General features: G+C 38.8%; 6 protein-coding genes and 1 long non-coding RNA gene across 17 annotated transcripts; 4 read left to right on the top strand and 3 right to left on the bottom strand.

Annotated features, from left to right (window-relative positions):
• Window positions 1-14,693: 14,693 nt before the first annotated feature.
• Window positions 14,694-16,605, top strand: LOC109115150 (uncharacterized). The gene is made up of 2 exons (XR_002023016.2): window positions 14,694-15,843; window positions 16,039-16,605. It is a non-coding gene; the product is annotated as an uncharacterized LOC109115150 (long non-coding RNA).
• Window positions 16,606-31,179: 14,574 nt separating this feature from the next.
• On the bottom strand, window positions 31,180-38,423 carry LOC104603696 (rop guanine nucleotide exchange factor 1-like). 2 transcript variants are annotated; one of them, XM_088887920.1, is made up of 6 exons: window positions 38,253-38,423; window positions 37,728-38,143; window positions 37,365-37,481; window positions 36,749-37,284; window positions 33,161-33,514; window positions 31,180-31,799 (listed from the first exon to the last, which is right to left on the bottom strand). In XM_088887920.1, the coding sequence occupies exons 2-6, from the start codon at window positions 38,014-38,016 to the stop codon at window positions 31,362-31,364; spliced, it is 1,734 nt and encodes a 577-aa protein (XP_088744046.1). In that variant the 5' UTR covers window positions 38,017-38,143; window positions 38,253-38,423; the 3' UTR covers window positions 31,180-31,361. The 2 variants fall into 2 exon arrangements, with proteins under 2 accessions (XP_088744046.1, XP_010266083.1); XM_010267781.3 differs by having other exon boundaries at window positions 37,728-38,423.
• A 12,597-nt stretch (window positions 38,424-51,020) lies between these two features.
• LOC104603697 (uncharacterized) lies at window positions 51,021-57,733 on the top strand. The gene is made up of 12 exons (XM_010267782.3): window positions 51,021-51,420; window positions 51,499-51,718; window positions 51,811-52,011; window positions 52,094-52,164; window positions 52,232-52,394; window positions 54,300-54,893; window positions 55,416-55,796; window positions 55,935-56,010; window positions 56,086-56,149; window positions 56,595-56,730; window positions 57,158-57,271; window positions 57,370-57,733. Exons 1-12 carry the CDS (start codon window positions 51,308-51,310, stop codon window positions 57,433-57,435), a joined length of 2,199 nt encoding a protein of 732 aa, XP_010266084.1. The 5' UTR covers window positions 51,021-51,307; the 3' UTR covers window positions 57,436-57,733.
• A 2,171-nt stretch (window positions 57,734-59,904) lies between these two features.
• Window positions 59,905-75,953, top strand: LOC104603698 (uncharacterized). 6 transcript variants are annotated; one of them, XR_016076795.1, is made up of 4 exons: window positions 63,898-64,622; window positions 72,075-72,185; window positions 72,291-72,410; window positions 75,634-75,652. XR_016076795.1 is itself a non-coding variant. In XM_088889090.1 (3 exons), the coding sequence occupies exons 2-3, from the start codon at window positions 64,065-64,067 to the stop codon at window positions 72,423-72,425; spliced, it is 693 nt and encodes a 230-aa protein (XP_088745216.1). In that variant the 5' UTR covers window positions 59,905-59,923; window positions 64,001-64,064; the 3' UTR covers window positions 72,426-72,440. The 6 variants fall into 6 exon arrangements, 3 of the variants coding, with proteins under 3 accessions (XP_088745216.1, XP_088745217.1, XP_010266085.1); XR_016076796.1 differs by lacking the exon at window positions 72,075-72,185 and adding an exon at window positions 65,589-66,819 and having other exon boundaries at window positions 63,899-64,622; window positions 75,634-75,953; XR_736247.2 differs by having other exon boundaries at window positions 63,899-64,622; window positions 72,071-72,185.
• A 2,979-nt stretch (window positions 75,954-78,932) lies between these two features.
• LOC104603699 (protein kinase STUNTED-like) lies at window positions 78,933-83,695 on the top strand. 2 transcript variants are annotated; one of them, XM_088888545.1, is made up of 7 exons: window positions 78,933-79,181; window positions 80,233-80,511; window positions 80,618-80,730; window positions 80,819-81,623; window positions 81,793-82,029; window positions 82,171-82,320; window positions 83,148-83,695. In XM_088888545.1, the coding sequence occupies exons 2-7, from the start codon at window positions 80,263-80,265 to the stop codon at window positions 83,298-83,300; spliced, it is 1,707 nt and encodes a 568-aa protein (XP_088744671.1). In that variant the 5' UTR covers window positions 78,933-79,181; window positions 80,233-80,262; the 3' UTR covers window positions 83,301-83,695. The 2 variants fall into 2 exon arrangements, with proteins under 2 accessions (XP_088744671.1, XP_010266087.1); XM_010267785.3 differs by lacking the exon at window positions 78,933-79,181 and having other exon boundaries at window positions 79,498-80,511.
• Window positions 83,696-84,538: 843 nt separating this feature from the next.
• Window positions 84,539-110,594, bottom strand: LOC104603700 (Pseudouridine synthase family protein). Of its 2 annotated transcripts, XM_010267787.3 has the most exons (15): window positions 110,102-110,594; window positions 109,449-109,813; window positions 109,211-109,331; window positions 108,899-109,016; window positions 100,528-100,667; window positions 95,449-95,520; window positions 91,005-91,073; window positions 90,837-90,917; window positions 90,646-90,765; window positions 90,490-90,564; window positions 90,268-90,348; window positions 85,806-85,879; window positions 85,644-85,704; window positions 85,345-85,400; window positions 84,539-84,841 (listed from the first exon to the last, which is right to left on the bottom strand). In XM_010267787.3, the coding sequence occupies exons 1-15, from the start codon at window positions 110,246-110,248 to the stop codon at window positions 84,739-84,741; spliced, it is 1,683 nt and encodes a 560-aa protein (XP_010266089.1). In that variant the 5' UTR covers window positions 110,249-110,594; the 3' UTR covers window positions 84,539-84,738. The 2 variants fall into 2 exon arrangements, 1 of the variants encoding a protein (XP_010266089.1); XR_016076497.1 differs by lacking the exons at window positions 84,539-84,841; window positions 85,345-85,400 and adding an exon at window positions 86,412-86,481 and having other exon boundaries at window positions 85,643-85,704.
• A 2,207-nt stretch (window positions 110,595-112,801) lies between these two features.
• Window positions 112,802-134,830, bottom strand: ECH2 (enoyl-CoA hydratase 2). Of its 3 annotated transcripts, none has more exons than XM_088888546.1 (13): window positions 134,671-134,830; window positions 134,486-134,550; window positions 134,223-134,245; window positions 133,996-134,101; window positions 131,908-131,978; window positions 131,182-131,254; window positions 129,887-129,926; window positions 128,203-128,292; window positions 127,732-127,804; window positions 127,500-127,653; window positions 126,494-126,564; window positions 113,140-113,313; window positions 112,802-113,062 (listed from the first exon to the last, which is right to left on the bottom strand). In XM_088888546.1, exons 2-13 carry the CDS (start codon window positions 134,540-134,542, stop codon window positions 112,975-112,977), a joined length of 1,020 nt encoding a protein of 339 aa, XP_088744672.1. In that variant the 5' UTR covers window positions 134,543-134,550; window positions 134,671-134,830; the 3' UTR covers window positions 112,802-112,974. The 3 variants fall into 3 exon arrangements, with proteins under 3 accessions (XP_088744672.1, XP_088744673.1, XP_010266090.1); XM_088888547.1 differs by having other exon boundaries at window positions 134,486-134,579; window positions 134,671-134,815; XM_010267788.2 differs by lacking the exon at window positions 128,203-128,292.
• Between the last annotated feature and the right edge of the window lie 9,349 nt (window positions 134,831-144,179).

Below are 144,179 nucleotides of genomic sequence, written 5' to 3'. Positions count from 1 at the left end.
CCGCTCTTGACTCCGGGCTCACGCTTGACAAAGAGATGGCGAAGGGCCTCCGGCAATGGGCGCGGCTTGGGCTGAAGTGTCAACAGTATCTGACGGAGGCCAAGCTCATTGCAACCGGCCTGAGCTCGGGTAGGTTCTTCACTTAGAGATTCTGTTTTTGCTGTCTTTCTTGCTTTTTACTGATGGCAAACTTTTTTTGGCAGGTGTGATGGATTCTCGAGGGACCCGGGGTGGGCACTTGTTCCAAGGCATGAAGAGGAGAATGCGGGTTGCCAAGCGAACTCGCGCCGAGATGCCCCGGGATGCGGAGCCCGAGGTGCCGGACTATCCGCCAGAAGATCTGCCCAGGGAGCCCGACATGGTTCCTCCAATGCAGGAGTCGGCAGGGGGCCCTTATGCTAAGACTACTTACACAGGGGCTCCTACATACTCCGGTGCTCCTGCTTACTCTGGGTCTGCTCATACGCGAGCTGGGCCCTCGGGCTCGGGGGCCCCGGGGGATTTCAGGAGTGTGCTGTCGCCGACCCATGCTCTTCAAAAGAGTAAGGAGGCTATTTTCCTTGAGGAGGTCGCGGCTTGGACTGATCTCCCTCTGCTTCAAGTGGCCTGTCGTGCCGTTACCCATGCCATGGTGGTAAGTGTTCTTCCTTTTTTAGAGCTCATTGGCTTTTGTTTTGTTGGTTCTTTTGATCACTCGGTTCCTTTTGGTAGGTGAATTCTTCTATTCACGCCTTGGCGGCTCAAGTGGAGAGGAGCTCGAGGCAGGTGCGAGCTGCCGAAGAGGCTCGTCGCGCTACCAAGGAGGCAGCTCGTTTTTCACGGATCAGGCAGGCGAGGTCTCAGAGAGATGCCGAGGCCATGGGAGTGGTGGTGAAGCACATGGCGGACTTGAGGCTGGATCTGCAGCATCAGGTCGAGTACCTTCAGGAGGACATCAGGGAGAGGATGCAGATCTTTCCTCAAGGTATCGAAGACGCCAAGAAGAAGGTTGTCGATGAGTACATTGCTTCGCCAGGCTTTGATGATCTGATGGTGGATTCATACAGGAGGGGTTTTAAACTAAGCCGGTGGATGATCCGGAATACGTACCCCGAGCTCGTTATTAGCGCCATATCCACTTCACGCATAACTCAGGAGATGGCCAATGCTGCTAACGGTGAGCCAGACTCCGAGGGCGAGGCGGGGCCTTCGGGTATTGTTGAAGTGCCTTCTGATAATGAAGAAATAGCTCCGGGCTTGTAAATTTTTTTTTTAAATGTACTACCTTACTTTTGAAATGGAACGACTTTTGGTTAAGTGTTGGTTGTTCTTTCTCCCGAACTGAGCATATTTGCCGAACTAATCATACTTCCGATCTGTTTCTTGTCCGGGCTACTGCACTCGCGCGGCCTGTTTTGGTGGTGATTTTATCCACTTTGTTTGGCGGTCTATAGGTAGTATCGCCTTAGGTTGATGATGTTCCATGCTCGGGGTACTTGCTTACCCTCTAAGGTTTCGAGCTCGTATGCCCCCCCGAGTGCTTTCTTTACTCTGTAGGGTCCTTCCCAATTTGGTCCGAGTTTGCCCACGCCGGGTTCGGGTACCATGATCTTACGGAGAACCAGGTCGCCGACACGGAAACTCCTATTCTTTACTCTGGTGTTATAGTACCGAGCTACCTTTTGCTGGTAGGCCGCAGTTCGGATGTGCGCGAGGTCTCTGACCTCATCCAGTAGGTCGAGGTTGGTGCATAACTCGTCTCCGTTTGTCTGCTCGTCGTATGCTTCTAGTCGTAGTGTAGGTACTTCGATTTCCGCCGGGATTACCGCTTCGGTGCTATAGGTGAGGTTAAAGGGGGTCTCTCCCGTAGCAGTTTTTTCCGTGATTCGGTGAGCCCACAGGACACTTGGTAGCTCGTCCGCCCACAACCCTTTAGCTCGGTCTAGTCGTGCTTTCAGTCCGCGGAGGATGGCTCTATTCATTACTTTTGTCTGACCGTTTGCCTGCGGGTGTGCGACCGACGTGAAGTTCTGACGAATTCCCATACTTTGGCACCATTCTTGGAACTTGATATCTTCGAACTGTTTTCCGTTGTCGGAGATCAGTACCCGAGGTAGCCCGAAGCGACATACTATGTTCTTTCAAAAGAAGTTCTGTATGTTTCGGGCTGTAACTGTTGCCAGAGGTTCAACTTCTATCCACTTTGTGAAGTAATCTACTGCCACCACTAGGAACTTTCTCCCACCTGTTGCTGGCGGGAGTGGCCCAGAAGGTCGATGCCTCATTGTGCAAAGGGCCATGGACTGGTGAGGTACTTGAGGTCGGCAACTGGGTGATGGTGGATATTGGCATGCTTCTGACACTTGTCGCATTTTCTGACGAGCTCGACGGCCTCTGCCTTCATCGTTGGCCAGTAGTATCCTTGTCGAAGTGCCTTTTGAGCGAGGGCTCTGCCCCCCAGGTGTCTGCCGCACAAGCCTTCATGAGTGTTGCGGAGTACGAGCTCGGCTTCGGTAGGTCGCAAGCAACGCAGGTAGGAGAGCGTGTAGGATCGTCGGTACAACCGTTCGTCTATTATGACGTATTTGGCTGCCTGGCGCTGCACCCTCTTGGCTGCATTGCGGTCCGCAGGGAGGGTTCCATCTAGCAGGAAGCTCGCGAGTGGGTCGATCCAGCTCGGCTCTGCTTCAAGGACGGGAGCGACCTCTTCTGCCCCATCGAGAATGCTGGGCCGAGATAAGTCCTCTATGTACACAGTTCTCATGGCGTTGTGACTCGTGCTGACTAGCCGGGACAGGGCGTCGGCCTCAGTGTTCTCTGACCTCGAGATTTGCCTGATGAAGTGTGACTGGAAGTTGAGCAGAGCCTCCTTCACTTTTGCCAAGTATGCAATCATAGTGAGCTCGCGTGCTTTGTACTCGGTTGTATCTTGATTGACAACGAGCTGGAAATCACTGCAGATAATTACGTGCTTTGCTCCGACCTTGTGTGCTAGGTTCAGCCCGGCTATCAGTGCCTCGTACTCTGCCTTGTTGTTGGATGCTGCGAACTCAAAGCGTAGTGCGTATTCCAATTTTGTTCCGCTCGGGCCGCGTAGCACTATTCCATCCCCGCTGCCCTACTGGTTCGAGGAGCCATCTACGTGAAGGATCCAGGGCTCCTCATCCCAGTTCGCGTTTGGCCTAACTAGGGGAGATGCTACACTGGCTGCTACTTCACGGGGTTCAGACTCAATTGGCTTGGGAGCTCCGAGCTCGCCCGAACTGGGGATCTCAGGCTCGACCGGCTCAGGGGCTTCGAGGCTAAACGTTCACTCGGCGATAAAATCTGCTAAGGCATGGGCCTTAATAGCAGTTCTTGGCTTGTACTGGAGGTCGTCTCGCTGAGTTCAATGGTCCATTTTCTCAGTCGACCGGAAACCTCAGGTTTGAGTAAAACTTGCCTCAGAGGTCGGTCAGTCAAGACGATGACGATGTGAGCCTGGAAGTACGGGCGGAGTTTCCGAGCTGCTATCACGAGTGCGTATGCTAGCTTTTCTATCTGCGGGTACCTTGTCTCTGCTCCCTGCAAAATTTTACTAACATAGTAGATGGGTCACTGGACCCGGTCTTTTTCTTTTATTAGTACCAAACTGACCACCTCGTCGCTTGCCGAGAGGTACAGTTCTAAGACCTTGCCCTCCTCGGGCCGGGCTAAGGTTGGCACACTAGTTAGGTAACTTTTAGCTCGTCAAACACGAGCTACCAGTCTTGGGTCCATTCGAACCCTTTGCCTTTGATTGCTTTGAAGAAAGGTAGGCAGCAGTCTGCTGATTTGGACATGAAGCGGCTTAGAGCGGCTATGCGTCCGTTTAGCCTCTGAACTTCTTTTACTTTCCGGGGCGGTCTCATATCTAGGATGGCTTTTATCTTGTCCGGGTTGGCCTCAATGCCGCGCCGGTTGACAATGTACCCTAGGAACTTGCCCGAGGTGACGCCGAAGACACATTTGTTAGGGTTCAACTTCATGCTAAATTGACGCAGGATTTGGAAGACAAAATCTAAGTCTTGTATTAATTCCTGTGAAAACTGTGTCTTGACAACCATGTCGTCTACATAACATTCTATCTTCGTGCCAACCTATTTACAAGTCTTTGGAAGGTTGCCCTGGCATTTTTTAATCCGAAGGGCATGACCTTGTAGTAGTACAGGCCGAACTCGGTTATGAAGCTGGTTTTTGCTCATCGGACTGGTCCATCCTGATTTGGTTGTAGCCCGAGTAGGCATCCAGGAAGCCTAGTAACTCATGTCCCGAGGTCGCGTCCACTAGGCGATCAATTCTTGGGAGGGGGAAGCAATCTTTCGGGCAAGCTCGGTTCAGGTTGGTGTAGTCGACGCACATGCACCACTTGCCGTTTGCCTTTTTCACCAGCACTGGGTTGGCCACCCAGCTCGGGTAATGGACTTCCCTTATGAAGTCTGCTGCGAGGAGCTTCTCGACCTCCTCGTCGACCGCCCTCCAGCGCTCTGGGGCTAAGTTGCGTTTCTTCTATCTAACGGGTCTCACTACAGGGTCAGTATTAAGTTTGTGAGTTATCAGGCCGGGGCTAATACCGGACATGTCGGCCGCAGACCAGGTAAAAATATCTAAATTTTGAAGTAAAAAACTCCCAGTTCGGTTCGTAGGGGTTCCTTGACGGAAGCACCGATCTATAGTGTGCGAGCTGGGTCTGTAGCCGAAGTCGGGACTGCGACCGTTTCCTTTGTGGGCGAAGCTCGTTCCTCGCCTTGCTCCGTAGGCCGCTCCAGTTTAAGGTCGTCGGCCACCTTGGTTTTTCCCTTCAGGGCGGCAACATAACACTTGCAGGACTCGAGCTGGTCGCCCCGCGCTACCCCCACACCGAAGTCTGTAGGGAACTTCATGGCCAAATAGTAGGTGGAGACCACCGCCCGCAGGATATGCGTGATTGGCCGCCCTATTATGGCATTGTATGGGGAGGGGGTCGCGACCACTAGGAAATCATGGTTGAGTCTGACCGCACAAGGCCATGTGCCGACTTCCACAGGTACTATTATTTTTCTGAGGGGCCTGACTTCCTCTCCGCTGAAACCCACTAGAGGAGTGTTCGCGGGCTTCAGCTCGCTCCTCTGTAGCAGTAGCTGGTCAAATGCTGATTCAAAGAGGATGTTCGCTGAGCTGCCCGAATCTACGAGTACGTGTCTGACTTTGAAGTCGCTGATCCTTAGTTTAATGACAAGCGCGTCATCGTGGGGGTAGTGGACCCCTCGCGCGTCGTCTTCTGTGAAGAAGATTGGTTCTTCGGTCTTCGGTCTTTTTGGGGGGTTCCGTTCCTCGAGGGCCGCTTCGTGAACTGAAGTCCGGGCTGCTGCCATGGTACACCCTGCTACCACCGAACCTCCCACAATTACATGGATGGTTCCCCGAACTGGCCTCTCTTCCGGAGGCTGTCGCTGCAACGGTTCGGCAGATCTGCTGCTAGATTCGGGGGCATCCTTTTCGTGCTCCCCTTGTCGACCTGCCTTATTGTTATTATTGTTATGCTGTACAAAATTTCTTAAGTATCCGCGACGGATGAGTCCCTCTATCTCGTCCCGGAGATTATTACGTTGTTCGGTACTATGACCATGGTCTCTATGGAAACTACAACACAAATTCTTATTTCTCTCGTTTGGATTTCCCTTTAGGCGAGGTGGCCACTTTACATACGGGGCGTCCTTGATTGTCATTAAGATCTCGGTCCACCTCGTGTTTAACGGCGTGTAATCCGTCCGAACTGCTAGGGGAGCTCGGAGCGAATGGTTCGGCTTCGGCTCCCGGGCCGGGTTTTTTCTGTCGACTGGGTTGGAGGGCTCGCCTTCCCTCTTTCTTTTCTTGTTCCAGCTTTCGGTTCGTTGGTTGATTTCTTCCTCTGTCCTCATGAACTTGTCCGCGAGCTTGAGGAATTCGGCCACGGTTGCGGGCTGGTTAGCTACCATGTGCCATTTGAACTTTCTGTGCGTCACTCCTCTCTTGGCCGCCGCGAGCTGCACCGTGGGGTCTAACCGCGGTATCTGTAAACATGCTTCATTGAATCGCTTGATGTAGCCCCGGGTGGATTCTCCTTCCCTCTGGACTACTCCGAAGATGCTTTCCTCTGTTCTGGGGCACCGTTTGTTGGTGACAAAGTGTGCGGTGAAGACCTTTATGAACTGGGCCCATCACTTTATCGTCCCGGGGGCCAGGTTCCTGTACCAAGTGCGGGCTACCCCCTTGAAGGTGGTGGTGAAGGCCACGCACATGCACGATTCACTGGCCCTGGCGAGGTGCATTTGGGACTGGAAAGCGTCAACGTGGTCGTTGGGGTCGAAGGACCTGTCATACTTGTCCAAAGGTGAGAGCTTGAAATCTCTGGGCAAGGGGACCGCCAGGAGTTTTGATGCGAGGGGGGAAGGAACTGAGAGAATCGGGGCAGCTCCTACCTCGTCCGAGCTTGTCTCTTCCTTGCCTCTGAGCTCTGACAGGACACGGGTGGCAGTTCGGCGACTTCGCCGGCACCTTCGTTGTTGAGTGGGCCTGATACTGGCGCTGCTGGCCTCCGTGTTGCCGAGCTCGATGGGCCCGGAATGTTGGTAGTTGCTGCCAGGGCGCCGAATCGGTTTTCCGTGAGCGGGAACTCGGGCTTGGAGCGCCGAGGTGCCGATCTTGCGGGCGAGGTTCCTGACCCGCCTGCGAGCTGCGAGGTGGGGATGATTTTTCTCTCTCTTCGGTCTGGGGACGAGGCCTGGCTGTTAGGGGGGTTCTGGGGCCGGGAGGCCTTTCCCTGGTGGGGGCGTCCATCTTGTGGGTAGGCCTTAACCAGCCTCGGAGCAGGGTGCCGAGGTGGAAGTAGTGGTTGGTTCAGTGGCAGTTGGGGGAACTGCTGTTGATAGTGATACTAGGAGATGTTGTGCAGTACTTGGTGCTGATGAAGCTGGTGTTGCTGGAACTGTTGCATTTGGGCTTGCATCGCCCGCATGCACTGCATTAGGTCGTCCAACTGGTTTTGGCTGGCTGCTAGGGGGACGATAGTTGGTTCAGTAAGGTTGTTTCAATAGGGGGAGGAAAGTGTATGCTCATTGCAGGAAGGTTTACGGGCGCCACTGCTTGTGGCGCATTCAAGCTGGGGATCCCATCCACCGAAAGGGGGATGGTGAACTGTCCAACGCACACCACGGGGACTTGAAGTTGTTCCCCGGTGGTGTTTGTCTCCGTGCCACGTCCGGCGTTGCTGGAAGAAGCCATGAGTGTTGGGTTTTTTGAAGAAAAGAGGTTATGAGAGTTTGAGGGAGGCTTTTTGAAGCGTTTCCCACAGACGGCGCCAATTGATGATGCGCAATCCGGCTGGTCTTAGCTTTCAATGACCTTGCCTTTGAACTGAGTAGCAGGGAACCTGTAACAGAGAAGATGAGGAAGCTCCGGGGGGAACCCGGTGTAAAGGCTCCAAAGCTCAAGTTAGAATCCTTCAAAGGCAAGATAAAACCAGATAGTGCAAAGTTTGCATACCATGTTCTTGGGGGGTAGAGAGCCTTTTATAACCACCTCGCGCACTCACTCCTAGGCTTCTGTCAGGTCGGGTATGATTATTTCCATGCTTCTGTCAGTTCCGGTGTCATTACCTCTACTGGGGCAGAACCACCACTACTCTTTTTGTCGGGGCCGTCTCTGTAACTGGAGATGGCGGTGGCAGGTGGCCGTTGAAGTGCAGCTGTCAAGCGTCAGATCCCAAGTCAGTCAGGTGCGCTGCCCCTGGATACGGACTCCTTCGGCGTCAGGTACGGTGTGGTTTGTCTAGTTCGGTGTTCTGAAGGTGAAGTGCTAGAGCGGTGTGCGATGTGAAGTCTTGAGTTCGGATAGGGGAATGTCCCGAACTGCCATGAGGCGGGCCAGTTCGGGTCACTGCTTTGCGTGGCTCGGGGCCAAAGGGAGAGTTCGGGCTCTTCGTAGGGAGTTCGAGCTCTTAGTAGAGCTCTTAGTAGGGTGTTCGAGCTCTTAGTAGGGAGGTCGGGCTCCTCGTAGGGAGTTCGGGCTCCTCGAAGGGAGGTCGGGCTCCTTGAGGGGAGTTCGGACTGCTGGTTTCTTCCCTTTGGTGTTTACACACTGGGTACGCTGCTTTAAGTGCTGAGCTACTTGTTTTTTGCCACGTGGCATGATTGCGAGGTCGGGCCAAATCTTCTTTCATCAGTAGCCATTTAAGGGGGCATTTGTAACATGAATGTTTTTGTTTTCATTTGTTTTTAGAATCGCCACATCAGCAAAAAAGTAAAAATATGTTCTTAAATTTTGTTTTTGTTTTCAAAGAGAAAAATAAGTTGGTTTTGTTTTTGAAAACAATAAATATTTTTGGAATCAACAAAATGTTGGTTTTTAAAATAAAAATAAATTTTCTAAAATATTATTGGAACAATCAAATGAAAAGATGTTTTTGAAACTAGATTCAAGATCACGTTTTTTGTTTCAGTTTTGGAAACAAAAAATACATACAAGAAACAGTTTGTTTCCAAACAAGTTGGTGGTTTTGATTTGTTTTTAGAATCAGCAACAAGAAAACAATTCACACCTTGTAGGACACCGTTTTTGTTTTGAAAGTTACATTATCAGCAGAAAAAATCAACAACAAGAAAACAATTCACCTTGTAGGACACCGTTTTTGTTTTGAAAGTTACATTATCAGCAGAAAAAATCAACAACAAGAAAACAATTCACCTTGTAGGACACCGCTTTTGTTTTGAAAGTTGCATTATCAGCAGAAAAAAAAAAACATGTTTTCTAACCTTGTTTTTGTTTTGAAAAGTGAAAACAAGATGATTTTGTTTCCAAAAACAAATCATGTTCTTAAAGCCATTAAAACATGTATTTTGAAACAAAAACAAATTTTCCGTCTTCAAATATTTGAAAACAAAAGGCATATACACAACCAAGAACATTCTATAGTTTTATTTTGAGAAACAATCTATTTCCAAACCAGATCGTTTTGATTTATTTTTATAACCAGCAAAAAAAAACTAGTTTATTTTTTAGTGGCTGTGTATGCAGAATTAAGCAACTTATAAGGAATTTAATATTAGCTATCACAATGCATCAGATGCATTAATTAAATTATTACCAATTATATGATATTTAAATAATTACATTAAGAGTATGGGGAAACCCTTGAAAACGACCTACTTTATTTTTAGTTGAGCTTTCAGCATTTGTTTTCTTTGAAGTTTGGGATTACAGAGGGAAAAACAACTTTTTCTCTCTATCTTTACTTTGGGATTTGGACAAACAAGTTATCAATATTAGTGTTTTCAATCCGTCGTCAATTAGGCCAATTAGACGAGTAATCCGGTGACGATTCAAAGTTACCGTCAACCTATAATACTATATTACAAAAGCTCATTCACTCGATGGCCCGATACAATTTAACTGCTGCTCCATCCATCTGACCCATTCACTCACCGTAGCTTACAATTTTTTTATAAAATGCTTTCTTTTTCCAATTTCCGCAATGATTATTATTTGTTGATATTGAATTTTATTGTATTTTCGGAATAATTAATAGTCATCAATCTTAAGCACGGCAATTTCATAGGAAGTAGAATAGGCCCATACCGTCAGACAAAAGAATAAATATGGTTTGATAGAAAAACAGAAAGTTGAGGGGGGAAAAAGGTGATTAGCTTTCTATTATATTTCTCTCAAATTTCAGCCTTAAGGTAGTGGGTGACAAGTTTTTTTCAGGGGCGAGCAGACTATATAGCCTTAGGATTCCGAGGATGTCTGGATTGGGCAGAGATGGGCGGTTAAGTTTTAACGCAGAATCAGGCTTCCCTTTTTCTTTTTATTATTATTTTTATGATTCTAAGAACAACCAACCAACCACCTAGAGGCCAGAACATTGTATCAAGATGTTTAATGTTTTAAAATTTAAAAAAGAAATAAATTAATGGAAAAGTAAAGAATAGGAACATAGATGGCAATATTAGTGTTGTACTGTAAAATCTGAGAAAAACGATATTGTCCATTGAAAGTCACACTGACGAGACTGATGGAATGTGGGTTAAGTTTACACTTTCTAGTACTACAGGCTGAGATTTGGAGTGAACTTTGTACTCTGAGTCTGAGATGTCGTCCTACTCCTCCTACCCATTCCACTCTTCAATTTTATTTTGGGTGCGTGTGAACCGTGGTCCGTGAATGCCCTTCCTCTCACCGACTCCCTCTCATTGAACCACAAGGTCCCCCCCCTCCCCCCCACCAGTTTCGGTTTCTACCTCAATTCCATATTCTGCTGTGAAAAACGGAGATTTGTATTTTAGATTGTTGGAAATTCAGATACGTACATACTATAAATTCATACATAATTGATACTATTTCATTTATTTAGCTCAGGTTGGATTGTTGGAAGGAATATAAATAAATTTTATACTTTGTTTTATTTTGTATATATTTTATATTATACGTGTTTGTAGTTATAATCTTTTCAAATTCAGCTTTCATTTGCTTTTGATTTTAGAGGAGAGAGGAAGAGGATGAATAGCATAGAATGCAACGCTAGCTAGTTAAAGCAAATCATTGTTTATAAATACAATACCTGTATTATGTATTATCCACTCCAGAGTGGAGACAAAGGAAAGGTCTATGACTCTATGTTAATGGATACAGATGGGATTTTGTAGAATGAATCACGTATGGGTGTATGTATGAAGTATGAAGGATGCATGGTGTCACATGGTAGTCGCACGCCTCGCACTGGAAAGAGAGAAACACCCACCCCTCCGTCACCATCATCACCATTGTCATCACTCTCATCATTCATTCATGTTTTCCAACAAAAAGACACGTCTTTTCCTTCTCCAGTTTTTTCTCTCTTTCTCGTTAATAAAAACAACAAATTCTCTCTCTCTCTGGGCCTTATATACGTATGCATTTTTTTTGTTTTTTTTTTCTTTTTCTTTTTTGTGCAGAGCATGTATATTATGATTATCATCGCTCACGTGACAGACACTGTTCTTCTCCATCATTCCTCAGTCCTCTCACATGCCTAGCTTCCCATTCCTTTCTCATTTCCCAAATCATCCTTCCCTGAGACCCAGAGTATGCTTCACTAACTCACAAGTCACAAGAAGGATGATAAAGCCAGCTGGCCAGATCGAGCTGGGTTTAGTTTGAATGGGAAGGGGGGGGGGGGGGGGATCGCTAGTCCTAATTTAAGTGTTGTTTCAACTTTCAATAAGCTAGCGAATAATCCCATTAATGAGTTTATCGGTCGATCACTCATGGTCAGTAATGGCTTCCTTTCAGTTTCAGGCATTGTAGACTTGTAGTCATGTAGAGTAGAGGAGTCTTAAATTAATATTAATTTGAAGATCTAAAAGGAAAATGATTACATTACAGCATACAGATGTGTGAATGAGGAGTAAAACTTTCCATTTCTCTCTTGTCAACGCTTGCCTGTGCCCACTCTACTAATCTACTACTACTACTACGCGTGCCGGTGCATCTGTGCATCTGGATCAACACATTCAACTATTACCTCTCTCTCTCTCTCATATATGCTAACCAGTAGCCATAAGCCATGCTCATGTAATCATATATGCTAACCAGTAGCCAACGAGTTACTTTTCACCATTTAACATTCATTTTATAAATAGACGGCAGGATTTATTATTAATTTAATTTGAATATCTAGTGAAGCTCACTAAACTATTCCACCTTATAAAGGACATGTAGCATTAAATTTAATATTCATTAATTATTAGAATGAAACTGATGAACAAACTTATAATAAATTACGACACTAACATGTAACAATTATAATAAATTCTATCCCGTTCCAGATTCAGAGGGTAAAATTATTGAGACGAATCAATAATTATACCACTGCAGGTGTTGGAAATATTTGGCATCCAACTTTTAAGCTTTACGAGAGATTGGATTCTGCTGTGCTTCAGCCCAATAGCTCACATTAATCATGAAAAATGAGGACTTCCATGCATCGAGCAGTGCAATAAGCAGAAGTTCCAACCTGTAAACCTCCCCCTCCCCCCCACTCGCTCACTCACTCATTGGTACACATAGAAAAAAGAGAAAAAGAAAAAGAAAAGATACTTCAACTTCTCCCATCATTTTCTTTTCTGAGAACCAAAAATTGGATAGATTTGACTGGAAAAAAAAAAAAGAAACGTCTCTATAATTTACGAAGGAGGTGGATTTGAATTGAATAAACCATTAAAATATTATAGAAAAAAAATGGGGTTGAGGTTGGACGAGGACTCAGGACGTGATCAGTGTATATATGCTCATCTCCTATGCCATACAAATATATGGAATGGAGCCATATGATATGATAGACCTTATAATTAAGGTGGCGTTTGGTAATGTGTAAATATCGTGGATATGATCGTTTTGATTATATCCACAGTAAGATATGATGTTTTACTATGGACTTAAGATCTCCTATTCATGAGAATTATGTCCACGTCTACTCACAACACACTATCCCCCGTGAATTGGGAACATCTCCCCCTACATAAAATACTATGCAGAGGTTGAGATGTTCTCCATGTGTGGTTGAGATAAATGTGGGCAAAGTTTGTGTGGGCAGGAGATCTGGACTCTTTGCTATGTGTAGATGGTCCCCATCCTTAAAATAGTATGGACATGGATGAGTCATATCCCAATTTATTGTCTACAATATTTTCTCATGGATGGTCAGTTTGTGGGAAAGTTTCAGTGTAATGCACCTGTGTTATATTGGTTCAATTACTCTAATTTTATTTAATTTTTTAATAATTTTTAAATTTTTAATATTTTATCAATAAAATAATAATTTTTAATGTTAAATCTAGTACAAGTCCAATGGTTTTCCTTCTCCACTCTTTTTTCATTATTTAAATTAATATTTAAAAAATATTTTTTTTTATTTTTTAAATATTTTAATTAATATTTTTTTAATGATTTAAAAATGCAATTGTTGCCTACATATTATTTTATTGATGCATCTTTTCAATTTATTTACGATATAAAATGCAAAAATTAGACATTTGTGATCAACTATATATGAGAAATATAGAACAAAAAAGTATGGTGTGGACCACTTCACACCATACCTATAAAACACCACTGTGAATGTGGAATATTTCTGTCCACACAATCTATTCATAATTATAAGTTTCTACCACAAGATATGGTGTGGACCAGTCCACACTCACCAATTTTTCATTCATATTATAAAACGCCCCTTAATGAGCCATTGATGTGAAGATGCATGTTGTTGGATGGAACATGGATTTGATGAATTCCTATGGGATACTTCCGAGATGAGATTAGATGAAACAAGGACACAAAAGGAATAATAAAAAAGTAGAAAGCTTTCACATGGTTCAATGATCCAATCATAAAAAATATTTAGGAGTCCACTGATACAGTCACGTGCATTATACCCTATTTATTGTTTAGTTGTGTTAGTGAGGATTTACTGGTTAGCGAATAGTGAGAGATGAAAATTTGTTATTTGTTGTTTCTTTCTCCTACGTGGGGGAGGGGGGGGGGGCTTGCTTTTATATATATATATATACTTTATTTTTTATTTGAAATGGGTAATCGATAGGGTTTAGCTGGTGGTAGATTTGAGCCAATAAATGTTGGAGAAGGGGGAGGGTTTGGGTTTAATGAATCCTGCTAAGAAACAGGTAAGGGGCTGGTGAGAATTTTTATTATTAGTAATTAAGTGAACAAGAGAAGACCACCCCCCCCACCCCCACCCCCACCCCCACCACACACACACACAAAAAAAGGATTTTAAATAAATAAATAAAAAGAACAGTGCAAGAAGAGCGTGGGGCTGTGGGCGTAATGAATGAGACGTATCAGACGACAAACGGGAGGATTTCAGATTTACCCACCACCATCAGTCCATCACCATTCACCATCCAATGACCCAAACCCTCCGTCTGGCTAGCTCATTCCTATCTCCTCTCTCCGTGCATTCTTTTCTCTGCTCTTTTTATCTCCTCCTTTTCACCTTTCTTTTTTTTTTAGGTTTCACTTTTTCAAAATTTCCTATTTATTTTTTATATTAATTAATCTGCTTTGTTTGGTGTACCAATGTACCTACTTTGAAGTTTGAAGTTTGAATGATTACACATGTCCCATTAAAATATTAATAGTAATACACTGTAATTAGTATCTTTAATCTAGCTTGAACAGTACTTTTTATTCCACGTGGATGGCTAGGATCACGTAACAAGGTTCTTTCTGATTTAAGTGCTTACAGATAGATGGTACCTTTGAATATTGATCTCTCTGTCTAGTCTCTGCTACTAAACCGGGTCCCGTCCCGGCCCCTAATTAAGGGAGAGCGCGTGTGAATAAATTCTCGCAATGTAATAATTAGTAATTAAAACCCAAGTCTGAGTTTATTTATTATTGACCCAAAATGTGCCAGATGTAAAGGTGAAGTGAGTTTTGAGTTTGACTGTTCAAACTTTTTTCAGCTTCTCCCTTCCTTTTATTCATATTTCATATCCAATGAAGTCATTGGTCAACTGTTCATTAAGATAAGTATTATATATCTCATCTTTTGATAACCTAACTAACGAAACCGATCAAAAACCTTATTAAACCAAGCCAATTGTATATTAATTAATTAATTAGCTAAGCCAAACCACTCAGTAGTCAGTAGTTTGAAAAGAACCAAGTGCCCATAAGTGATAAACAGAATCCCAAGCCAGGACAACGATACGTTTTGGTTTCTGTAACGCCCACTTAAGCTAATAAAATACATCATCATACTTGATACACAAACATGTGATGGCATACGGAGCAGACCATGATTATTCCAAGTTCTACAAGTACTGTTTAATGAATCTTGTTCTCATTTAATTTTTGTCTGATCTTGGGAATCAAGTTATAATTAAATGGAGCAGATAAACGCGTATGATAACACTGTGTGGTTGCAGTAATCTGTTTTATAATGCTGTTTGTTTTGTGTTTTTTTATGAGCAGGAGGAAGTTTCCATAATCAGCGTATTTTCCTTTTAAATTTAGTTTTCTCTTTGTTTTATTTGGGAATGTTGTATAGCTATTAGCTAGAGGGGGCCGGGGAGAGAGGTTTTGGCATCAGAAACGAGGGGGAGAGGGGATTTGTGGGTGAGGAAGGCAAGAAAGATTGATGGTGGGTTTTTGCAGCAGTAACGAGGGTTGTATGATTCTTCTCCATGTCCATTGTCCAGTGCCAGGGAGGGAACAATCCCATCTGATTATAGTTCTGAGCTCCCTTAATTACACCCCTCCCCCCCCCGTCTCTCTCTCTCTCTATCTGACTCTCTCACTTATTATGCTATTACCATAGACCGTTTCTCCCTTGCTTGTTCTTCTCCTCTTTCCCTTTCTTCTTCTGCTTCTCTGTGTGCTTTGCATGCGTGCACCTCACTCAAAACTCTCTCTCTCTCTCTCGTGTACACAAACATTTACCTCTTTCCCTCAAAAAGAGCCCCCACCTGTAGCCACTCTTGCCTCTTTCTCATCGGTTCTCTCACGCTGTATATATGTTCTAACATGGTGAAAATGAGTTGAGGTTTTTAATTTCATGTGGGCTTTGGCGAAGGAAAAGGAAGGAGGTTATTTTAGTTTCATGTGGGTTTGGCAAAGGGTTTCTTACAGAGTTTATTGGCATTCTGTCCACCTCCACCAAAGGAAATCCATCTCTCTCTCTCGTTTTCTCTTCTTTTTTAATGGAGGTGGGCATCCTGCCAACAAAGCTCTGTTGGCTTCTCTTTGTAAAACCCATGTGATGTTCTCTCTATGGGGACTCTCCATTTCATCTGTGCTGCTCTCTTCTATTATGCAGGTGATGAAGAGGTAACGATGTATAGCAAACATGTATACCCACCTGATTTAACTGCACCTGTTTCTTTTTGTTTGTGTTGTGTTACTCTAAACTCTCTTAAATGTGAAACGATCGACCTCTTTATTATGTTGTTTCTTCTCTTATTATTTCCCTTCATATCGCATTCCGTCTTTCACCATCCCTCTCACCCCCATCTTTTTTTACAGGTTTGATTGTCTGCTACTGCAATCTGCATGCGACTGAGAAAGCAATATCATCTCAGACGGCTTTTGTGTTTGTGTTTTGTTATTCTTGGTTGAGTTGATCCCACCAAACTGTCCTTCCAAAACCCTAATTTCTCGTTTCACTAGATCTTTTGAAAAAGATAATTTAAAACTAAAAGGGTTTCTTCTCTTCTTTGTTTCTCCACATATATGATAGTGTTTGTACATGAAGGATTCAGGAATAATTGTTAGATCACAGAGAGGAGGAACTGTGGAATGACTGTATATTTTCTCTATTTTAATTTGTTGAATGTTAACTAAATGAAAACCGTGACTGAAAAATGAAAATTGCAACGAGTCACTACTGCGAAGTGCGAAGACCCATCTCCATAATATCCCACTGAGTCCGAGGAGTTGTATTTTTTCCGTTTCACAGAGCAGCTTGTACTTCTGTTCTTCTGCAGACGTATCTGTATTCGACCTATTGGTAGTTCGGTAGCCAGCCATGCTGTGATGCTATCATGTACATGTACGTAGGTTTCATGATTGAAGATGCAGAGTTTTTTTTTTTTTTTTTCTCTTTTTCCTTTTGTTAATTTATTTTTTACTCTTTTATCTATGACCATACGAAGTCCCAAGTACATTTTAGTGTAGGTATTCATCATGACCGAGTGACTCCATTATATTCATGGATAATTTCATTTCATTACGATTTACGACTTTAGAGCTGCATTGGCTGGCCATCTGCACCTGGGCTGGGTTTCGATTCCATTGTCTTATTACTTGTCAGGCTTCTCTTCTACTGTCCTACTCGTTGCATTGAGCTGAGCCTGGCCTAGAGTCTGAGTCTGAGTCTGAGTCTGAAGTCTGAGGTAGTGGTAGCAAATTCATTATTTGGGTTCCAGATTTTCATTTCCTTTGTGGGTCGAAGTCGAACAATTGACCTCACTGCAGGCAAGAAAGGCTTGTTGTGGAGAGTGGAGTCTGGTTCACTCACAGTCACGAGATAGATAGATAGATAGATACCCAAGGCCAAGCTAAGCTCCCAAAGCTCTTCCATGGGGAAGGAAAGCAGCAGAGCAGGGTAGGGAGGTGAGACAATATTAATAAATATTGGGGGACCATTTGTGGGGGTGGGACCATTGTTATAATGTGTTTTGGTTGTGGGGGACCATTATCACTTATACTCTCATCCTCTTTTTAATTTCATCTGTTGCGAGTTACGAGTTGCGACTTGCCCCTTGGATTTAATTTTCTTTTTATCATGAAAGAAAAGAAGGGTCGTCCCAAGCTCTGACTTTGTTATCCATGAATAATGCTTCTGAGACGGTCTTTCTTTATTACCGTTTAAACTCCTTTTTATCTTTTTATTGAGAGCACACAGCTACACAGCTGCTGCACTAAGGCAAAGGCAAATGCATGGCCCAAACTTCAAGAGAAGCCTCCTCTCCCCCAAAAGGGCCGTTATTGTGTCTGTTGTGCTGATTTATGATTCATTATCCTGACTGGCAATTCTCCACTGTAAAAATTAAAATGCTATTTTACATAATGACTATTCCAGCTGATGATGGAGTTGAAGCCAACGGACCTCTGCGACGACTGCAAGCCACGTGAAAATGGGAAGATGGGCAATTTTCATTTTCTTCTTCATCTCTCTCTCTCTCTCTCTCTCCTTGTCTTTTTCTCAAATAGTTTTGCTATCCATTTGAATGATGGAAGGAGTTAGGGCCCACGATGTGGGATGATTTTACTTAGTAGGATGTCAACTGTCAACGAGTTGGGTTTGTGCCCAAGTTCGTATAGGTTGGACCCCATTCCCAATGGATCTTTAATCTAATGGACTCGAGTTGGATCTAAACTTCAAACTTCGTGGGCCCAAACCGTACTACTAATTGAGGCCGGATGATATGTAATGTCGTGAATCCAGGTAAATCAGAGATGCTAATTGAGGCCTATGTCACTCCCTCTTCCTCCATTTTGTGAAATATCCGATGGGAGTCTGTTCTGTTGTCTTGTCCTTGTTTGGACAACAGACAGCAAATTCAACGCTGTGGTTTTTATTATTGCGTTATATTTACTAATTTTGCTTTGAACTCGTACCGGTGGAAGTATAACATAACTTAGCCAGTACTGAAGCAACAACAGCTCAACGTTTTACCGTTTCTGATTTCATGCAAAGGGTAGGGTGGGGACGGACGGTTCATTGTGAAAGGGTACCAAGGATGGAGGTGCAACACGAACAGCGCAGCATGCCTGGTCCAAACCAGGTAATCTGTGCTAAGCTAAGATCAATTAATTGAGCAAATATATATACAGCACTCAACCATATGTGGTACTACGCTTGATCGATAATGGTCGGGCCGGATTTGGTTGAATTGTCCCCACTTCCCAACTAGTCCAAGTGATATATGATGATGGTTGGTGAGTGAATGGTATTGTCTATGCGTTTTATAGTTTGTAAGGAGTTGTTATTGATCACCTGGTACTGCTTCCTGTTTTTGAAAATTGAAACTAATGTCTGCGTTTTTGGACTTCGTTACATTTTTCTACTATTCTACTTCTACAATGTAGTATCTTCTGTTTATTTAAAGCTCTGATACAGGGTATTTCATTTTTTTTTCTTGTTTTTGGTAAGAAGCTCTGATTTAGGTTAAGATTTATGAACGAATGGTTTACGATTTATCAATAATGTTCACTTCTAAGGGGCATTGTTTTAAGGAATGATGTCTCTCTTCAATTATTCACGTATATAAGAATTATATATTTTTACATTGGTTTTAAAAGGTGAGAGGCGTACGCCTCAACGCGAGGTGACCAAATTTCGCCATGCCTCGGTAGTGTCAATATCAGAGCAAGGGGTGTAAGCCTCAGTTTTAGTGAGGCATGGGTAGGGATGGCAATTTTTCCTATTTCCCCAATCCCTATGCGGATCCACCTCGAATGGGGCGGGGATGGAGATGGGAAAATTTTCATCCCTGTTAGTGGGGACAAGGAGAGCACTCCCCGCCCTGTGGGGACCCTGATCTCCGCCCGTGGGATCCCCACTAATATATATATGTATATATGTATGCATTTGTTATATATGTATATATGTACACATATATCTATATATTAATATTTTTAAAAATATGGTAGAATATGTTTGAATCTTTTCTAATAGGATTGTAAATCTTAATTATTTTATTTTTATTTTTTAAAATAAAATAAAAAACAAAAACAAAATGATTAATGTTATAAAAAATCACGGGGAATGGGGATCCTTGTAGGGATAGGGATGGGGATAACTTTGTTGCTGCCCTGCCCCGTTGCCATTCCTAGGTGTAGACCTTTGGCCTTTCGCCTCAATTTACATGAAGTGGTAGCCTTAATTAAAAGGGGTTTTGGGTGGGGAAAATTGAATTTTAGTATGGACAACTTTGAAAAAAATTAAAATAAAAAGTAAAAACACCAAAATGTAGGGTTTCCATCGACCAAAATCTCATTTATCTGTTTTCATTTTTCAATCGAACTCAAGAAAACTGAACTCATTTCTCTTCTTTCTCTATTCTATATTCTAATTCTCAAACCGAACTCAAGATTCAATAAGACAAGAATATTGGAGAAAATCAAATTGTGCGACTACATACAGGTCTTCCTCCTCCTCTTCTTTTTTGTTCTTATTCTTCTTCTTCTTGAATCTTGCGTACAGGTTCTCCTCCTCCTCCTTTTCACTTTTTTCTTATTTTTTCGTCTCAAACTATCATCTAAGTGTGTGGCAGATTTGTGGGAGGTTAGAGACTCAGAGGTGTTGGCATGCTACTTTCTTTTAGTTTCACTTTCGGATAGTAAGTGTTGTGATAACTGATGAGATGCTTGGATGCATGTTGCCATGTTGTCATAATATATATTGAATTTGAATCCGTTTGAACAACTCTTGTCACAATCATTAATGAAGTTTTATCATTACAGCCATGGAAATGAGTCTAATTTATTTCAAGATTTGCTTAAAACTTTCAAAATTTCAAGATTGAAGAAAAAAAAAGTAAAATTCCTACACATAAACAATAGTTACTAGTTATTAGTTAGTTACTAGTTAACTTAGAGCCTTAGACTATAATTCTTACAAGTAATCTTGATGAAAAGATTTGAACAATCAATAATTATTGAACCATTGATATATTAAGTGACAAATAATTATATAAAACTTCAATTATTTATTTTCATAATTTTTAAGCTTTTAATTTGAAGATACCGCTTCGTCTCCCCCTTTAACCTTTTAAAATTTTGATTTTTATCTTAATGCATATATATATATATATATATATATTGTGACAAGGAATATATGTGGACTCGGCAGTTTATATATTAAAGTACATTAATAGACTAACTAATTAATTAGTAGAAGGACCAATTTTATGCTATTAGTAGTTTTGAGGGTGAAATATAAATTTGGCTCTGACTTGTTAGAGGCAACCAGGGGCCCCATTTGTAAGATTTCCGTGGGAGAAGACATTATTACGATTGTCTCAGATTCTAACTCACTATCATTGATTGCATTATGACATTGGTGGGTGATGCAGGGAAATTACGTAAAATGAAGCATGAGAACACGGAGTTCCGGAGCCCTTTTAAATGATCCAATATTGTCTTTATATGTAGGTTAATATATACTCAAGGAATTTATGTAAGATTCTGTTCATTTTCACTTTAACCGCACGGGTAAAACCAAGTGATCTTTCAACATTCTTGTGTAATATAGGTTATCTGAGTAAAGGGAGAGAATATTATCCGTGGATAAATTGTTTATCCACCTTACAGGATGATATTAACTATTTAGGTAATTGATATTTTTTTATATCTTCGATCAATTTACTAGTTGACCCACTTATTTTTATAAATAATATTTATCTTCGATCAATTGATATTTTTATATATATTTATATTGTATAATTTGTATTTATACGCTTTCCAAACTGAGCCTTAACAACATTCTAAAACAATAACTTATAAGAACACATATATTAATCAATCATGTGCAGAAAGGTAAAATTGGCGAAAGATGAAGAATAAGAGGATTCTGGAAAATGAAACTTCAAACCGCTATAAATATTACTATCACTATGTTCTCCTTCACCCAATGCCCATAACCATGTACTTGGTTATTTATGTTTCTTTGTTAAATCGGCATCGAAATTTTTTTACTTTTTGACTTTGGAAAAAAATGAGTAATTGCTTTTGGCGTGTTGGGATTTTAAATGAAACTTGTACATGAATTAGGGTAAGGGCTACGGAGGGCTAGGTTTGGTGGAAGTACATTCAAACGGAATCGGCTTCTTTACTGCCTTGCATTAAAAATATCTTGTATTTATGTGTTTTATTTCATGACAAGATATTTCGGATGCAAGGTATCAAAAGACTAATGGAAGCCGATCTCGTTCAAGACGGCTATTAGTAATTTAGTATTACCGTGTATAGGCTGGATTCGTTGGATAATCAATGACGGTGAGAAATTAGATTAGAAGCTGAACAAAAGTAAAAGCAAGAAGAAAATGGAGAGAATTCCAATATATTTTCTACACCCAAAAAGGTTATAAAAGCAGTGTTTATATACAAGAATAATCCCTAACTAACTAACTAACAAACTTGACAGAAAAGAAAACTAAAAGAATATTGCCAGTTCAATAACAGAATGCCAATTCAGCTAGTAAAGGATAAAAGAGAATAAAAGAAAATAATGAATAAAGATAATAACTCTACCCCCCCCCCCCTCTCAAGTTGGAGTTTGGTGGATATCAAGCAAATCCAACTTGGACATGAAGTTGCTGAATTAAGGACCAAAAAGTGGCTTTGTAAAAACATCAACTACTTGATTATGAGTAGAAATATGTTGAGGATTGATGCAGCCTTGTTTGAACTGCTCTCTAACTAAATGACAATCGATGTCCAGGTGTTTTGTTCTTTCACGAAACACTGGATTGACAGTGATGTGTAGAGCAGCTTGATTGTCACACCAAAGAAGAATTGAAAGTTTTAATTGAATGCCAAAATCCTTGAGAACATAGGAGATCCATTGAAGTTCACAAACCGTTGCTGCTAAACTCCTATATTCTACTTCTGCTGATGATCTTGAAACTGCTGTTTGTTTCTTTGTTTTCCAAGAAATGAGAGCTAACCCCAAAGAAATGCAAAAACTTGTTAAGGATTTTCTGGTTTCAGAACAGGAGGCCCAGTCTACATCACTAAAAGCTTCCAAATGAAGAGAATTGTCTGTTGGATAAAAAAGACCTTTAGAATGACAACTTTTTAGATATCTAAGCAAGTGCATTGCAGCTTCCCAGTGTGACTGACATGGAGAGTTCACGAACTGACTTAGCTGCTGTACAGAGTAGCTAATGTATGTCCTGCTAATATTTAAATACAACAAACGCTCAACAAACCTTCTATATCTTTCTGTTTCAGCTAGTGGAGGTCCTTTATTTGCACAAAGCTTTTGACCCTTGGGGAAAGGTGTTTTAGTTGGTTTAGCACCTACGAGTCCAGTATCTGTTAGAATGTCAAGAATGTATTTCCTTTGGTTAAGAACAATACCTGAAGAACTACTAGCAATCTCCAAACCCAGAAAATACTTGGCACAACCAAGATCTTTGATAGTGAATAGCTTATCCAAGTGCTGTTTGACTGAAATGATATCTGCTTCTAAAGTACCTGTTAGAAGCACATCATCTACATACACTAACAATGCAACGAAGGAGTTAGATGTGTGCCTAGCAAATAAACAATGACCATGAGTTGATTGATGGAAACCAAAAGCTTTAATTGTCACTAAATTCAGCATTCCATTGTCTTGAGGCTTGTTTAAGCCCATAAAGTGGTCTCTTCAATTTGCAGACCTGACCCTTAGCAGCCTTAAAATACCCTTCTGGAGGTTGCATGTAAATGTCCTCATCCAAATACCCATGCAAGAATGCATTATTGATATCCAATTGATGGATAGGCCATGATTTAGATGTTGCAATTGCAAGAAAAATTCTTACAGTTACTATTTTGGCCACAGGAGAGAAACTATCAAAATAGTCAATCCCTTCCACCTGGTGAAAGCCTTTGGCTATAAGCCTGGCTTTGTATCTATCCACACTATCATCCGGATTCAACTTCACTTTACACACCCACTTAGAACCAATAGCCATTTTTCCTTCTGGTAAATCAGTGAGTTACCAAGTTTCATTTTTCTCTAAAGCTTCTAATTCCTTATTCATTGCTTTAATCCATTCAATATTAGTACTGGCTTGATTATAAGAAGTTGGTTCTTGAATATTTGACACATTAACTAAAAAGGATAAATATGATGCAGAAAGTGAAGGTGGTTGAATAAATAGATATGTTGGAGGTGTATGAGGTGTTGATGCATGAACCTGTGACTGATTGAGGATTCTATCAATAGTTCTAACATTGTTGCAAGCCAAATTAGTAACATATTTTGTAAGCCATGCTGGTTTCTTTTTAATTCTAGTACTATGTCTGATAGGGGGTATGTTGTCTGTATTAACTGGGACTGTAGTTTCTGGTTTTGTAATTTCAGGAAGGGAGTATGTTGAATAAATGGAACGTTTGCATTTACATGTAATGTATCGTGTGACTGGTTTGGTTAATCAGATTTTCTGATCTAATTTGTTTTTTTTTTCCGTTTTCCACGATCACCTCTATCTAATAAAAAATCTAATGATCCTTAATAAGAATTTGCTGTACACGCAGTTGTGACTTATTTCCCTGATTGCAGCCCAATTAGTCAATTATCATATTTAAAAATTATGATTTTGGGAGATTGGGAAAGAAATTAACCTGCTCCCTCCTTTCCTGTTTAGCAAAAATCATGTTTACACCCTGAGAGAGTGCAGCATCCAGACAGACTAAGAATATATCCCCATGAATTTAATATAAGGTAAATTTCTTAAATTAATTTTTTTGTTTAGTTAATTGACAAACTGTATTCTTATTGTTTAATTATTGTCTTAAACTATCCTTATTGTTTTTGAGAATTGAATAATCATATTCCTATCCTTGCTGACATCAAAATTTGTACGCATGTGATTTTTTTTAAGGGATAATAGCATATAAGAGCAACTTTTGGAGTCTAATATCAATAAAAGTAATATTTTTTAAAAAAATAAAAAATAAGTTAATTTTTTAAAAATAACATCAATAAAGGGCAAAAGCTCATAATCTTCTTCTTGCCATTTGTTCACCAGTGCTGCCGTCCGCTGTTGCCCGTTGCCGCCTGCCACCACCCGGTACCACTGTCTGTTGCCGTCCGCCACCGCCTCCGGCAACATTGTTGGAGGCGGAAGTGAAGGTGGCGACGTTAGGCAGAGAAATGACCACCAGCGCCGTTGCTGCCACCTTCGGCAATGTTACCGGAGGCGGCGGCAGGCGATAGCGGACGATGGTAGCGGGTGGTGGCAGGGCGGCGACACTGGTGAACAAATGGCAAGAAGATGATGTAAAATGTTTTTGCCCTTTATTGATATTATTTTTAAAAAGTTAACTTATTTTTTGAATTTTTTTTTTTAAAATTATTACTTTTGTCGATATTAAACCCCAAAAGTTGCCCTTTTATGCTATTATCCCTTTTTTTTTTAAATCCAATATTACCTTTTGCCTGAAACTCGCTTGAAATCAACACTCACCTAAAGGCTAAAACAATGTTTCAAAGCTCGCCTGAAACTTGCCTAACACCACAGCTCGCCTGAAATAGGGTTGGCTGCATGCATCTCGGACCAAAATAGAATTATTATTCGCCGGTGATGTCTTCCACGACTCAAACAAATCAAACATTCTCTTCACAAACCCATCTTGGACCGGGAATGGATAAGGCTTCTTTGGGGAATCTCAAATGGAAGCAGAGATGGCAACTATCTAAACCATTCTCTCTTTCCCCTTCTTCAACCGCAGGTCAGCGCCCTTGTTTTTTCCTCCACATTGGTGGGCTGGGGGGAAAACGAACGCTATAGTTGCATCATTGGGTTGGGGGATAACGGTCGTTGGCTTGCATGCGAACCATGGCAACATTAGCTGGGTTGCCGATGACGGAAGCTTGTTTGAGCGATTTTGATCCCAACAGAAATGGGCCAACGTACGGTGCTGGAGGTGATGGTGGTGCTGTGTGGATGGTAGTTTACCTTTAATGGAACAAACGCAGCAGCATCTGCTCTCGCGCTCTATTACAATATCACGAATCCAGACAAGTTCAATCAACTCTGCTACTCCAATTCATCCCACATCTTACTCTTTCCTCCGCCGCCATTGAATACCCTCCACTACTCCCACTTCTCTCTTCATCTCCCATTTACCTCAAAATCCACACGCAGCGATACTATGGAGAAGAGGGCTGGAGGTCTTTGAGAAGACAGAAGAGTGGCTGAGAGTTGGAGACTTCAAAACTGATATCTGAAGGGTTTCATAGTTGGAGGGAGAAGAGGGCTGGTGGGGAATGTGAAAAGTTTCTGCTTCGTTGACACATCTCGATCCCTGATTCACAACCATCGGCAGGAAAGGAAGATGCACCAACACAAAGAGAGACAAGAGAGAAGAGAGGAAGAAGAAGAGAAAGAAGAAGGAGAGAGAGACCAGAGGCGGAGGGGGCTGCTGCCGCCAACGCTCGGGGTCGTGAATTCAAATAAGATCAACAGTGATTTTGTTTGAATTCGGAAAAATGGATTTCCGTTTGACCCAGTTTTACTCTATTGCCACCATCATACACTGTTCTGGTTTTTTCTCTTTGTTTGCTTGTTCACCGTCACCGGAAGTTGCAGCGGTAAGTGGAGGGCAAATTTAACATTTTGTTTTTTTCGTTAGTTTTTTAATGATGATGTCAGTTACCAGAAACTAGAAACAGTAAAAGTAGAGTAAGTATGGGATGTATATTCTTCGGGTATATACATAATTTTTACTTTCAGGAAATCTGTGTTTTTCCTTGTCCCATTTATCGCCACTTTCATCTCATGTCCTATAATTCTAGCTAAAAACTCCACGATGATCATTTCAAGGCAAACTGATGGAAGGCGCTATTTATGTGTAGCGAGTTTTATATATCAATGTTATTGTGTTATTTTATCGTGAGCAAGGCTTTTAAAATTAAATCGGACAACAAACCGGTTAGGGGTCCAGTTTTTAGATTAAACAATTGATTGTTTGAATCGAAGGGATGATCCGTTCTGACAAAAAATAAAAACGGTTAAAATCGTTGAATGATTTGAATAATTTGACCGTCCGGATCAACAGTTTGCTTATCAAATCACCAATTTCGGTGAAATAACGGTTCAAAATAAAATAAAACTGGTCACCTGATTGATTCTTAATTTTTCCAGTTCAATTTTAAAAACCATGATCGTGAGTCTTCTAACAAGAAAAGAAAAGACAGAGTTAAATGATTCTAACCAAGAGGTGACTCAATTGGTATGTTAACTGATTTATCTGAACAGAGACTTTGATTCTCGCAACCACCAACTTTGATATAGAGGAATTCAGTGTGGTGTTGCGTTACTGAAGTTGCCCTTATTGCGGATTCTGACGTATCATAAAAAATATCAAAAAAATGATTCAAATATCGACCAACCATTCAGCATGTATCACGCACTCTAACAAATTTTTCTATTTTCATGTGAATTGCATGGTAGATATGCCATAGAACTTAGCTAAATTAAAATGTCTGGACAATCCAACCAAATGATAAAATATAGGTGCAACCAAAATGATCATGCTGACCTAATTGAATGGTCAGATGAGAATAAAACCTGTAAAGGAGGAGGAGAGCCACCGGTGAGGCCCGGGGGAGGAAGGCTTAAGAGTTAAGACCAGTCGAAGTGTTGAGTTGTTGACAGACAGCAGTTGCAACCTGGGGAAGGGATAACGACCGGTGATAGATACCTTAAGGTTATGTTTGGTATGAAGGAAAAGGTAGGGAAACCAATATAAGGTTCGTAAAGGTTTCCTTCATTTTCCTTCAAACCAAATATAGCCTAATGTATCTTGATTAGGATTTTGAGAGTTTTTTTATATAATTTTGTTAAGAGAAAATTCCCAATTAGTACCTACTTTGGGTTTAGTGTCACTTTAGTTTCCGAATTTTAAAACGCGACAATTCAGTACCTGAACATTTAAAACGTGTTAATCTAGTACTTGTCGTTAATTAGTCTATTAACTAGTTGTTAAGTGGTATTTAAAAAGATATAAATGCCCTTCGGGTGTCATCTAATTCTCTTTATCAATCATCCAACTATTGATAAAAAATGAAGTCCTAAATCCTTGCCTCTTCTATTCAAGAAAGTTAGGACCAGAATGTCCTTTGAGACATGACCCCAACTTTTTTGAATAGAAGAGGCAAAGATTTTGTGTTGTTCAATGGTGATAAAAAAAAATAAGATGGCACTTGATGAAGGGAAATTTGGCCCGACCTTGCGATCGCCCGACACGTGGCAAAGGCAAGCAGCTCGGGATAGTAGAGCACCCAAAGCGAACATCGGAAGCAAGTCCAAACTCACTACCGAGCCCGAACTCCAGACCGCTGTACTTAGTCCGAGCTCCTTGTTAAGAGCGAGCTCCCTGTCAAAGGTCCGAGCTCCCTAAAACCCGAGCCCGAGCTCCCTAAGAACCTAAGCTCCCTACTAGGAGCCCGAGCTCCCTGATTAAGAGCGAGCTCCCTGTCAAAGGTCCGAGCTCCCTAAAACCTGAGCTCCCCAAGTCCAAGCTCGGTACTAGGAGCCTGAGCTCCCTAAGAACCCGAGCTCCCTAAATCCGAGCTCCCTACTAGGAGCCCAAGCTCCCTGTTAAGAACAAACTCCCTACTGGGAGTCCGAGCTCGCTATTAAGAGCGAGCTCCCTATTGAGAACCCGAGCTCCCTGCAAGGAGCACGAACTATACTAGGCCCCAAGCCTCACAAAGCTGACCCGAGCTGACCCGTGACAGCTCGGAACACTCCAAACCGAACTCAAGGCACCTCGCTCGCCACTCCAACACTTCACTTCCAAAGCACCAGGCCAGCCAAACGTACCCGACACCAAGGACGTCTTTATCCAAGGGCGACGTACCTGACTGATTTGGGATCTGACGCCTGACAGCCGCATTTCAAACGGCTTCCTGCCACCGCCACCTGCAACCGTCGTCACTAGCCGTAGAGACGGCTCCGACAAAAGGAACAGTGGCGGTTCTGTCCGACCAGAGGAAATGACACCCGAACTGACAGGAGTTCAGAAGTAATCATGCCCGACCTGACGGAGGCCTGGAAGTGAGTGCGCGAGGTGGTTATAAAAGGCTTCTACCCCCCCAGGGACGAGGTATGCTAACTTTCGCGCTATCTGGTTATTCTTGCCTTTGAAGGATTCTAACTTGAGCTTCGGAGCCCTTACGCCGGGTTCTCCCCGGAGCTTCTCTTCTCCTCCCGTTTCAGGTCCCTGTTACTCAGTTCAGAGGCAAGATCATCGACAGCTAAGACCGGCCAGATTGTGCATCATCAGCACTCGAAGGGCATCTGTGTCTTTTCAAATACCACTCAATAGTTGGTTAACCAGGACACGTATTGGATTGGCACATTTTGAAAGTTCAGCTACTGAATTGTTACATTTTAAAATTCAAAAAATTAAGTGGCACTAGAGGATTTGAGAATTTTTCCTTTTATTTAAAATAAAAAAGTAAATTAATAAATTACTAGCACATCCCTGCACAATAGAATGGTGTCTATCAAGTCGGAGCCTTGGTGGTCATGCATCTTTTTTTTTTCTTTTCCTTCTTTTAATTATGTACCAGTTAATGATCATCTCATACTAAGTATCAAGTACGAAACCACTAATCATTTTGTTTGGTAAATTTAATTTGAATTCCTTATTTAATTGAAAAAAAAAATTAAATCAGATTTAATTTATAATTGACGACCTATTCTATTTAAAAAATAATAAAACTAAAACCATTAAAAATCATTTATTTGAATTAAAAGAAAATTAATATGAGTCTAAAATCTTTTGAAGTGAGTATATTATTTTATAGGCGGGCACGTGTATAAAGTTAGAATGACTTTTGATATAGAATATTTTATTTCATATTACATATAATATTATATAAAATTATTTATGTTATGCTTTAGATTATATAAAATATTAAATATAACATGTATTATTATTTTGGCTGAATGTATGTATCTTTGTATGAATAGCCGAGCTAGACTCGAGCTGGGCTAAGATCGGACCAAATTAAGGCTATTACGTTCGGGCCCAACTCATAAAATAAAAAGAAATACCCAGGATTTGGGCCTAAGCCCAACCCGAGAAAAAATCTAAGCCTAGATCGGTCTGAGCCTACACTGGACAGACTGGACCCACACAAGTTAGCACTTAGCACCCCTAGTAAGGGTCTAGAGTATTCTTTGCAAGGAGGCGAAGTGCCCATAAATTGGGTAACCTCTTTGGTTTGTAGCAAAACCATCCACGGTTCAAAGTATCGACATGTATCGGCCGCCGATAGTATCGTTCTGGGAACCCTTGCGATACATCCCTACAGTGGGTGTATCGGGGGTCTGACCGGTTCAGGGTGTGGAGGAGGCCTAAACCGGCTCCCCTGAACCAGTTGTGAAAAAAAAAAGTACCAAAAGCTGTATCGATTCGCCTGATACGCCTAGTCAGTCGTATCGATATTTTAAACCTTTAAACCATCCAACCTAAGTTCTCTATTGCATACATTGCATTAGTGTAATTATAAATGTTCATTCCCCAAGCATTAGTGTAATTGTGTTATGCCTTAGCATGTGTTTTGTTCCATAGGTGTTTATCAAAATGTTGTTATTTATTGCCAAATCAGCATTTTTTTCTATCATATTCATCCGTACGTTTTGATATTTACAAAAGTGGGTTTTGATTTATATGCGCACCAACTATTAGGGAAAGTTTTATTTTAACACTAATGGTTGAGCATTTATTCACTGTTCAGCACTTTTGCTGATATGGTGTCTAATGGTGCCTAGTGGCACCTAATTATTTATAAACGATTTATCAAGTACTTTTCTCAATTTTAAAAATAAATTAAGTATAAACATTTATTTAATAAACAAAAACTATACCAAATACATACTTAGTGAGTAGAGAAACGTGCTCTTGTGTGTTTGGCAAGTGTGCACTAGTGTACACAAATGTGCCCTTTGCCGCTCGACATGAATAGGACTAGAATGTCGTGCAACTTAGCCAAGAGCTTTGGTCGATTTCATAAGAAGGGTTCTATAACTGATCTAGGAGCATTTGGCATCAGAGCTTATGTACCATGAGTATAGGGTAAAAGAGTAATTATAATCAAATGTAATTGACTAGAAAGTAGGGGTGAGCAAAAAAATTGATCGAAACCAAACCGAAAAATTGGTTACTAAACCGGTTGGTTCGGTGTTTTTAAAAAACTGAAGATACTGGTTCGATTTCAATTAACTAATATAAAAAATCGACCGATATACATATATTTCTATATATTTTATATTATAAATTAATAAATATGTATTATATATATATATTTATAATATATGAAATATTATTTATTATTTAAAATATAATATTCTATATATATAATTTTTATTATATATTTTTATATATATATATATATATTATAAAAATTAAAAAACTAAAAAATCTACAAACCAAACCAACAACTAACCAAACCGATCAACCGATTAATCGGTTAATTACGGTTCAATTTCAATTATCGGTTTTCCAAAAACCGATAGTACCGGTTCGGTTAAAAAGAAAGGCCTAACCGAAGCGTGAGCACCCCTACCTACGGGACTCACCTAGGGGACTCTGAATTGGTTGATCTGTCATGCTGAAAAATGGTGGCTCCTAACGGCCAAAGTTTTCTCCACCAAATTGTGACAAAGCACTCACTCTTCTTCTATGAAGTGGTTTTGTATCAGTACCACTTTCAGCGCTAAAGAGGTGTTTGGTGCCTCTTAAGTCTTAAACTCTGAAGCCCCATGATGGCTGAAGTAAAATTGAGTCTATGACAGCTCTGCATACGCATATATAGTAAACAAAATCCTATTAAGCTTTTTTCCCCTAATTCCTAATCAAGTTAATTTAGAGGAAGAAAATGCTTGTGTCAAAAAAGCGAGAAGCCAGCTGTAATAGTAACACGGATTGGCATTTGGCAAGCAAGAAATGTTCATTTGCTCATGAGCTATGAATATGGAAATTTTGAAATATGTTATTCTATTTCTAAAGAATATACAAGATACTTAGATACTACCTCCATAAGCTTAAAGAATTACAAGAGACAAGACCTTTCTTAGGATCGAATTTGGTGGCCTTAATGGTTCCACCATGAATCAATCCCTCTCTGGAGCATATCCAGAATCTTTTCTGGCACTCAGATGTCCAGCGTATGACCATATCCCCCCCACGTCTTCTGTATTCAGTTTCTCTTTTGTATCCTGGAGGTGGTCCCCATGATTGTTCTTGCTTAGAGAAGGATGTATACTTCCAGGGCTTCCGGCAACAGAAGTTGAAGCACAGAAAGTCGGTGCTGTGAATGGAGATGCATAAGGGGATTGCTGAAGCTGAACTGAGAAAGGGCTAGGTGAAATCCGCTTTTGTATGGAAATACCTCCTTTTCCACCCCGGCCATGTAAAGACAGGGAATCTGCAGCAGCGCATTGCTTGGTTGCATCATCTACATAAAGTACATCATCAATCCTCGCCATTATGTTGAAGGCTAAGCTCTCCATCACCCTCGAGTAGCTCTCAAGAATCGACTGCCCCACATCCTACAACAGGAAATAGATTACTCATCTTTCTTTTAGTGAACAAGAGGATGTTATAGCAACTTCAATTCAGAGAGTTTGAACACTGAATAGAAAAATCTCCTCCAAACTCAAGACTGCAACTAACAAGCACCAACAGCCCATTCATATACCTGGCTACCTGCTATGTGCCAGTAGGGAAAGTCAGTTGACTGTTAGCACATATTCTATCATCCTAACAATGAAAGGTTTCCCTACTTCATAAATTGCTCCGTTGATGGACCAACTGATCAACTTGGATCAGCCAACTAGTGGGTGGGATAACCTAGTGCTTTTATTCTAAGGAACGACTTTGGCAATTCCAACGCCCTAGAATCACCTGTTGTATAAGATTTGGTGATAATTCAAGTGCAGACCTGATAAACAATATCAACCACATGCTGTATTATGAAATACTATAATTCAAGGAAAAAAGGCTGCACGTGTTTGGTTAACAGAATTGCTTCAGTAATGATACTTGCTTTTATATAAACAGTAGGCTCTAATTCATGGTTTTAAAAAACGACCCGGAAACAGAACCGTTCTGGCCACCGGTTTCTGGGTTGACAGTTTGATTGTCCGATTTGAACAGATGGCCCATTCTGACAACAAAAATTTAAAATAATAAAAATAATTAAAAATAAAAAACAGCCAAAAACCATTGAATGGGTCGACGGTTCGACCACCCGGGTCAATGGGTCATTGACCAATTCAACGGATTTTGGCCAGGGACCGGGTTTGGGGTAAAACAGAACCATTTGCCTGGACGGTTCCCGGGCCGAATGATCCAACCGTCCAGGTCAACGGCAGTTCGAAAACCATGCTCTAATTGGACCATATTTTGGAATCAAAAGATATTTGCTTTGAGCTATAGCAATTAGATTAGGGCTGCAAATGGATCGGATTTAACCCAAATTGAATTCAAAATTTCATTCATTTAAGTCAGATTCAAATATCTGATTAACTATTATTGGACCATGACCATATTAGATTAACAAATTTTATCCTGATCCATTTATTAATTGGATTGATTTTAGATATTGCTTTAGATCCAATTCAAATACATATAATAGTATGTTTATTTAACTGTTCAGACCCTTTTTAGATTTTTTTAGTTTAAAGTTATTGAGGATTAAGTGGGATTTAGATAAATCTATTTTTGTCTATTTACAATATATAGTTTTCTTGTTTTGTATTTAAATTTGTAGATTTATGCATCTATAGAAGTTTACCAGGTTTTTTATCAAAACAGAAGTTCAAACATAAATCAAATATATGTTTCGCATATCCATTGGATATAAAACTATTCCATGGCGAAAGAAACTAGGGCAGGAAAAAAAAAAGACCTTGTTGTATTGGATCTTGTTCATGTCCAGAACAGTCTGCGGGAGACCAGGATACCGTAGCCTTAGGCTTTGTAAGAGAGTTTCTGCTCGTTCTGCCAGAAGTTGGCTCTTTTCTCCATCACCAACTAGCCCTTTGACTTTACCACCCCATGATGACCGCCCAGATTTTGTGTGCTTTTTACATTTTTTGCGGTCCTTCTGCCTCCAAACATGAATTGAAGCTTCAATTCGGTTTGCTACCTCAAGAGCATGGTGTTCTGATGATAGCTCTAAACAATCAAGAAGACATTCCGGGGAGAATTGGTCTGCAGTTATGTAGCGGTAGATGATCTCACCTAGACAAGCTTTTCCACCCTGCAAAGTTGGCAGGATGCAGGTGAACTTACATATAAGCACAATACAAATTACAAAATGATGATTGATTTAAAAAAGTAAAAAACAGAAGGCACTACAAAATCATGAGCTGACATCAGGAAGAACTTGACCATATAAACAGTAAGCTCCAATACAGTTCAGCACATTTCTATCTGTTGAAACGAATCATCCATGAAAAATCTCCTCTCCTATTTTATTACAGGTAATAGAGCAGTCAAATATATGATATTGCCAAAGTTCCCCCACGCAACATCTTCAATTTGCTTTTCATTGCCCTAGGCAGCAGAATTCCATACTTCATTGTTAATAGTATAACAAATTTCAGGTGCTTAATAGACCATAGACAAATAACCAACCACCCATATATTCCGAAGGGGTTAGAAATTGACAAAAGTCAAGATGCATGAAGAATAATTTAAACCTAAAAAGTATATATAAATCTCATACCTAAGATATAACTTAACCTCAAACTTTAGTTTGAACTTTGAAGTTAAAAACAACTTCTGCATGTGTATTGTATTCTTGTAATGCATGGAAGCAATCTTTGAACATCCATTGGTACCTTAGTTCCTGACATAAATCTTGGTAAACTCAAGAGGGCAGTGAAACCATATCAGCTAAACATGATAAAATGAGTCCAAACACACATTCTTCCCCTCAAACTGTTGGATGAGCTCAAACGGATACACCTAAAGATGTTTCTAAATAAAAATCTTATTGTATCTTACAATCTCTATGAATATGGATCTTGATGACAGGTAGGGAAAGTGGTTGAGAAAATCTTAGAAGATGATGATGATACAGGCTGAGAAAGAATAAAAGAAAATGGTGATTAAAGCTTCATAAAGAATGATGAGCATTCATATTTGTTTAGGTTTAAGAAAAAGATAAAGATATGCCTCAATTAGGAGGAGAATATTGTCCTTTCGCAAGGTAAGGCCAGATCAATAAGGATTCAGAAGTAGTATCCTGATCATTTTATCTACAATTACAAAAGTGTTTTTGATCAGTAATCAGCAATTACAAAAAAACTTTGAAAAAAAAAAGGTTATTATTCTGTATGGTTGTAGTAAAGAGTGACCTTTGAATGCCAGTGTGCCATTACAACAGTGCACATACATCATATGCATTCACCATGATAAAGCATCTCACTAAATAGCATAAAGTGTTCAAGCAGAGCAAAAACCTTATTCCATGCCATTATAGTTCATGCATTGGGCATTCTTAGACCGGGTACAGCTGACCATTGTCAGCAAACTTATTTATTCACATATTTGCTTATTTAAGCTTGGTAGAACATGAAAAAAGGAGTTCAGAAGGGAATTTCTTCCCCAAATCTTTGGTCCATGAGCTGATACTTAGCCATGACAAAATCAACTGTTATGTTAGTTGAGTTGTAGGTGTAGATGTTAATTACCAGTTCAAAGCTGGATTACCTAAGATATTACATCTTTCAAAATAGTCCAGATTACACATCAACAATGGAAAACCTACAAATGCTCTATGATTACCTAAGTCTCCCTGCTTTCAAGCACCTGTGATACCTATAGTTACCACAAGCAGATAGACATCTTATGTTGCTCCTGTAGTTAAGTAGAAGCTGATCTATTGATTGGACAGGCTTTAGGGAAATGTAGCCCTCTGGGCCTTGAATCACTGTTCAGGTTGATCTTCCTTTAATTTATACTGGCACATCATTGACTTTACCAAACAAAGCCACCAGGCAATTCCACTAGATCATAACAACCTTCTCAAGTTCTTCTATTAGGATATAGAACTTAATGAACTGACTGGCTTGTACTCAAGCATAAAGACAACCCAAGCCTGCATGCTTCTCTATCAACTCAGTATACTTCCAAATTTTGTTAAGCTGACTGAAATATGCAAGTGAAAATGCTGAAATCTGTAGTGCACTTACACTTAGAACCTAGTTGTTCATCAATTTTACAATAGTAGGTAACTCAGGTAGAATAAATCAGTTTGACCTAAAAGGTTTTCAATGGTTCCATTTCATATTATAAATATAATGATAAAAAAACTAGAAGGCCAAAAGTTATAGACTATAAGCTACAACGTCCAAAGAATAAATCAAAAAATTGCAGCTACAGATTACAAGCAATTATAACAACAAAAGTAGTGAGCTGGGCTTTCAGAATTATAATCATTCTAAACACATCGACAGACACATACCATATATCCAATGACCACGAATAACCTCACTTTATTATATATCAGAAGTTCATTTCCAAAATCCTCTCACCTCTCTTGCCTTAGCAACCATCCACTGCAGCACCTTCTTTTTTTTGTTTTTTTTTTTTATGAATATCCACTGCAGCACCTTCTCCCACAACTTTCCATACAAATAAATATTTTATGCTCTTGATGACAGGATTCTTTGGGAGAACATGAATAACTGGGAAGGGTACCTACTTCATTTTGAAACAAACACTTCTTGCCACTGCAGCACCTTCTCGACGATAAAATAAATTCCAACAAGCAAGTCGGATTTGTAAATCAGACCACAGCAAATTATGATACTTAACTAAACTTCAAAAAAAAAAAACTCATCAGTTCAATTATCTCTATCAAACAACAGCCTATGTGGCTTGGGCAAAGAGTATGCCTTTATATAAAGGGTAACTAGATGATCAGACTAATTCTTTCTGCCAGTTATGGTACTCCTTTCATAACCAGGTTGAATGTCCCATAGAGAGAAAACATGAAAAATGTACTAATTTACTATTCCGTTCATTCACATATTGACCCTAAACCAACTCAGAGATTATCCAATTTCAACAGTTTCCTAGCTACCTAAAGTTGAAAAATGTGAAGGGATTTACAAAAAATATTCATAAAAAGAAATCAAAGATCAGGACCAAAGGCAATAACCTCTAATTAACATTTCATCTAAAAACTTGAACAAATTGCAATAAACAAATAACAGATGAGGAAAACAATTTTTGACACAAGAAAATGTAAGACATTGCATCCTGCAGATTACAAGTGTTGACTTCTACAAGCAGTGGCTAGCATGTGAATACCATATAACCTCAAAGAACAAGCTAAGTTGGCATCTAGGCACAAGTTCATCAATGTACCACCAAGAGAAATGTATTAGCTCTTCTCATCTCAGTTTCTTTTGCCCATCACCAAATTGGAAGTCATTAAATATCGATCAATTTTCAATAATTGAAATTGCTTCTACGGTTCTACCTTTGGCAAGCTCTCCAAGTACACATTTGGAATCTCCATCTCAGCAAGCACACTGCTATTGATTGCCATGGCCGCTTTAAGGATTTGATTTGTGCAGTCCCTACACTGCTGCAATCTCTTCCTCGCATCTTCAGACAAACCATTAGGTGGGACCCTAGGGCACGGGAGCCACCACTTCTCTTCCTGCCTCATAGAAGGCCTCCCAAAAGTAGATGATGGACAATAATCAACATCATCTGCATCAGCAACAATTATGCTGCGATCGACATACCAAAACTCGGTGTCCTCGAAGCTATCAAGCATAGTAAGCAACATAGCGTCAAGCTTCTTGAGAGCCGGGAGGTTTATGCATAGATCTGAGCGCGGCCGAGTCACCATGACCTCGAAGGTCCCACCTCCTGGGAACTCTTGTAATGAAGGAATGAGCTCCACTATGGAATCGCTCACACATAAGAGCCATTCCATCTCTCTGCACCACATTGCCATCTTCAGCGGCGCCAACGGCTCCAACCTCCATAGCTCTCCGAACACGGTAGCTGCCATTTTTGGCCCCTTAAATAATACATAAATAGAAATCTTAACAGAAATTGAGAAAAGCACTGCAAAATAAACCAACCTGAGAGATTCGTAATGGCATTGGAGATAGCGAGAGCAGTACAGACTCCCTTCCCTCCACCTGACATGTCTTCTCCAAGAAGAAGCTTGGCGAACCGCTCCTTCATCATCTCAACTTCTGCAAACAGCACGACTAAAAAAACATTAAAAAGGAAAAAAAACGATAAATACAGAAGAGCAGGGGAAAAGGCAAAGATGCAATGATGCTAAAATGCGCCAGTGCAGATAGTTGCTTCTAAGAGAAAAATAGGTCCGAAATGTGAGTCTTAGGCAGCAGGATACCAAATTAGTTCCAAAGAGAATGAAAAACATACAACAATTCCAAGGAAAAATTATAAGATTAAAAAAATCAAGTAAGACAAACCAGATAAATCTGCCTCCCTTTTCTCGGGCTTCTCCTCCCAAAACACCACATCTCTCCCGCCGATGACAGGTAACATCAGTGGCGGCGGAGGAAAAGCAGAATTCGCTGGCAAAAGGTGGGCAGGAAGCGGGGAAGACGAAAGAGAACTGGAAGCACCTTCGGCATCGTAACGCTGGCAAGAGAAACTACTTGAACTCTCCGACTCACTGACGTCGGCACTCAAGCTATAGCTCCCAAACCGCTCGCTCTGTTGATCGAAACCATCTTCGGATTCGGAAGCACTCCCCATTGATAACAAACCCAGAAGTTCTGATTTTCCTCTGAAGTTCACCAGCGAGCAGAAATTTCAACAGTCCATTTCATTCCTCCGACGAGTAAAACCACTGAATCTGGTTGGGGGAGATGGCGCTCATGATCTGAAAATTGTAGAATCGTTTTGTAGTAAGAAAGAGAAAGAGGGAGATGCTGAAAAAGGAAAAGCAGGCAGCAGCAGCAGAGGGGATAAAGCACGCCCAAGTTTTCTACCAGCAAACTCCTGTCTGATTTCTCTCTCTCTCTCTAATGCCGCAAAAGCAAAAGAGACGCCGTTTGTGGGTTTCTTTCCGTAGGAATAGTCCTTACTCCTTATAATCCCGACGTGATTGATGATTCTTTCGAGTTTTGGGTTTTGACTACGCAATAGGAAATACCCAATCCTACAGCAAAGTCGAGGAGAAATCAGCAACTCCCGTTGGAGCAGCTCTGGGCTAAAACCGTGTGAAATCGGTGTAGGCCATGTGGCCTCAACTTATGTCAGGTGGGCTAAATTAATACATCAAGGGCCGTAATTTCACGGTTTTAGCACAGGTTACTTCGAGATCGGCTTCGGTCAGTGCAAGGCCTATTCGAACGAACACCGTTCGAAGTTCGAACAGCCTTTAAAACCTTGCATCGGGAACATCTCGTACTTCTGTGCTTCATTTCAATGGTCAATGGTCTTGGAGTGCACTGATTTTTAGCGGCAAAGTAAGAATGGCACGCGTAGGATACAGGACCAATGACGATACACGACGTCAGCTCCGCCAACGTGGTTCCACCTGTCGAACGCTTCGACGATGTCCCAATCTTCATTCAATCGATGATGTTGGCATGCCACGTCATCAGTGTTCAACACGTGTAAAAAGCTTAAATGGACTGGTGTAAAATATTACGAGTGGAATTGTAGAGGATTCAAACTCGCTACGACCTTGGGATCCACGGCGGATACAAGTGAAAGAGCGTAGTTGCTTTTTTTTTTGGAGGAAACTGTCAACTGTTAAGACGGTAATCATATTTTGTTTTAGTTCCTGTCTCTGAAATGACAGTTATAACCTTTGGTTTTCCCACTGACACTCGATAGTGTTGGGGGTACAAGTATAACCGTAGTCCGTATAAGAGTTATTACTTGTTTGATGAATTTGTGTAGTGGCAATATGGAAAGGATCAGAAAATGAAAATCATTCAATTAACTCCTTGGAAGCACGGTTCGATTGTGGGGCATTTTTTTTAACCGAACCGTTAGTACTGGTTTTTGAAAAACCAGTAATCAGAATTGAACCGAGTTGGTTAGTCGGTTGGACGGTTTGATTAATCATCGTTTGGTTTGTTGGTTTTTTAATTTTTACAATATATATTATAAAAATATATATAATATTATATTTTAAATAATAAATAATATATTTATATATATAATACATATTTATTAATTTATAAAATATATAATATATATAATATATAGAAATATATGTATACCGGTTGATTCGATTAACCATCGATTTTTTATATTGGTTAGCCAAAACCAAATCGACACCTTCAGTTTTTAAAAACACTGGATTAAAACTGAACTGACCAATTTAATTAACTGATTTTTCGATTAATCAATTGTTTGATTTGATTTCGATCAATTCAATTTTTTTGTTTTTTTGTTCACCCCTACCTGGAAGAGAGTGAATAAATCCAACATGATATCAAAACATTAAGCCAAGCTGCAAAAGAGGAGGAGGATGGCCAGATGGGATTCACTCTTGAGTCTCTCCTTACAATGAGAGACATAAGTAACAAATAAAGAGATATGATTAGGTTGAGCGGGCTATGAAACCAATTATAACACTTTATATCAGTTGTAAAATACATGACTCCCATAACTATTCAACCACTCAGCGTGGCCCCATTTATAGCAAAGTGATGAGATGGTTGAGCATATTACAAATTTTATAGAAAATTATATAAGTTGCCGGTGTAATTGTTTTATTGGCAAATGAGGCATCTAGTTTTAGCCTATGATTAAGTATTTTCTTTATCATGACTAAACTTAAAGAATAGAAAAAAGAAATCATAAATAGTGAGTGGGCCTATAGAAGCATCTAATGATGTCTCGTGCCTGTGACTTATATGTGAGGCAACGAGGTTAGTTTTAATATTTTTTTCTCTGTAGACGTACAATTGGGCTGGTAGCCCTTTTTTCAAAAGAAAAGGGGAAAAAAAGATAAAAAGGGGTAGCCTCCCCCAAATCTAGTGGGTGTGTTGGGTTGGAGATAATCCATCCACTAAGCATCAATGTCCTCTCATGCATGATTTATCGCAATTTCCTTTTTTTTTTCAGGTGCAAGTGGATTAGTTCAAATAATTAGGGGTATAACCTAATAAGAATATGAGAAGCTTCAATTCCATGTGATCTCGGACGAATATGTAAATGCATGGATTTGATTTTTTTTTTTTTTTTGTTTTTGTGCTTTATGGGGGCTACACAACAGCGGTAGTCTATCCCCGCCCTTAACTCCCAACCATGATGGCAGCAGTATTTGATCTCAGGTCTCTACCTGGATAAATCGGACTTCATGAGTTTATATATCATGATATCCTATATATTTCTATCAAATTAATATAAATTTACACAAATATATCTAAAATAAGAAAATGTATAACCAAATCACCTTTAACTATATATTTGGCATCAATATATAATGTGTGGATTGGATGTATCGTTTTCTGAGAAAAAGGGTGTCTTTTTTTGTTTGAAAATGTTGTTGTCAGATAGGATCTTTCCTGGAGCAACAACAATAATTTCTGTTTGGTACTAGTGCTTCATATTTGTTTTCGGTATTAGTACCCATTATAGGAAGTTCATGTCACTGTTACATCATGTCTTCGTTAGCAGCAACAAGCTCCAATATGAGAAAATATCAAATTAGGTGTTGCTCCAAATCATGCATTTTCAATTTCTAAGGCGTAATTTGGAGCACCATTTTTTATAGAAAAACAGTTCTAAACATATGAACATCTCCTAGAGCACCGTTTTTTTCTAATGTGGCACTAATGTATCACCGTTTTCTGGAGCAACGTCATTGATACCAAACAGACGCTAAATGTATGAATTGAACAATTTATTTTACTCCTATGATTGATAAAAATCAAATTTAGATGAACTAGATAATTGATTGTTATACATTAAACTTGACCATGTAACAGTTTTTGACTGAAAATTATTAAAAACTTTTCCCCAACTGTCTGTTTCTCTCCTATTTTCTATCAAACCAAACCATGCGTTATAGCAGCTCCTTACCACTGATCATCTCACATTTCACAATCCCTAAATTCGACACATAGAATAGGACTCCACACCATGCACACAATTGCACATTCTAAATCCAATCCGTGATTATGGAAGGTACCAAGAAACTTCTGCAAGCCTCCCAACCACTAATGTGTTATTTCTTTTGGCTATAATCAAACCTGCAAGGCTGCAATGTGACCAAATACAGTTTGTAGATTGTCCACTTTCGAATTGACTAAAGTACCCAATGCTTCCCCTCCCCCACCTAAGAGTTGAAGGGATGAGTATGTTTTTAATTACTGACAATATATCCATCAAAATAGCAAATTAGGTACTCGACTTGAGGTAGGTTATTTCATATAAGCTCAGTTTGCAAGGAGTACAAATACAAATATATAGAGTAAAACCTTATATTTTTTATTATTGTTTGTATTTGTACTTTTGTACTCATTTCAAACTAAGCCATAGGGACAAGATTTCCTGTTTTTAACTTTTTTTTTTTTACTTGATACTGAAACCTCTCCTCGCTTCTCGCTTTTTAAATTGTACCCAGACCTACACTGTGGTGTCTGTCTTCCGTCCGCTAACAATCGCTCAAGATCCATTCACAAGCTACATCACATTTTGCTGAATTTTTTTAAAAGCCCAAATTTATAATTGCCTCTTTCGCTTTCACTTGCAAAAATTGGCTTCAAATGTCGTCTCAAGTTGCACAACCAATCCGTACGTTAAAAAATAGGGGTGTAAATGGAGAAAATTCAAATCGAATCATTATTTTAGGTAATTAATAAATGTATAAATAAGTATTTTATTTATATAAAGTATATAAATATATAAATTATTTATATACTTTAATTATTATATATAAATTATATAAGATATTTAAATATTTTATATATTATATATTATATATAACAATTAAATAATCGATCGAATTTGAATATTTATTGAATCGAATTAAGTTATGTCTGAATTCAAATCCAATTAACTATTCATTATGAATAGGATATCTAAATTTGATCAATTAAATATTTAAATTATTCGAATTCAATTCGATTATATCAAATCTCAAATTTAAAATTCGATTTTTAAATACCGTTGGCACCCCTATTAAAAAACTTTAAAAGAGAAGTAAAAGGCTCCTTAAGTTTAGTTTTATCAGGGGGTTCACCTATATTTATTAACAAAAAAAGCACGAGCAATTAATGACTTAGTAACTTCTCCTTGCTCTTGTCAAGCTTGTGAAGTCAATCTCTCCTTTGACCATATTTTCCAACTCTTCTATTGAAATCATGATTTTCAAAATCGGACCAAATTGGACGGTCGGACCGGAAAAACCGAGAACCGGTCAGGTGACCTATTCCGTTTTTCCCCAAAACCGGATATTTGCAAAAAAAAACATTGATTTGGTTAGCAAACCACTGATCCGGGCGGTTGAACTGTTCAATGGTTTTGACTATTTTTTTATTTTTTATTTTGTTAGAATAGGTCGATCGTTCAATTCGAACGATCAGACCATTCAACCCAGGAACAGATCCCTGACCGGTTTGTTCTCTGGGTCGGTTTTAAAAACCTTGATTGAAACCACTAGTCTTAATCCCTACACAATTATGCATAAACTTCAAAAAGGTTGAGACCTTTAGAATTCATGGTGTTCCATATAAAATCATAGCAGACCTCAATAAAATACATATGTACCTTTCTTAGGTTTCAATTTTTTGTGTAAATTAGTGCTTTCAAGCCGCCGTGATTTGGTTGGTTGAATTGTTGGAATTGTCACCCAGCTTTGTTTCTAGGTTTGGTTCTATTGAAATCTACATCAAAAAATGTTGACATGATAAAAAACAGTCTAGCTCGGGCAGTTCAACTATTGATCTATTCGACCAGGTCACTAGCTCGAATTGCACACTCAATTAGGGTTGTTCATAAGAAGGCCCAACCTGACCAAACCGACCCAACCTGAGTCGGTCGGGTTTTCATCAGCACTGGTCGGTTTCGGGTTGGGCAAATTCATAAACCGATAATCGGATGAACCAAACCAATTAGTCTTCTAGCTAGTTCCTAATTAACTAGTCTTCTAGAGTTCTAGTTCCTACATAACTAAATTGTATCTATCATAGTTTCTATAGTCTTTTACACCAAATAAGCAACTAATTAGGCAATTACAATTAGAATTAGGTGTCCTTTTTTACTTAGATTAGAATTTAGAAAGTTTCTTGAAATATAAATATTTCAGCCTTCTTTCTATAAAATAGTTTGACTTTCTATTTTGTTGATAACTTTTGTCTTACTTGACACTTGTTTTTACATGAAGAATTTATTGATTTTATTGTTTACCTGAATTGAATTCAGATTTATCTTGGACTCTTGAACAACAACTAATTCAGATTTACATGAAGACTTATCTTGGACTCTGAATTGAATTCAGATGACTGAAATGATGGTCAAATAAATTTCCTTCTAGTTCTAGGCTTCTCTGTCCTTTTTGTATAGGAGCAAAACCGAAACCGACCCAAACTAACCCAACCTGAGTCAAACCGACCAGGTCGGTTTTGCCTATCAGTGGGTCGGTTTCGGTTTCCACCTTAGGTAACTTGACCAGGTCAGGTCGGTTGGGAAAACCCCAGTAAACCGACCCAACCCGACCCGTGAACTGCCCTACACTCAATGCATGTATAAACTTATAGAAGTCATAACTTTGTACTTTAAAGTCCGATTAGGGTGATCTTTTTATATTTATTTTGGGTAACTTTTTTAGATCTCTGTGTCCCAAGGAGCTGTAAGTGCCTTGTCGTGCTATTTTCACAAAAAAAAACTTTTGTTGGGCCTCAAATTGCAAATTTTAGCATTTTTTACAAATAAAAAATAAATATTAAATTAAAATATAAACTAAACATAAAATAATATTTACATATACATGCATTACATCTCAAAAAAACATACATTTTTAATAATAAAATTAGGGCTGTTCACAAATAAATCCAAACCGACCAACCCGGCCTGACCCAACCCGATTTGGCCGGTTTTTCTTCACTACCGGTCGGTTTTAGGTTGCAAAGATGAACAAACCAATAATTCCGTTATGAAAATCGAAACCGAACCGAACCAAGTTATGTGAAAAAATATATATTCTGAAAAAATATTGGTTAAATATAGATATTTTAGTTTTAAATAATAAATATATATCTGAAAAAATATATATTCTATAATATATCAGATATATATTATCAGAAATTAGAAAATATATTTCGATATATTTGTATATATGTTTTGGTTTTAAATATATATTTTCAGAAAATATATTGTAAAATATAATATATAATATTAGCACTTTGACTTCATGTGCATTGTGCAAGCTTAGAGTTGGTTGAAATTCAAACTGACCAGGTCGGTTTTACTTAATAGAGTGTCGGTTTTGGTTTGGTCTATAGGTAACTCGACCAAGTCGGGTCGGTTGAAAAAACACTACTAAACCGACCCAATCCGACCTGTGAACAACCCTAGATAAAATACATTTTTATATCTACCTACCTACACAAACACACACACATATATATATGGTTCAGCCTCTAGATCGGTTTTAACATCGGTGTAAACGATTTGGGTGCAATTTTGATTTCTTTTTGTTTTAAATTTTACATTGTTTTGTTTGATTGCACTATAATTGAAGTAAAATAAGACATGAAGTAGTGCAAATAAAGGTGATGTTTGGCATTGATGCCAATTTCTTAGAAATTGACGCCATGTGAGAAGTGGGATCCACATCAGAATTTGAAAACTCATGATTTTTTCATTGTTTGGTTGGCCGATTATGCCGATTTTTGGGAAATCAGCAAAAAATCAATCCCTGAATTTGGCCTAGGCGAGGAGGGATCACCAGATTTAGTGATTCGCTGATTTTCATGTGATTCCGATATTTGTTGGGTGAGGTGGCATCCTACATGGCAGGGGGTGAGAAGGTGTTCCAATGCTTCAGTGAAAAATAATCGCTCTTAAAAATCAATACAAAACAATGTCAAAAGTGAATTTTAAAAAAATCGTTTAACATTGGAGAAAATGATAGCAAATAACAAAAAAGAATGATTTTTAGAAAGTCCGATTTTCAAAAAATCAGGTGTGAAGAATCATCATCGATGCCAAACATCATCAAAGTTCCACGTATTTGTACTAGTGCAAATAAAGTTGAGCTGCAACCAAATGTAGAGTTATGGTTAAAAAATCTATCAATGGAAATATAAAGGAAAATCATTTGGAAAACAAGAAAACTTCCTTGACAAAGTGGTTGCTTGTTCTCAACAATGTTACCAAAATCTATCTGTGCTAGTAAAATTCGGCCTGTCAACGATATCTAAAAATCCGAGGCCCAATCCAATGTCTGATCCAATTATATCGGATTCAGATGATGTATCCGATTACAGTCCTGCGTGAAATATGTTCTAACTACAATCATGTGAAGAGATGATCGAAGAAACATCTTAAATAAAGAGAGCAAGTATCAGAAATATTACTTTGACATCCTTTAGTTCTCCTTCACTCGGGGTCTTGGGCTCCAAGAAGACTAAGCAATAAATAAACCAGCTGTGTCTTTGAGACTAGCAACGTGGATTATAACCAGATTGTCGCCCGTTATAAAAACATTAAAATAACCTCTCCCATAAACTAATTTATGATCAGAAGAAGAATAAAAACCGTTAACTTTCTTAATTTGTGGTGAACTTTTTCTTTCCTTCAGATCAGTTTGGAAGGAGTACATAAATACAAATTTAAAGAGTGCAAAATCTTGTATTTTGTATTAATACTGTATATATTTATAGTTATACTTCTTCCAAAGTGAGCCTTTAAAACATCGTGTTTATTGTTGTTATTGTGATTGTGCACTTCACAAGCTTTTCAACCTGATTTTTATGTGGTTGTATATATACTTGTGTGTGCAGTTACATATGTGTTGTGTATCAAACGGTGGTATTAATGTGCAGAGTGTGTTCATCCATCCTATCTAGCTTAGCCCAGCTAACTTTTACCCTTTCGAGCGTCAGCAATAAATCACCTTGGGCCTCTGACCTTTTGGATTCACAGGTCATCGAATTCATCTCAGTTCATCCAGCTCATTAGGACATACATTTTATTTGCTGTTCGTCCATCTCAACTCGAACAGCTTGAGACAACACCGAAGTCCAAAGGCATCACTCCTGAGTTACTAAGCCTTATAGTGACTGGTGTTTGAGCCCTTGAATGCAGCTTAAAGCACATCATTTAAAAACACCTCTACAGACGATGAAGAACATTGCCAATACTAGCACATATTTTCATTGGGTGAAATACCCCGACTCTTTTGCATTCATGGCCCTTCTCACACCGCCAAGCTGTATTTTCCAATTCCATGATCCATATCAGACATATTCCTAATTCCTTAGTGGAGCAAAGCTAAGGGGTGGTATAGAGGAGCCATGGCCCCCCTAAACCTTAAAAATCTCCCATTTATATCCCACTTACATTTTCGTCCCTTTTGCCTCCCCCCCCCCCCCCCCCCCACAATCGATGTTTATTAGCTTTTAGCCCTCTTTAAGAAAAAAAAATTCGGCTCCTCCACTCCTTACATTGTAATTGCGGTTTTCACAACTATATTAGCTTGTTGAAGTTTTATACTATATTTTTAAACAAATTATATGGTACCCAAAAAAAACTTTAGTCAATCAAAAACCCATATGAATTTGAATAAATAGCAGTTGAGTAATTACCAATTGGATAATATCGGCTTATTAGTTAACAGTTTTTTTAGGTAGTCAATATACATCCAGCCCATCCAGAGGAAGTTGAAATCTCTTGTCTACTTACCTGCTCTAGTATATTTGTCTATTTACAATATTTTATTGCATGTGACAAAACATTGTACCAGACAAATAGAATGATCACTTAAGCATCTTTTGTGCCCATTTAAAATCAACTCTTTCATTATTTATAGGCCCTGATTTATCCATCAGGGTAAGTTTTTCCTATGAAACATTTATCTGGGTAAATGCATTTGCCTATATCCTTTTATTTATTAGGTAAATAAGGTAATGATTATTTTAGTCATAAAAATCTATTTTTAAAAGGAGCATTTTGTTCTATTCAAGTGTTAGCAACTTTCCTCCTAGGTGGGAAAGTTATTTATCCACCTAGGAGATGGGTATCACTTACCCAGGAAAGCAGCTTTCCTCAAGGTAAGTGATACCTAGGAAAATAAACTTTTCCTATTTCCCACATTAATCTGAAAAATGAACATGGGATTCTTAGTCAATGGGATTCCCATTGACCAACTTTCCCCACTCTCAAAATCCAAAATAAGAACGCCCCCATAATGTTTAATACTGACAAAGTGTTTTTGGACTGGACTTTTTCTATAACTAAAAAACTAGCAAGAAGCTTGTGCGGTGCACGAAAGGGAGGAAAAATGATCTAGTTAACAAATCCAATTTATCATATTTAAATTAATAAATGAAATGTTTAAATAAATGTTCTTTAGAGTTCAGCTCCCCTCGAAAATAGTTTTATTGGTTTTCCAAATGTATTTATGCCCACCCTTATAAAAACCATCCCCATAAAATAAATTAAATTAGGGATATCAAAGAAATTATCATTAAATGAACATATTATCACAAAAACTAAAAACACCACACCGGTGCATGGATCTAAGGGTGTCAATGGACCAGTTTTGGATTGGACCCCATCTAGTCCAAAATCAATTTGGATGGATTGGACAGACCAACAAGACATATTGGATTGGACCAATCTGGCCAAAAATGTTTATTAGATTGGATTGGACCTGATCCATCCATAACACATTTATATTGGATTGGGTTGGATTAAGCCAATATCTGATCCATTGATATAATGTGTCAATGGACCGGGTTTGGGTTGAAGCCAATCTAAATCAAAATGAATTTGAACAGATTGGATGGTCCATACATTGAATTGGACCGGTCCAAATTGGTCCAAAACATTCATTGGATTGGATTGGACCTGGTCCATTTATAATGGACTCACATTGGATTGGATCGGATTGGACCAAATCCAATCCAATTAACACCCCTACATGGATCAGTGTAGACCTCCTTGTAGCAAATTAGATCAGACCACAATGAAAAAATTGGTGCATTGGCCGCCTCTTGAAAGATCAACACTTACATTAAACTCCAATTACAAACAGGGTGATAAAGGAAAATAGATCCCTACAAAAAAGAAAAGAACATTAATAGGTAGAAAGAGAAAGCTATGTTGGGAGACAAGTTTCTATTATATTAAAATAAGTTATTTTGGAATTGAATAGCTTGTCCTAATTTTAAGGAAAGAATAAGGGAAAAACTAAAAGGAAAAGGGGGAAAGTAACTAGCTTTATAAGATCATAGATAAAAATTATAATATTCAAAAGGTTAAAAAAGAAGAGAGAGGTATGGATGCAAACAGATCAGATTCGAATCAAGGTATATTTGAATCCAATCCAACACTATTAATTGCAGATCCAATCGGATCTCACAAATATGGATTTGAATTTGAATCCGATGAGGCAATCAGATCTTTGGATCTGATCCAATCTGATTTGATTTTTTAAATAAATAAATTATTAAAAGAAAAATAAATATAACAAGTTAAATAAAGAAAAACAAAAAAAATACAAGTATCTTTCCAACTATTTTGATCATATATATACATGCTTTTTATAAACAACAAATAATATAACAAATTTACAAAAATATAATATAAATAATATATTTATAAATAAATAAATAACATATATATCGGATTGAATATTCTCAGATCGGATAGGAGGTGATTCAAATTCAATATGCTTTTTGATCACATTCTATTATCCGATATGATCTGTAAATCCGAAGTGGGGCTATCCAAATCCAAGAATATATGATTGGACTTCGGAGCGGATCTGATCCATTTGCACCTAGAGAGAGGGAAAGAGAGCGGGGGGGCTCTTGAGAAGACAAAGGAAGAGAGTGAGACGTAAAAGACTAAAGACTCCTCTAAATTTAGGTGGTGGGAATTAGGTTTTTCTTGTCAGATTTAAATTTGAATTTAGGTGATTAAATAAGATGGATTAAAGTGAAATTAAGTGGAACTAATGGTAATTAATTAAGTGATTAATTAGGTGAATAGGGTGTAACGTATAGAGAATAATTTAGGTTATTCTTTGTAAAATTTAAATTTGAATTTAGATGATTAAATAAGATGCATTAGCTAATGGGTTGTGGGAATATGGGTAACGTATAGAGAATTTAGTTATTTATTCGCCAAACTTAAATTTTTGAATTTAGGTGATTAAATAGGATGGATTAAAGTGAACATAATGGGTTATGGGAATTAAATAGGACAATATACTAAATTGTAATGGGAGAAGAAGTAATTATAATTTTTAATATTTTATTTTTATCTTTTGAGTCCACACGTGCATCGTGTAGGAATTGAGAGGAGTCCGTGTGAGGCCTGTGGTGAGAGGTCCCTAACCTCCTCTCTTTCTTCTTTATATTATATTATTATGGGAGTCGAGTGTTGGGAGCGTAACTCATAGACTCCTGTTTTCTAGCTAATTTGCTACTTCAGTGACCCGTGCGGTCCATGGGATGCTGTTTGTAAATATAATTTTGAAGGGAAAGAAATGGAGTAACGTTGATTCACCACAAGTTTTTTATGTATTTTATTTTTTTATGTGTAGTGTAGTAAAAACAGTTTTTTTTTTCCTTTTTTTTAGTTATGAGCTTTAAATTTTCTTTTTTTGTATAATTTATATATTATGAGAAACACATAAACCAACTGATGGTGGCTCCATTGATATGTTATCTAGCTAGCAATAACTAAGACATGTGTTGGGGGGATCCGCAACTCCCATTGTGTAGTCCTATAAAACCAAAAAATGTGCTTAGTATGAGATTAATAACCAAATCGAAAAAGAAAATTTAAAATTGAATTGATGAAGATAACCAAAGACTCATGTTAAGTCCTTTATTGCTACATTTTATTATTGAACTAGAACAATCCATGAAACAAACCAACATTAAATTAAATCAACAAAAATAGAGGGAAAAACTTGAAATAAGGAATGCTTCCTTAAGATTGGTTCACCCCAAGCAGTGGTGGGTAAATTTGGGTTTTTTGACATTAATTTGGGTCGAAGTTAAGGTTTATATTTAGGTTGACCCTTAACCTAACTCAATTCATTTAATTTATACATGTACTTTAATAGAAAGAGCCAAAAGAGATTAAGAGATATTTAAAAGAAAAATAGGGATTTAATGAAGAGGGGAGATGCTACAAACATAAACTATTAAGATTAGAAAGAGAGATAGATAGATAAATAAATAGAGAGAAAGGGAGAGGTGCTTCCTAATGTTTGAGAAAAGGAAATATAACTGTAAACTGGCTAACTAACCACACACACACAAACGATGCTTCTCTCAACTCCATTCCTATTTCTCTAAACATAATCGCTTGTTTTTATTTCTGGGGACGTGCTACCCCCGTTCTGTGTAGCCCCCCCCCCCCCAAAAAAAAAAAATAAATAAATAAGTACGAGTCTTATGACAAAATGAAAGTATAGGGGGCATTAGTAATTTACCCTACCAAAAAACCAATATACATGTGGCAGTCTGACGTGTACACTTGTGTAACACACCGTGCGCGCAGAAGATCCCGACTCAATCCATTTATTTTCCCGCCTGAACCGTACCCAGATTGGCACGGGGGCCATCGGCCATAGAAAGTTCATCATATTCTCGCCCGCCCGCCACACCCTCGAGGCCACGATATCTTCGCCTTCTTCTTACCGCCAGTATCTGCTGGCTTGCCTCCCAACCTTCCTCTGATTCGTTGGTAATAAAATGCAATTATTCTATAAATAAAAAAATCAAGTCTTATTCAACTCGTACTCCTACTCTTCCCAAGCCTTCTCATTCTCATCCGTGCTCTCCCCCTCTCTCTCTCTCTCTCTGGTACCTCTCGCGCGATCTCTTCCAACCCTAGAATGGGTGTTCTATCTGAAGGATTAGATTTTCACTTGCAGTACCCTTTTGTCCGGAGAGATGAATCGATCGTTGATGACTATCACGGTGTTAAAATAGCTGATCCGTATCGATGGTACAATCATGTACATTTTGTTGAAACTCTTTCCCTAATTTACTCTGAATTTTATTTTCTTTTCCTTTTTCTGGTTAGGCTCGAAGATCCCGATGCCGATGAGGTTAAAGATTTCGTCGAGAAGCAAGTAAAGTTGACGGATTCGGTACTTGCTACTTGTGATACGAGAGACAATCTTCGTCAGGAGATTACGAGGCTCTTCGATCACCCTCGGTTCGAAATCCCATTTAAGCGTGGGGATAAATACTTTTACTTTCATAACACTGGGCTTCAAGCGCAAAGTGTCCTCTATGTGCAGGTCTGTTGGGTTGACTCCAATTGAACAGTTGACAGAAAAAGTGAACTCTTGATGGATTTAAGGGTTGATGGTTTGTGCTGGGCCTATTTCAGGATAGTCTTGATGGAACGGCAGAGGTTTTACTCGATCCCAACGTGCTAAGTGAGGACGGAACAGTTGCTTTGAGCATATCCGCCATTAGTGAGGATGCCAAGTACTTGGCCTACGGGCTTAGTTCCAGTGGCAGTGACTGGGTGACGATCAAAGTAATGCGGGTCGGCGATAAGACGGCCGAGCCTGATACTCTATCCTGGGTGAGTAATACAAGCTTCCTTTTTCTTTTGGCCTTCTGGATATGGCCATATTAGCTCATTTTCATTTATCTACTTCTCACAGGTTAAATTTTCGTCTATCAGTTGGACTCATGACAACAGAGGATTTTTCTACAGCCGCTATCCGGCTCCCAAGTAAGTTCGGCTTTTCTGTCTTTGGCTAATCGAATTCATCATCGTGATGGCGGGTATTGACATGTAGGGAAGGAGAAGAGTTAGATGCTGGAACTGAAACGGAGGCTAATCTTTACCATGAACTTTACTACCATTTCTTGGGTACTGATCAATCCGAAGATGTTCTGTGCTGGAAAGATCCTGACAACCCAAAATACCTGTTTGCGGCCGAAGTCATGGACGATGGGAAGGTATAACCCTCTATCCATGTCATCATTCATCACTAAAGGTGGTAAACTCAACTGGTGTAGTTAAAAGGCGGGCCATATAGAAGAGGGACTCCGAAGGGCATTTAGATCTTGAGATCTTCTCGATTAAGGATCATCTATGCCAATTATTTTATGAGGATATAAATTATGGTTTGTATAGTCCCATCTAAATCTTTGGAATATCATCCCTTAAAGGGAAAAAAATATTGAATCCTCACCTTTTTTCATAAGTCAGACTATTGCCCTTTTCCTTTTTCCATAAATATCTTTAGTGGAAAGCAATTAATTCCATTATCATGTATTTCACATCCATGCTGGAACTGCTACAGTTGCTTCTAAGCTATGGTTGGAACCTTTAATAGGGTGGAATGTTGGGGGCAAAACTAAACAGTCGTGCGTTTTTGTTGCTTTTTATTTTTGGATGTAAGTTGAAGAGGGTGCTAAATTTCCAGATGTGTTGAACCAAACTGCACTGAATACAGAGATGTTTAAATTCCTCTTTCTTCTGCACCTTAATAACAATTTTTAGATTGAAGAGGCAGCATCTACCTATTTAGCCAGACTGGAGTATGTTCAAAGAGTGAGTAATGGTGAAGAACCAAGTGTTAGTAGTTCCACGAGCCAAAAGAGTTGACTAGCTTATCATCTTTTGCTGAAACACTGAAGGAGTGCATCAGTGGACAAATATTGCAATCTAGAATGCTAATTCCTCTGCTTTTGTGACCTATGACAAAGATGATCATGAAAGGATCTTCACTTCTTAGTAAATTTTCTAAATGATCTTCTGATCATTCATTGACCAAGGCAGTTAATTAGAGAATACTCCCTCCCTCCCTCCCTCTCTCTCTCTCTCTCTCTCTCTCCTGATATTTCCTATTTCTTCTGAGAATCTAAATCTGTGATACCTATACATGTCTTATGCACCGGTGTTGGTTATAATACTTATGGATGCAACACTGGATACCACATGGACACCTGTAGATGTACTCTGTATCATTAACACTTTTAAAATTTGCAAAATGGCATGGTCTGATAAATTACACTATAGGAAAATCTGTTTAATTTTGAAACTTAGTTAAATTTGGCAAGACGTAAATCTTGAGAAATGAAATTTAGCTTCAAAAACTACACACAGAAGCTTGATATTAGCAAATTACATGGTTTACACCGTATCCAGGATTTTAGGAAATGGGGAGTTGTCTCCTTGTTTCCTATACCGGTCTCTGTATTCATATCTGTATTTGGTCAGCATAAATCTAAATAATATTTTATTGCACCAATGAAATAAGTTACATCATTTGCACTTCTGTAAAGAGAGTTTTGTTGGACTATCTGTACAGATTGCCTTATTCTCTAATATGCATGAAAAGGGTCTGGAGATTTTCTATGGATGGTACTGATTACTGCCACATCATCATGAAGGGAAAGGATTTTCCCTTCCCAGAGGTGGGAATGACAATGAACAGAACATATAAGGCAATGCCTCTCAAGTTTTATGTAAGGCAAACTTTTTCCAAGATAAAACCTTCAGAAGCTTAACTATTTCTCATGTGCAAATTCACCAACTCAAGTTGGACTTTTTTTACCTCCATTTACCAAGAATTTAAACCACAAATCATTTATTGGTGGAGGTAAAATAAAGTGTTCCTAATAAAAAAAATCTCCTATAATTTTACTGCTATAATGAACTTTCTTTAGTTTTTTTACCATTTAGTCTCTGCAATACATGTTTAAACCACTTTTGTAGTTATAATCAATACTGGATCCTGGAATTCCCAACAAGCTTACCTGCTTGTGTACACTTTCTGACCAATTGATGTATTTATGGTTTGCACAAATTATTTAATAATTCTCCATTGATATATATATTTTTTTAATTTTTTGCAGTATGTGCTTCTGTATATAGAGGAGGGTTGTGATCCAGTAAATAAGCTTTACTATTGTGACATATCTACACTCCCTGGTGGGCTGGAAGGTTTTAAAGGGAGAGATGAGAAGCTTCCCTTTATCAAGCTTATTGACAATTTTGAGGCCAGTTATCATGCTATTGCTAATGATGGCACCGAGTTTACATTTCAAACAAATAAAGATGCTCCTAAGTATAAGCTTGTTTGGGTGAATCTCAATGAACCAAGTGTTTGGACTGATGTCCTCGAGGAATCTGAGAAAGATGTGCTTGAATCAGCTGTTGCTGTTAATGAGAACCAGATTCTGGTAAGCTACTTGAGTGATGTCAAATATGTTCTGCAGATAAGGGACCTGAAAACAGGCTCATTGCTACATCATTTACCCCTTGACATTGGTACAGTTTATGGGAGTTCTGGAAGGCGCAAAGACAGTGAGGTTTTTATTGGGTTCACTAGCTTCCTTACTCCTGGTATTATTTATAAGTGCAACTTAGAATCTGAGGTTCCAGAATTGAAGATATTTCGAGAAATTGTTGTTCCTGGATTTGATCGAACGGACTTCCAGGTTAATCAGGTAAAATCCCACTATAACCATTTGTGCTGCAGTATGACTATTTCATCATGTGATTGGTTATCTTTAACTCAAGTTGTAAAGAAGGGAAAGCTTTAAATTGAAATGCAGTTTCCTTTTCTATTTCTCGAGATTGAGTTGCTTGGCAATTTTATGTTCTCGTTTGAAATCATTTGTTGGTAGTTGGTAGTTGGTACTACATTACTTCTCAGTGAGAAAATGGTACCATTAGCCTGGAGTCCTTTTCATAAGAAAAGAAAAAAAAACCTGGATTAATAATTGAAATCCAAGTCAACTCTTAAGGTTAAGGGGCACTATTACTTTGCCAAATGTAAATTAAACTTATGACTAAAGCAGTATTCTGTCACCATTTGTGCTCAGCATAACTTCCTGCTTAATTTTCTCTTTTTTTTGGGGATTACATACTGTACAATTTCCTTTAAAGACGTGATGCTTTTTTTTCCTTTTCTCTGCTATTCTTTTTCCTTTTGTTCTCCCAATTGAATCTTTGTTTCAAACTTTCAGGTTTTTCCAGCCAGCAAGGATGGGACCAAAATACCAATATTCATTGTGTCTAAGAAAAATATTCTTTTGGATGGATCACATCCATGTTTATTATATGGTTATGGTGGATTCAATATTAGCATTACACCATCATTTAGTGTCAAACGCATTGTCCTTATGAGGCATTTAGGTGCAGTATTCTGCATAGCAAACATTCGTGGTGGTGGAGAATATGGAGAAGAATGGCACAAGGCAGGATCACTTGCAAAAAAGCAAAATTGCTTTGATGACTTCATTTCTGCTGCAGAATTTCTTATATCTGCTGGTTATACCCAGCCAAAAAAACTGTGCATTGAAGGTGGGAGCAATGGTGGGCTTCTTGTTGCAGCTTGCATAAATCAGGTAGTTGCTGTTTCTAGTGTGTTCTCATTGATAAATGTACTCAACTAATTCTGAATCCAATGCGAGGTCAGTGGTTTCCATTCTTGGATATTTTCATAAATTACCCTTTAGTAAAACTACAAATGCTTCTGGTGGCAGCGACCTGATATTTTTGGATGTGCTTTGGCTCATGTTGGTGTTATGGACATGTTGCGTTTCCACAAGTTCACAATAGGTCAGTCTACATATTTTTTGGTCTATCAGCTAGTAGATTTTAATATTGCATGGTGATTTACCTTTCATTTTCCAGGCCATGCATGGACTTCTGATTATGGTTGTTCAGACAAGGAAGAAGAATTTCGGTGGCTAATTAAGTAAGGGAAATTTTTGTTGTCCTTTTATGTTGAGTGTTATTTTGGATGTATGGTTTCTCCTTGTGTGTCTTGGCAGTAATATCTGCTTCTATAATATTGCCCTTTTATAGTAATGATAACCCTATCAGTGAACACGGGAGAATAATATTATATCTACATGGCACTTGTATAATATTGTCCTTTTACAATAATGACAACCCTATGAGTGAGCATTTAGCAAAAACAAAAAAACCTATCTGTGAGCATGGAAATGCAATAACAACATGGCACTTGTAGTGGCCTTCCATGGTGTATTTCACAAACCAACTTAGTTCTCCGTCAAGTAAATAATTTCTGTCCTTGTTTCCTTATATCTATTGAACAAATTAATAAGATTGTTTTTAGAATTTTGAACTTGGAACTTTTGGAGATCTTTGAGGGATAAGAATAGTTGTCTCTTTCTCAGGTACTCACCACTCCATAACGTGAGGAGACCATGGGAGCAGCATAACGATTTGACCTGCCAATACCCATCTACCATGCTCTTGACAGCTGATCATGATGATCGTGTAGTACCATTACATTCACTGAAATTACTGGCAGTGAGTTCTGAATTTTCATTTACCATGATGTCAGGTCTTTTTTAATCATTTGATTAATAGGCCAGTGAATGTTGAAAATCTAATTTCTTTTGATTATATGTGTTTACAGTAATTGTATGTGTATATCTATATGGTAGTGCATGATATGAGATCATGATCATTTACTGGAATCCTCTACATGGTGTTTGAATTCCCAACTGTGTAAAAATCATCAAGATTATGTAACCTGTAGACCGTAGCTTAGAGCTCACAGGACTATTAGTCTAATACCTATTGTTTGCTTCACAAGCAACTAGCCAACTAGGCCTTTTCCCATATTTATGGGTTTTATTTGTATGTATGAGCATAAATACTTGTATGCATTATCCTTGTGCTCTTATTTTTGTTTTCTTCTTTATACTGGAATTTGTCTTCTTTCATCCCACAGACCATGCAATATGTGCTCTGCACAAGCTTGGAAAAGAGCCCACAAACCAACCCAATAATTGGTCGCATTGACCGTAAGGCTGGACATGGAGCTGGGCGACCTACCCAGAAATTGGTAATCGGTTGCTTTGAATTTATTTGCTGTTGCATGAAATTCATTTCATTTCCGTGGCATGATCTGATGGCTATTGTTATTTGTCCTGAATATTGCAGATTGATGAAGCTGCTGATTGCTATAGTTTTATGACTAAGATGTTGGGCGTCTCCTGGATCAATTAAGCAGTGGTATGCAAAGTATTTCAAGCTGTCTATGAAAACGGACAAAAAATGGAAAAAAAAAGTGTTGAATGTTGACATACGGTTAGGCCAAATACACACACATGTACTGAATTCATAGGCTAGGTTGGCTTCCACTTCCAATTGCTTATTTGCTTTAGGTTCGGATTTTGATATTTATAGGATTCTCTTATTGGATTGAATTGGATCGGACAAGAATAATGGTCCATTGATATGGCATAGCCATGTCTACGACCACCCATTTCAAATAAAGCTTGAACTAATAGTCCGTCAAACTTTACATCGAGCATTCTACGCTTCTCACCTCACTACACGTTTTGCTTCTTTTTTTTTTTTTTTTTTTTGTCTTTCGTGTGCCTCGACTGAAATCGTGCATTGACCAGCCATTTGGGAGGGCTTGATCTAATAAAGTTGTTTTGAAGAAGCCACTAAAAGGAAATATATATGTACTAAAAGCCCTACAAACGGGAAATGAATCTACTTCTAATAGGGCTTCTAATTGATCGAATCAAATCTCCCAAACTCAAATGTCTTTGTTATTATAAATTTAAATTTAATTAAAATCTTATTCTTTTGGATTTAGAGCAGATTCGGATATTAAACATGGTTAATATAAGTTAAACATTAGAATACCATTAATAAAGTAGGTGTTTGGCATCACATCACACTGTTTTTTCAATGATGTTGGGCATGTTGAGTTGTTAGTATTGTTTTTTGAAAAAACAGTACTTATTTTTTGTTTGAAACCAGTACTGTCATGTAGGCATTTTCTAAGGAAACAACACTGATTTTATTTGGTATAGGTACAGGCAGCAATTTTTTCAACATTGATCTACATTATCATCCAATGTTCAAGATAATGTCACATCATTGCACCACTGGCAGCAATGCATTGTTTTCTTAGAAAACATTGAATATAGCGTTACTCTAGACCACACTTTCCTGATTTCTAAGACATGGTGTAAAGCAACATTGTATTTTGAATAAATGGTACCAAACAAAGGTGGTGTTTGAAGTACCACTTTCTCTAATGTGGTGCTGTTTACTCAGAAAATGACATTGATGTCAAATACCCACAAAATAAACTAAAAATAAGTTTGAACCAATGTTAATAGATGCATATTAAATCAACATATATCAATGTTTAATAATATTATATTTTGATTGATTTCAGATCGCCTTATTAATTGGGTCTAACTCGATTTGAATTCGTACAACGAATTGCCATTTATAACCATAAACTTCCAAATTTCCAAAAAATATCTAGCCAAAACTGCCCTCTGATATGTAGGTTTGTTACTGCGACACGTTTTTAACTAGGATAAAAGTCTTAAACTTTCCTTCATTTTTATCCTAAATACTAAAACATCTCCTCCTTTTCAAATTGGATTAAGAACTCCATGCCTTGTGACTTTATAAGACAAAAGCTTCCCCTATGCTAATATTCCATCCAAATTCGTTAGCATTTGACATCATGTGGGGTTATTTTTTCCTAAAACCCAATTATGTTCATTATCACCCATTACTCCATTATTAGTGTGCCAACCTCATACCCAAAAATGTGATAGAAGTCTGCACTCCTTGTACCACGCAACCACTAACATCTCCAATCCACAAATGGTTGCCTCTCACCAACACCACCACCACACTTTTTATTTGGGTCGAGCGTTGGCTTTTGGCCAAACATGATTGCATTTGGCTTGTTGATAGAATGGCCGCACAACACCATTTTGGGAATTGTTTGGACTGATTTTTTTAATCTAACTGCATCATTTTGTGGGCAATCCTGAGGGTTTCTATGTCAATGATTGAATCATTGCCCAAAATAAATAAATAAATTTGTGGTTGAATCATGAATGGATTGAACGTACCAGGATTGAGAATTTGAATGATTTCTTGGCAAAAGGTTAAGAGATAGGTTTATACATCATACTGATATAACAATCTACTATGATAGTTCAGTGAAGGCGGAAGTAGCTATGACTGCATCGGTGTTGGGCTGTTAGATGAAGTTTATGGAGGTTGGGGTGCATCTTGTTCTTATTGCTGATGTAGAATCAACAGAAGCGTATAGTATATAAAACTCTTCAAAGTGTGTAGAATTTTATGGACAAGCACATTCTAATGACTAGCAAAAATTAGATACATAAATGTTATACATTATAAAGGTGACATTATATTATCTTTATTTAATAATCGCTTTAAATTTCCATTGATTTACATATGAGATATAATTGCAGGGCATACTATTACCACTATAAAAAAATACACAAATATCTTTTAATCCAGTATTATTGAAGAAGAATCTCTTAGATCATGGTCAGTAATAAGTTGTGATAGATTAATTTGTAAATATAACAATTATTTCTTCAAACAAATTTTAAACTAATGATTTTATGATTCTTATTTTATAGGTTTGATAATAGTGAAGGAGTGAAGATGGTTCAACAGTATTATAAGTTGTGAAGAGGTACACCTAAATTAACTTCTCTTACACGAATGCGCATACTTGAATTATTTGTTCTTTTTAGATAGATTATTATATTACAATTATATCAACATTTTTACAATGTTCGTTTCATTTTACATGATTATCCTCCTCTCTATTTGGTTTATCAATTATACAAATTTAGTATGTGATTGACAATCACTATACATTTTTAATGTTTTTTGTCATCAAAATGGATTGCATTTTCCCATGCATCGCATGGGTCTCCTCTAGTAGTGTATAAAACTCTTCAAAGTGTGTAGAAATTTATGGACAAGTGCATTCTAATGACTAGCAAAAATTAGATTGTTATCAGGTTCATACGAAATACACACGGAATATTCATATTCATGGTTGAATTGTCCTTTTTTGTGATTCTAAGGCCATGTTTAGGAGTGCTTATGTTAAAAATAAGCACTTATTTTATATTGGGTGTTTGGTGGTCTTTTTCTCCAATAAGCACTTAAATAAGCAATTGTGACTCTTTTGTCCTTCATTTTCTTTCAAATTTTTAAAATATCCAATCTAAAGTGAATGAATAAAAGTACTTTGATAGAAGTGCTTATATAAAAGTACTTTTGCAAAAGTGCTTTCATAAAAGTACTTTGATAATAACACTTCCGTAAAAATACTTTTATAAAAGTGCTTTTATAAAATCACTTCCATAAAAGTGCTTTTATAAAAGTGTTTTCATAAAAGTGCTTCCATAAAAGTACTTTTAGAAAAGTGCTTTTATAAAAGTACTTTTGTAGAAGTGCTTTCGTAAAAGTACTTTTATAGAAGTGCTTTTATAAAAGTACTTTTGTAGAAGTGCTTTCGTAAAAGTACTTTTATAAAAGTGCTTTCATAAAAGTATTTTTATAAAAGTGCTTTCATAAAACTACTTTTACGAAAGTGCTTTCATAAAAGTGCTTTTATAAAAGTACTTTCATATATAAGTACATTTGTAAAAGTGCTTTCATAAAAGTACTTTCACAAAATTACTTTTATAAAAGTGATTTTGTAAAAGTACTTTCATAAAAGTACTTTCGTAAAAATGCTTTTGTAAAAATACTTTATTTTCGTAAAAGTAACTTTCATAAAATTACTTTTATAAACGTGCCTTTGTAAAAGGGTTATAATTGGTATTTTAAAAATTAAGTGGGGACAATTATGAGAGAAAAAAATTGAACAAGGGCTTACTGTATGAGCACTTAAAAAAGCTGGAAATTTAGACTTAAAAAATAAGACCTTATTTTTAAAATAAGCACTTATTTCAGGCTTATTTCCCAAACACTAACAAGTGCTTAATGGTATAGTCCCCGTCCAAATAAGCACTTTTTTTAAGCACTCCCAAAGATGGCCTAAATCTCTTATTTACCCAATTCTTTAGCTTTTTATCATATTAGTCGTGATGCAAATAAGCTAGCTCTATCTTGGTGTCTTAGTTAGAGACTCAAGGTTTTGTCTTGAATGGGTTTGAGTCCCTCTTGATGTAATTTTATCCTTCCATGAAAAAAAAAAGTGATAATTCTTCATTTCCCACTTATTCTAACAAGGGAGGTTTAAGTTCTATTAAAAACTAAAAGGGAGGTATTAGTATTTATCTTAAACTTTAGTGGAGGTTTAAGTTTTTTACCCTTTTAACTATGACTAGTAATTAAGCACATTTGTTGCACGTATGATTTTTTTTTCATATTAATTACTTGAATTTTATATATATCATAGTTAGGATATAAATTGAAAATTAATAAAAGTAACAATATGATTAAAAATAAACTTAAATACTTGTACTAAATTTGCACTTGCAGAAATTTTAAATTACAATAACAATTATTACTACTACTACTAAATTTTGTATTCCATTTTTGTCTTAACTAAAAATAATTTTTATTTTAACAATTATTTTTATTTAATATGATGATTATATAACATTATAAATTATAAATGTTCCAAAATGTCTTTGACAAAACTCTATACTTTTTTATCTTTTGTGTTCTATCTTTTTCTAAATATTTATTATTCAATCATGACATCATTAATTTCTTTGAAAAGTTGGATCATTGACCCACCATTTAAATAAGAAAATAACTTTGCTTTCGGATCAATTTTAAATTATATATTTCTTCTATATTATATACATAATTTTTACCCATCACACTTAATATTTGTTTGGCATAATTAATATATAATTTTTTATATATTCTTTTGATTACTTGTATTTTTTTATTATTTAACTATTATATCATTTATTAATCCATTTGACTCAAACCACTAACTCACAACCCAAAAAGAAAAATAGTTTGATTTCTAAGTTGACATTAAATTTTGTATTATATTTCCATTGTTGATAAAATTATATCTTATGTATAATAGGAAAATAGTTTTACTTCCAGTTGGTTTTAAATTTTACATTTCATTTCCATCATTAATAAAAACACTTCTTATTTATCATCAATGTTTTCAACTTGTTGTTGACCTGGCTGATTGAACTGTTTGAACCGTCACTTGGCCTTGATTGTAGGTTTAGTTTTGTTGAATTCCTTCTTTTAATTAAAAACTGTCAAACTTGGGTAGTTCAACCATTGACACGTTTGACCCAATTGCCAAATTGCAGGTTGTGCACTTAATTATGTGCAAACTTTTGAAAGCCATAACTTTGCACTCCGATGTCTGATTGCAAAATTTAATATTTTTTATAAATAAAAAATTTAAAACAGAATTAAAAAACATAAATAAATATAATACAATACATTTATTGTATGTAATATATGTAAAACATAACTATGATATATGTAAAAGATAATTATACTATTCATTGATAAAATATGTATTTTTACGCACACACATAGTGTTGACGAAGAGCGGTTTGACTCGTTTGACTTTGACAGTTGAACTGATGACCTATGACCTAAAGGCAAAAGCAGGTCAACCTCTAGGTTGATTTTTAAAACATTGTTTATCATACTTATTATTGTTTAATATGTCAAATATATGATGTTAAAAGTGTTTCTATTTTCTTAATTTTTATATTTTTTTTGCATTTTATATATTTTTGAATTTTATTATTTAATTGTGACAATATGGATTGACCCATTTGACCCAAATGATTTAATTTCTTACCACCACCTAGATGAAAACACTATTTTTTCTGGTTAGATTTTAAAAGTATAAGTTTTTATGTTAATGAAATTATTAATTTATTATGTATGTATTTAATTATAGAATTTAATGATGAGAAGCCTTAAATATATGTCTCAATGAAGATGAATGCAAATTAATACCTTAAATGTTGGATTTAGTGAGAGATAATTGAATATCTTAAAATTAAATCTTTTCAACTCATTTAATATCAATAATTAATTACCCTATTTGCCCTCATTTTTTATCAATAAATTTAAATATAAAAGGTAAATTTTGTCATCACAAAATTCCATAAATATTTTTAAGGATATTTATACTTCTTAAAGTAGTACAGATTAGTACATGTTTCCATGTGTATACAAATTCATTGAGCCAAATTCATAGATGTAAATCGAATCTATTCGAACATTGGTAGATCCAAGAATTGTGTGGTATTATCTATCGGATATATAATGGATTTGAATCGAATTTAAAATTATAATTCGGATATTAAATAGTATAAATAAGTTAAATTAAAAATGATCAAAATATTATAATATATTAATAAAATGAATTAAAAATGATTTAAATATTATATTTTATGAACAAAATGAATTAAAATTATTTATCTAAAACATGAACGGTGAACCTACAGTTTAGAATAATACGACATTCAAACCAATTTCTTTATAGAGATAATATGAATTTTAAATATGTATGAACATATTATTTAAAACGAATCGAATTAGGTAAATACCGGAACCGGATGTGATAGTGTGGGTCCATATTTGATCCGATTATTAACGATAGGGTGGATAATATTTGATACAATTATAAACGGATCGAATTAGAATTCGGCAATCGGATACCGTTTGCCCGGTAGATGTTTCTCGCAATGAGAACGAAGTGCCATATCGACCCTTTCTAACAGGTTTCAACTTCCACCACCGCATTCAGGCAGCAATCTGCAAATTCAGAGACTCAACCGGAGAGAGAGCGAGCGAGCGTGGGAAGAGCAAAGATGCCGAAGAAGATGGGAATAAACAGTAAAGCAGAGGCTGCTAGGGCACGGAAGAGCGCTACAGAGGCGGAACGCAAGGAGCGAGAGGCTTGCGAGAAGGAAGACCAATACTGGAGAGAAGCCGAGGGCACCAAATCTCGAGCAGCCAAAAAACGAGAAGACGAGGCCGAGAAACGTGCAGAGGCTGCTGCCCGCAAGGCCGAGGCTCGACGTCTTGCCGAGCTTGAAGAGAAAGATCTCGAGAAGGCCTGTAGGAAGCCTGACAAGAAGGCCAACCGAGTCTCTATCCCTGTCCCCAAGGTCACCGAGGCGGAGCTCCAGCGTCGTCGTCAAGAGGAGAGGCTTCAGATCCTTCAGCGCGCTGAGGAGGCTAAGAAGAGGCAGACTCGCACCGCCAACGAAGAGGAATATGAGCGCATGGTGCTCGTTTCCAATACCAATCGCGACGATTCTATTATCGAGGCTCACTCCGTCGAGGAAGCCATTGCTCGCATGGCCGTTTCGGATAATCTTCCTCCTGAGCGGCATCCAGAGAGGAGGCTCAAGGCATCTTTTAAGGTATCATTTTGTATGGATTTAATCTTATATTGCGCACTATCAACTTGGAGCTCATTTATGGATCCATCATAATTATTTTTCTCAGAAATCTGGTCCCAAATTACATTCCAATTACCTTTAACTTAGAATTCATAGAATTATAAGTTTTATCTTGCTTGATAAAAGACTAATGCCAGTAAGGAAAATTGAAAACCAAATTGCAGTGTAGCCTCAGCAACTTGCAACACGGCTAGCTTAACTTAAATAATTTTATCTAGTGTTTTCCGTTGCAGATCCATATACTGTTTGCAAATTGTTTGCATAGTTGTTGATAGAAAATTATATTATTATTTGTAAGTCTCTCGAATTAATGGCACTACTTTGTCGCCTTTAAAGAGGTAGCAACATACACTTCCTAAAAAAGTGTGGTTGAAATTTAAGGGACTTGAAATTTTTTATCTATTGGATTGCCTTGCATAAAAAAGGATGTCATTTCTTAGAGGTTGATGAAAAAAGAATTGCAAAGTTTCTTTAGATATTTGCATTTAAAAGCTTGAATTGAATATAATGATTAATAGTCATCTTGATAAGGTTGATTATGCCTACTAGGAGCTCATCTTCCTTGACCTCTATCTTTTTGATGTGATCTCTTCTGTGGTGTGTTGGAATTTTTGAAAAAGAAGTTGAAGGACTTTATAAGGCAATCAAGGCTTTTGTGTGGGTGCAAGCAGTTTTCTGATGGATTAGGTTCTTGCTCTGAAAGATTTATGCACTTCTATTGAAGGGTTTTGCATTTTACTAGAATTACTGATTAGGTGTTTAGGATGGTAGGATATCTATGGTTTTCTTATAACAAAGTTAGTAGACATTGAGTTTATTTATTTCTTTAAATAGAATGTGCCTTTATGAGTTGCATTGTTAATAATGTCCCTTTTGTGGCTTGCACTTCAAGTATGGTTATTGATGAGGGCAGATTTGGCTCTCCAGTGAAATTGTGATACGTGGCACCTCGTGACAACTAGGCAAACACCCAGGCAAACAACTTACCAAGTTGGTGTCCCACCCGAGCACCGGTTTGGCTGGCGTGGCGCGACCTGCACGCGGCCCGGCGCGGCCCGCGAGGCCTGCGCGCGACCTGGCGCGGCCTGCGCGACCTGGCCGACCTGGCAACCTGGCTCAGACACAGGCGCCGACCTGACAACCTAGCCCAAGCGCCAACCTGGCAACCTGGCCCGGACACAAGCGCTGACCTAGCAACCTGGCCCGGACACAGGCGCCGACCTGACAACCTGGCCCGGACACAGGCGCCGACCTGGCAACCTGGCCCGGACACCGACCCGCCGACTGACACAGGCGCCGACCTGGCAACCTGGCCCGGACACTGACCCGTCGACTGACACAGGCGCCGACCTGACAACCTGGCCCAAACACTGATCCGCCGACTGACACAGGCGCCGACCTGACAACTTGGCCCAGGCGCCGACCTGGCCGCCTGACAACCTCGAGGAGTTCATCACCGTACCCCGGTTCTGACGGGATATGACGAGTCTTACCGTTTGAAGGCTTTTCGCCCACCTAACCCGCGAGGACACCACTATATAAGGACTCCGACCCCCAAAGCCAAAGGGGAAAGGATGGTAACCCCTGCTCTCTAGCTCTCTCATCTCTCTCCAAGCTCTCTGTAATCAGAATGCTAACTTAGGCATCGGAGAGTCCCCGCCGGGAAAATACCCCCGGGTCCTCTGATTCAGTTCTCGTAGGTCCCTCAGCTCCCGCCGCCTACAAAGGAGAGGAAATCACCTCACGCGGAGGGTAGTCGGGTTGCGCTGCACCAGGGAGCTCCATCATCCTCTGAGTTGTAGGCCGCCTAGGAGCAAGTCAAGTGACGAGTCCACCAGGCAGTTCGCCACCAGGCAGTTCGCCACCAGGCAGCTCGCCACCAGGTAGTTCGCCATCAGGCAGCTCGCCACCAGGCAGTTCGCCACTAGGCAGTTTGCCACCAGGCAGATCGCCACCAGGCAGTTCGCCACCAGGCAGATCGCCACCAGGCAGTTCGCCACCAGGCAGATCGCCACCAGGCAGTTCGCCACCAGGCAGTTCGCCACCAGGCAGCTCGCCACCAGGCAGTTCGCCACCAAGTAGCTCATCACCAAGGCACGTCACCACCGGGTCAAACAACGAAGTACTTAGCCAAAAAATTTATGCATCACAAAAAATGGTACGTGGCTAAGTTCTCATCTTACCAAAGCTAAGTCCTCACTTTTTAGAAATTGAAGCTATCGCTTTATAGTTTACATTTTTTATGAACTCAAAGACTATGCAAGGAGCTAACAGACTAAGTAGCTCTACCAACCTTACTTTCAATTCAGATAATGCCTCATTAGTCCTCTCCACAAGGTCCCCCCTACAAAGATGAGCTCTTCGTGGCTTCCGCGGGAGTTGACGGCCAACAGACTACATAGGCGCCCTTACCGGTCGAGCCTTCCAAGGCTCCCGTGTGAGCTGGCGACCTAAAGTTAGTAGTGCTGCCCCCGAAGGTCGAGCTCCTAGTAGCTTCTTGTAGGAGTGGGTGACCGGCATTACGAAGATGATGCAGCACAATCATAGCTCGACACCTCACAGGCAAAGCCTACGGGCCACATTACTGCTTAAGACCCGGTCGCCTCTCCGGCACGGGCAAAGTCAAAAAAGAGAGAGTAGACTACGAGTCACTCCCAAAGCCTATGGGCCACATTACTGCTTAAGACCCGGTCGCCTCTCCGGCACGGGCAAAGTAAAAAAAAGAGTAGACTACGAGTCACTCCCAAAGCCTACGGGCCACATTACTGCTTAAGACCCGGTCGTCCTCTCCGACGCGGGCAAAATCAAAAAAAGAGTAGACTACGAGTCACTCCCAAAGCCTATGGGCCACATTATTGCTCAAGACCCGATCGCCTCTCCGACACGGGCAAAGTCAAAAAAGAGTAGACTACGAGTCACTCCCAAAGCCTACGGGCCACATTATTGCTCAAGACCCGGTCGCCTCTCCGGCGCAGGCAAAGTCAAAAAAGAGTAGACTATGAGTCACTCCCAAAGCCTACGGGCTACACTATTGCTAAATATCCAGTCGCTTCCTCAGCAGGAGCAAAATTAGCAAAAGTGAACTATAAGTTGCTCTAGAGCCTAAGGGCTACACTACTAAACTGGCGGAGACCCCCTCGCCTTAGTGGCAGCTTGCCACATACAGGTAGCTCCCGAAGCCTAAGGAATTGGATCAGCACCTACTAGCTCGTCGACTTACGGGCCAAAAGAAATCTACTCCCTTCGCTGAGTTACTCTCAGCTCGGGAGTGGGGGGCAATTGGTGAGGGCTGATTTGGCCCTCCAGTGAAATTGCGACACGTGGCACCTCGTGACAACTAGGCAAACGACTTACCAAGTTGGTGCCCCACCCGGGCACCGGTCTGGCTGGCCTGGCGCGACCTGCACGCGGCCTACGGGCGGCCTGCACGCGGCTCGGCGCGGCCTGGCGCGACCTGCGCGTGACCTGGCGCGGCCTGGCCGGATCAGCCTGGCACATGATCCGACCTGGCCGACCTGGCAACCTGGCTCGGACACAGGCGCCGACCTGGCAACCTGGCCTGGACACAGGCGCCGACCTGGCAACCTGGCCCGGACACAGACGCCGACCTGGCAACCTGGCCCGGACACCGACCCGTCGACTGACACAGGCACCGACCTGGCAACCTGGCCCGGACACCGACCCGCCGACTGACACAGGCGCCGACCTGACAACCTGGCCCAGACACCGATCCGCCGATTGACACAAGCGCCGACCTGACAACCTGGCCCAGGCGCCGACCTGGCCACCTGACACAAGCGCCAACCTGACAACCTCGAGGAGTTCATCACCGTACCCCGGTTCTGACGGGATATGACGAGTCTTACCGTTTGAAGGCTTTTCACCCACCTAACCCGCGAGGACACCACTATATAAGGACTCCGACCCCCAAAGCCAAAGGGGAAAGGATGGTAACCCCTGCTCTCTAGCTCTCTCATTTCTCTCCAAGCTCTCTGTAATCAGAATGCTAACTTAGGCATCGGAGAGTCCCCACCGGGAAAATACCCCCGGGTCCTTTGATTCAGTTCTCGCAGGTCCCTCAGCTCTCGCCGCCTACAAAGGAGAGGAAATCACCTCACGCGGAGGGTAGTCGGGTTGCGCTGCACCAAGGAGCTCCACCATCCTCTGAGTTGCAGGCCGCCTAGGAGCAAGTCAAGTGACGAGTCCACCAGGCAGTTCGCCACCATGCAGTTCGCCACCAGGCAGCTCGCCACTAGGCAGTTCGCCACCAGGCAGTTCGCCACCAAGCAGCTCGCCACCAGGCAGTTCGCCACCAGCCAGTTCGCCACCAAGTAGCTCATCACCAAGGCACGTCACCACCGGGTCAAACAACGAGGTACTTAGCCAAAAAATTTATACATCACAAAAAATGGTACGTGACCAGAAACGGTTACATCAGTTATTGTTGTTTTATCATCTTTTGTCAAGTTACCAATGTTACATGGACATGCACACATGAATCAGAATCTGATGCATGTCTGGGTGTCTAACTTGGCAAGATGAAGAAACAAGGACCGACTAACACATCCATTGAAAAGTATAGACTATTATAACAGTTCATAATTCTATAAGAAGTGCTGGGAAATTGTGAAGCTGGACGTTCTGAATGTTAAAGAATTTCATGATAGGGGAGCACTGGAAAGAATCCTAAACCACACATTCATCACTTTAATCCCAAAGAAGAAAGGGGCTGTAAAATTGTCTGATTTCAGACCAATCAGCCTTGTTTGCAGCTTGTATAAGGTCCTAGCTAAAATCTTGGCAAACAGAATGACAAAAGTGATGTCAAGTCTGATAGCTGAATCTCAAGGTGCTTTCATAGGGGGGAGACTATTAGTAGATGGGGTGTTTATAGCAAACGAAGTAATAGACTCAAGAAGAAAAAGTGGGCTCGCAGGTTTTTTATGTGAGGTGGATATGGAGAAGGCTTATGATCATGTGAACTGGCACTTCTTGGAGTACATCTTGAAGAGAATGAATTTCGGGGAGAAATGGAGAAATTGGATAAAAGTTTGCTTATTGTCTGCCTCTTTTTCAGTTCTGGTAAGTGGGAGCTCCTGTGGAAGGTTTAAGAGCTCTAGGGGGACTAAGGCAAGGGGACCCTCTATCTCCCCCTTTATTCATTTGTGTGACTGAAGCTCTCTATAAGATGGTAGAGAGAGCATGGATGGGAGGACTATTAGAAGGCTTCACAGTGGGCAGTGGAGAAGAGGAGGAAACACTACTCCAATTTGCAGATGACACCCTTTTCTTCTGTGATGCAGCTTGGGATCAGTTATGGAATGTGAAGGAAATAGTGAGATGGTTTGAGGTGGTAACAGGTCTGCGATTAACATCTTGAAGAGTGAATTGATGGCTGTTGGGGAGGTGACAAACCTGAAGGAGTGGGCAGATGACTGGGGATGTAAAGTGGGGAAACTACTCTCCAAATATTTGGGCATGCCTTTGGGGGAAAACTGCAAATCAAAGGCCATCTGGATTCTGGGAGCCCATACTGGAGAAGGTAAATAGAAAATTAGCATCTTGGAAGACCAAGTACTTGTCCAAAGGAGGAAAAGTCACTCTAATTAAAAGTGTGTTGTCATCCCTTCCTGTATTCTATTTATCTCTATTTCCAATCTCAGCCTAGTGGGCGGCAGTGTTGGAAAAGAGAATGAGAAACTTTTTGTGGAGAGGATGGAAGGAGGAATCAAAATGTCACTTGGTAAACTGGAAGAAAATCTGTATCTCTAAAGAAAATGGGGGCCTAGGGATCAGACCAGTGAGAGATGTCAACACTGCGTTGCTTGGAAAATGGCTATGGAGATTCAATGTGCAGTCAGATAGCTTGTGGAGAAGGATAATTGTGGCTAAATATGGGTCTTCACACCAGAGGGTTCTGTTCTGGAAGGATCTCTGGTGTGAAGAAGGACCTTTAATGACTTTATTTCATGATTTGTTTGAAATAGTCACAAATAAGAATGCTACTGTAGCTGAGTATTTGGAAAGACAGAATGGACACTGCATATGGAACCCCCAATTCAGAAGGAACCTGAACAACTGGGAGGTGCAGTCACTGGTCAGCTTGCTCCAGATTCTATATGATTCAGAAACGTCTGGTCTAGGGGAAGACAAAAGATTGTGGAAGTTAGAGAAGTCAGCTTTTCTGTAAGATCCTTTTTCAAATCTGTAGCAAGGGAGGAGACCACACCATTTCCAAGTGACAGGATTTGGATTGAAGCTGTCCCTTCTAAACTGGCCTTCGTTGTCTGGTCAGCAATGCTGGACAAGATCCTAACAAAGCAGAATCTAGTCAGAAGAGGTCTACAGGTGGCAGATTTGGATTGCCTCTTATGCAATGGTAATGTGGAGTCTTCTGGTCACTTACTGAATCAATGCGAATTTACTCATTGGATCTGGTTAAGGAATAAAGATAGTAGGTGTGTTTGATGTAAAATGGTGCTTCCCAGCTGAAGTGAAGGGTCTCATTGAGGCATGGCATCTAGAAGGTTTAAGTAGAGCTGGAAAGGTAGCATGGAGCATACTTCCTTCAGCAGTGTTATGGGCTGTGTGGAGTGAAAGAAACAGGAGACTGTTTGAAGGGATTCAGGCTTCAAAGGAAGAAATCCCACGTAAAATTCTGGGGATGGCTCATTCTTGGTTGGCAGTTCACCCTTTGTTTAGAAATAGACATCCTAGTTCTTTCTTTGATTCGGATCTTCTTTTTGTAAGGAAAAGTTAGTTGTTTTTTTTGGGTTTTGGGCTGTAGGGAGCAAATTGTATATCCTCTGTTCAGTTTCTCATTGTACAGCGGTTCTTTGTTGGCCTTTTGTTTTAATGAAATACTTTACATTACAGTTCAAAAAAAAACATTATAAACATATAGGTTTGAACTTAATAGCATTTTATAGGAAAAATGGCATTTGTTGGGTTCATTATAAGCAAGGAGAAAAACAAAAATGTCACATAAAAGTGATCTGTGTAGTGTTGGAGTCCAATGCATCTCAGTTCATTTCTCAGTAAGAGTTTGGTCATGATCCCATTTTCTACACTTTTTTTGGCAACTTGGAGAGTTGAAATGATCTAATTTATTTCTGGAAAATTCAAATTGCATGGTTTAGCAATGTTGCAGCTAATATGTTACTATCCATCTATCTTCTAGGCACGCGGACATGCATATTATTCTGATGCTGTTGGTTGGGCTGCGATCAAAACTATTATTGTTAATTGTTTTTCTGAATGTCCTTTGCATTACAATTATCAAAACTATTATTTTGGTTATCATCATCATATGTACTATATTGTGTTTTTCTTCAACTTTTAACTAATGAAACAATTGATGAGAAATAATAGTTTCCCCCTTTGTTATTTATCTTATTATTATTTGCTAGGTAGGTACAACAAGGACTTTGCTTTTTCCTGAAAAGTAGTTCTACCTTAATGGTCTTGCTTCTTGTTACCTCCTGTCTGGATACAAACTCGTAGAAACACAGTTAAATTGAACTGGTAATATACCATAGTTATTATCTTTGATTCTTGCAGTGATCATGTTGAAATTTTCTTGTTCTCACTATGATAACTTATCCATTGAATTTTCCAATGCATATGTAGGCATTTGAAGAAGCAGAACTTCCAAAACTGAAGGAAGAAAAGCCAGGTCTTACTCACACTCAATACAAGGACATGATATGGAAGTTATGGAAGAAATCTCCAGATAATCCTCTTAACCAGGTGAACTTGGACTAATAGATTTAAATCTTCGTGATTATTAATTATGTTCCATTGTATTCCTCTTATGTTGTTCGACACTTTGACCATGCAACTCTTGTGTCGGGCTATATGATATTTTCTCCCTTGGTTACTAATACAAAATATTTTTGTTTATTTATTATTATTATTTTTTTTTTTGGGGGGGGGGGGAGGTGGATTTTCTACCGCTCAAGTGTTGCCTTGTTTGCAATTGCCTAGGTGAACTAGCAAAATGACATAAGTGACTGCCTGGGAACCATTGCCTGCCTAGTGCATTACCTATGTAGTGGGGCCTTAAAAAAGCCTAGTTGGTTGCCTAGGCAATGATTTGATAATAAAATGTTGTAGGATGTATAAGTATTCTGGTCTTTTCAGCTTTTAGGTTCAGATTTTGGAGGAGAAAGTTTTGTATTGGACCAGGGTTTTAGAGGTCCTTAGTAATTATGAACCATAGTTCTCAAGGCACCAAGGCGAACCTAGGTGGCACAGGACCGCTTAGTCACCTAGTTGCTTAGGCACCCACCTAGTGTCTCAGAAGTAATCTTGCTTTTCCTAGTGTTTCAAGGTTTGTGTCTTAGAAATAACCCTTCTCTTTCTAATGCTTTTCAAGGCTAGTGTCTCAGAAATAAGAAAGAGAAAAGGGTGGAGCCCCTGTTTTTGTCTCAGAAAAGAGAAAGAAAAAACCCTAAAAAATGATGAAGGAGAACATGTTCTTGTCTGGAAAAAAAAGAGTGCAAGAAAAAACCTTGAAATGATGATGGGGCAGAACCCCTGTTCTTGTTTCAGTAAAAGGAAAAGGAAAAAAATCAAATGAAGGAGAAGAAGGTGCATAGCCTCTGCTTTTGTTCAAAAACGGAAGGAAAAGATTCAGAGATTTAAGAAGCAGAAAGGGTTATTTCCTATCTCATAAAAGAAGGTGCCGCTCTCTATTTAAGAAGAAGCTAACAAATACAAGTTGGTTTATGAAATAATAAAAAGGAGGTTACAACGTGTCACTGCCTATTTTGATATTATGAGCTCAAAGTATAAAAATATAAGAATATTGTAAAATAATGTAAAGTATGATATAAAAGCTGCTTGGTGTCTGGGCTAGGCGAGCAATAAATCCTCCTCTATCTCTTTTGTACTTTTTGACTAACTGTAGGAGGGGTCAGCAGTTGTATCCTTGATGTTTTGTGGAGCTTCCTTTCTTTGACCATAAAAAAGAGTAGTAGAAAATTAGATTGAAAACATAAACTTATATTTCTTTGCAACATCTTAAGGATATTAACCTTGAAGCTCTATACATAGTAGGGAAAGAATATCTGCACAAAAGTTATATACATTACTAATCATATTATGGAGTTTGAGATACTGCCAACCTAGTTCAAAGGAGAAATAAGAGGTTTTCCTCAGAGTTATATCACTGCACCTACAGTAAAACATGCAGTGAATTCCATGTAGAGGTTCCTGCATTCTATTTAAAATGAGGCATAGTTTTGTCAGCTGATAAACCAGTAGTGGTTGTCCACAGGATATTAAAGATAGGATTATATTTTTCCAAGGTCCAACCAATAACCTTATTGTGCCTTAAGGCACGCAAAGAACCTTGGGACCTTACACCCAACAGATCTGAGTAAAGGTCTCCAATGTCAAAGTTAAAGCTGATTAGTTTCACTAAACCTGTATGCTTTGTACCTTAGGTTAAATCTTAGGGATCAGGACACAACCAGTAAGTGGGTTCGGTGTCCTCATAATTTGCCTAGTGTCCAACTCCCACCATCTACTGTATATTCTGAACAGGGACAAAGTTAATTCCAAGTAAAAAAGTAGGTCCCCATCCCCTCAAGCCTCCAATTCAGATGATCAGAAACATGTCTGGTTATACCAGCTTTTGACCTGACTGATGCTATCCCAATTCTTGAAACATACACATGTGGCAATTCATAGAATCCCTGGGCCTATTGTTCCAGTGTCCCAAGATGCTCCCTATATCTTATTGCTTTTGGCAATCAGAGAAAAATTGTGGTTTGCAGGAAGATAGGATGATGATATCATCTTTTCTTTTTTATTTCATCTTTCGTTTCTTTGGGGTGTATTCAATATTTCATCTCTAAGATCCTGAGTGGATTTAGGTGGTGTTTGTTATAATGATGTTGCACAGCTGTTTTTCTGCCATGTAAACATCAAATATGCGTTTTGATTTTTATCAAACCTAATACTTATAAAAATTATCAAACCATAATCTTCTTTGGTTTTCTTTGGTTGGGTGGTTGGTGTTTGGTATTGTGGTGTAGTGGAGCTGTTTCGCCACCACGTAAGCATCACATAGGGGCATTGGCTTTACCAAATCATAATCCTCTTTGGTTGGGCTAATTCAAGTACAGCTATTTGTACTGCTCTTTATCAGGGGTTATGTGAATGCTACCTTTGTAGGAAACACCAATTGGATTTTTTTTTGCTTCAGGGTAGACATTTTTTTGTGTGGCACTTATGTCAGTTGTGTACTAAGCAGCAATAAAAACAATTGTGACATTGTACTCTGCCCAAACCTTGGTTTTTCCTGATTACCAATGCTTAAAATCAAGTACAAATGCAATGCTTCCACAATGCAACGATAACAAGCACCCTCTGAATAGTCATCATTGAGGCCCTTTTAACCTTGTGTGTGTGGAAAATGAAAGTGCAAAATGGAACTAGAGGTAGCTTGGCACCTTGCATCATCAAACAAGGTCGTTAGGAGTCTGTGTGGTTACTAATGACTACTGTTGTCCTCCCAAACCATATTGAACTAAATATCCTAGGTTTAAAAGGATGTAAGATTTTGGTTAGCTTCCCTATAGGTGGTGTGCTTCGTCAGAAGGTTATTATTTGTGAACTTCAATGACTGTCGTCCTTAGACCCAAAGCATTTGGTCAGCAATTCTTAACTGCGATATAGATGCGCTATGTTGCAGTTCTACATAGGATTGTGGCTTTAGTATAGAATACCTGAATATAGTTTTTAATTTTTTTACATGGACCTACAGTATTTAGCGAGTAATAATGTGTTCTATCAATAAATAGTACAATCCACAGTTTTAGCCATCGAGAGAGAACGTTTACTATCCACCTCACCATAATCCTTTTCGAAATGGCTTTTTCACCATAGTAATTAGTATGACGTATTTTTCTGTATAATATGTTATAACATTTTCTCAAACTCACTGACTGATTGGCATGTGCAGGTTAAGGATTGATCCGGTTGCACCCCCCTCGCCCAGTAAGGGTTGCTATTTTCTCCGGTAACTGTACCATTTCTAAATGTCAATTCTTCGAACCTGTTGAGGCATACTGTGGATTTTTGGATCCTGGGTTGTACGAGCCTGCAGCGTTCGTGCCCACTAGAACCTAGAGTAATGCTTTATTTTCTTTCGTCATTGGTTTATTGTGGCCCCATTCTATTCAGACCTGCGATTCATTCATCTATGTTGGCAATAAACTGTTGTTAATGGTGTATATACATAATGACGAGAGCACAAAAAAATGAGTATTAAAAGTTGAAACAGAGATGGTCTTATGTTCTTTGTTAATTGGATTTGGAGTAAAAGTTGGTATTTAACTTTGTTCTAAAAGAATGATAATACAAATGCGAGCTTTTTGCAGACACCACAGAATGACAGAATAGATGGGTTTCCTTTGGTTCTACTGTCATTCTTTCTCATTCTTGCCCAAGATGAAATTCTAAGGCCTCCTTCGCTTTTCGGCAAGTTATTTACCCGGTTAAATGCAGTTACCTGAGTAAGTCTTTCCTGGGAAACACTTACCCGGGTAAGTGTATTTATTCATGTTATTTTATTTCTCATGTAAATAAGGCAATGACCATTTTAGCCATAAAAATCTATTATTAAAAAGGGTATTTTTGTTCCATTCAAGTGTTGGCAACTTTTCCCTAGGTGGGAAAGTTATTTATCCACCTAGGAGATAGATATACTCAGGAAAATAAACTTACCCTGGTCCCCACATAAATCTGAAAAAAGAATGTAGGATTCTTGGTCAATGGGATTTGGAAATCAAAATCCCATTGACCAACTTTCCCCCCTCTCAAAATCCAAAAAAAGAACACCCCTTAAAATGGACAAGAATGGTAAAAATAGGTAAAATGAGAAAATATTGCTATGAACCTAAAAATGAATTCTTTTCAAATTGACAAGTGCCTTGCTTTGCTCATTTTCTATCTTAAAAGAAAAAATTTGTGTTAGCAGTCATAAACCACCAGCCTAGGCCTCCAAAATCATCAGCATAGATGTTTATCGGTAGGGCCATCAATTGGATTGATTTGGTCCAATCCAATATTGGTCTATTTATAAATGGACAGGACCAAATCCATACAAACCAAGTCCAATCTAGTCTAAATAAAATGCAAATTGACTGGATTTTGTCCAATCCAATCCAAATTGAATCAAGCACCAAAATAACACTAGAAATCCAGAAATATATATAAAAAAACTACAACACTTGCTACAGTCCAATTAAAATGCAAATGAACTGAATTGGGTCCAATTCAATCCAAAGTGAATGAATAAAAGAACTTTTGTAAGAGTACTTTGACTAAGTGTTTTTGTAAAAGTGCTTTCATAAAAGTGATTTTATAAAAGTATTTTTCATAGAAGTGCTTGTGTAAAAGTACTTTTATAAAAGTGCTCTCATAAAATACTTTTGTAAAAGTACTTTGCATAAAATTACTGTTATAAAAGTGCATTTGTGTAAAAGTACTTTTATAAAAGTGCTCTCATAAGATACTTTTGTAAAAAAATATTTTGCTTTTGTAAGGGCATTTTTCATAAAATTACTTTTATAAAAGTGCTTGTGTAAAAGTACTTTTATAAAAGTGCTCTCATAATATACTTTTATAAAAGTATTTTGCTTTTGTAAGGGCCTTTTTCATAAAATTACTTTTATAAAAGTGCTTTTATGTAAAAGTATTTTTATAAAAGTTATCTCATAAAAGCTCTTTCACAGTGGTGGTTTGTAACTAGTGGCATAAATTTTCTTTAAAGAATGAAAATGGGCAAGATATGGCATGATTATTTTTCATACTGCAGGCTACTTCTTTCTTTTTGTGTTATGGACTTATTTTTTCATTTTGAAAAAAATGAAACCGATGGCAAAAATTTTATAACCAAACATGACGTTAATTTTCATCGAGTGGCCCCACCCCCTCTTCCTTTCCTTCCCCTTATAAAATCACCTTTAGCTGTAAAACAAATTCTATTGGAGGACGCTCATGGCAGGTCATCGCGGTGAAAAACACCCTCGTAATAGTCATTGTCCTTGCACTTGGTTAACTGTTGCTTACCCATCACGGTGAACCGTGCTGAAACCCTGAAAGTAGACAGGGGATGCGCAATAACAGCCCCGCACTTTGGCATCCTTGTGACTTCAAACTGGGAGACTCGGGATATTTCTTCTTGTGGTGTGTTTTCAGGGAGTCCATCTATGCATGTCTCTATGACACCGGAAAGACATGATATCAGAAAAACGGATTTTCTGATGACCATTCAACCGGGGGGGGGGGGGGGTGTTCTGATTGTCAAAGTTCTTCTGATATTAAATAAAAAAAAAAAAAAATCTGGTATCACACCCTTCTGGTATAATTGAAGTTGCCATTCTTAGTGTTGTTTTTAGCAAGGTCAGTACGTGAATCAATTAATTCTTTCAAAAATCTTTTATTAATTTTTATATTCAAGTATTCTTAGACCAAAGACGAGGCAAAATTAATCTGTATGAAACAACGCATAGGTCCCTTCAAAGGGGGCAGTAGGTGTGGTTTCATTGGAGATGTATGTATGATGTAGGTGATAAGTAATTAGCAGATCTGGAGAAGTCCATGTAGGTCCATCTAGCTGGTACATCGTTCAAGATGTATGGTGTAAGATGCACTCCATAGACCATGAAGGAAAGAAAAAATTGGGGGCTTTATTTCTTTACCATCAACAACCATATCGAGCAGACGATGCCGTGAATTTATTATGCATTTTTATTTTTGTATAAATAATAATAAACGAGAGAGGAGGTTGGAGGGAGCGTTAATGATTTATGAGTTGCCCTTTATGATATCAGTGCGGCATGTACACCAACCAGTACAGGCGGTTGCTGGTAGTCTGGTACATGGCATGGCTATGGCTACACCTACATGCACTTAAATTGGGCGTATATTAAATAAAGACTGAGTGGTTGTGCTTGAGGAATGAGATACACCAGACCAGACCAGACCAGACCAGACCAGACCAGACCAGTTGCACATTAATGTGTGCCATCTGCATTTCTTCTACCTTTGCGGTGCGGTGTGGTTTCTACACCTTGAAAATTTATGGTTGCTAAGGTTAATTTGTTATTGGTATAGATAGATAGATAGATGGCATCCAACTGCACGTAGCCAGTTCGGCCTCCTCTCATTTAAAAGCAATAAATCGTATGACCAACTTGGGGGGAAACATCTACATATTGCTTTGGTTTCGTCAACTCAAATCAACAATAAAGAAAAGCCATTAAGCCAAACATTATGTTGGCTAAACTATTTGGAACTGGTTTCAGACGCTGCTAATTCATTGCCCTCTCAAGTCTCATCATGATCAAGTGCCGTTTGGGAGGGCTTTTATACAGCGGCTTTGGCATTAGCTGATGATCAGGATCGAACACCGTGAAGCACGTCCCCCGGAGGCCGGAAGGTCAAAAATAGAGTCGCAGAAGCTGCAAAATCAACTTTCCTTTCGGACATGATGAGTTATGTCAGGTAGTTGTTTTTCTTTTTCCATAGCTATTTAGTCAACGCAGAATCCCTCCCAAACGGGCCCTGCAGATTATTAAAAATAGGAGAAAAGTCAGAAGAACATATTTTTAGGTAACTTAACTATGGATTAATGGAGCATGCTTGTAATGCAAATGTAACCATGCATCTTAATTGTGTCAAATAAAATACATTTAGTAGCTTTGCCCTAGTTTATTAAATTATAATATAATACAATTAGCTGAACATCTTTCCAAACTAAATCGCATGTGTTTTAGGTCCAATATGGGAGATCTGCTACACCAAACAACAACTTTGATTGAATGGTTTTATTCAACCATAAAAAAAAACCACTTGATTTCCAAAGGATGCAATCAGTGTTGTTTTGCCATTGAAAATTAATACTGATACTGATTCAATATATCTTTTATCTGATTGAATTGATTTTTTTGGTGTAAAGAAATCAATTAAAAATCCTCCAGTAAAAATTCTATACTTAACACGTACGTTGGATTAATGTATCGGAGGGCATCTATATATATATATATACTTCTGTTAAACAATTTGGTCCTTACAGTTTATAATTAGTTTGTCTAATATCGACTAGTAAATCAACAAGGGTTTTTCTTTTTTCCCCAATATTTATATATATATCAATCCCGTATTGTCTTCCAGAAAACATTTCCTGGAAATGATTAACCCTTATCTCTTATAATAACCTTTCAGTTCATTCTTATTACTTGTTATCAGTGTCGGCAGCCTTGGTGGGGACTGGGGGTTAATTAGATTTCGTTTTCAGTAGCTACTATCAACTAATAATTGTTGCAGTTTATGATATGGGGACCTAGCTACTAGTCTAACCTAAAACTAAAAGAAACCCCAAACCCAATCCATTCCAATCCAACCCAACCCAACCCAACCACACCCAAAAGAATGGAAAAAAAAAAAAATCAACAGACAATGGCCAAATGTAAATGAATGGGATAGGAGATAGAGACAGACATGGGGATGTGACAATCACGATATTCTCCATTATGCAATAGAATGGTGGTTTCAGAATATCATCAGGACCAATTACACATTAGCAATGGTCGTCGGAAGTCCGAGTATGGACCGCAGAATCTCATCAATTCTGGGAAGCAAGATGGCGAAGAAGAAGAGGATGGTCGTAGTTGGTTTGAAATCCCATAACCGCAGTAGAGAAATGCTTCTGCGTCTACTCACCATGGTTGTTGACTCTGGGGATACCGTGCTAGCTGTTCATGTGCAGGAACCAAATGACAACTTCGACCCAAATACCTTTCACATCCATGAAGATCTCTGCAAATCAAAACAGGTTAGACAAGTTGAGAAAACGAAAATCATATACTAGAAAATTGCACCATGGAAAGCAATGTCATGTCATGATTCATTAACGTCCTGCCTTGTTCTCATATCTGCAGGTGGATTTTCAAGTCAAGATCTCTGCTGGAGGAGACTCATTCATAACCATTTTAACACATCAAGTAAGAGTCCACTTTGCAACGACACTCGTCCTTGGATGCAGCAGCCCACGGTATTGATTTGAAACTAGCTAATTAATATACTGGAAATTAAATGGAATCTCTCTCTTTCTCTAACCCATGTATCTTTCTATCTTGAAGGCCCAATGACTCCATTGTTTCTTCTTGCTTGAAAAGATTGCCTCCCACTTGTTCCCTTCTGATCATGGACAACGGAGGGAGAGTTCTCATTCAGCAACCTGGGACATCACAACAAGGATCGACGATTCAATTCCATCAACCTTCTGTGGTGCCATCTTTGCCAACACATACTTCTGCTGCTGCTAACCAATCAGAAACCATTCATCAATCTATAAAGCCATCTGCCCCATCTTCCTCAACAACGTCATCACCGGTACAAGCAAACACAGGTGTTGGCAATGTCTCAAACGTAATGCACTTCTCCGAGAATATGGAACAGATCCATCTCAAGAGATTGGAACAGCTAGACGTGAAGGGAACCACCAAGCGGTTCACTCCACAAGAGTTAAGCTGTGCAACCAATAAATTCGTCCCTCAGATGTTGATTGGTGAGGGAGGCCATGGTAAGGTTTACAGAGCCAACCTTGAAGATGGTCGGACTGCAGCTGTGAAAGTCCTCAAGACGACCGAGAGATCAGGTGAGGAGCTTATAAAGGAAGTGGAGATGCTGAGTAGGTTGAACCACGAGAATATAGTTGGGTTCTTTGGGTACTGCTATAGCAAGGATATGAAAGCAATGGTGTATGATCTTCTTCAGGAGAGCTTAAAGCACAAACTGAGACAGCTCGGATGGAGTGAGAGGATGAAAGTTGCAGTTGGATTGGCAAAAGCACTTGACTACCTTCACCATTCTTGTTCCCCTCCCATCATCCACAGAGATGTGAAATCGTCAAACGTCCTCCTCACCCAACACTGCCAGCCCCAGGTAACTTGTTAAACTCGAATACATTTTTTTCATTCGATCGATATCCCTCACCCTCAGTCGAGTTAACTCACAAATTAATACATGTGTACATCAGGATCTCACAATTTCATGAGAGAATCTTCCCATGGCATAAACATAATTAACAGGTTTAATTTTTCTTGTTTTCCAGCTATCAGATTTTGGAGCAGCGGTGGTATATCACCAATCTCTGAAACCTTCAGCAAACATGAAACCATTCCATGTGGTTGGGACCTTCGGATACCTGGCCCCAGAATACATGATGTACGGCAAGGTCGATGAGAAGATAGATGTTTACTCATACGGTGTCGTGCTCTTGGAACTCATCTCTGGAAAAGAGGCCATCCAGACAAGTCAAGCGACTACTCATGAAAGCTTAGTACTCTGGGTAATGACTAATGAAAAACACTACCTACTGGCTACTGCTGAGAAAAAAGGGTGGGGGTGGATCTTCAATTCCTTCGCCACTGACCGACAAGTGTTTTTAACCATCTGCAACCGTTTTTTTTTTTTTTTTTGGGATTCACAGGCAAGGTCGCTGCTCAGCCGTGGGCTTTGTGAGCGACTAATAGATCCCCAGCTGAATGGAGATTATGAGAAGCAGGAAATGGAGAGGATGATGACTGCAGCCCGACTCTGCCTTATGCATTCGTCTTCTAGGAGACCAACCATGAAAATGGTATGTAAATGTAATTTTCGTTTTCACTAATAAGACTTTTCCGCCATCCATTAACAATTTAACACCCCCGCTTTCACAATTAAACACCTCCCGCTGCTCAGCCGTGGCCGTTTTTCAAAAAAATGGTGCCACGTTTGTTCAGCCGATTATTAAAAAATCGGGCATGTCTCGAAAATCGGGACCCCACCGATGCATGAAACGTTAACAAACGCCTATGAAAGTGTTTCATGCATTTCCCCCAACCGTTGACTAACGTATATCATATGTGGTACTTACCTGTCAGCACATACATGAAAAATGGTGATAAAAAACTATACTTACCAAACAGTATAGTATTACTCACCGCCTATGTGGCATAAGCGTTTTTTACATCTTGAAAACATGAGCATTTTTTTCTTGAAAATCGATCCTAAAAACGCCCACCCTTCCAAACACCATGAACATTAGGTTGGAAACCTCGATAAATCCCAAAATATAAATATTTATCCTAATTCTTAAAAAAACAATATAATTTCTGTTAATATTTATAAATATAAATTTTAATAATCAATTTTTTTTGAGAAAACATGTGTCAAGAAGAGAAAAGGTCGAAAAATATATGACAAGTGATTGACTAATGATGTGGTTGTGAATATGTTGCCAACTGATAAAATAAAATGAAAATCATCCTTGGGTTGGCAATATTAGAAAAAAATTGTCCACGTGAACGTAAAACACGTATATTGTACATTCTACTCTTATTAATATCATCATCTTATCAAGGCGCCCCCCCCCCCCCCCAAAAAAAAAAAAAATAATAGGTTTCCATGTTATTGAACATTTTGCAGATTCTGAAGTTGTTAGAGGAGCCAGAATATTGGGTGAAGATGCAAAGGGAGCGAGAAGAGTTCATTAACAGAAACAGCTTCAAAAGGGAATCAAGGTTGCGGGGACATTATGAGTTCACCATTAATGAAATCCCGCTTATTGAGGATATATGATTTTATCTTTCCTCTCATATTACCAGTCATCAATTATATACAAGGGAATAGTATACTACTAGCAGGCAATCGGAAATCCATAAGGTGTGTTGCACCACTGCAACGCACTAAAAGATGCTATGGGAACCATGGAATTAATGGGTTCCACTCTGTCCCTTAGCACGTTGCAGAGGTGCAAAACTCCTGCTATAGATATGATAAAGATACAAGCAAAACACTGAGTTAAACTCAGAACAGGGAACCAATATTTGTCCTACTAGTAATGTAAAATTTAGTTTTGTGTGTTCTTGACTGTAATTTTAAGCATATTTAATACAATAAAATATCCCAGTGATCATAAATCAAGAATTTTCTTTAATAAAATAGCATTGTGCTTTTAAGCCCAGTGTTGTTGAAAACCATTCTTGACCGGTTTGCTTTCTAACAAAATCTTCTTGACACAACATATGAATATGAGTTTTTTATATAAATCTGCATAACCAATGGGAATGAAGTCAATCAACTGATCCATATAACGGCAAAAGGATTGATCTCCTAATTCCTATGGTATATTAGACTGGGTTTCAATTGCTAGAAAGGCTGCAGAACTTTGAACCTTAGATCTGGGATTGAATGTTGAAGTGTTGAACAACGTTTAGAAACCGGACCTATTGCTATTAGCTTGTGAAATGGGGTCTAATTCCTATGGTATATTAGACTGGGTTTCAATTGCTAGAAAGGCTGCAGAACTTTGAACCTTAGATCTGGGATTGAATGTTGAAGTGTTGAACAACGTTTAGAAACCGGACCTATTGCTATTAGCTTGTGAAATGGGGTCTATAAACTCACTGACCGACATTTACAATTGATGGTGGCTCAGGGTTGGGAGTTGGAGGGAGGGGGTTATGGGCACATGGGGGACGATCCCCGTCGTGTAGCCCCATGAAAAAGAGAAAAAAGAAATACAAAAAACTCTCTCAAGGCTGATAGCCTGATACATAATAAACTCATTTTTTATAATAGAAAAAGACCCTAGAATATGCATCATTCAAATGAAACAAATTTTCAAACCATGGTCTATGGGGTTAATAATTTGGGAACTTTTATTTTTAAGTAGAGTTCTGTAAGTCATAAATATATGTTTAAATTTACACAATATACAGGAACATTTTGATTCTGCTTTTGGCCGCATTTATGGCTTAATCTATTGTGAAAATGCAGGCTACACTACAAAACCAGTTAGGTATGGAGACATTATATTTTAGTAAGGCAAATACCTTATGCATGAATTAGCATTCATACAAAATCAACATAGATATAATAATAATGAGACAAATACACAGATGGTAAAATGGGGCTTTTGTACAGAAGAGAAGCAATTACAGTCAGAGCACCTAAGATCCAACTAAACAAGATTAAGTTACAATGGATCTCATTCAGACAGCTACAAACATTCAATCTATTGTTCCATTGGACCGTCGTCAGTTAAGAAACAGTCCATCTTGACTTCCGTAACATCAAGTTGTAGTATCTCTGCTCTGCAACCTAGAATTGAACCCACGCTGCAAAATAAAAGAAAATCTGAAGAAAAAAAAAGAGAAAGAAATAACAAACGGAAGACAATAAGGCTATGTTTGGTTTGATAGAAAATAAGGGAGAAACAGAAAAGTGGGAAAGCTCTAAATGAATTTTATGGAATTCCTAAAGAACCTTCCCTCAATTTTCTGTTCCTCTCTTATTTTCACCAGTCTAAAAGGTTGGTCTAACCCCACATAACTAGAGCTAATTAATGATATCCGCAAGGTTGATTCTAACAGCATCATGATTTTAAACTGAAGCATAACATAGCCAATAAATAGTAGCCAGATTGGAATGTATCATAATGGAAATTATAAGAATGCTGAATAAATTTAAAGCATAAATTTAATGGCTTTGGACATACTAATTTTCTTATTATTCTCACTCAACAAGAATTTGATGAGGAAAATAAGGAAATTATGGAAACTGCTAAAGCTACTAATAGGATGAATAGTAAATTGAATAATTGGAATTTAGAGTTTATTACTTAGGATGGGTGCGGCCAAGATCACCGTGAACAAACTCCTTGATATAAGTTCCAGCCTGTGTAGATTTCATCAAAATAAGACAAGATGGGAAGGTGGTAAGTACTGATCTAAAGGGCAAAGGAAAAAAAGGAAAGATTGGCAGAAAGAAACATTATTAAATCATCCTTATATTTGAGACATTCAACTTAAGTGTTTTTCCAACATAACCTGATTTCTTAAATGTATTCAATGGAAGAATAAACGTACTAAAAAAACTTTCTAATTATAGTCTTAAAATAGTTAACTGATAAAAAAGTACCTGAGTGCATAAATGCAAAAGAAAATACTGTGAGCTCCCGGTAATCTTTTCAACTTTCATCCTAGCATCAAATGCAAGTTTTTATCAGGCAACGGGAACCAACTACAATATTAGAGCTACATCAATTTCATCCTAAAAAATGTACCCCGGAATGCAACCTACCAATGTATAATCTTTTCACGTTCTAATGGACTTCGACGATGGAGTACCCTAATTGGGGTTCTTTGCAAAATACGCTGACCAAGAAAATAACATAAATGAGGGTATAGTTCTCAACTTCTAAAGAAGGATTATATAAATGCCTTCGCAAAATGGAGTGACTTGAGGAGCAATTGAAATTGGAGCGCTATGATTTGGAGAGGAAACCAATCAAGAAGAGAAGTAAAAAAGAAGAAAGAGACAAAGGGTCAAACTCTAGCCACCAGATCCTAGTTGGTAGCATATTACGAGAAGAGCAATGCTAAGGATTCAAGGTCTTTTGCTTGCACCCCTTACAAAATGGCATCATTACAGCATATCTGGAACACCACATTTCATGTAGGTTCCCTATCAGTTACTCTATGGGTCCCACACCAAATGCAGTATCCCAGATGGTGTACAATGCATTTGTAAGGGGCACAAGAAAAAAAAAAATTACATCCCGAGCATCTCCTCAAATTTTCTGCATCAGATCATTCAAATAAAAATAGATCTGTAATATATATATCATGCTTTTTTAAGTCGATACATATTGATCAACATCAGCATAATCACAATTTTGTAAAAGACCTGCTTGGGACAGAAGAAACCAGTCCCTGTCACATCATGCTCAGATTGGAAACTTGCTTCTTGGTATTATCTGAACCAACATTTGAACAGATTAGATGATCTAACCAACATTTTAAAATGCTGAAGCGTGACAGGAAACATTCCACTCCCTTCAAGCCATTCTAGAAATAGATGCAATTGTGACTTGATAATGTGATGCTATGATACAACATAACAATTACAAGACATTAATTTATAACTGACAAAGGAAAGAAAAAAATATAAGTCTATCAAGCATCAATCCATCACTTTCTACTATGTTACTATGTAGCTCACAAATCACATGTCCACAATTTTCATAAATTTGCATAAACAACAAATGAATTCCAAGATTATTTCATGAAAAAGAGAAAAGCAGGGAAGCCCTCATAGAACTTGTATATGTCAGGGTGGTTCATTGGGTCAAGTCTTTGAAGCTTTTTGAAGCCTATTCAGTAGGAGACATCATTAGAAACTGGGAAGAAGTGGCTCAGTCAGCTCCTATGTCTAGTGTTATCAGACCTGTTTGGACTCCACCAGACTTGGGTTTCATCAAATTGAACTTTGGTGGTAGTAGTGAAGGAAATCCAGGCTCTTCAGGCATAGGTGGTATTTTCAGGAATGAAGAAGGGCAAATTATTGCTATGTTTTCAGGACCTATAGGCTGGGGGGATTCTCTGAGCTGAAATCCTAGCAGTTGTAGGAGTCAAAAGGGCTAAGCAGCTGAATATTAGCAAGTTGCTGGTGGAAGGTGACTCCCAACTGACTGTTAGATGGTTGCAGATGGAAGAGTCCAGCATGTGGAAGTTTTCAAATGAAAGAAAGAAAATCAAGCAACTAACTCAGAACATGACTATAAGGTTTCAATGGGCTAAGAGGAGTAACAATTCCATGGCTAAACAGGGGGTGGGAAGATCTAATTTGTTTTGGGCTATTCTGTAATATGTTTTTTTCGGGTTTGAAAGGGAGGGTAAGACGTTTTACCCCTCCTTTCTGGTTGTATCTTACACATCTCTTTTAATAAAAGTGCTGTTATTGATCAAAAACAACATAATTTTTCCAAGCAATTACAAATCACAATAACAATTAGCATTTTTTTAAAGCAAGTGATTTTAAGTAATTTGTAGCAAATTTCTGATTCTTTTAATATTTGAAGGTAAAAAGGAGAAATTTCAAAGAGAGAAAATAGTGGTAGGTATTTTACAAGATAGATTGAGTAAAATAAACCAAAGTTACATTAGGGATCCAATCTCCATTTCCCCCTTTTCTAATTACACAAAATTCTCTTAGTCCCTATGGGTGGACCCCAATAGATTTGATCCCTGTTAGCTCCTTGTCTTTCTAGTGTATCTGCCATACAATCTGTTGTTCTCCATGTTCAATTGAAAGTGATACTTAGATCTCTTGATAGATGTGGTTCTTCTCTTGTGTGTGTGTATAACACCAAGGTCCTTGGCTATTGTTCTTCATCCACCCAATGACAGTTTGTCAATCATCTTCCACTATAAGCTCACCATAGCTTAGTGTCTTCCCTAGCTTCAGCCTATGCAACAGTGCCATCAGTTCTGCCTAAATCAAGTTACTTTGACCCATAGGACCTGAACAGAGCATCAACACTGCCCCTCATGATTGCTAAAAAAATCCCTATTCCTGCCATTCCAGGGTTGCCCAAGCTGCAGCCATCAAAATTTAGTTTTATAAAGTTTATTTGTGGGGAACATATGCTAGCTGTTAAATTTCTGGAAGAGGATGATTCTGCAATCTGTTGTCAGCCTCTTAAGATGTCACTTACTGAGAAATGTAGAAAGGTTTTGCAATGACAAAGTGGGCTACTTTGAAAGCAATATTCTCAATCAAGGCTTCTTTTGAATGAATCTCTTCCCTAAAGTTTCTTTCATTTCTTTCCTCCCAAATTGACCAGAAGATGGTGGATCTGGTGCATCTCCATGCTATATTAGTGTTAGGAGAGAAGAATCTATTCTCAAAAAGATTTACCATATCACTGGGAATGGACCATCTGTTTTCTGAGGAGCAAAAGAAGAGAAACCTGTTTTTATGATAACAACCAAAAAGAACAGCAGCAGCATCAGTTGGAGCTTCTATCTCATTACAGCTGGAGCTTGAAGGTTCTTCTTGTTCGAAGACAAATAGTAAACCTAAGAGAAGACAGCTATTTTCTGTTTGGAGGTTTTTCCTCCTTTATAATGTTTAATATGTAACAGGGAGCATGATAAAATGGTGTCCTGCTTCGCTTTATTATACTTTATTATATAAAAATTATAACAAAATAAAGACACGAGACATGTGCCAACTGTATAAAGTGCAACATTGGCATATGCCTTATACAAAGCGTACACACCTTTCTGCATACCTCACCATTAGAGGTGTATGCCTCGTGTGCGTCCATGCCTTTAAAATACACTTCGGCCCTGTTTTCTTTTCGGTAAATAGAGGGGAAAGTTAGCTTCCCATGGGTCCCACAGTAAGTTTCTTTTCCCTGTAAATGATGCCCATCTCCCAGATGGGTAAGTAACTTTCTCACCAGGGGGAAAACAGTTTTTGTTCATAAGAACACGGATAAGTGCACTTACCCAGGTAAATGGCTTCCTGAAAAACAAACAAGGCCTTCAGGGTATTTTCTTACTGCCTAGCCTGTAGGTGTATCTCTAGACGTGCACCTGCAGTGCTTTTTTAAAACATGTAACCCTGTGTACTATGGGGTCAGTGATGACAAATACCCCCTTGGCAGTTAAGTCATGACAAAATGCATTAAATTACAAAAATACTCACCTAAACTTTTCTTATTTTCTTTTCCTCACCTTCTTCTCTTAAACCCTAATTGGCCCAAAAATACCTCAATTTTCTCCAAACAAAACCAACTAAAATAACAAGAATCATTTCACTGACATAGAAAAACAAGTTTCTTTAAATCCTTGTTTCATTTCACTGACATGAATGTCTCTCTTCATCTTAAAATATAAAAATTATCCACTCCTTCCTCCAATTGTTGCTTGGAAACCCCTGGAAGAAGGTCTTATCAAACTGAATTTTGATGGCAGCAGCCTAGGTCCAATTGGAGCATGGGGTTCAGTCTTTGTGGAGTTCCAAGCCGTATTGTAAGGAGTACAGATTGCTAGAGAATTAAATTATGACACACTGTTAATTGAAGGTGACTCTAAACTGATAAGAGGGTGGTTGAAGGAACCAGAAAAAGTAATTTGGAAATACAAGGAACATATGAAAAGATTCAAATGACTGGTTAGAGACATGACAATGGGATGGCTGATTACCTTGCGGGGGGCATAAGTCTGAACTATTTTGGGCTTGGTTGTAATTCTGTTTCTGATTAGGGCTGCATCTCATTCATAAAAAGAAAAAGATTGTGGCTGCATCTTGCACCTCTGTTGGATGTTTATTGTAATTCTTTGATGTAATCCTTTCTCTTTTTAATAAAACTTTTATCATTTATCAAAAAAAAAATCATCTGAATATTAAATCCATTCTGTTTGGGGATTTTAAAAAATTTAAATAGCTGAATGAGAATCTTTTTCAAAGTTAACTGATGGAACTAATGGAACTCTTAACAGAGAGGGGTATTTGTTGCCAAGTGAAAATTCAGGGGGGTCTTTGTTGCAAACAAAAGTTCAGGGAGTTAATTGTCACTGACCCCATAGTATAGGGGGCCTTTGAAATTTACCCTTTTTGCATGATCATGAAATATAACTAGAAATGCATATCAACACATTACACTACAAAAAATACAAAAGGATAAAACAGAATATATGCATATAACTTTGTTCCATCACATCAGAATGAAAAGCATTGCACAAAACATCACCGTGTCAGTAAATGAAGATATAATCTCGATGTCCTCATCCTTGAGTGGGCGAGAAATCCAGACTAGTGCAACATATTGCTTCTGCATAAAATAAACAGCTCTGTAATACCACTTAGCCCAGGTATAATTATCTAAATCTATTTTGCATTTGCATTGAACAAAAACAACATAATGCAGTAACTAGTTATTAGTATGATGACATAATGCAGTGACATGTAAAACCTGCTTCTCTGCCTCTCCTTCACGCATCAGGGTCCACCCTTCACTCCCTACAACCTTGAGGTTTTTCACTCCAACCTGAGTGCCAAATGTATCAGTATGGTTACTTACATCATCCAAATTCAGAAGTCACAAGCAATACTGCAACATTGAACTCACCAATTTTTTCTGCAGGCTGTTTATTTTTTCTTCAATTTCTTTGATAGAAATCTTACAAGGAATACAGTGTGCATTTTGTATTTCAACCAGGAAAGGTCGACCTGAACCCAACATCCGAACCTGGAAAAGTCATAGATCAGAGGGCATTCACCAAATCCATGCACACTGCAAAGAAAATATATATGCAGTACATCAATATCTTCTCTACCGGCAGCATGAAACTTGTAGTTGTCACCACGAAACATAGGAAGCAGATTGCTCCCTATTATCTCCTACAGAAGAACATTAACCAGTCAGTATGTCAAACAATTCACAACTCCATTTGGATGACAAGAACCTTAAAGATGATCAGATAGAACCTCAACAGATGCTTCACCCATTCTTTCATCATCAATAATCCACCGTGTTTGGCTGACATTTCTTGAATACTACAGTGGAAAGAAAACAAGCATTAACAGCCAGTCAAAGGTGGAGAGCAAATGTGTTCATGCTTTATTTCAAATTCAGATTTCAGAAAATCCAGTAGTGCTCCTGGGAAATGGGAAACAGACTAAAAGGAATGCATTTCAAAGGAAAATAAATAAATAATGAACATCCCTAACGGGATGCTGTAGGGTAACAAAGAATGGTGTTAGCATTGGAAAAAGTGCGTACTGAATATATGATTATCATGAACAAGCAGTTCAAGGAAAAGAAGCTAAAGATCAAGCTTCTCTACTCATGCAACTTAGCATCTAAGGTCCATCTTCCCCAGAAGAGCTATATTCTATAGTGTTATCTATCTAGACATTTTGGCATAAGGTGAGAAAGTTGTTTTTGCATCTCTTTTTTTGCCAAGACAAAGATTGTTAAGTACTATCTTGATTTCAGATGCAAAAAGGAGATATTTGGTGAAAAAAAAAATGGTAAAGGAGAGAGGTGAAGAGAACAGAATCATGACAGCCAAGAGAATAGTGAAGTGGTCCTCTCATTATATATTTAATGAAATGAAAATCACAATAATATCCCTGTGACAAAACATATAGCACTAACATAATATTAAGACATAGGAATGAAATAAAATGGCACTTTGCTGCTTGAAATATAGTTTATCATTCATCATCATGCTATTACAGCATTAGTATAAACCATGCACAATAAATGCTATACAAAGAGATAGCAGTTACTACCTTGAATTAAATAACAATAATACAGGATTTAAGGATTTGCTTCTGAATTTGAGGGAAGAATCAGAACTGATATCCTTCCAAATAAAAAGAAAAATATCACGGGATCTGAAATAACAGTCCTGCCATAGATTTTAAACTCCACTAAATTGGTGGTGCAAGTATTTGAACCAAACTACAAAACCCCCTTGATACTGTTTTCACCACAATATTGGGGAGTGGGTTTAGGCTGGTTGGACCATGGCAGACCTCTACCATTTTTTTTTTCAAATCCAGAGTTATTTTGAAAAGGTAATGATGCAGGTGCTGAAGATTCAAGATAGGAATTTTGTGAAATTTTATGTATTTCTGTATTTTTTGCACTGTAGGGGTATTTTCGTCATATTCAATTTTCTGTGGGGTCCAATGATAGAGTCTGATTTTTCCGGTTATAGTTTGTTTATGTTTTAAGTTTCAGAGTCATTGCATAAGTTCAATTGGAGTTATTGGGTCGCCTTTGAATTAAATTAGGAGAATGGTGGTTCAGTTCTAGTCCTACTAGGATTCTTATGAGACTAAATATGTATGGACATCTTACATAAAGATCAATTAAGTCTATTGAGTTTTCTTGAGCTTATACTAATTGTGGTGAGTGATTCTAGGCACCCTGTGAGTAATTCCAGGTATTCTCTCTCTATTTTCTTTCTTATTCCTTCAAGAAGCCATTGCAGTCATCAGCAGCCATAAATTTTTTATCAAACGACTGGAATTGAGCTGGTCCTGCATCAATCTGGCATCAGAGCTAATGGTTATTCACTATGTTCTCACAAAGTAACTGATTCTGTAAGCCTAGGGTATCTTCTAAACAACCTTATGAGTCTAGAATCAATCATGATCGGTTACGAAGGGTCTATGGTTAACTTTTTTGAGAAGATGGTGGAAGAAAATAGATCTATAGGAGTAAGGTTTTCAAGAATGTTAGAAGAGAAAGGGAAATACAAGATTTCAAAGGAGATGATGACTCACAAGTATTCTTTCATTGTGTGTGTGTGTGTGTGTGTGTGTGAGAGAGAGAGAGAGAGAGAGCTAAAGAAATCTTGGTCCACCTCAGCCTGGCTGAATAATCTAAGAGAAGCCTATGTTCACCAAAGTGGGACTTTAAAATAACCCTATGTTGGGAGCCTCAATGATCCTGAGAGGCTGAGACTGGGCTTCTTGAAACCCATTGTAGACAACACAAATCTTCTTATTAATTGTCCACGGCTCCATGCACCTAGTATTGGGCCCCACATGGATCCCAAAAGGTCTTGCAAGTGTGAAACATTTAGAAAAGTAGGATGGAATTTGACTAATTTTTATTTGACTTTTTTTTCAACCATATTTGATGCAACTTATATGGGTTATGAAGATAGCTCTAAGGTAGTTTCTTTGGATTTTATACTCAAAATTAAGTATATCCTCAGTGATGTTTTTTCTTTTCAGCAAAAAGTTACTTTACTAAATTGATGACAAGTGGATTTAGTACAATTTAATGACAAGAATGTCATCCCCAAAAACATAAAATAGATTACAAAGAAACCCAGTAAAATTTTTGCTTTGCGACCCTTAGTGTAGCTAGGGAGTCAGCTTAGACCATTTGCACTCCTAACCCAATTCCCATAGAAAATCCCTCATATTTCTCTAATTGTCTTTCTATCCTAAATGGGATGTAGTGGAAAGGAAGTAGATAGGTTTATTGGCTAACATGGATCTGATCAGGGCAATTCTTCTCCCCAAGGAAATATACTTTTTCCTTTCCAAAGGGCTAGTTTCTTTGCAAACCCCTCCACCACTGGCTTCCAAAATCCATTAACTCTTAGGTCCCTCCCCCCAACCCAAGGGTAAACCTAGGTAGGTTACAAGCCAATTCTTTATCTCACATCCCAACACCTCCACAAACCATAGGAGTTCCCCTTCCCCCATATAAATTCCAACAATTCCACTTTTATTCCAATTAATCCTTAAACTGGAGATGCCCACCATTTCTCAATCAACAACTTTAAATTTTGCCTAAAAAAATAACTTTAAAATTCTCACCATTTCCAATTCAACATCCTCATAGAATAGAGTTGTATCATCAACAAATTGGAGGCGGGATACAACTACTTGATCTCTCCCAACCCTCCATCCCCTAAAAAGTCCTTGTACATCTGCAACCACAATCATTCTACTCAAGACCTTTACTAGTTACCACTAGAGTGAAAAGGAAAGGGGATAAGGGGTCCCCCTTGTCAGGAAAAAAAATCTTTTGCCACCCCATTAATAAAAATTGAATAGTAGTCTGAGTTAACACAACCCCCAATCCACATCCTCCATCTAGCTCTAAACCCTAGCCTCTCTAAAATTTCTAACAAAAAACTCCAATTCACTAGATCATAGGCCTTTTCTTGATCCAATTTACATACCAAGCCCTTCTCTCTACTCCTTTTCTCCACAACACACTCATTAGCCACTAGGATTTGGTCCTCCGTCATGTTTTAAGATCTTAGAAATATATTTAAGTAGTAATGTTGTATCACTAGCTTTTCTTTATAGTAAACAGAAGAAATTTTATTAAAAATAAACAAGTACAAAGATAACTAAGGTGATGAGCTAACACCCCTGACACAAAGTACCAAAAAATTAGAAAGATAATTTGAATGGTGTATCACACTATCACTTGCTTGGTCACTCAACATATAAATCAAAGCAAGGTTTTTCTTGGAATTCAAAATATTTCATGATTTTTGGGCCGTTACAGGTCCTTTGAATTGCTTTTTATATTCATTCAAATTCAGAACAAGACTTTTACTTGCTGGAGAAGACATAGTTAAGCCTCCAACAAGAACTTACAGCAGCTTACAGTTGAGTCTCTCTTCAGGTTTAACTTGTAAAATCAGGCAATTAAGATAATAAAAGAACAAACTTATGTACAACCAGAAGCAGCTCTCCCCCTTGGTTTTTTAAGCTGGCAGAAGGCCACATAACCCACATTTAAATTTTACATTACATCCTGTGCTAGAGCATTTTCTGTCTATTTACACCCTGCTTCACCATTCTGTCAGATATATTATTAGTTGACCTGCGGGACCAAACGAAAGATACTGCATTACATTCAATATTTGTTTAATCTCTCTCATAATGTTCCTATATTGCAAGTGTTTACTCCTTGACCAACCTATGACCACATTTTAGTCCTGCCAATCCATCTTTTTTCCCTAATTTTCTGTAAAGAGTAAAATTGGCTAGTACCTAATAGCCCAACTTCCTCACTGAGGTGATATGCTACAGAAAATGTTTGCCTATAGTTCAGGTGGTAAAAGGGGCTAGAATTATCTTTTAATGGATTGACACTAGTTTCATGATTTGTGGACATAAGCGACATCGTAATATTGGAAGATTGCTTATGAAGGTTAGTGATGAGAATGAGAAAACTATGACAACCAGCATTCAGTTAGAGTGGCATACGTAAGAAACAAAAGCATCTTTAAATTCTTTCAATGAGTAAATTTAGTTAACCAGTTGACCAATACTCAATCAGAATGAACCCCCCAAATATTCTAAATTAATTGAAGATGACCATATGAGTTTAGTTGATTAACTTATGACAGAAACAATGGACATATTATCTCATGCGTACCTTCAAGTATCTACCACCAATGTAGATAGGCATCCTATAACAATGAAAAGAGAAATGACATGGCTGATTAACCTATAAAAAATAGTAAAACAAAATTTAATATCAGTCAAGAGGGAAACTAGATAATTAAGAGTTAATTAATTTTCACACTACATTCCAAAACAATGTTGATGTTAGTAATAAAAAATGTAGTACTTGAAACCTCCACCATTCCAGTAGTTCAGATATATGTATGTTTAATGACTTTGGACCCCACAAAAGAATCTAATCTTAATTTGATAGCTTCCGTGTAAATACACCAGAGCTAATTTAAATAAAGATGATATAATTGAAGTGAGGAAAGGATTTGGAAGTTAATAGAAAGATTCTTGGAGGAACTGAAAAGAGAAGTTGAGAAAGATTACAGAGGTAGGAGTTTAGGGGGTGAAGTTCACAGGGAAGTAAGAATGGGGATAAAGTAGGAGAACAGAAATCTGAGGATTTAATAGAGAAGATGGGTGCCAATAGAAGTGAACAGAAAGTGTCGGATGCAGACTTGGCAGAGCAATTAGGCTGTAAAGTAAAGAAGCCAGATGATTTGAAGGTCTTTTTTAGGAATGGAAAGGAGGATGGCAAGATTAAAAAGAGAAAATTGAGTGAGGCTGAGAGGCTAAGAAGAGATGTTGAAGAAGATGAGGAATTTAGTGAGAGAAAGGGGAGAAGGAGGGGGAGTAACTAAAAGGGTAGAAAAAAGGGATAAAAAAAAGAAGTGGAAATGAATACTTTAAGCTGGAATGTTAGGGGGTTGGGGGGTAGAAGGAAAAGGTCATTGATAAAGTGATAAGAACAGAGGACCCAGATAAAGTGCTGATTCAGGAGTTGAAATTAATGTGGCTTAGCTAAATGTGGTGCACTCTTAGAGCATCTTTATAGCGACAAACTTCCTCTGTAAATTGTAGGAGTTCTCCTGCTTTGTACTCCTCCTCATGTATCTCATTTCTTTTTTTTATTAATGAATATTGATTAACTTTCTCAAAAAAAAAAGAGTTGAAATTAATGGAATTTGATGAGAGATGGGAAAGATCTGTATGGAAGGCAAGGGGAATAAATTGAGCAATGAGCCCTGCTTGGGGTAGTTTAAGGGGGAATAGTGACAATGTGGAAAGAAGAAAGTTTAGAAGGGATGGAAGAGTTGATTGGGAAGTTTACTGTGTCCCTCAAGTTTAGACAAAGGGCAGATGGGTTTGAGTGGGTGTTGACCAATACATATGACCCAACTAGATATAGAGAAAGAAAGGAGCTATTGGAGGAATTGCAAGACAAAAGAGGACTGTGGGAAGGACCATGGTGCTTAGGTGGGGGCTTCAATGTCATAAGATTTGTAGAGGAGACAAACAGTGGTAGGGGTGGGGGAAACAAGTATGAGGAGGTTTAATAGTTTTATTAACTTCTTTGAACTGAAGGAGGTTCCACTGACGCATGGCACATTCACTCGGTCCAACCTACAGGCAAATCCTATCTATTTGAAGTTGGATAGATTCTTATTCACAACAGAATGGGAGGAGCACTGGGGGGCGATTACTTCTAGATCCCTGCCCAGGGTAACCTCAGATCATTGGCCCATTGTTTTAATGAGGGAGAATATTGGCAATAGAGGGCTGTCACCTTTCAGATTTGAGAATATATGGTTGTCCCACCTGGGTTTTAAGGAGCTAGTTAAGGATGGGTGGAGTGGGAGTGCCCCACGGGCCAATTGGGAGGGTATGAAGTTACCTTGGAAATTGAAGGAGCTGAAAGCAAAAATTAAGGAATGGAACACCCTTCACATTGGTAGGATTGAGGAAAGGAAACAGGTTCTGATGAATCAAATTGAGGAGTTGGATGCAAAGGAAAATGAAGGCACGTTTGGTGTTAGGGATAAAGAAGAGAGATGGGAACTGAGGAAGCAATTAGAGGACATATTGTTTAAAGAAGAAGTTAGTTGGAGACAAAAACCAAGGCATAAGTGGGTGAAGGAGGGAGATAGAAATACCAAATTCTTTCATGCAATGGCTAACGGGAGAAAAAGGAAAATTTTGATCTCAAAATTGGAGTTTGATGGGGTGACCCTTACTCAGCAAGGTGAGATTGTCAGGGCTTTTGTGGAGTATTTTAAGTCCATATATAGAAGGCCCCTGAATCAGAGGATCTGGTTGGAAAGACTAGATTGGCCAAAACTTTTTGAGGAGGCAAAGGAGTGGCTTGAAAGAAATTTTGAGGTGGTGGAAACAAGGGAGGCAATATTCTCAATGGATAGACCTAAGGCACCTGGTCCGGATGGTTTCACTATGGCCTTTTACCAGGATTGTTGGGAGATATTGAAGCAGGATATCCTTATAGTTTTCAATGAATTTCATCAAAGGGGTGTGATAAATCCAGGAGTAAATTCAACTTTTATTGCATTGGTCCCAAAGAAAATTGGAGCAAGTTACCTGAAAGAATATAAACCTATCAGTTTGGTTAACAGTTTGTACAAAATCATTGCTAAGGTATTGTCTAGAAGAATCAAACAAGTACTTCTAGATTTAATATCATAGAATCAAGGGGCATTTGTGGGAAACAGACAGATTGTGGACCAAATTTTAGTTACTAATGAGTGTGTGGAGGATCTAAGGAGAAGCAAGAAGAAGGGAATTGTGTGTAAGTTGGATCTAGAGAAAGCTTATGACATGGTTGATTGGTCGTTCTTAATGCAAATGATGGACTGCTTTGGCTTTGGAGTAAAATAGTGCAAATGGATCTTGGGATGTATTGAGACTGTCATTACTAAATCCTAGTGAATGGGTCTGTAGTGGATCATTTCCCAGCCACTAGGGGAATTAGACAAGGGGACCCCCTTTCCCCATTCCTCTTTACTTTGATAGCAGAAGTGCTAGGGAAGTTAATTGAGAGGGCAGATTCGAAGAACCTAGTTAGGGGGTGGAGGGTTAGAAGAGATAGGTTACCTATCACACATCTATTGTTTGCTGATGACAAAATTCTATTCTGTGAAGGGGAGGATGTGAGATGGGTCAGAAATCTAAAGATGATAGTGCAGTTATTTGAAAAAATGTCAAATCTGAAGGTTAACTTTGAAAAGAGCTGTGTGGTAGGGGTGAACATGGAAGAAGGAGAGATGAGGGAAAGGGCTGAGATTTTGGGTTGTGAGGTGTCACAGTGGCCTATAATATACTTGGAGATGCCTTTAGGGGATAACCCGAAGAATAACAATTTTTGGAGCCCAGTATTTGATAGCTTTACAAAAAGGCTAGCTTCTTGGAAGAAGATTATTTATCTCTAGGTGCCAGAATCACCCTGATTAAGTCTACATTAGCTAGCTTGCCGGTGTATTATTTATCTGTGCTCAGAATCCCAGAAAAAATGAGTGTTGGAAAAGGTGATGAGAGATTTCTTATGGGAGCCAGGGGAGGAAAGGAGAGATTATAAAGTGAGTTGGGAGATAGTCTCCAAGTGTAGAGAGGGTGGCTTGGGATTGGGTAATATCCGGAAGAAAAATGAAGCCTTGTTTTAAATGGTTGGGGAGGTTTGGAGGGGAGAGGGATGAGTTGTGGACCAAGGTAATATTGAATATTCATGGATAGGCAGTTGAAGGCTAGGACTCTAGGCTTGTGGCAAGGACTAACATGGCCTCTCCTTGGAAATCCATACATGCCATTCTTCCCTCATTTCTGCTAAACATCAGGTATGACCTTTGCTCTGGGAATTAGGTTAAATTTTGGGAACATTTTTGGGTGGGGGATGTATCCCTGAAAGACCAATTTCCCTCTTTGTTCTCCTCTCCTGTTTCAAAGGCAAGTGTGTATCTGATTTTCTGGTCCCTTTTGAGTCAAATTTTGGGTATGATTGGGATTTGGGTCTTAGGAGAGGCCTTAGGGAGTCAGAATTGGGAAATGTTGTGGATTTAATTCAGATTTTGAATGGGGTGGTTTTGGACCCTTCAAAAAGGGATAGTAGAATCTGGACTTTGTCCCCCTCTGGGGCCTTTTCTTGTGCTTCTTTCTTTAAGTCCTTGGCACAACAAATCAACAATTCTATCCAGTCTTTACTAGTTAAGGAAATATGGGGTAAGCCGATCCCTCCAAGGATTGGAGCTTTTTGTTGAGAGACATTCCTGGAAAAACACATGAGATTTACTCCATAAGAAAAGGCCAAATTGGTGCTTGTCCCCAAATCGGTGCACCCTCTGAAAGGCTAATGGTGAAAGCTCCTATCACTTACTAATTTGCTGTCCTTTTGTTTCTGAATTATGGGAATGGTTTATTTCTTTATTTGGTTGCAGGTGAACCTCTCCACCAGATATACGAAGATTATTTGCCACCTCTTTCCTTAGTTGGCCTAAGAAAAGGGGTAGGGTTATGTGGAGGTGTGTGAGGGCTGCAATTTGGTAGATTATATGGGAAGAGAGGAACTCTAGGACCCTTTTTGATAAGGAAATGAACAAAGAAGGTATCATTGAGGTAATATTGGTTAGGGGGTGGTGCATTGGCTGAAGTATTTAGATACGTTTGCTAATGTCTCTACATTTATGCTACTAAATAGCTGGCTGGAAGTGGCAAATTCTGCTGCTCGGGTGTTGGTGGGGTGTTTAGAGATGAGATTGGAAAGGTGATTGCTTTGTTTTCAGGCCCCATTGGGAATGGGGACTCTCTTAGAGCTGAGATATGTGCTTTAATAGAAGGTTTACGAAAAACAAAGGAAATGAGTATTAATAGGATAACTCTTGAAGGAGACTCAAAGCTGGTTCTAAGCCGGTTACAAAAGGACAATGGACTGTGGAAATATGCAAACGAAAGAAGGGAAGCTAAATGATTAACTAGGGGGATGGGGGTTCAATTTCAATGGGTGAAAGGGCTGCAAATGCTTTTGCAAATACATTGGCGAAACAAGGGGTGGGAAGGGAACAGATGTTTTGGGCTGTGTTGTAATCCTCTTTTCTTTTTTCTTTTTTGGGAGAATTAAGCCTCTTAAACCTCTACCCAGATTATTGTGCAACTTTTTTATCCATTAATAAATTGATTTCTGTTATTGATAAAAAAAAAAAAAAAAAGATAATAGACTTGCCTTCTTAGATGGCAATGTTAAGTGTTCACAAAAATCCTGATCTTTCACATTACTGAGAAACTTGTGAATATCTATATCTGCTTCACTAGAAGAATTTTCAATGCTCTGTGAGTGAGACACATTCAAAGTGTCCCTTGTTCCTGTTCCAATCTGCAAAGTCAATTTAATGTCCAGGAAGTAAACAATAACTTGATAATATACATGAAAGTTTTAAAGCGGAGAATGACATCAATGGGGCAAAGTGTGATTGAACCACAGCAGAAACAATACAAGCATTACCATTACCCAATACAAAAAGAATAAGATAACATGTCTCAATGTTTTCTATGACATTGTTCATAAAAACATGATACTGTTCTGTACCATCCTAAGTTACACAGATATTTCAAAACTGGTTCTATACTCATGTTGGATTTAATCTTCACTGTAAATTCCATACTGATGTCTGTCCCAGCTCTAGTAAAAGAGGTATTGTTTCCATTTGTCAAGATATCAGCATTTAGCACCTATAAACTCACTCTCATCTAAACTCTTCAGAAATTGTCATTTTCTAGCTAGTCATAATCTATCTCAATCAAAATCCTATTTGATCATATTGTACAAAATGCCATGACACTTTGGATGCCCAGTAATTACCAACTACGGAACTACCAAGGTCAATCTAGAATAAGTCAGCATTGAATAATCTTCAGGTATTGAATTGTCTGAATAGTTAATGCTCATTTATTTAATTTGCTACATGCTTGTGCTGTGAGCATAATAATGTTGATAGGATATGTTAGGACCAACAGGTCACTACCAATATTGGGTTGAGCATTCACTATCAATAATAGGTGATGAAGAATTGATTCTTTCCCTTTTGAGGTTGTCTCTTTTCTTTTCAAGTCTGAGAGCATCCACTTTGTGCTAAAAAGGCCAAAGGTTAGGCCTGCATCCAGTTCACCCCGAGATTATGACATGTGTATACCAGAAGCTAGTTAAGGACACTAGCATATGTCTTAGTGTCCAAAAGCAATACAAGATGTTTTATGTTTGTCACAGCAAGCTCAAGTGCAAAGTACAGACATGTTCATACAATTGACTTAGGAGCCGTTTGATAACAGTTGAAGTGGCTGAATTGATTGACTTATAGCTTTGCCTTTTAGTGGATAAAATGGTCATCTACTAAAATGTTTAGGGGCACACTACAGAGACCAACACTCCATCCAATCATTAAGGTATTCATGACCAAGACCAATATAATGATGTATTAGCTAAATGACAAAGCAATAAGTGATTCAGTTCAGCTACTTCATCTGTTATCAAATTCCCCCTTTTTTTGATATCTTCTGAAAGGGCTACACAATGAGGGGTAGCCCATCCCCCAACCCATAGCCCCCCCAACCCAAATGCAGGCGGGATTCGATCCCAAGTCTCTGCTACAACCAGCTGGTTGGCACCTTGCATTATCAAATTGCCCCTTATTATCATGAGATATGTCCCAGACCTAAAGTAGGTCATGAAAATGTGCAAGATGAAAGGCTGTACTAGCTCTCTCAATGTAGTCTAATTGCAGCTGAATGTACTGAATCACCAACTTTTGAATAAAAAATAGGGTAAATTCCAGAGTACCCTGTACTTTAGGGGTGGTCTCAGTTTAGTACCCCAACTTTAAGACATGCCACTGCAGTACTTGAATTCTCAAAAACTGTCAATTTAGTCAGTATCCTTAGCAGTCCGTCAGTTATCTGTATCACATGATGACATGTGTGACTTAAAACTTTTAAAAAATGTCAAAACTACCCTTCAAAAGAAGACATTGTTCATTGTCTTCCACCCCAGAATAGACATTGTATGAAATTGAACTCAAGGAAAATTCGGATTTGAAGCTTCAATATTCAAATCCGATACTTTTCATGAACTATTAGAACCTCTTAAAACCCCATATTTTTTTTCTTTATCAAGAAATTTGAATTTGGGGAGGGGGGGTTGGATATTAGGGTGACAACCTAGATTGCGTTCCTAGGAAGAGAAATAGTGATACATCCATCATCCATTGATGATTCCGATCAATGCTGGCGTGTCTTTTTGCCCATTTCATAAGTTATTGCTTTTGGACCTTCACTACCAGGGATACACATCAGATCTACGACAGTCTACCTGGACATCTAAAGAGGTGTTACCTCTACTTCTGTCTATTGTTTCCCAAGAATTTCAAATTCTTCAAGAATACATTGATACAGTTATGGATGGCTGTAGATTTAGTAGTCAATCAAGACTACAGTTAGTCTTGAATTCCAAAAGATTTCAGATTGAGAAAACTAGAAGAAAGAGGGAGAAGAAAGGAGAAGAAACCAGAAGTACACAAGGGTTTTGAAAGGAGGGACAGATCAAATGAATCTGCCGCCGCCACTCTCTCAATATTTATAGGCTATGTTCACTAAATGTAGGAAAGGGCAATATTGCCCTTAATGCTTACATGGCAAATAAAACAAATAATAAATTGAAATAACAAGTTGTCTAAGATAACTACCAACTAACACTGACATAACTAACAAAGGTTACATGTGCTGTCATACGAACACAGTGGGAACCACAGTTGTGGGGCCCACATCAGTGTTCTCTACACTCCCCCTCAAGTTGGGAATAGATATTTGTCATTCCCAACTTGAATAGGTCTGCCTCTAACTTCTTCCTTGGAACAGCTTTGGTGAGGATATCCGCGAGCTGCATGTTGGAGGTGATATACGGGAGACACACTTCTTGTGATGAGACCCTTTCTCTGACAAAATGTCGATCAACTTCAATATGTTTAGTTCTGTTATGCTGCACTGGATTGTGAGCTATATTAATGCCGCCTGATTATCACAATACAACATCAAGGGCGTCTCATAATCAATACCCAACTCTTCAAGTAGTGATTTCAGCCATTCCATTAGCCATTGACATGTATTCAGCTTCGACACTAGAGCAAGAAACAACACTTTGTTTCTTACTCCTCCAAGAGACAAGGTTACCTCCTACAAGGGCACAATATCCAGAGGTAGACCTCCTGTCATCAGCACTCCCAGCCCAATCAACATCTGTATAGACCTCCACCTTCATGTGATTATTGTTCTTGAACAGTATACCTCTACCTGGGCATCTCTTCAAGTATGCTAATATTCTCTCAGTTGCAAGAAGATGAGTAGTTCTAGGGGAATGCATGTACTGGCTGACAACACTGACTGCATAACTGATATCTGGTTGTGTGAGGCAGAGATATAGGAGCTTTCCAACCAACCGTTGAAACATAACTTTGTCTTCAAGATGCTCTCCACCCTCTGCATTGATCTTGTGATTCTGTTCAATGGGTGTATCGGCAGGCTTGACACCTAACTTTCTAGTTTCCGCCAACAGATCTAAAACATACTTCCTTTGAGAGATAAAGATCCCCTGTTTAGATCTAGCAACCTCAATACCTAAAAAAATGTCACAGTGTACCAAGATCTTTCACCTCAAACTCTTGATGAAGGAGCTATTTGAGGGACTCAATCTCACTATTATTATTCCCTGTCATTACAATATCATCCACATATACAGCAAGTAAGGTCAAAGAAAAGTTCACTCTTTTAACGAACAATGTATGATCTGACTAGGCCTGTACATAGCCGAATTTTCCAAGGGCTAGTCTGAATCTATCAAACCAAGATCTAAGGGACTACTTTAATCCATACAATGCCTTATTCAGTTGGCAAACCTTCTTACCTGTCTCTGTATCATAGAATCCAGGGGGCAACTGCATGTACACCTCTTCCTGTAAGTCTCCATTTAGAAAGGCATTTTTAACATCCATCTGGAACAAGGGCCAAGAGTAACTTGCTGCAAGGGCTAATAGAACTCGAATAGTGGTCATCTTGGCTACTGGGGCAAAAGTCTCCAAATAGTCTATATCATAAGTCTGAGTAAACCCTTTTGCAACCAACCGGTCTTTGTACCTTTCAATGGAGCCATCAGCATTATGTTTCACAGTAAATACCCATCTGCATCCAACTGGTTTCTTTCCTTTGGATAGGTCAACTAGCTCCCAAGTATTATTTTTCAAAAGGGCATCCATTTCAACTTTCATTGCATCTTTCCACTCTGGAACTGATAAGGCTTCTTGCACTGTTCTGGGATAGGAATATCAATAATGAAAGTGAGAAATGACCTGTAAGAGGGAAATATGCGATCATAGGATAGAAACTGGAAAATACAGTGAGCTGTGGATGTAGTGCAACGCCGTTTCCCCTTACGAACCGCAATAGGGAGGTCAAGGTCATCAGAAGGAAGGGAAGTAGCAACAGTAGAAGGTATCTTAGTGGGCCTTGGGACTGTAGTACTTGGATCTAGATCCGCAGAAGGAACTGGGGCTGGCCTAGACTGCTGATGACCGAGATCAACCTGCCTACATCGCCTGTGATAGACTTTCAACTCCTGATCCCTCTAACAACCCTCACCATTACAGCCTTCATCACTCAATGGAATGGGTAAAGGAACAACCTCAGATGAATTAACCCACTCTCACTACGCTCCCCCCGAGGAAAAAGGCCCAAATTGTCACTACTCTCCCCCTGAGGAGAAACCCTAGGATAATAGGGTGCCTCCTCAAAGAAGGTGACATCCATCGAGACAAATCTCCTCCCTGAAATAAGATCATAGCAGCAATAACCCTTTTGAGTTTGTGCATAACCGAGAAAAATGCATTTGGAGGCCTTAGGGTCAAATTTAGAATGATGAGGTCCAAGAAGCTGAAAAAACAGGTACAACCAAAGGTTTTAAGAAGAACAGTAAACAACTCATCGTCTGGGTATAGAAGGGTAAACGGAGGCTTCATATCAAGAACCCGTGAAGGAACCCGATTAATGAGATACACTGTCGTGAGGATAGCATCACCCCAGAAACGGATAGACATATTGGAGGTAAACATAATGCTTCTAGCCACCTCCAAAATGTGCCTATTCTTCCTCTCGGCAACCCCATTCTACTGTGGTGTATGAGGACAAGTGCTTTGGTGAATGATCCCATGATCGAGTAGATAAGAAGCCAGTGACTTGGCAAAGTATTCTTTTGCATTATCAGATCGAAGGACTTTGATTTTGACCCCAAACTGGGATAAAATCATCTAATGAAAGTTGTGTCAAAGCGGGAACCTCATCTCGATAACGCATAAGATAGACCCAAGAAAACCAAGTATAGTCATCAACAAACAACAGAAAATATATGTACCCACCCATAGAAGGGGTGTGATACGGCCCCCAAACATCGGTATGCACAATATCAAAAGAATTACCACTTCTTTTATTACTCAAGGAATAAGATGTTCTACAATGTTTGGCAAGCTCTCAAATTTGACATCTCAACATACTCAAATAAAATAGGAAACAGACTTTTCAAAGACCGAAAAGATAAATGACCTAACCGATTATGCCAAAGCATAACCGGACTCAGATTGAGAAACAAAAGACTTCTTATCCACAGGCTCTTTCCAATGAGAACTCTCTCCAAGTAGATAGATCACATTCATCTCACGACCAGTCCCAATCACCTTCCTCATCTCCAAGTCCTGAAAAACACATCGGTCAGGGAAAAAGGTTACTGAACAGTTTTGATGTTTTGTAATACTACTGACTGAAAGCAAATTAGTATCAAGTTTAGGAACATGCAAGACTGAGGATAAAGAGATAGTATCAGATAACTTGATGTCACCCTTGCCAAAAATGGGAACAAGAGAACCATCAGCAATGGATACTTTATCTCTACCAGAAGATAAGTGATAAGTAGTGAACAGTGATGGCAAGCTAGTCATATGGTCAGATGCACCTGAGTCTATTACCCAACAATGTTTAGTGTTACCTGGAGCTGAAGCATGGTAAACTGAGGCCCGAGTACCTGAATGAGCAAATGCTGATGTGGCAGGGGCTGATGGTGACTGAAATGACTGAGTTGAATTCCCAACCTCATTCCAACTGTATTAGGGCAACCCGAACAATAGCTAAGGTATCTAGGGGCGTGCCCTTTGTGCCCGACGAAGATGCAGAATCAGTATTCACAGCCATATGAGCATTACCCCTTTTATTCCTCAGTTTTGCTGGGACTAAATGAGGGTGTAGCTTCCAACATGTATCTTTCGTATGCTTGAGTTTCTTGCAATGTTCGCATACTAGATCCCGTTTATCTTCCTTCTTCATGTCCCATTCTGTATCACCCCCAGACTTGGGTTTAACTGTTGCCAGGGCTGGGGGGAAGGGCTGATGTTGCATCATAACCTTTCTCCTGGTCTTTTCACTATGCAACAGGAAGTAGGCTTGAGATAGGGTCACACTGTCTCTTGTTAGTATCTGTTGTCTCACAATGTCATAATCTGAATTCAACCCAGCCAGAAACTCAAACACCCTATTAGTCTCGACTTGCTTTCTATGGGTCTGTGCATCTTTTGGACTTTCCCACTCAAGAGTCTCCAGATGGTCAATTTCATGTCACAGAGATTTCAAGGTAGAGAAATAAACAGAGACTGGTTTCTCTCCTTATTTAAGGTTATTCACCTCACACTTCAGTTCATAGGCTCTAGCAACATTAAGGGGTTGGGAGTAGGTCTTTTTCATGACATCCCATATCTCCTTGGTTGTCTTTGCCCACAAGTAATTTCGGTTGATATGTGGCTGCATAGAGTTGCACAACCATGTCATAACCAAGTAGTTCTCCTGAACCCACTTGGTATACATTGGGTCCTCCTTGGAAGGTTCTTTCACATCTCCCAATAGGTAGCTAAGTTTTCCCCTTCCCCCAATAGCCATCATGGCTGATTGGGCCCATTCCAAGTAATTGGATCCGTCAAATCTCACTGTTATAATCTGAAACGCAGTCTCAGACATACTACCAGAACTGTTGTTCCCAAAAACACTTTCTCCCTGATTTTTGAACTCCATTCTTGGTTAAGAATCAATAGTTAAGAACTATTAGGGTTACTGCAATAGAAAACAACACTTAAACAACTTATCACAATCAGAAATCTGTATGAAATCAGTTCATATCTGATCTGAAACCAATCGGCAATCAAAATATAAGCAGTCCGATAATAGTTCTCACCCCAAAACAGGCTTGGAAGCCAAAACAGGTCTGAAAACCACTTAGAAAGCAATCTGTAATGCTGAAGCAGAATTAGGGTTTTAATCATAGGGTTAGGAAAACCTTTGTGAGAACATAAACAGTGCTCAACCGCACCTTCCAAAAGAATTCACAGTCAAGTCTAGCCATAGGGTTAATGACAAACCCTAAAAAACTGATCACCTCTGAGAAAGAATAGGAGAGTTTGACTGCTCCTCCTAGATAGGTCCAACCTATCTTGACTGACAGCAATCTCAAGGGAAAAATAAAGACTTACCCAAAAAACTCTGATCGCTACCTTCAATCGTGGCCTGAACCCTAACCTTCTCTGATTTTTCATGATTACCAAAACACTCTCCAAGCCTCTACAAGTCTTCGGACAGCTGCTAAACTTTTTTGGTAACCTCCAAGAATCAGCCAACAAACAGTCCTTTGTAAGCTTCCAGCTCTAGACAGTTCTCATGTGGTCGGCTGGACTAGACTCACATGAGAAACCCTAGATAGGCTCTGATACCAAGTAGTCGATCAAGACTACAGTCCATCTTGAATTCCAAAAGATTTCGGATTGAGAAAAGTAGAAGAAAGAGGGAGAAGAAAGCAGAAGTACACAAGGGTTATGAAAGGAGGGACAGATCGAATGAATCTGCCGCCGCCACTCTCAATATTTATAGGCTATGTTCACTAAATGTGGGAAAAGGCAGCATTGTCCTTAATGCTTACATGGCAAATAAAACAAATAATAAATTGAAATAACGAGCTGTCTAAGATAACTACCAACTAACACTGACATAACTAACAAAGGTTACATGTGCTGTCATACGAACACAGTGGAAACCACAGCCGTGGGACCCGCATCAGTGTTCTCTACAGATTTCATTCAGCAAGGGATGGAATCAAAATCAGTAGGGTATTTAGGTGCTGACTAAATCCTGAGCTTCTATTTGCATTTCAATATTTCTTTCTTTCTTTATTCTCTATTATAATAAACTTTTAGCTATATGAGTTTTGTTTAAGTTGGTTTATGTGGAAGTGGTAGATAAAGAAAATCAGATGACACTAATGTCAGTTTTTATTCTTTCACATGCCACTTAATGTCAGTTAACGATTTTGGACTGAACTGGAAGTTTTTGGGAGTTCAGGTATTGCAGTGACATGTTTTGAAGTTCGGATACTAAACTTAGACTACCCCTAAAGTACAGGGGTAGTCTAATAATAAGACCCAGAGCATTAGAAACAAATTACTCTAATAATATGGCCTAGAACATGCCTGTTTTCATTCTCTTGGAACCCTGCTCCCTTTCTGATATAGTCTGAAGATTCAGTGATAAGTTACCATGGGCATATGTCAGACGAATGCGGAAAGAGCTTTCACCACATTTAACAGCCTGCAACAATTCAAATTTCACATATGGTTATAGGGGGAATGCATAATACATGTTAAATAGTCTAAGATTAAGGGAAATTATGCACTATACATGTTAAATACTTCAATCTCATTGAAAAGAAAATCTCAAGAAGATTAAGCAGTGAAAAAGTGAAACAAGGAAAAAAAACAGAAAAAAGAGTGATTCCCCATTACCAACAACTTTTCAAGTAAACCCGTTATTGATAATTTTAAGGCATCCTTCACAGAGATATTATGACCAAGGAAGTTTTCTTGGAACCAAACTTCAGATCCATACTTCTTTTCCATATAAAACCTACAAAAGAAGGTTGGTGATTATATTATGGAATCTCTCCTCATCGCCTAAGCACACCCATGGAAGCTTAAAACTGCAAGAATCATCCTAAACGGTTATCCAACAATAGCAACTTACCGAACAACCCTCTCATTTTCCAATATAATCGAAGGTATAGCAACTTCGATCGAAAAGCTATCAATCTGGTGACCCTCTTGCTTTATTAGTTGCACAATTGATGCGACAAAGTCATTAACAGAATCCCTTTTCACACACATCTCTTTCTTCTCCTCGTAGGTAAATTCCAATATGCCTAAACAAATTCTACAAAATACTGGATCAACTACCGATTCTTGACAAGAATGTGAACTACTCAAATAATGATCATTGGAACCCTTGGGTTCTTCAATGATTGAACTGAAGATTGATGGTGAGAGCAACGATGAGGAATAAGTACATTCGCCGCGCACCCCAAAGAGCCGGAAGATGCATCTAGCACACACCTGCAGCATAATTAATATTACAAAAAAGGTATACCAATCATAAACTATCAAGAAAAGGCATTACATGATATAAGCTAAATCCACACAAAGCTACAAAGAATGAATGGAAAAAGACATAAACATGAATTGAAGTTGGACCAACCCCACGGTTTTGTTAACGGGGTTCGACCCTACAGCTTCTTGTTAACTGGGGTTGTTATTACTCAGATGAAGTAGAAAAGGCATTAGCAGTAGTGAGTAATGACCTTCTATAAGAGAAAAGACCAAAGCACAAAGAACAATACACACCCCAATTGACACCAATTCCTTGACAGCTTGAGGAGGCAATGAGAGGACGGCTTTGGTCAAAACCTGCGCTTCCATGGAAGCGGCGCTCTCATGCGCCACCTGGTCTCCGGTGATACCCTGCGGATCATTCATGTTGTCCAGCCCCATCTCCACTTCACCAACACCTCCACTACACTATTCTATGCCCGCTTTTTTAGCCCTCAAAACAAAAAACGACGTTCTTCCCGCGTGCTTGAGCTTGACTGCTCGCAGTTCCCACTCCCAAGCCGCTCTCGCGCCTCTGTTTCTAGTTTCTAATTTCTATAGAGCGAATTTCACCGGCTCTGGACTCTTGGACTCTGGAGTGAGAGTTGGGGCCTGGGGGCGATCGTCTTCGTCTTTGTAGCTTGTAGCCGTTCTTTTCATGGGCCAGACCAATAATCAACCCAACTCATACCCATGGGTTGCATTGGGATCCCGTTCCCGGTCCCGTTTTAATGTAGCCCATATGCTGCCGGTGGTATGTGGTAATTGGTAACGCGTTTTTAATCCTAGAAGAAGCAATGAAGAATTGAAGATGCTTTTGATGTGGTTCTCCAAAATTGAAATGTTGTTTTCCCTGTGGCCTCTTAGTTTGACCGACCCCCGGTAATGTATTAATTTTTGGTCATCTATCAATTTTTTGGCTAAATATCTCGTTATTTGGTCTGCTTCCAAGTGGCCGATGACTCAGGCCGAAGTAAACTTTGGCTACCGAGCTGAGTTGAGCTGGGCAGGCTAGGTGGTGAGCTAACTATAGTGCCGAGCTGCCTGTGAGGTGCCGGGCTGACTAGGTGTTGAGCTGCCTGTGAGGTGTTGGACTGACCAGATGCCGAGCAGCCTGTGAGGTATCGGACTGACCAGAGGGCCGAGTTGAATTGATGAGCTTCGTTGCTCTTTAGAGAGCTAGAACTTGCCTACTTGCTTTTTTTTTTTACTTGCCTCCTTGCCATTGGGGTTGGTGCCTTTATATAGGCATTGTTTGGCATGGGCTTCATGCACCATATCTGAGATTTCTACGAGGTCGTCTAAGTGGTTTGAGATTCCTAGAGGTAACCGCCATACACGTTGACCACCCTCCGGATCGTTCGGCACGTGGGCCAACTTCCATGGATCGTGGGAGTGTTTGGATATGCATGTCGAATTCGTCGGCGAGCACGTCTTGCAAGTCGCCAGGTCGACGCATGTGCCAGGTTACCAGGTCGTGCCTGTGCCAGGCTGCCAGGTCGGTGCCTATGCCAAGCCGCCAGGTCGCGCCTGTGCCAGGTTTCCAGGTTGCGCCTGGGCCAGGCCGCCAGGTCGTGCCTGTGCTAGCTGCCAGCTCGCGCCAGGGCCAAGCCACTAGGTCATGCCTGTGCCAGGGCCACCAGGTGGGTCACCATCAACTTGGTCAAGGCAAGTTGTTGCCAAAGTGGTTCTGAGTGTCACATAGTTGTTCCGAGGTGCCATGTGTCACAATATCATTGGAGAGCCAAATCCGCCCTCATCACCTGCTATATAGTCGGAGTAAGGCTTTGTTGTGTCGAGCTCTACCTTTGCTTGTGCATACCAAGTGCCCAAGTCCATAACCAATCCGCTTATTGCTTATAGGATTGTAGTAGAGCCCTGCAACATGTGGACAACGTTGTATATCTAGTGTAGTGGGACACAAGTGGCTGGACCTGGATCTAGCTGGGCCTAGACCCGTCATCTTGGTAAAGCTTCAACAGGTGCAGCATGAGGCCCAACTGGATGCGTAATTGTTCATGGGCTGCAACCTGCAAGCAATTACTAAACACATTTCTGTTCTCTTCTGATACTCATCTGGAAGGAGTACAGGACAAGAAGAGATACATGAATATGAATGATCACTTTGAGGAGTAAAGGCATTACATAGCAGCACATAGGGTAAGGCAGCAACATGAGAAACACAGCCCCTAACAGATGGGTTATTTGTTATTAATTAGCCTACGGGTGTTGGAAAATAAGAAGAAACTAGTAGGGTGTTAACCCACACCACACCCACACATGTAGATGTGGTAGGCAACTAGTCCAACTAGTCCAACCAGTCATTCAATTCGAAGGAGATGCATGTCTGTCATTAAGTACCCGTTGAGCGAGTCTGCGACCATTTCTTGGTGTATTCAATCACACATCCCTAAGATGGTAAGACCCTAACCCAACCTGAAATTAAGTCGGATCGGATTCATACTTCTCAACCCGACGTTTAACCACTCAAGCCGTGAATTCCCTTTCTCGAGTTTCCAGTGGTTATCAAAACATTGAACCATGTCCTCGCTGCCTTTGGTGGCAGTGGCACGTAACATAAAGGAAAATAATGACTTGTTGCATTGAAAGTAACAATGTGACATCCAATAGAAAAGCTAAAACAAAAAAGGAATCACGTTCCTATTTCCTAATTTTCCTTGTGTTTTTTAACTTAATTGAAAGAGTTATTGATTCACTGGATAATCTGATCTGCATTGGGATTAACGAGACTGACTAGGCTACGTGGTTGCAAACTACCAATTAATAAAGTAACAAGATCCCTAGCCTATCTTGATTGCAAATTACTAGTTGGCAGATATCATAAAACTACTCGATGATTGCTATACACTAATGATGCTAATTTTTTGCTCTGGTGATGATGATGATTCAATAAGCGCAATACCATGCAATCTATACTGCATCCATGGACCATGGTGGTCTATTATGTTGCCGACCTGCATATATTTCGGAACATATAATAACTGCGGGAGTTCATAATTTCATATTCAGCCCTAGTTCAGTACAAATAATGTAGCTGAGCATAACGAGTAACACTAAAAGCCATCATCCTCAATTTAGCAATTTAGGGATCATGCACGATGTACACCTCATAGCGATGAAGCTATGTGCTTCAGAGTAACGTAACCCATCAGCACTGCTCTGTTTCTCTCTTTCACCTTTGTCTGATATAAGACCCTGCAAATAATTCCAAGATTAGTCCTTTGAGTATGATAATACATTAATCAACAAACAAAGCACAAATCAAAATCTACCTTGAATCTTCTAGCCACATTTCGGTAATCAAGGTCTCCCCAGGGTAGACATGTAAAAGAAAACGGCCTAATATGTTCTTCACTTTGGTTGGATCTCCATTGCAAATGCATTTGATAACTGCCCTAACAGCAAAGCCAAGGGTGCACAATCCATGCAGTATGGGGCGTGAAAACCTATCAAATAAACAAACAAAATAATGAAAAAGAAAGCAACAAATAAGTTCCTAATTCCCACTTAACATCCTGAAGGAATTGAACTAACATGCATCATCCTTCAGTAGTCAGGAAATTTATTTTTGGTAATAAAATAAAATTTATTAAAATGAAAAAGGAAAGTACAGAGGGCGGTTGCCAGAAGTCACTCGAGAGAGAAAATAAAAAAACAAACTTCAACTCCCAAACAAGAAACCAACACAACCGAATCTCAACAAAAACCAGCAATAACCAAAAGCCTAACTTACCACCAAAAACACAACCCACAACCAAAAAACCCAAACACCTCAGAACAAAACCTCAAAAACAGCACAAATAGAACCACTTAAAACCCCATGAAAACAACATCCCCTCTCGAAAAACCAACACCATAACCACTCTCAAAGACTACAACTTTTAAACCACTGACCACTGAAAACTTCTAGAGGTTTTCTTGGTCTTCAAAATCTTCTTGCTTGGTCTAATCCCAAAGAGACCCTCTTTTAGTTTAGCAAAAGCCTTTGAGACCAAAACATCTCAATGTTTTTCTCTGTTTTTGAAGTCTTCTATATGCTAAAACATTCTTCCTGAACTCCAATGTGCAAGAAGGGTTCTCATTAATCCCTTCCAGTTCCAAAACTGTGTTTTTCTCGAGGAAGTGGACATCAACCTTCAGGTTTTTTTTTTTTTTTTTTAGATAAAAGATAACAGATTTCATTAAACAAGAAAGGGTACATGAGAGTATGTACAACAGGAAGCACACACAGGTTACAAAGGCATAACTCTCTCACTATGTAAAAATTCCCTATGGGCTCCCGATTTAGCCAACCAATCTGCTACAGAGTTTAACTCTCTAAGAATCCAGTACAGATTAGCATTCAAAGAGTCTCGAAGATCCCGTGCCTCATCCAAATAGTGAGCAAGCCTCCATGGCCCTCCATTCTTCTCCCCAATCCATCCAATAGTGTTTCTCAAATCTCCTTTGATGGCAAGGGAGGACAAGCCAAGCCAAGGTCTCCATTGCTTCAGTTTTTTCACTATCAGCTTCTTCCAATCTAGTTGTATTTAAGTCATTGTGACCCTCATCAAACAGTGGTTGATGCATGTTGTGAGGATTATTTAATTGTTATTTTATAGTTGCTGTTAGTGGGTTGTCCGCTTAAGATGCTGTCAGTTAGTTATTTTCTTTCTTATTAGTTTGTTTCTAGGGAGTGCTGCCAGGGGCATACTTGTAATTTCCATTCTTTTTATATTAAGTTAATATAAATAATGAACTGGCGGCAGTCAGAAGAAGGTTTTTTCTTTTTCTCTCAATCATATCTTCCTCTTCTTCTCTTTCTCTCTCTCGTCTCTCTCTCTCTCCATGAATGATTACATGGTATCAGAGCAAGGTTCTGGGCTATAAAAGAATTTCGGTCTCTCCTATTTGAACCTGCTTCGTCCTCTTTTCCTTCTTTGATTTCTTGGACGTGGAAGACAGAGAAACCCTAGCAGACTGCTTGCGGCTCTTCCTTTGGGTTCTTCCTTGGTCGTAATATCAAGGAAACCTTAGTCAAAGAAGGGCGATGCAGAAAGAGACTCCCTTTCTTCTTTGTTCGATGCTGTGAAGTCAGTTTCTGGTTGGCACCTTCGTACAGGTGCTGGACAGGGTATGTGTTCTTGATTTTTTGTTTATGACCAATGGTGTGAAGGCCTTACTCCTTGGTTCTATACATTCGTTTGGATGCCGGATTGTTAGACTGTATGGGCTGTAGTCGGACTGATAGTATACTATTCTAACGTCTGCCTTGGTTGGTGTTGGACTGATTACCGGGCTGGTTTAATGACTGAACCATCACAGAGTTGATTTCAGCAGTTTTTCGTTTTCTTTTCCACATCCCAGAAGTAAATTTCCTGAGGGTTGGTATTCTGTTTGTGGCTGTTGTGTAGTTGTGTGGGATTTGGACTGATTTCAGCAGTACTCTATGGCAAACTATGATTCAACTTCATCGGGGGTTACACCGACCCGCAACACAGCTGGTATGGGAGGTGAAAACATGATGTTTCCCATGCCCATTACCCCTTTAAATGGTCTAAATTACCTGAAGTGGGCTAAAAGTGTAAAACTTTATGTAACGACAAGGGGAAAAGCTGGTTACATAAATGGAAGGGTGAAAGAACCCAAGAGTGAGACAGCTGAACATGATAGGTGGGACCAAGAAAACAGTATGGTGATGTCTTGGCTCCTTGCAGCCATGGAACCTGATGTGAAGAACTTTATGTGGGCAGACACCGCTAGTGAGATCTGGGAATAGGCCAAAACTACCTATTCTGAGCAAAGGCATTATGCCAATGTTTACCAGTTGCAAGCTGAATCCTCAACCTGTAAACAGGGAAATTGTAGTTTGTTTTCCTATTATTCAGCCCTTACTTCCATATGGAAAGAATTGGATCATTATCAGGCTATAGAGTGGAAACATGATGACGATGCTAAGGCCTACAGGAAGCTGGTTTCTCAGCAGCGTGTGTTTGCCTTCTTGTTGGGACTGAACCCTGCCTATGAACCCTTGAGAGTTCAGATCTTAGGAAGCAAAGAGTTCCCGTCGGTTCACGATGTATACTCCCTTGTTCAATCGGAAGAAAGTAGGCAGAGTGTGATGGTTACAACCAAGGGGGAGCAACAAGTTGCTTTGGCTGCAATGAGTAATAACAACATGGGGAAGAAAAGTGACACCAAGAAGGCTGATGATAAAGACAAGTTGTTTTGTACCCACTGTCGGCGCTCACGGCATACACGTGACACATGTTGGGACATTCACGGGAAACCCAAGTGGGCAGTGAAGAACCAAGAACAGGGTAAAGGACAAGGTCAGAAGAAGATGAACACAACACATAATGCAGCCCATGTGGCAACCCAAGATACTCAGGTTGTCGGTACTACCCAGGACCACCTTAATAATTCTGACCCCAAGGAAGATATAATGAATTCCTTCAGAGACCACTTGGAGTCATATGGTAGGGCTTTGTGACAGATGGATAGCTCAGTCACTGGTACTCCTTCTACTTCATTTGCATCTACATCAGGTAATACGGCTTCTGCATTCCATGTCACTCCCACTGGTTCCCCTTGGATCATTGACTCAGGGGCCTCTAACCACATGACCGGTAAGCCGAACTTGTTTCAGACTTATAGCCTTTTGTCAGGAAGGGATAAAGTGAGGCTTGCAGATGACTCATTCTCCTCCATTGCAGGCCAAGGATCAATATCTCTTCCCCATGGCCTTAACCTAAATTGTGTATTGCATGTCCCTCAACTTCCTATAAATTTGCTTTCAATTAGTAGTATCACAAAATCTTTAAACAGTAGTGTAACATTTTTTCCTGGTTCATGTGTTTTTCAGGACCTAACTTCTAGGAGGATGATTGGTAGAGGGAGTCTAGTGGATGGTCTCTACATTCTCGACAACAAAGTTGGTCTCTCGGTGTCATCCTCAGAGTCACATAGTCAGTCAAATAAGAGTCGAATTTTTTTGTGGCATAGTCGGTTAGGTCATGTTTCTTTTGAAATAGTAAAGTCTTTGTTTCCGGTTTTATTTAAGTCATGTTCAGTGACAGAGTTTCAGTGTCAAATGTGTCAGTTGAGCAAACAATGTAGAACAACTTTTCACTCAAATAATAAAAGATCAAGTGTTCCTTTTCATGTTGTGTATTCTGATGTATGGGGGCCTACTACTGTAATCTCTGAGGGTGGATATAAGTACTTTATCACATTGATTGATGACTACTCTCGCTATACATGGGTATTCCCTATGCGTAGTAGAGACGAAGTTCCAAAAATTGTGAAAGACTTCCAGAGGATGGTATTTACGCAATTCCATGTTGAAATACAAATCTTCCAATCCGACAATGCAAAAGAATACTTCCATGGTGAGCTCAATGAGTTCTTTGCCTCCCACGGATCTATTCATAGGAGCTCATGTGCTAGAACACCACAACAAAATGGTGTTGCAGAAAGAAAAAATAGACACCTCCTTGAGGTAGCTCGCAGGATGATGTTACACATGAATGTTCCAAAAAGGTTTTGGATGGATGTTATACTTGCAACTACTTATGTCATCAATCGCATGCCCTCCAAAGTGTTGAACTACATTGCCCCTCATCAGTTGTTGTTCCCTCAGTCCCCTTTATTTTCCATTCCCATTAGAGTTTTTTGTTGGCGCGCCTTTGTCCATGATTTGTCTCCGTCTCGAGGTAAGTTAGACCCTCGGTCCATTCCTTGTATCTTTCTGGGGTATCCCTCCTCTCAAAAAGGGTATCGGTGCTTTGATCCCGTTAGTTATAAGTTTTTTGTGTCTATGGATGTGTCCTTCTTTGAGTCTGAGCCATTCTTCCCTGCTTCTCCTCAAGGGGAGTAGTAGTGTGGAAGAGGAGAGGTAGGTTCAGGTCCGCCAAGTCTCTCTTCCTTCTACTTCGGACCTTGCTCCCTTTCGTGTCTTCCAACGTACACGTCGTAGAGATCAGCAATGTGATAGAGATGTGGAGCAGCCAAACATTGAGCAACCGACACCGTTAGACTCCCAAGAGGTAAGTCCAATCCCTGTTGCACCTATTGATACCCCTACTCCTACTGTGGATGACCTTGACATTCCTATTACTCAAAGAAAGGGAGTCAGGTCATGCACTACCAAACACCCCATTACCCAGTTGGTCTCCTATGATCACATTTCCCCCTCATACCGAGCCTTTCTACCCATAGTTGATTGCATCCATGTTCCCAGAAATGTTGTAGAAGCCTTAAAATGCCCCGAATGGACAAATGCCATGAAGGAGGAGATTAATGCTCATCATAAAAATCAAACTTGAGAATTGGTGGATCTTCCAAAGGGTAAAGACCCCATGGGGTGTAAGTGGGTGTTTACAGTTAAACACAAGGCAGACGGAACAGTTGAAAGGTACAAAGCAAGATTAGTAGCCAAAGGGTACACTCAAGTGTACGGGGTTGACTATGATGAGACTTTTGCTCCAGTAGCTAAGATGAACTCAATTAGGGTTCTCCTGTCATTAGCTGCTAACTTTGACTGGGAATTGCATCAACTGGACATAAAGAATGCTTTTTTGAATGGTGACTTAGAGGAGGAAGTATACATGGTTCAACCCCCTAGATTTTGTGCCAAGGAAAGTGAAAATAAGGTGTGCAAGCTGAGAAAGTCTCTTTATGGTTTAAAACAATCTCCCAGAGCTTGGTTCAGTAAGTTTCACATGGCAGTTCAGCAGGTGGGTTTCAAACAATGTCAGTCTGATCATACACTCTTTGTGAAGAGATGTCAGGAACGGGTTGTTGTATTGATAGTGTATGTGGATGATATCATCATTACAGGAAATTGGAGTTCAGAAATACAAAAATTGAAACAATTCCTTGCATCTAAATTTGAAGTGAAAGATTTAGGTCCCCTGAAGTATTTCCTTGGAATTGAAGTCGCCCGCTCAGAAAAGGGTATCTTCATTTCTCAAAGGAAATACACCCTTGATCTATTACAGGACACAGGCAAATTAGGTGCAAGGCCAACAGATACTCCCATGGATGTTGACCACAAGTTGGGTGATTGTGATGGTGAACCTCTGAAAGATGTGAAACAGTTCCAAAGGTTAGTGGGAAAGCTGATTTATTTGTCCATGACCCATCCAGACATTGCCTATTCAGTTGGGGTTCTAAGCCAATTCATGCACTCTCCTAAGAAACCACACATGGAGGCAGTAGAGAGAGTTCTTAGATACTTGAAAAAGTATCCCGGAACAGGTCTACTATTCAATAAACATAATCACCTAAAGGTGGAAGTCTTTACAGATGCTGATTGGGCGGGTGCTGTGGATGACAGAAAGTCCATGAGTGGGTATTGCACATTTGTTGGAGGAAACCTAGTGACCTGGAAAAGCAAGAAACAAAGTGTGGTAGCAAGGTCAAGTGCTGAAGCTGAATATAGAGCTATGGCACATGGGGTGGCTGAAGTCCTTTGGCTAAAAAACCTTCTAGGAGAGCTTGAAGTTGTTGTTCATAATCCTATGTCTCTTTACTGTGACTACAAGGCAGCCATAAACATCGCCAGCAACCCTGTCCTACATGAGAGGACCAAGCACATTGAGGTGGACAAACACTTCATAAGGGAAAAATTGGAAAAAAGGGAAATCTGCATCCCTTATGTCAACTCCAAGGAACAACTCGCTTATGTCCTCACAAAAGGGCTTCCATACTCGTGGCACAATGAGTTATGTGACAAGCTGGGCATGATAGACATATTCAGCCCAACTTAAGGGGGAGTGTTGTGAGGATTATTTAATTGTTATTTTATAGTTGTTGTTAGTGGGTTGTCCGCTTAAGATGTTGTCAGTTAGTTATTTTCTTTCTTTCTTATTAGTTTGTTTCTAGGGAGTGCCGCCAGGGGCATACTTGTAATTTCCATTCTTTTTATATTAAGTTAATATAAATAATGAACTGGCAGCAGCCAGAAGAAGGTTTTTTCTTTTTTCTCTCAATCATATCTTCCTCTTCTTCTCTTTCTCTCTCTCGTCTCTCTCTCTCCATGAGTGATTACAATGCACTTGAAGATCTCCAACATTCTCCCTTACAGGCAACTTGTAGCGTTCCTCCAGATCTTGGAACATTTTCCTTGTAAAAGATTCACTTCCCAGATCTTGGAACATTTTCCTTGTAAAAGATTCACTTCCCAACACAAACAGACCAAGAGCTTTACCTACATCCACAGCCATGTCCACAACCTCAGTTACATCAACAGCTTTATCAACCCGATGAGTCTCATCTACACAGGCTTCTTCCTCACCATCCTTTCTCAGACTTCTACCCTCATCAGAAGAGAGAGCAACATCTTCATTCTTTTCAGCTTTAGTTTCTATCAAAGGTCTTGTTCTGTAAGCTCTCTTCCTATTAAACAATCTGGGCCCCGAGATACCCTGACGTTCTCTTATTTGGTGAGTTTCATCTAAACAAATTTCTTCCTCACCCACCTCAATTAAGCTTTCATCCTCATTTGTAGAAGAAAATTCATCCCGACTCTTTTCAACCTCAGTCTCTGTTTGCAGCCTTGTTCTATAAGTTCTTTTCCTACTATATGCTTTCAGTCTCACACAAACTTGGCCTTTTTCTTTAGTTCTTCCCCCATCCTCTAACCTCTTCTCTCCAGATTAAATATCGAAACCAATAAGGAGTGTGGGTCCTCCACTAGTCTTTCCCCACCACTGTCAAGATTCAGCACCAGGACCTGGTCCTTCCCCACAATAGGAGCAGCCCCCAACGCCTTTTGGTTGCTTACACTCAATCTTTTTCCGCTTATCAAACTCAGAAAACAAGAAGGAACCGATGTAGCCTACCTCCGACGTAGTACATTTGTGTTCTGATGCATTGCGGCTGAAAGATATGCAATCAACAAGCTCTTTCTCTACCCCTAAAAACAAAATAGAGTCTTCCTCACCCTTTCCTGGATGAGACAATGTGGAAGCAACTCCCAACCCTTCGTGGAGATCGGCTTCCATCAGGGCAAACTTGTGCCCACACCATTCTAACAGCCTTTTGCAACCTTGCATTGGGAATATCTCCCCATGAAATAAAGCACACAAGTATGGAGATATTCTCAATGCAAGGCATTAAAGGCTGATCGAACGGGCTTTGCCCTGACTGAAGCCGAACTCCTCTTCGTAAGCCCTTGTCCCTTCACTTTTCTTCTCCAGGATCATTAGATCTCTTTGGTTTTATTGAAGGAGCCTTGTCGATTCTTAGAACATTGATCATTATCGTAAGAATATCTCATTACAAAGCATTCGTCATCTTCCCCAGAAGTCATCTCTTTCCTTCTTCAGCAACCTATGAGATTTCTAGCCCTTTGCTTGACTCAGAAATTCCCTATTCATAAAAATAAAATAAAATAAATTAAAAAAAGAGTTGCACTGTTGTTGGGTCGAACTGACCAAATGTTTGCTTGGACCAGCCCCACTTGGTCCAAAATTTAAAACCCTCTCATCTTTTCGATTTAGGGGCTTTGAAGTTTTCAAATTTACAACACAAACCCTGACCTTTTCACCTATGGTTGCCCCCTTTCTCTGCACCTCTCCCAGTACAGGGCAAATAGTAGGTGGTCACTTTAAACCGTCTTCTTTTAACACCTCTCTTGCCACCTTCTGGTATTTCAAACGAAATAAAGGGTCTTCTCCTGCTATTATGATCCCAAGTTTGAAGACCTCATCAAGATAAAACAGATCCAAGAGTTTTGGAATCGAGTTCACATTCTCAGTCTCAACTAATATTCTTGCAAACTATATGTTCTCCCACCTCCTATTCCTAAAACCAAACCTTCTGAAGCTACCTACAGCATTTCCAATGGCCCTAAAAACCTGTGTACTCCAAGCATGTAATGGTATTCCATAGACATTGATCCAAACAAATCTTATCTTCTCTGCATCCTTTCTAAGACAAGGTGACCATCTACTGAAAAAAAAATCTGGGTTCCTTTCTCTCCCTGTCCTTTCCTTCGCTAGGGCTTCTTCCATTTCTTCTTTCCATCTGAAACTGAAGAGGAATAGCAATTCCCCCATCCTTCAAACACAGCAAAACTTAGGTTTCTCCACTCAGCCCTTGCCCATAACTCCACATCTTTGATATCAGGATCAGAGTGCACAAATCTACCAACTAAGCATCTATTTAAAAACTCCAATCTCTCTTGAACCTTGCCCACTTCCCTAACAGACACCTTTCTTCATAATTGACATTGATTCTAGCCACCTCGCAGCTTCCGACCCCAAGCCTCTATTCAACACCGTCGTTTCTCTGCCTCTGTTCAACATCACTGATCACCACCACCGTTCAGCATTGCGGTTCAAAAACATTCCAATATTACCATGGTCAAAATTCTTTCAATGATGGCCAATAGATGGAACAAAGGCAAAAGATTCTAGCATGACCAGGGAGTATTATTTTACCTCCTTGTTTTCTAAAATTGTTTTGTATAAAGCAATATCAGTTAAGATGGCAAGCTAATGACTATTTACCAGGAAAAAAGTGTAGATTACAAAGGCTTGGGGGTAGTGACACTTAGGCCCTTGAACTTCCGCTTGCAACAAAGATACCAACACTGTGCTCCTACCGTTAGCATTCCATTGGTTTTGAATTTTTATGAGACCATTTCACCCCCTCTGTTGCATTTCCAAAATCCAATGGCAGATGCTCTACCTCTTTCAAGTTTCAACTCTCCTTCGTTTCTCTCCTAGACAAATGAAAAGAAAATAGGAAAAGTTCAAAACTTGGATATTTGAGATGCAGAAAGGAGAGGGCAAAATTGTCTCATAAAAGTCAAAAACTGAGAGTATCCATTGGAAAGAGAAGAGAGTTGAAAACTGAAAGTACGGGGTAGATCTGTCACAAATGGAAGTTTGGGGAGATAAGTATAACTATCCCCAAAGTACAGGGTAGTTCTCTGTATTTTACCCAAAAAAAAAGAAATTTTAAATTAAACATAACAATAGAATCTTTTTTTTTTTTTTTGAGAAAAGGTAATGCATAACATAACCATAGAATCATAAATAATTTAAATACAAAAAAGATCCAATAAGCCAAGTGACCTAGAATGAAACAAAACCATATAAAGACAAAAAAGAGCCAATAAGCCAAGTGATCTTGAATGAAAGGGTCATTACCCAATGTTCGTCTTGACTTTGAATTCTCATGCTTGTCAGCTACTTGGTAGAAATTTTAAACTAAACATAACCACAGAATCATAAATAATGTAAATACATTAATATGATAATAAAGACAAAAGATCCAATAAGCCAAGTGATCTAGAATGAAAGGGCCATTACCCATTGTTCGTCCTGGCTATCCAGGGTCTAGGAAGGATGGACCAGATATGGATCTAACTTCGCATTGTTATTTTATTTTTTTTGGGTAAAATACAAAAACCTCCCCTAAAGTTTCTGACAAACATAAAAACTTCCCCTGTAGTTTTACTTTAGCAAAAACCTCCCCTGAACTTTTAAAGATCTTGACAAAAACCTCCCTTCCATGGTTCAGACAAAAAATCAACATAATTACAAAATTACCCCTGATTAATTGTTAGAAGTCAATAAAATATTTCAAAATGTCAGAATTGACCCTGCTTCCCCTTCCTCTCCCAATAGAAGGGAATGACATGAAATCCTTCCCCCGATCTCCCCTCACTGGCATGGAATTCTTCCCCTTCTCTCTCTCTCTCTCTCTCTTCTCCATCCCCACTGTCCCCACTCTATTCCATCGAGCAGATTGAGTCAGAGCAACCAAAAGGCACTATTCATCTTCTTCACGGCAGTGAATAGAGTTTCAGCAATTGATCATCAGAGTGTTGAAGAACTTAGACGACCATTAATGGCGACGACAGTTAAAGTGCCCATTCGTATCAATATTCGATATGAATAGACCTGCAGCAAGCCAGCAACGATTTCAGCATCCATGTCTCTGTCCGTCTGTCTAAAGGGAAAAAAAAGAGTGTCGATACTTTTGCCTTTTAGCCATTTTGTATTGACTTACTTGGAGGAATCTAGTCCGTTAATTAATTGCTGGTCGGCTGGGGTTTCTGCTATTAAACAATGTATTTTCAGATCACACCAATGGAACTACTGCGATGATTGATGTACGACTTCTGCTTTAAAATGAGTTCTAGCATCTCTGTGTCGTCTCTATGTTAAATTCATGAAAGTGGATTTAAGAACTTGATGTTGTGATCATGTAAGTCTGTAATTAGGTGTTTGTGGGTGTATGTTGTATAAGTCAGAAGTTACAGCATCGAAGTCATGACGAGAGGTGCTTGCAAGCCTTGTGAAGGACACAGGGATAAGATACGCTGGCGACGGAATTGGAACCACTCCAGCTTCTCTAGAAACGAGAAGGGCGGATTTTATAGGTGTTGAGGGGATCAAAGGTGATGGTGCTGAAGTAGAGAGCCTAAAGGATCAGGTTAAAGGATTTCTGAAAAGTCTGTAGCCGAAATGCTCGAGGAGTTGGCCAGGGGTTACAGGGAAAAAGTGCAACAGAGTCTTGGGAATGAGGACTCGTAAATTGTTAAGAAGTTGGGAGGGCCTTGGGCAAAGGTTTCTAGTAGGCTAAGTTTTGGTCCTCTCGTCTTGTGAAGGTATCACTACTGGTGGACTCGCTGCCATTGCTGCCAATTGTAGGTTTGTTTTTCGTTCACTACTCATTTCTATTGCTTTATGTTGGGCAGCAGCTTGAAACTAACTTTTAATAGGTTTAGCTAAAACCTGAAGTTCTCATGAGAGAATGAGAGAGCTTCAAGGAGGATGCCGCTGACAGTTGCTGAAACTCTATTCGTTGCCACCGTGAAGAAGATGAACAGTGCCTTTCAGGTTGTTCCAACTCAATCGACTCGATGGAAGACAGTGGGGATAGTGAGGATGGAGGAGAAGAAATCAACGAGAAAAACCAGTGAGGGGAGCATTGGGGGAAGGATTTCACGTTATTCCCTTCTATTGTGAGAGGAAGGGGAAGCAGGGGCAATTCCAACATTTTGAAATATTTAATTGACTCCCTGACAATTAATCAGGGGCAATTTCGTAATTTTATCAGCTGTCTGTCTGAATCACTGATGGAAGGGAGGTTTTTGTCGAGACCTTTTAATGTTTAGGGGAGGATTTTGCTGAAGTAAACTACAGGGGAGGTTTATGATTGTCAGAAACTTTAGGGGAGGTTTTTGTATTTTACCCTTTTTTTTAACAGGGAAAGGATACTCTTAGACTTGACCCCGAATTCTCATGCTTGCCAGCTACTTGGTCAGTGAACTAGCCAGTAGAGCTCCTAAAAACCTAGTCAATCTAGTCACTGCTTTACTATGCTGTTATGGAGTACAAAGATAATAGGTGGTACCTATTTGCTCAGGTCAATCTTCTGGTATAACCATATAACAAAAGACCATGTAGACGATCTTCGACCCTACAACTTTTAGGTGGCCTAAGAGAAGAGGTAGAATTTTACGGAGATGTGTTAGGGATGCTTTAGTATGGACAGTTTGGGAGGAAAGAAATGACAGAATTTTTAATGATACAGAAAGGGATGTAGATACTGTTTGGGAATATCTGCTAATAAGGGCTATTAGCTGGGCCAAAACTTTGGATTTATTCTCACTTTTCTCCTTTGATGACATATGGAGAAACTGGGAATCTGTTGCAAATTCTTCTTCGGTTAAGGACAAACCTGTTGTAGACTGGAAGCCACCCGAAGACGGCTTCATAAAGCTCAACTTTGATGGCAGTAGCTTTGGCAATCCTGCACCTTCTGGTATTGGGGGTGTATTTAGGAATGAAGAGGGGCAGATTGTGGCCTTATTCTCAGGCGCAATTGGAGTGGGGGATGCAGTTAGTGCAGAGGTGCAAGTTGCTTTACAGGGAGCACAAATTGCTAAAGAGTTGAACTTTAGGAGGTTGATCATTGAAGGTGACTCTAAAGTGGTAAATGGGTGGCTGAAAGAACCAGAGACAATAGCCTGGTCTTTTAGGGGAGAAATGAAAAGATTCAAGTGGCTTACCTCTAATCTCACAGTTAGAGTTCAGTGGGAGAGGAGGTTAGCAAATGGGCTGGCTGACCTACTAGCTAAGCAAGGGGTGAACAGGGATCAATTATTCTGGGCTCAATTGTAATTTTACTTTGTTTTTAAGGCAGCAACTTGTGCCTCCTGGGAGAACTTACTTTTATTGTTATTAATAAAATGCTTTATTATTCATCAAAAAAATGTAAGCTGGTGCATGCCAACGTTACTCACATGTTGGGAGCAAAATAATTTTTTTCATTATAATCAAATGATCAGTTAATCATGTTATTGATGACTAGATCACAAGTCCTTAATTTCACATAGAAATAAGAATATGCAATGCATATATTATGAAATATCTATCTGGTCTAAACTAGAAAATCCTTTCACCACCAATTAGTATGACTAGAAAAAGCAGACAATATAACTCACAAATACAAATTAATTTGTAAGCGTGAAATAAGTTGATTTAACCACTGGAAAAGAGGATATACAGTGATGCATTGTTACTAGGAAGTCAAAACAAAATGAAAAGAAACCAAAAAAATCCCACGAAATGTGACCAGATAGAAAGAAAAAATACTACAGGTAACTGATGTTGAACTAACCCAGCAGTTTCTGCAACCATAGGATCCGAATGCAGAGGATTATAATCTCCTGATAACCTGTATAGTAATGCCTGCATGATCAGGTGGGTCAGACACTAAGCATCAAGAATGCAAATATCACTGTTGCTAAGGATATGCATCAATTCAAAATCCAGCTTGAGATCTCAATTTTTTTAACAGAATTTAAAATATATCCCTCGTTTATCAAAGTTTCCAAGAACTTGTCTTTGTTAGAAACTTAAGTATCCTATGAATTGAGCCCTGCTCGTTTTCTGGATTTTGAAGAGTGGAGGTCAGTCAATGGGATTTTGGTTCCCATTGACCAAGATATCCATGTTCATTTTTCAGATTCATGAGGGGCCCATGGAAAAATTACTTTCCCTGGGTATCACTTACCTGCCATCTCCTGGGTAGGCAAGTAACTTTCCCACCTGGGGGAAAGTTAACACATGATGGAACAAAATTGCCCCTTTTTAATAATGGCTTTTTATGGCTAAAATGGTCATTATTTTATTAACCTGGGAAACAAAAGAACATGGGTAAATGCACTTACCTGGTTAAGTTCACTTACCCAGGTAAATGAGCAAATGAAAAACGAACACGGCCTTGGTCCTAACATTGTTCTGTTGTTGGGCCTTGTTCCATTGGAGGTTTTCGGACTTGACTGACCACATTACAAGCACTATAGAAAATTTTTCGGACTCAATGTACTAATACAGTAACATCATCTCACACTTTTCTCAAGATCAGGGTTTTCTTGTCTGAAAATTTTTCTAGATGTACTATTAAGAGGAGCAAGCTACAGATCTAATCTGCACCAAGACCTCAGTAACCAGAACATGGAGCAGGTATGGGAAGAATACGACAAAAATGCAGATGCAAGGTAATTTAATAAGTGATCCACAAGCAAATTATCCATCTCTGTAATTTCTCAGTTCAAATTTCACATGAGAACTACAAAGCAATTTTTGTGCAACTATTTCAGATATAACTTAATGGTGCATGCCTGAGATTCTTGAGTACAATCTTCATATACTGCAAAAGGTTGTTGGCCTTTCGTAATTTTAACTGGCAAAATTTGATTGGCTGGATATTTTGAGAATGAATATGGAGGTGATGATTTTGTGAATCCACCAGCACCACGCAAATAGATAGTCGTTCTGCATAATTATGGTTAAAATTCTAAGTAAATCCCCATTTTTACTTTAAAGCATAGTGTATCTAAATATCACACTGACCGATTCATGCACAATGGTTGACCAGAGTCTTTCTCATAACTTGTGGTTTCAATCTCAACAACAGCAGCTTTACCTGTAATAATAGATAACATTGCTTAAGAAAATATCTCTGCGTCAATAAATACTACTAGCCAAATATATAAAATGCTATCCACATTTTTTTAGGTCATGGTTCACTTCCATTTATTTGCGTGGATATAGGGGCAATGGGAAACTTCCATTCACAATCCATAAGCTATGGTTATTTTCATTATTTTCTGTTTGTTTCAATACCCACAAATTAGGCTAACAAGAAGACAAGTTGAGCAGCTGACAGTTGCTTTGACCCCTCACTAATCACCTTTAAAGTACCTTTTTCTATTAGGTACTTTAAAGGTTAGAAGTCAGGTGGATAATTATCTTCTTTACAAAAAGCTACTTTACACATACAAGTTATTTATATATTTAAGGCATATAATATACTGTATTTACATATGATACATTCAGTTTTTTTTTTTTTGTGTGGCTGCTGATCACTTGAAACAAATATCAGGATGTGGTAGACTCTTCTCCATCCCCTCCCTCCAGTGTTGAGAACATTATATGCTAGGTCAGCTCAGACTCACAAACTTGGGTTAGGCTCACAAACATCAATATCAGTTTAACATGTTAATATATCATAATATCTAAATAAACTTTTGACCTAACTTCACAACTAAGGTAATGAACTCAAGGTCAGCTCAACACAGATGACTTAGGTTAGGTTTGTATTGGGTATAGCAAGTATGTATAGAGCCAACAAGAAAAGGTCCAACAATACAAAGATTAGAAGAAAACTAGCCAAGAGTTCAGAGCCTTTATATATCGATTTGAGGTGCTATTAAGGATACAAAATATGTTTTTGTAATACATAAATGAGTTGAGAAGAACCAAAATTGAGTATAGCCTAATCAGGTTCAGGTTCAACTCATGCTCAGCTAAACAAGCTGTGTTTGAGACTCCACTCGGGATTGATTAGCAAGTCACAAAAATTGAACTCAGGATAGAATCATGCATAGGAAGAGTATTTAGAAACAGTTGTGGGTCAAGTCTAGCTCTCTTCTTAGGCCCTATAGGTGTTGGTGACTCCATTAGGGCCAAATAACTTGCTGTTTTGCAGGGCTTAAGAATGGGTAAAATGCTGGATATGAGGAATTTAACAGTGAAAGGAGATTTAAAGGTGGTGGTGAGATGGTTGAGAAATGATAGAAAAAGAGCATGGCATCATCAACATATTGAGAGGGAAATCAAACACCTAGAACTCCTTGTTATCGAGTTGGGATCTCCTGCCAACAAAACACGTTTCAACACCCTACCAACTTGATCTGACACCACATCTCACTATGAAATTGGGGCCCACCATAAAAGTGGGACCTGCCATGCATGAGATGTGCAGTGTCAGATCAAGTTGGTAGGTGTTGGAACGTATTTTGTTGGCAGGTGATCCGCACTCCTTGTTATCTTCATCTGGGTGTACAGATCAGCTAACATTATACCTGACTCTTTAGCAAAGGAATAACTTGTTTTGAGGGGGGGTAACTATGTAACTATGTAATTGAGGGGTAATTACCATTGTGCATAGCATTCTTTTTAACTTTCAATGATCAATAAAATTGACAAAAGTAACCAATAAAAAAAGGGAGTTTCATCCATAGACATCACCATGAATCATTTTTCACTTTTATCAATACCTTTTAGGCAAATCAATTTATTTGAACTACATTCTTTTGCACAATGCTCAACTCAACCAAGTCCAGTCCCAACCATATGGGATCGACTATGTGAATTACGCTCTGCCATTCCACTGTTCAGTTATGGGCCCTCAAATCATTTCTTACTACTACAACCTACGCCCTTCTTGGCTTGCCCCTAGCTCTTCTAGACCCTTCAACTTTCAACAGATCACTTCTCACTGGTGCTGTAGATAGCCTTTTCTGCACATGACCACCTTTTGCACAGCACATTTACATCGTATTAAGTATATAAGAAACATAAAATTAATAAATCATACAAACATGTCTGCTTTTCAGGTTGTCAGACTTATCATGATAGAACCATAACATCAGTGTTAGAAATATCCCCCTAGCCTAGTTATATAGACAAAACGTAAATTCTTTGTCCAATAATGGAAACAAACCTTTGTCATGCAATCCTGCAATTGTCCCTCTGTTTAGTATCTGAAATGACAAAATGAAGGAATAAATATCCACTTTCCGGTCTCCGCTAAACAAAGATTGAAGCAATTTGGAGATAATGAATATTGAATAAAATATGGATGCAATAGGTTTCTCAGCAATAGTTTTAATATATGTTCTTATCTTCTTCAAAAAAAAAATGGATGCAAAAGCAACTAAAGAGGACTCCTGAAGCTAGCAAGTTTATGCAACTTCCACAAAAAAAAAACAAAAAACAAAAAACAAAAACAAAAACAGAAACAAAACAAAAAACAAAAACAAAAACAAAAACAAAAACAAAACAAAAGATAAATAAACAATAGACAATTAATAAACTTCCAACTTGATCCAGCTAACAATGTACTGACTCATTTTGAGAAGGAAGAATTACCCTGATATAATTAAAACAAAATCATATATGTTGATAGATCTCAAATTATAATTGGATGATTAATGCAGTAAAGGCACTTGGGAATCAAGTCATAAAAAAAGGCACTTACAACCAATCAATAGATTTTCTTCCATCATGAAAATAATTCAAGTTCATATATTCCAAATTATTTTCTTTTTTTTCTTGGTGGATGAGAACCTTCTGCCTACCACAAAAAAGCAACCACAGCAACTTAAAGTAACACAAAAGAGGAATTAATGACCCGATCCGCTTGCCAGGCACCAAATAAAAGCATAAAATGAGAAAAGTACCCAACAGTCCAATTACCAATAAACAGAAGAAAATATAAAGTTAAAACAAGAAACCTCCCAAGACCCATATTCATGGCAAAAAATGCCATTGAGTCGTGCTAGCATGTTTAGAAAATACCAAATAGGTATCTATTGTGATTCCTATCAACAACAATGATACTGACATTATTAAACATTTTATTAATGTATTTGGCATGTAGGCGTAATCATTTCTTGACCTCAAGTTACATGGCTCCCCTTATTGTCCAAGCTATTCCATTTCTTCTACCTATTTACATTTCACAATAGTTCAAAGCTTGAATCATGAAATAGAATTTGCAAACTATTGAAACTTCTAAATTTGTCAACAGAAAAAAAATGATTTATGCCGAATAACCAAACAAATTTTTCTTATTGATCTACCTAGTTATTCAGGGAAGTTTGGTAGTCAAAGATCATTCGAACTTTCCAATCAGGTCCTCAGGCACTAAAGAAGGTATATATGAGTGTGCATTTGAAGAATCATAAAAAGCAGATGTTGCAACTAGAAAATAAATAATTTGGTCAGATATCTTACACAGCCACTGGTTGGAAATGGCTTGTAGATTTCTATGTATTGTTGGCCATGTAATAGAAGACGTGGATCAAATCTGGTAACCACAAAAGCCAAAGACATGAATAAGTTTCCACTTAAGATCAAATGACAAAGCTATTTAATAACCAGCATAGGAAATTGTTTGGAAACCTGCTTAGAAGACAAGATAACTTAAATCTGGGATACAAATGAAAGATGAACGAGATAACCTTCTAGGGCTTCAAATGGGATATAGGTAGATCCAAACTTGATTCGTTCATATTCTAGTTTGAAACAGATCTTATCCATCAAATTTATATCAGATTTGAATCAAATTCAGATTTCAATTGGATATTGAATAGTATTAATAAATTAAACAAAAAAATATCAAAATATTATATATTATTAATAAAATGAACTAAAAAATGACTTCATTATTGTATTTCATAAACAAAACGAATTAAAATTTACTTGTGTGAAACTTGAACATATGTCAATTTAGTTAAAAACACAACATTCAAGCCAGCCTTACTAATAGATACAATATAAATTTTAAGTGTATGTGTATATCAAATGAGATCAGATAGGGGTGGATTTATATTTGATCCAATTATAAATGGATCATATTTGGACCACTGTTATAATAGGATCAAAATCAGATACGAATTCAGACAATCATATACAATTTACAACCTTATTGCTTTCACTTCCTGGATACAGTATACTTACTCTAACCCTGGTATCTGTTTGACATATCCCATGTTTCCAAGTGTAAATATAGCTGCAAAAGTTGGCAAGACCTGCAAATGAACAAGTCCAACAGTAACATTAAAAAAATCATTTATAAGAAAATATATTTTTGGTGCAAGGTATAAAATTTTAGTATGATAAACATAGCAAAAAACAATCAGTTTATGACCATAAAATTTTAGTATAACAATAACAATCAGTAACATAGAGCTCTGATCCACTACCCACACGACTCTACAGCAGCACACCAGGAACATCTCTCCACTTGTATGTATGTTGTCATTCATGGGGAAATGTTCCTGATGTGCAGCTGTAATACATTGTGGGTAGGATGTTAGTAGCGTCTTACAGGTAGCAGTTCCGGAGTCGGTAACATAACCTCTTATATTTTGTTTTCCTTGTTTATTACTAAGACCAATTCCTAAAATGCTGTCAATATGGTAAATGGTGCTCATAATCCCCTTTAGAAGCTAGCATACCTATAGAGGGAAATTGAAGGTAGGCATCGTAACATCACCTTGCAGGCATTGTAACAACCAGCTTTCTGGTGGTCTTGCAAATATCACCTGCAGCTCTCTCAGTTCCCAGTTTTTCACTAACATAAGCATGCTACATCAGAACTTTGATTTTCCTATCTACTTAGCTTTTTCTAGGATAGGGTATCTACGTGCCTCCATTTAGGTTTTTAAATTTGGTGCCAAAAATAAGAAAAATAGATTTCTTGTAAAGCACCAATTGTGTATCCAAGTATTTGAGATGTTCTTTTTTTTTATTGTTAACGGTAACTTCATTCAATATTAGAGATCAAAATACATCTGCCACACACCGAAAAGGTGTTGACCCTTTACACGAAATGAATTACCGCAAGGCCCAAAAAAATCTTCCCTAGTAACCCCTTGTTTGGCTAAGGTATCAGCATCTATTTGCTGTCCTTCTAACCAATCTAAATTCTAAGGGATATACCAATCTCCCATGACAAACACTTTATCTCCCTCAGAATATGCATATGTGTCCAACTCACTAGATCATTTGCTTGCATCCACCCTATTACCAGCTAGGAGTCCCCTTCCACTTCAATCTGTCAAAGTTTTAATTGCTTAGCCAGTCTCAAGCCATGGAGTAGATATTAAGGAAGGGATTAAAAAGAGTGGGAGAAAGATACATTAAGGAGTGAATGAGATACAGAGTGATTTGCTTGCATCCACCCTATTACCAGCTAGGAGTCCCCTTCCACTTCAATCTGTCAAAGTTTTAATTGCTTAGCCAGTCTCAAGCCATGGAGTAGATATTAAGGAAGGGATTAAAAAGAGTGGGAGAAAGATACATTAAGGAGTGAATGAGATACAGAGTGATTAAAGATAAGTGAGGGAGAGAGAGGGAGTGAGGGAGGTTTAGGGTGTTATTGATGATGATTATTCTTTGAAAGTCATATCAAACTAAGCTTCCAGCTACTAAAAATATAAAATACCATTCAAATTGATCACAAGGTCAATATCTTTACCCTCATATTCTCTTTATAATATTATAGGTTTGATCAAATTTGGATCTTCTCCTAACAAAACCGATTCCAACACGCTTCCGACATGATCTGACACTGCACATCTCACCAATCACCATGAGACTGGGACCTACCATGTCTGAGATGCGCAGTGTCTGATCAATTTGGAATATGTTAGAAACTCTTTTTTTTTTTTGTGGAGAGCAGATCCAGTCTCGATATGATAAATGTTTGTCTCCATTCTTGTTTATGGTCCTCAAGAAGACCATCTCCAGCTGGGATCAAATTAAAAAAGCAAAAATGCTCCTTAATGATTGAAAATGAATTGCAGGTGTTCTATGACTAGTGTTGCCCAATATAAGCCATTTATTTTCATTTGATATAAATACATTACATTTATGTAGCTTCAACCCATGAGATCCCCGTTACATATAACAATTCTTAAAACTGCACCAGATGCATCATTGAACATCACATTTCTAATAGTGGACGCCCGGAGGCCCGAAACGCATGTAAGAAAAGGGAAGAGGACAGTTTGGTGCAAAACAAGTATAATCAAATTACAAGACCTGGATGTATGGCTGCCCATTTTCATGGTAAACATATTTGAGCTCCTTCTCATCCAAGGCATTCCCTCTACATGCTCCGATACCAAGAGCATAGAGTGCAACATCTCTGCTAGCAAGGAATATGCAATTGGCATCAAAACTAAAAGACGATCACATACATAGAAACATAAAAGAGAATAAAATAAATGAAAATATATTGGAGGAAATCAGGACAGTTAGGTATTTACCTTTCATCGTAAGCGAACTTCACCTATGGTGCATCCAATTTGTGCAAGAAGAAGGAATAATAAAACCAATAAATCAATGGATGAAGAAATTAATCTCAAGCAATATAAATTAGGGAAGAAAAGGTCGATGAGATACTCGCAAATATCCAATTATGAACCAAAAAAAAAAAATATGCTAAGAGCATCGAATTCGAAAAGTATAGCTAACTGGGATATATTAACAAACGCAATCAAGCACTTAGAACCACAACTAGAAAATGAACCTCAGGAAATTTGTAAGAGATTATCTTCCCCGGATCGAAACCCGAATTCTCAGCCATGAAAGTTACTGTAAACAGCAAAGACTTTCTTTAGTTTCTGCGAAATCAGGGTAAGATTTTAAGCTCATAGCTTCTACTAACTTGGAAGGGGAAAAATAGTGGTTGCAGAAGATGGGTAGGCGTTTTACCTCTGATGGATTTTATAAAACGTTATTCTTCGACCAGTAGAAGTGTAGGCCGAAGGAAGTGTTGTTGCATTCTCAAGCGGGAGCTATGGGTGCCCAGGTAGTGACACGAAAATTGGGACGGGAAGGACGAACACGAACGTCCATCAACCCAAATAAGTCCATTGCTGATGTAAGCCATCATATGACATTCACCTTCTTCAGAGAGACGAGAAAACAGGTAAAGTTAATATGCTATCACTTATCGGTTATGTTTGGTAGGTTTCCCGGTCCCCCGTTGCCGTTACGTGGGGAAGTCGACTGCCAACAAAACACGTTTCAACTTTCAACCCTCTACTAACTTGAATCTAACACTATACATCTCAAAAATGGGACCCGTCACATATGAGATGTGCGGTGTGAGATTTTATTCGTTGAGGGTTGTAATTAAGTTGTAAAGGTTGTAAAAGGTTTGTAACAGTGGTCCCTACTTTTTTCTTAATTTTTTTTTTCTTTCCCCTGTTTGGTTTGAAGGAAAGAAGTAGGGAAAGAAAAAAAAAAAGTTAAGAAAAAAGTAGGGACCACTGTTACAAACCTTTTACAACCTTTACGCAACTTAATTACGACCCTCAACTAATAAAATCTCACACCGCACATCTCATATGTGACGGGTCCCATTTCAAACAAAAATAAAGACACCGTTTGCCCGAAGCGGGCAAGCGGTGAGCTAGTAAGCTGGCCTGACCGATCGGTCGGGGCAGTTTTTTGATATTTTAACATTTTTGTGGTTCGGGCCTTTGGGGCTCCATCACTGCCTTGTTGAGAGCAACGAGCTACAGCTCCAAGAAATGTTAAATTTGGCATTACTCCAAGCCATGGCTTCCTGATTTTCGAGGCGTGGCTTGGAGTACCGTTTTTTATGGAAAAACGGTTTTAAACAAATGCCCGTTTCCTTGAGCACCGTTTTTTCCAATGTGGCGCTAATGTGACACTGTTGCTTCAGAAAACGGCAACGATGCCAAACAACCGCTTAAAATGATGATTGAAAACACCTCTCACAAATCTCCCACGGAACCAAGTAACAATTAACAATTGGCCGCGTTTGGCAAGTCTTTCCGCACGGGCTTCGGGCTGTTTAGAAGCCCGGAAGCCTGAATTTTGGGCTTTTCCCGTTTAGTAATAAAAAGATCGAATCGAGAAAAATTCCAGGCCATAAAAGACGCCAGAAAGCTCAAATTTTGGCTTTTTAAGGAAGCTCCAAATGAAGCTTTTACAATCTTTTAGTGCCTTATCTTCTTCAAACGTGTGGTACGATGCACACGCTTGGGAGAAAATGGGTTATCTTTCTACAAAAACTATTTGAATGTGTAAATGGGACCTACCAATGGTATGTGGGGCCCACTTTGGAAAATGCATGTGGGGCCCACATTAAGTATTATGTGGGGCTCACCTTGTAAAATATATGTGGGCCCCACATACATGTCCACATATGGGACCCACATGAATATCCACCAATGGCATGTGGGGCCCACCTTGTAAAATGTATGTGGGCCCCCACATACATGTCCACACATGGACCCACATGCATATCCACCAGTGGCATGTGGGGCCCACCTTATAAAATGTATGTGGGCCCCCACATACATGTCCACACATGGACCCACATGCATATCCACTACTGGCATGTGGGGCCTACCTTGTAAAGTGTATGTGGGCCCCACATACATATCCACACATGGACCCACATGCATGTCCACCAATGGCATATGTGGCCCACCTTGTAAAATGTATGTAGGCCCCACATACATGTCCACACATGGACCCCACATGCATAGCCCGACATACCATTGGTAAGCTCCACATAGGGGTGTTCACGGGTTGGGTTGGGTCAGTTTATTGGGGTTTTCCCAACCGACCCGACCTGGTCGGGTTACCTGAGGTGGAAACCGAAACCGACCCATTGATAGGCTAAACCGACCTGGTCAGTTTGAGTCGGGTTGGGTCGGTTTCGGTTTTGCTCCTGTACAAAAGGACACCTAATTGAATTCTAATTGTAATTGCCTAATGAGTTGCCTGTTTGGTGTAAAAGATTATAGAAAGTTAGAAACTATGATAGATTGCCTATTCTAATTGTAATTGTCTAATGGACCTTATAGTTCTAGTAGAAGACTAGTTATAGTTAAGTAGGAAACTACTCAAACTAGGAACTATCGAACTAGTAGAAGACTAGTTCGGTTCGGGTCGGGTTGGTTTCGGTTTTCACACAAGAAAACCGAAACCGACCTGATATATCGATTTATATATTTTCCCAATCCGAAACCGACCGGTATTGATGAAAACCCGGCCGACTCGGGTTGGGTCAGTCCGGGTTAGTCGGTTTGGTTGGGTTGGGTTGGGCATTCTTATGAACAGCCCTAGCTCCACATACATGTCCACCAATGGTATGTGGGTCCCACCTTAAAATATGTATGTGGGTCCCACATTTTAAATGAAAGTTTTGTTGACCCAGACACAAGACATTCACATTACCAAACGGTCTTCTAACTTTTATGGTCTTTTATGAAATCTATGTAAAATATTTTAACCACACAGTCTTTGGTATTCCAAGATTTATTTGCAAAAGCTCACCCTATCTTTTAACCATCAGATCTTGCAACAGATCTTCTGGAAAAGACTTGCCAAATAGGCACAAATAAATCAATTGACCATTGTTGGTGTATTAGCTGATTGGTTCCAATATTGAAGCAAAATCAAATCTCACAACCAACACTTTGAGGAAAAAGAGATCAAGGGGAAGTTATTAATAGTGCATAGCACATAATACTAAAAAGAAATTAACAAATAAACCCCTACAAGTTTGGGCAAACCCAAGGTTTAGGCTCAATTACTTAAATAGCCCCTCTTTACAATCTTATTGCATTTGTCCTTAACCCCACTCAAAGAGATCGGATTTGCTTCTCATTTAAGGTGCCTCATAGTGAATTGCAGTTGTGCATTGAGAACATGTTTCCATGAATGATAATACTGTGAATTTGAAATGAACATCTTTCCATGAATATCAAGTATGGAAGATGTTCTCAATGCACAATTGCGATGTGTTGTGAGGTTGGTGTGAAAGGGCACTGCATGAGGAGCAAGTCCAAATTCACTCAAGAACATTAGGGGTGTAATAATGCTGTGAATTTGAAATGAATTAGTCACCAAATTCAAATCTAATTAGAGAAATACTGATTCTAATTCGATTCAACATTACATGAATCTTTAAAATTGCCAAGCAAATTTGCACTATACAAGTGATGATACAAGGATTTGCATTATACATATTTTGTATTTGTACTCCTTTCAAACCGAGTTAATAGAAATAGGGTATTATCCTATATGTGAATATGAACGTTGCTGAGTTAATAGAAATAAAGGGCAGCTCTTTTTGTTTGGCATTTAATGATACAAAGTATGATGCAGTTTTGTTTGTGAGCGTTTGGTTAATACATGAAAACAATTGGAAACTCGACTGCGTTGTCGGAAATATACAGTTCCAATTTTAGTTTTAGCCAGTGTGTCTTGGCTCTGTTCTGATTTAGACAATTGGATTTATTGGAAAGATCCAAAAAGAGAGTTTTAATTCTGAAACCAATTAGCATTTGATTTTTACCGTGAAGCAAAGTTTACAAGTAAATAGCCTTCATAAAATTTGGTGATTTCAATACAAACACCAAAATTAAAATCTAACCAACTCACAAGTTACAACTTCAACAATGGAAGAACCTTCGTGAGTTTCAGCAGTCTTTTTGTGACAGATTGAAATTGATTAGCGACTCCAGTTGCAATCTAAATGAATCATTATGATTAGTGTTGACTGTTGAATGAAATTCTCAAAAACCCACTCAGTCCTACCAGCTGCTGCAGCCATTGGATTTCGTTTTCCTTTCTCTTGCACGTTCTCTCTCCAGAAATAGAGTTCAATTGTTGAAGAAGAGAGTTCAATCTTTCACTTGTTGGAGCTTTTAATATTTATGATCTTGATCTCTTTCAAAAAGAAATTAGCAGAATGGTCTATGAAATCCCTTAAGCCACCAATGTAGCAAGAAGTCATTTTGGTGTCTTAGATCGTTGGTTGGATTTGCGGGTTCAGAGGTCGTTGACAAAAAGTAATTATCAGATTTCACCATTGTAGTTGCTTTCCCGGGGGAGTTCTTCGAGGTGGTCTTCAAAGTGTATGAATGACGACGCTTGTTTACATCAATAAGAAAGAGTGTAAAAGAGGAATCGACTATAAAATCCCTTACCTTCAAAGTAAGAAGTCATCGGTGTCTTAGATCGTTGGTTGGATTTGCGGGTTCAGAGGTCGTTGACGAAAAATAATTGAGATCGGATTTCATCATTGTAGTTGCTTTTTCGATGGAGTTCTTCGAGGTGGTCTTCAAAGTGTATGAATGACGGCTTATTTACATCGATAAGAAAGAGTGTAAAAGTTTACTGCGATATAATCAAAGTAAACATTTGCATTTATATCGACGGAAATTCTAACATATCCACAAATTTACATCGATTTTGACAACATATTTAAACCATAAACAAACAGTGAAAAAATTGGACCAAGGTAAATATTTTTATCGAACCGGCGTTTTCGTTGTAAACAAACGCAGCCATATGTGAATATAAACGTTTCAATTGGTTCGGGTATTTTATCCCATTGAATTAATTAGGCCATATATGAATTTGATCCGGTAAATTAAAAATCTTTGAAAGCAATGTTAAGTCTATTGTTGACCTTTAGTTGGTGGACAATAGTGAACCACTATGGTGCATTCGTCACGTAAATGCTAGTTGCAGAGTCTGTCTCATCAGCTGGGGTGTTAATTGGACCGGATTTGGTCCAATCCAATCCAGTCCAATATGAGTTCATTACAGTTGAATCAGGTTTAATTCAACTCGATGAATATTTTGAATCAATTTGGATTAATCTGCTCAAATTAATTTTGGTTTAGATTGGTTTCGTTCATTGAGATTTGTATTGCCATCTTTTATCAATGGACTGGATATTGATTTAATACGATTCAACCCAATATAAATCCTTTACAGATAATCTAATAAGTATTTTGGACCATTAAAACTGAACTGATCCGATTCAATTTATGTTCATCCAATCTGTTAAAATTAATTTTGATTTGGACGGAATCCAACCCAAAAACAGTACATTGACACCCCTACTCATCAGCTCGATGGTTGTTTTGTTGGTTACGTCTTAAGAAGTTATTTCTTGGTCCCCCTCCTTTTCAAATCCATTGGGTACTGAATTGTAACTTGCTTTTGTTGAATTGATTTAGCCTAAAGGCTTAAAAAAAATAAACAGTATAAATTTAATATCCAAATTCGACCAATAACTATACTCAAACTATCCAAATTCAATCCATTTATTTCAAATCTCGAATACAAAATCAAACTTACAGAAACTGTTTAAACCCCTAAAGAGTACCAACCCATTTAATTTAATTAAAGAATTTAATAGGAGGAGACATACTAAAAATTCAAAGCGAAATGCATGAAAGCCCAAATAATGTTGCGTTTAACCTTTTAAATATGGAATAATATTGTCTGAAAGATTTTCTTTACAAAGGGGATAAGTGTCAAGTGGACTATTTAATTATTGGATATATTAATGCTTCATTGCCAAAACTCAAACCTGATTACCTCCTAAGAATCCTCCTGAAAGAAGCCATGCATTATGTAAACTCAGAATTTATGAAACAACCATTAATAAATGTTTATTAACCCTGCAGTTGACTTCCGTCCATGCTTGATTTTTTAAAATAAAGTTTTAAAACGTGACCCGGAGGCCGAATTGCTTTCCTATGGATTGTTGATTCATTGGTTGAATCATACGAGTCAACACATCAACCAATAATGTATTCACAAAAAAATAGAAAAAATAAAATAATACAAAAAGCCATTAACCATTTAATGGGTCAATAGCTGAACCAACCAGGCTGATGAATCATTGACCAAATCAACCATTGTTTTATTTATTTATTTTATGAGATGAAAAATTGGAGGTTCATCAAAACCGAAATTGTGAATATGTTATTATCAGATCGGTACCAATCTGACCGACCAGATCAACCAATGACCGGTTGAAATTTGAGAACATTGTTACAAACTTACATACTCCAAATCACTAAATGGAACTTCATAACGGATAAAGAGATATTGGAAGAAATCAACTCATCCTATCTATAATCAACAGTCAGTTGGCTAAAACTGAAGGGGAGCTGCCAACCCTAAAACAGCCTGTGTAGGATATGAACAACCATCTGAAGACGGCACACATGTAGATAGAGATGGTCCAATGTCCATTCAACGTTCCACCTCCACAATATGCAGTTTTGATCTCCTCTACATCCCGTCGTCTAGAAAGAGTACATTGAGAACATCTCTATTATTCAAGGTGTTTAAAATCAAACCGACAACAAATCGTTCAGGGGTCTGGTTCTCAGGTTGAACGGTATAATTGTTTGAAATGAATGGATGGCCCATCCTAACAAAAAAATTAAAAAGAAATAAAGAAGGACAAAAAAATCACTAGATGGTTCAAACAGTTCGGCCACCTGGGTCAGCGATTTGCTGACCAAATCAATGGTTTTTGGCCAAAATGACGGTTTTAGGGTAAAATGGAACTGGACCAGTTCCCAATTTTTCCGACCAGACTGTCCAGTCTGGTCCGATTTTGAAAACCATACTATTATTTGCATGTTATCATTCATGAGAGATATTCCCTATGTACAATTGTAGTGTCATGTGGATAGACATGGGTGGGATTATGCATTTAGGAGATCCGAATTGCTAGAAAGAATATGAATACGGTGATAACTTTAAAAGGTTTGATCTACATAAAATAACACAGTAATAATTAGTAAAAATATAAACTTTCCCCGACTCTTTGCTGATTTGAGTTTCAATCAACCACCATCGTGCTACCATTATTATACACCTAATGCTGCATTATAAACTTGACAGATAGTCTAAATTCCCTACATATTAATTGGCTTAAAAACTGATACTATCATTAAGGTTGTCAACGGTATTTGAAAATCCAATTTTGAATGCAAGATTTGACATAATCAAACGAATTTGGATAATTCTAATATCTAATCAGATTCAAATTCAGATATGACCTAATTAGATTTGATAAATATTCGAATTTGATCGATTATTTGATTCTTATATATAATATATAAAATTTTTAAATAAGATATTATTTTATATATTTATTAAGTACATAAAATAATTAATTGGTTGAATTCGAATATAATTGAATATTCGAATACTTTCGGATATCAGATTTTCTAATCAGATTCGAATTTGGATATACCTGATTTGCTTCGAATTCGATCCGTTTACACCCTTAACTATTGTATATGTTGTGGTATTTTGAACCATGCTCCCAAATGATGGATGTTATATAAATGAAGTGCCACTGATGTATGGATAAAGGACCAATTAATAGAAAATGAACAATCATTTGTACATTGAACATGAGGATACATCAATGTTAGGGGTTGAGACCATGGTTTTAAAATCATCATTTGATGATTGGATTGTTCGGCCAGGAAACTAGTCAAGGTACTAGTTTCATTTTAGTATCAAATTGCTATTATATAAAAAAAAAATGTTGAATTGGTTAACAAACCGTTGACCTAAATGGTTTGACCGCTAATCTGTTCGACCTAGACAACGATTCATCAATATATCATATTTAGTTTTCAAAAAATAAAATAGCAAAAAAACAATAAAACGAAAAAAGAAGGCTTAGATCTAAGATCTAAAAAGGAGAGAGAGAGAGAGAGGGGAGATCTGAGAGAGATCTTAGATATACTTTCGTCGTCGTTATCGCAACTGTATGTAACCGTCACTATCGCCATCACCACTACAAGTGACCTTCTTCTTCTTCTTTTTCTTACTCTCTCTCTCTCTTAGTCTTCTTTCTTTTCTAAGTTTTCTCACAGCCAACATAGCCTCTTTTCACTCTCATTCTCAACCCCATTATTACCCTAATATTCCAATCTAATGGGTAAGATGAGACATACATGATTGTTACTTGTCAAAACGTTTGAACCATCTAACCCAAATGGTTAAACTACTAACCCAGAAACCGATGACCAAAATGATTCCATTTACAAGTCAATTTCTAAAACCTTGGTTGAGACATTAAGGCTTAATTTGGAAAGAGTACTATTGTACTAATACAAATATGTAAAGTGCAAATCTTTGTATTTTGTATGTATTTTTACTACATATGCTTATATATGTACTCTTCCCAAAATGAGCCTAAGGGCCTTTCCATTTTCTCTTATCTCTCAAGAGGAATTTTACAACTTAAAAAGAAAATGAGTTTGTTTCCTCTTACCTCTTATCTATTAAAAAGGAACCTTACAACTTTTTGTTTTCGAATGATACCCCAAAACACAAACAAAAATTCTCATATATGAGGTTAAAATGGATATTTGACAATTTTCAAAATTCAAAACAACATTCTCAATATTAAGAGTTCAAACTTCAAAGGAAAGAAAAGTTCACACATACCAATATACATCTTAGGCTCTTAAGGTTCATTTGATTTGTAATCAGAATTGAAATCAAAATCCTTTTAAATCAAAGTCAAAATGGTCTATTCCTACAATTTCTTTGGTTCAAACAAGAATGAGAATGAAAATTGAAATCAGCAAGAATGAGATTTCATTCCCAAGGGAAGGGTAGGGAATGGTCTTTCCCTCAAATGAAGGAATGTTATTCCAGTGGAAATGGGAATGGGATTCTGATTCCACCCAACCAAATAGTTGGAATCAGAATAACTCATTCCAATTCCAATTCCAGACCCCTATTCATGTAAACCAAACGGGACCTTAATGTAATTATTACACTTTCAATCATCAAAACAAACAGACCTTGAATGGACAATTTTGATAAATCAATGAACAGCCAAATCAATAGTGTAATATATGGACTTTGGCATTCCAATGAACAGCCAAATCAATACGTTCCATTGTTTGATTGCTTATTTTTATCTATGATGCGGAAAAGATATGGTATGGAAAGAGTTATGACCAATCAAACCCACCCATGAATTTTGACAAATGACACCTTATTCATCACCACATTTTGATTTCAATTTATTGGTCAGTTGTTTTTGAGATATCACATCTTTTCCATATGATAGTAAAAGTCAAACCTTAAGTAGGTTAGGATTATTTTTCTCATGTGAAATTTACTTGTTAAGAGGTCAATAGAATCGGTAGATGTTTTAGTTAACTTACTTCTTAATAACTTTAGAATCAGCCTCGATCATTTCATTTCAACACAAGGTCCTTCCTCAAACTAAGGATGGCTCAAGCTTCGGATCACTAGTGACATGATTTGCTTGGTTCACAATCCAATCTTTGGCTCAAGCTCAATAGAAGATATTAGGGTCTGTTTGGTTCACAATCGGAATCAGAATCAGAATTGAAATCTCCACAATCAGAATTGGAATGATCCAT

The sequence above is a fragment of the Nelumbo nucifera genome, chromosome 5 (assembly GCF_055504915.1).
Source record: "Nelumbo nucifera cultivar China Antique chromosome 5, China Antique-T2T, whole genome shotgun sequence".
Lineage (NCBI taxonomy): Eukaryota > Viridiplantae > Streptophyta > Magnoliopsida > Proteales > Nelumbonaceae > Nelumbo > Nelumbo nucifera.
This window is presented reverse-complemented; position numbering and strand designations above follow the sequence as displayed.

Bases quoted from the DNA above. Each gene is read 5' to 3' on its own strand.
- ECH2 (XM_088888546.1), bottom strand. From the start codon at position 134,542: ATGGCTGAGAATTCGGGTTTCGATCCGGGGAAGATAATCTCTTACAAA. The intron at 127,805-128,202 runs GTAAATACAGTA...CTATTATTACAG, and splicing joins AAAAACTGAATGTATCATAT to GTAAAGCTGCTGTTGTTGAG. The intron at 113,314-126,493 runs GTTAGTTCAACA...TTTATTTGATAG, and splicing joins ATGGTTGCAGAAACTGCTGG to GTTTTCACGCCCCATACTGC.
- LOC104603700 (XM_010267787.3), bottom strand. From the start codon at position 110,248: ATGGGGCTGGACAACATGAATGATCCGCAGGGTATCACCGGAGACCAG. The intron at 100,668-108,898 runs GCATGTTCTAGG...AGATTGGAACAG, and splicing joins TTCCAAGAGAATGAAAACAG to GAACAAGGGACACTTTGAAT. The intron at 90,766-90,836 runs GTACTGCATATA...TGACTTTTCCAG, and splicing joins CCGGTAGAGAAGATATTGAT to GTTCGGATGTTGGGTTCAGG.
- LOC104603696 (XM_010267781.3), bottom strand. From the start codon at position 38,016: ATGGGGAGTGCTTCCGAATCCGAAGATGGTTTCGATCAACAGAGCGAG. The intron at 37,482-37,727 runs GTTTGTCTTACT...TGCTGTTTGCAG, and splicing joins AAGGGAGGCAGATTTATCTG to AAGTTGAGATGATGAAGGAG. The intron at 37,285-37,364 runs GTTGGTTTATTT...CAAAAATGGCAG, and splicing joins TGCCATTACGAATCTCTCAG to CTACCGTGTTCGGAGAGCTA.
- LOC104603697 (XM_010267782.3), top strand. From the start codon at position 51,308: ATGGGTGTTCTATCTGAAGGATTAGATTTTCACTTGCAGTACCCTTTT. The intron at 54,894-55,415 runs GTAAAATCCCAC...TCAAACTTTCAG, and splicing joins CGGACTTCCAGGTTAATCAG to GTTTTTCCAGCCAGCAAGGA. The intron at 57,272-57,369 runs GTAATCGGTTGC...TGAATATTGCAG, and splicing joins GGCGACCTACCCAGAAATTG to ATTGATGAAGCTGCTGATTG.
- LOC104603699 (XM_088888545.1), top strand. From the start codon at position 80,263: ATGGTCGTCGGAAGTCCGAGTATGGACCGCAGAATCTCATCAATTCTG. The intron at 81,624-81,792 runs GTAACTTGTTAA...CTTGTTTTCCAG, and splicing joins CCCAACACTGCCAGCCCCAG to CTATCAGATTTTGGAGCAGC. The intron at 82,321-83,147 runs GTATGTAAATGT...AACATTTTGCAG, and splicing joins GGAGACCAACCATGAAAATG to ATTCTGAAGTTGTTAGAGGA.
- LOC104603698 (XM_088889090.1), top strand. From the start codon at position 64,065: ATGCCGAAGAAGATGGGAATAAACAGTAAAGCAGAGGCTGCTAGGGCA. The intron at 64,623-72,290 runs GTATCATTTTGT...ATGCATATGTAG, and splicing joins GGCTCAAGGCATCTTTTAAG to GCATTTGAAGAAGCAGAACT.